At 41.7% G+C, this 123,625-nt stretch overlaps 5 protein-coding genes and 3 long non-coding RNA genes across 23 annotated transcripts; 4 read left to right on the plus strand and 4 right to left on the minus strand.

The window, feature by feature from the left end:
- Positions 1–7,261: 7,261 nt before the first annotated feature.
- LOC114452412 (uncharacterized) lies at positions 7,262–9,013 on the plus strand. Its single transcript, XR_003672259.1, has 3 exons — positions 7,262–7,526; positions 7,606–7,752; positions 8,891–9,013. It is a non-coding gene; the product is annotated as an uncharacterized LOC114452412 (long non-coding RNA).
- A 16,527-nt stretch (positions 9,014–25,540) lies between these two features.
- Positions 25,541–27,286, plus strand: LOC114452439 (uncharacterized). The gene is made up of 3 exons (XR_003672261.1): positions 25,541–25,805; positions 25,879–26,025; positions 27,164–27,286. It is a non-coding gene; the product is annotated as an uncharacterized LOC114452439 (long non-coding RNA).
- Positions 27,287–29,289: 2,003 nt separating this feature from the next.
- LOC114452316 (S-adenosylmethionine synthase-like) lies at positions 29,290–32,619 on the minus strand. Its single transcript, XM_028431569.1, has 5 exons — positions 32,560–32,619; positions 31,543–31,761; positions 31,288–31,470; positions 31,049–31,182; positions 29,290–29,392 (listed from the first exon to the last, which is right to left on the minus strand). The coding sequence occupies exons 1-5, from the start codon at positions 32,617–32,619 to the stop codon at positions 29,290–29,292; spliced, it is 699 nt and encodes a 232-aa protein (XP_028287370.1).
- Positions 32,620–45,020: 12,401 nt separating this feature from the next.
- On the plus strand, positions 45,021–46,594 carry LOC114452436 (uncharacterized). Its single transcript, XR_003672260.1, has 3 exons — positions 45,021–45,047; positions 45,127–45,273; positions 46,412–46,594. It is a non-coding gene; the product is annotated as an uncharacterized LOC114452436 (long non-coding RNA).
- Positions 46,595–48,474: 1,880 nt separating this feature from the next.
- LOC114452171 (S-adenosylmethionine synthase) lies at positions 48,475–53,072 on the minus strand. The gene is made up of 9 exons (XM_028431328.1): positions 52,982–53,072; positions 52,002–52,079; positions 50,661–50,783; positions 50,463–50,575; positions 50,238–50,381; positions 49,221–49,439; positions 48,966–49,148; positions 48,727–48,860; positions 48,475–48,645 (listed from the first exon to the last, which is right to left on the minus strand). The coding sequence occupies exons 1-9, from the start codon at positions 53,070–53,072 to the stop codon at positions 48,543–48,545; spliced, it is 1,188 nt and encodes a 395-aa protein (XP_028287129.1). The 3' UTR covers positions 48,475–48,542.
- Positions 53,073–54,256: 1,184 nt separating this feature from the next.
- ghrhr2 (growth hormone releasing hormone receptor 2) lies at positions 54,257–57,227 on the minus strand. Its single transcript, XM_028430326.1, has 13 exons — positions 57,174–57,227; positions 56,997–57,102; positions 56,794–56,901; positions 55,876–55,985; positions 55,686–55,783; positions 55,450–55,582; positions 55,220–55,373; positions 55,084–55,144; positions 54,943–55,009; positions 54,776–54,867; positions 54,564–54,693; positions 54,432–54,473; positions 54,257–54,352 (listed from the first exon to the last, which is right to left on the minus strand). The coding sequence occupies exons 1-13, from the start codon at positions 57,225–57,227 to the stop codon at positions 54,257–54,259; spliced, it is 1,251 nt and encodes a 416-aa protein (XP_028286127.1).
- Positions 57,228–59,886: 2,659 nt separating this feature from the next.
- mapta (microtubule-associated protein tau a) lies at positions 59,887–81,793 on the plus strand. 11 transcript variants are annotated; one of them, XM_028432130.1, is made up of 18 exons: positions 66,753–66,882; positions 66,975–67,113; positions 68,197–68,289; positions 68,888–68,974; positions 69,841–69,864; positions 71,514–71,542; positions 72,652–72,786; positions 73,035–73,086; positions 73,207–73,245; positions 73,457–73,710; positions 74,539–74,631; positions 75,127–75,219; positions 75,344–75,436; positions 76,662–76,754; positions 77,508–77,589; positions 77,987–78,093; positions 78,427–78,581; positions 79,117–79,283. In XM_028432130.1, exons 1-18 carry the CDS (start codon positions 66,853–66,855, stop codon positions 79,133–79,135), a joined length of 1,617 nt encoding a protein of 538 aa, XP_028287931.1. In that variant the 5' UTR covers positions 66,753–66,852; the 3' UTR covers positions 79,136–79,283. The 11 variants fall into 11 exon arrangements, with proteins under 11 accessions (XP_028287934.1, XP_028287931.1, XP_028287933.1 ...); XM_028432132.1 differs by having other exon boundaries at positions 78,427–78,577; positions 79,117–79,255; XM_028432133.1 differs by lacking the exons at positions 66,753–66,882; positions 78,427–78,581 and adding an exon at positions 59,887–60,006 and having other exon boundaries at positions 79,117–81,793.
- Positions 81,794–83,119: 1,326 nt separating this feature from the next.
- On the minus strand, positions 83,120–114,551 carry kansl1a (KAT8 regulatory NSL complex subunit 1a). 6 transcript variants are annotated; one of them, XM_028432122.1, is made up of 16 exons: positions 114,529–114,551; positions 113,798–113,880; positions 107,678–109,148; positions 100,169–100,310; positions 99,938–100,021; positions 87,301–87,410; positions 86,879–87,020; positions 86,188–86,350; positions 85,859–86,014; positions 85,391–85,636; positions 85,150–85,304; positions 84,532–84,656; positions 84,383–84,440; positions 84,000–84,112; positions 83,646–83,898; positions 83,120–83,569 (listed from the first exon to the last, which is right to left on the minus strand). In XM_028432122.1, the coding sequence occupies exons 3-16, from the start codon at positions 109,078–109,080 to the stop codon at positions 83,357–83,359; spliced, it is 3,363 nt and encodes a 1,120-aa protein (XP_028287923.1). In that variant the 5' UTR covers positions 109,081–109,148; positions 113,798–113,880; positions 114,529–114,551; the 3' UTR covers positions 83,120–83,356. The 6 variants fall into 6 exon arrangements, with proteins under 6 accessions (XP_028287923.1, XP_028287924.1, XP_028287926.1 ...); XM_028432123.1 differs by lacking the exons at positions 113,798–113,880; positions 114,529–114,551 and adding an exon at positions 112,662–112,767; XM_028432125.1 differs by lacking the exons at positions 113,798–113,880; positions 114,529–114,551 and adding an exon at positions 112,354–112,463.
- Between the last annotated feature and the right edge of the window lie 9,074 nt (positions 114,552–123,625).

Here is a 123,625-nt window from a genome sequence, read left to right on the forward strand (position 1 = left end):
CCCTGCTCTGCTTGTGTGGAAGCCAGTTTGTTTGACACATAATCAACCAGTGTCTGGCGTTCCTTCAAATAGGCTGCTTTGGCCGCGTCATTGATGTTCCTCTTGGTGTCCATGTCATAGATAATGGTCCTGGTAGAGTCTACTTTTTGGGGGACACCCTGCTCTGCTTGTGTGGAAGCCAGTTTGTTTGACACAAAATCAACCAGTGTCTGGCGTTCCTTCAAACAGGCTGCTTTGGCCGCGTCATTGATGTTCCTCTTGGTGTCCATGTCATAGATAATGGTCCTGGTAGAGTCTACTTTTTGTGGGACACCCTGCTCTGCTTGTGTGGAAGCCAGTTTGCTTGACACATAATCAACCAGTGTCTGGCGTTCCTTCAAATAGGCTGCTTTGGCCGCGTCATTGATGTTCCTCTTGGTATCCATGTCACAGATGATGGTCCTGGTAGATTTTTCCTGCTCGATGTTTCTTTTTCTTTTCAGTGCATTTGCAGTGCAGTGTGCTATGTTTTGTGTTTGGGTTTGATTTAGATACATTTTATATATATGGCACATCTGCTGTTCGAAGTGGCAGTTATAAACTTGGCTATGACATCATACACGGCATGTGATGTCATATCTGTATGATGTCATATACACATGGCTTTGATGTGTCACACACAATGATGCATATTCTACACGTACCCTCAATTGTGTTGAAAGCACTTTTCTGCCATCTATTGGTTATAGTACAGCTGGCGGCCAAAAAACGGAAGTGAATTCTCTGCCACTCGGATGCAATTTATTAAGTTGTGATAAAAATACATACCAATTGTAGCTGATGCGAGTGTTTTGTTTGTGTCTCCATGACAACGTCACACAGTGCCACAGTGTTGTTGTTTTTATGTTATATAGTTGGTTAATGGTCAGTTAACAACCAGAAACTGTGTCTGGGCCATGTGCAGGACTAGATGACGGCCCATCGTTCGAGTTTGAATGGGAGTGAAGTCTGCTAGGAAGAGATGAAGGGACAGAGTTGTGAACAGGTGAGAGCTGATGCCTCACTAGTTGTCTAGTTGATGGCCCATCGTTAAAGTTTGAGTAACATTATTATCCTCAAAGGAATGACCACTGTCTTTGAGGTGAAGGTTAAAGAAAGACAGATGCGCAAATTCCAGAGACTTAAGTCTCAGCAACTTTCTCATACAGAAACCACTAACTTGGCATGGAGAAAAGGGGATGACTTCAGCTGTGAAACTGGCTTCCAAGACAAGTGACAAACCTTTCAACAAAGAACTCACTCAGTCAGAAAAAGAGGTGCTGGCGAAAGGCCTCAGTTTTGCAGTAACACCTGAAGAGATTCCAGTGGTTGATCTCATCACTGCCACAGAGTCAGCCATCAAAAACAATAACCTGACGGGCACAGAAGCTGACCAACTAAGACTGAAAGTAACGGCAGCCCTCAACAATGCAAAACCACCCCCTTCCAAACCCACTTTTGAGCAAAAAAAATCTGTAACAAGCCTAAAAAGGGACAAAGACATTACTATCCTTCCAGCAGACAAAGGCAGATGCACAGTGGTATTAAACACAGAGGACTACTACTCCAAACTCATGGACCTCCTCAATGACACCTATGAGCCACTTAAGAGGGATCCAATTAATATAAGAAAAAACTGGTCAACTGTCTACAAACATTGGAAAAAGAAAAAGTAATTAACAGAAAGCTGTACTACCAGTTTTACCCTGGAGAATCCATTCCATGTATCTATGGACTTCCTAAGATACACAAAGATGGGGTTCCTCTTAGACCCATCGTAAGCAGCACTAATTCAGTTACATATAATGTGGCAAAACATCTAGCAGCACTCCTGTCTCCCTTGGTAGGCAACACACCACACCATGTACACAACTCCCAGGACTTTGCAGACAAAATTGAACAGATCAAAATGGACAGAGACAACACCATGGTCTCCTATGATGTAACTTCGCTTTTCACATGCATCCCCACTACAGATGCGAGGGAACCAGTGAGAGAACAGCTGGCCCAGGACAACACACTTGCAGACAGAACCCTCTTAACACCAGACCACATATGTGATCTGGGTCATTCTACAAATGGGTGCTATTTGCGTCCTCAACATTTGATGCAATGTAAAAGTTATAAAAATATATCAATCTACATGTTCTACAGTTTATATTTGTTAATTAAAGTCTTACAATATATGAATTAATGCTATTTCAAAACAATAAGATATAATTTTTAATAATTTTTTAATTTATAGTGGCATTTTTGCCATGTCCGCAATGGCCAACATAGAATTTGCATCCAACATTTCAACAAAAACAACAAAAATTTAAATCAAACATTTGTCATTTTCAGATTTAAATACATGTCCCTGATACTATAAATGATATAAATTCTTAATAAAAGCATTAGACTGCGGCTATCTTAACATCAAAAACTTTTGTGAGGCTCTCGGTCACTTTTCCCAATGCTTGCACAATGCAGGGTTCCATAGCGCTATAAGCTGCTGCAGAAACTTCGGATATAGCAGTAGCCTGTGGCCTATCTTCACTCCCTTGAGGTTCAACATTAATACCGAGCCCATCTTCACTCTTATCAGGTGCAGCATTAGCATTTAGCCACTCTTCGCTATCTTCCGGTGTAGCGTTAGCACTCAGCTCTTCTTCGCTCACGTCGTTGATCATGACCTTTCTCGACGGATTTCTTCTAGACCTAGGCATGCTCTTGATAAAATAACTATCCAGACTCATGTTAAAAGCACTTCAGCTCCCAAATGGTGTAGTTTGACCATAAGGAAAAATGATAAATGCAACTTATTTTACAAAACCTGCCAGAGCTTGCTCTGTAGCAGTGTTACCTCTAGGCACGAGCAGGCCGCCCGGCCAGGACGCACAAGGTGCAAACCACAGTGTAGCGGTCTATGTATACCATTCTGGGGTGGTCTTCACTGCTGGAGCAAGTGGATGCCGTGTTTCTCTTGGAGGTGCATGGTTCGCACTTTCTCCTTATTTTGCTGACAAGCTCTGAATCCAATTGTGAATACTTTTGACAAGTACAGTGGACACTGGAGCTCCTCAAACCTTTTATTACACACATTTTCCTGCCATCCTCTTTTAATCCTGTGGCATCAGGAAGCATGAGAGATGCAATACTCTGCAATACAGGCATGACTCTAAGGATTCAGGAAATGTGAAATTTACCCATATTATCTCATTCTGATGGGGTGATTTTCAGCCCTATATCAGGTGGACAGTTATTCTCACAAAGCAGACCAAACAGTAAGCAGACCAGATTCAGTAGGTTGTTGTATTGTTTAATCTGTATGAAGTACAGTAATTGCACTGGCAAGATTCTGGCAACACCACCTCTGCACTAAAGCAGGGTGAACTTATCCTGTTACAATAGACTCATTTACCAACTTAACAATATAAATGTTATATTTTAAGCATTTTAAATGTAGTTCAATATATGTATGTACAATATAACTGAATTCAGCCCAGGAGTAGTTTATTCTGTGCTGGGCTAGGCCAAACCTAGAAAATAAGCCCTAGCAACAAGCCAACCTCGAAAGGCAGGGGCACAAGCACAGGTTTAAATTGTGATAGTTGACAGTTGTTGATGAAGATTCTCAGTCATCCAGGTTATAATATGTAGAGAAGATTGAAGCAAGGCATCTGGACTTTTAGTTTTCTTGAAAACGTTTCGCTGCTCATCCAAGCAGCTTCATCAGTTCTGTTTGGTGGGGAAACATGGTTTATATGTGGTTGCAGACCTCAGTGGGTGGGTCTGGGTAAAACTTACAAACAATAGCACTAAATGTTTCCATACTTACCTGTGTTGGTCTGGCTGACTGTGACAGGTGTGTCTAACGACTGGCTAACGACTATGAGACTGCTGGAGGGGGAGAGGTTGACAACCCTTTGTTCTTGCTGTTAGTATGTGATTTGGAGTGAAACTTCCTGGGAATGGATGGAAGCTGCATTGCATGTGGTAGAAAGATGATGTCTGAGGCCACCATCTCTGTTAAGGGAAGGGTTTTCCAGCTTAACATAGATGGCTTCCTTGTCTCCTCTTTCAAACCACCTTTCCTCTCTGTCTAGGATGTGAACATTGTCCTCAAAGGAGTGTCCTTTCTGTTTGATGTAGGGGTGAACTTGAGCTTGAATGAAAGCCCAGTGTCCCCTTTAAAATGTACCAAACTTAATAGGAATGAATTTATTTAACGAGGGAAGGTAACTTTAACAGCTGATAACAATAATTTAGCTGTGACTTCAGAAGGGTTATCATACCAAAATGTTGACTACAGACTTGTATCTTTTCAAAAAGTACAAGCAACCTTTGCCACCTTGAGTGGTACCAAAATCTCATCTGGACTATTACTGGACTATTATTATGGACTATTACTACAACTTTTACATATCATTAAACAGATCAAATCAATTTTGTCACATACTTGTATTGAGAGAGCAGCAGCCATTCGTCCATGGAGCTACATAACTTTTTGTAAACCTTTTTTGTTTCTTATGTTTACTGTAGCTATACCTGCTAGTATTAAATTTGTCTCTAGTGTCTCTAATCATACTTGAAGTTAAAAATAAAAGAAATAAAGAATGTTTTAAATGTATATTTATTTATTTATAAATGTATTTATTTTTACTTCATCACTACTCATTCCGAGTGTTGATGGAGTCCACTTTAACCTTTTGTATACACGCGGCCCGAGGACGGGACGGTTCATGTTTTCACTGCAATATCTCCGTCTGGGCGCAGCCATTTTGTGCTCTTTGTTGACAACCTACACCTCGTTGGAAAGCCACTTCCCTACTCTATTGATTGACAGCTCGTTTGACCATACAAAAGGATCGAGGGCCTGTCCCTAGCCAAAAGAATCCAATGAGCGACTATATCGAGCGAAGCACCTCCCCCCACTCTTACGCTTGTATTTTCAGCCCATTATATTTGACGCTGAATCTGATGCAATGGACGTATAGCCAATAAGATTTCCGTCACAGGGATGTCCCACATGAAGGGGTTGTGGAAGGAGGGTGGGCTACAGGCCTAAGCGTAAACATGAACAATGGATGCCGGCTGTCCATGCGTAAATGCGTAATAGTGAGAGTGAGCGTATATCTCCATTCCAGTGGTATTTCCAGTGACCAGAGAGATGGCGAAACGCATGGAAAAGAAGAATTACACTGTTGAAGAAGTTATTGAAGAGTGTACGAGACGGGAAAGCGACTTTTCTGACGAGGATGTGTCGGATGCGCAAAGTTATGTGTCGTCTGTTGACTCGGTGGAGGAGGACATGTTCATTGAAGGAGAAGATATTGTCCATGACAAGTAAGTGTAACTTTTATACATGTTGCAGTTTTATAAATAGAATGTAGACGTTTCAAAGAATTAGTGAATACAGTGTTGTGTCCTTTGTTTTGTTTACCTGTGTGGGGGAGGTGTGCGCTTTTACTATTCCTCCAAAAGTAGTTGTGGAGGACTGATTTGTGAGGTGAACAATGAATACAGCTACAGTTGTTCTGTGAATGAATATCTGATATATACATACAACCATACATACATCTATAGTTATTTTGTTTTATATATATTTTGTGCATTTTTAGGCAAACACTGTGTTCTATTTCATTTACCTGTGTGGGTCCTTTGTTCTGTTTACCTGTGTGGGGGAGGTGTGTGCTTTTACTATTCCTCCAAAAGTAGTTGTGGAGGACTGATTTGTGAGGTGAACAATGAATACAGCTACAGTTGTTCTGTGAATGAATATCTGATATATACATACAACCATACATACATCTATAGTTATTTTGTTTTATATATATTTTTTGCATTTTAGGCAAACACTGTTCTATTTTGTTTACCTGTGTGATGTGCACTTTTACTATTGATTTGTGAGGTGAACAATGAATGCAGATACAGTTGTTCTGTGAATGAAAACCTTATTTTTTGCATTTTAGGCAAACTGATTCAGATACAGAGTGGGAGCCAAGCACCAGAGCCAGAGCAGCCACCTACTCCCAGTGTACAACATCACAAGCCAGTCTACATCTCTGGTGACAGTAAGACACCCATCAAGCTTTCTAGCTGTGCTTTGTAGCAGCCCGTGACTGTAACAGTGGCATGCTGAGAACAACATGTGGCTGTGAAACCTGTGGAATTGTAAACATGTAAACAGTTTGCTGTAAGTAGTTTGGGTATTTGTTTAGATAAAGGTGTTGTTTTTGACCATATCTCTTGTTCTGAGTCTTTTCTTTTGATGCACAATTTCAGTTTCAGTAGAATAATGAGCATTCAATGTGTTTTTGCTTCACTAACATTATTTCAATCATACTAATAGTGAATCTGAATATGGAATGAGGTTCCTCTAAGTGGCACCTTTCATTAGAGCTCTCATTGATGTCTGTATGTTGAAGCATTCCAGAGTTATGCACTTTGGTGCCAAAGTGTCCATTTGGAGACTCCAAATGGCACTTTTTGGAGAGCGCCTGGGAATACCTACAGAAAAACCTGTCCCAAATGGTCATTTCTTGTCCAATTACTATCTACTTTTAACTGGGAATAGGTAAGACTTCAGCCTGTGTCACTATATTGTCATCTAATCAACATCACCATGCTCCAGTTGTCAAGCAGCCTTTTTTTACAAAAAAAATTTAGGCGAGCTACAAAATCTTTTTATTTCTCTGTGTTTAGACTTCTCTCACTGTTAACCATTTGCAATTGCAGTAAATCACACAGCTAAAATAAAAATTTCAGAGTGTTACCTTCACAATGAGACCAAGCTTTTGCACATACTCCTAAGGGCTCACAAACAGCTTGTAGTTTAATTTGGGTATGCCTTTGACAGGCGTTTGTCAACTATTGAGGGTGGTGTAAAAGGGTTTTAATATATTGGACTAAGCTAGCTAAGTTGTCGAATTGAAGTTATTCGCCGATTTCGGATTGTAGCGCTTTTGCTACATTAGGCTTATTAGCTAATGGCTAATGTGTAATACCGTTTTTAGCTGCAATATGATCGAAATCCAGGCTGCTGTGCATATATGTCACATGTTTTGAAGTATATAAGTATATACCTGTACTTATCTTTAAATGCTTAAAGTGAGTGTAATTATCTTTATATGATTTTAAATTTGAGATTTAGCTGATTTAGTTCATTACCAATCAACACATTCCTGTTAGACACTTACGTTGTTCAGTGTTTGCCCTTTTTTGCGGTAGAAATGGATGAATCAACTTATGGAAAGCAACCAAGTGCATTTTGTACCCAGGTCCCACCAGTTGAAAGTGATGGCAGCCATTTCAGTGACAGTGATGATGGTGATGAAGATTACAAACCTACACCAGGTGATGAAACATGTCCCAAGCTGACCTACAGAAGGCAGAACAGGAAGCAGCTGACCAAGCAAGAGACATCCAGCACTGTGGATGCTCTCTGAAGCACCAGCTGACTTGATGACTACCTGACAGAGAGGAAGAGTTATGAGCAGCTGTGTTGGGATGGGTACATGAGGATGGTGAGGAAGAGGAGAACACATTTAAAAACCTTAAGACATAATCAGCATCATCTTACTCTCTGCTTTCTCTCCCCACCAGAGTCTTCACAGGCAGACCACCAGCACGAGGTATGTGGTCACTCTAGTGAGACAGGAAGATGAGTGGGACCAGCCCCATGTCGTCCTCTATTACAGCATCTTGTCAGACAAAGAGATGGAGAAGGTCGAAGAGCTGGACAAGCTCAGGGTGAGTCCCAGCATCAGCTCAGCTCATGTACTGCTGGAATAGTTATTTATCATTTTTATGAATTCATAAATATTCACTGTGAAGTGAGTCCATCAGGAGTGTTAACCTGCAAAGTAGAATAGTGACAGACGGTCACAGTAAAGTGGCTGTGTAGCAATCACAAGCAACAGGAGGTCCTACCATACTGCAACAACGCTGTCCAGGCAGCTGCTGTCAGCCCAGCAGCCACGAACAGCGTGATCCAGCACAGAGCCGGTCTGTCTGGATCAAATGGGGCAAAGCGTTGACCAGAACTGACCTTGTGTTTGCGATGCAGCAGTCTGGACATTTCTCCAGGATGGACTGGGTTTAGCTTTTGAAGGAGCTGCTGCTTCTTGAGGCCTCCATGATAATGAACAGGCCAAGTGATTGTGGCTGTGCCTGTCTTAAGTTGTCCCGAGTGTCAGGGAGGGATCTTACCCGTCATAGGGGAAGCAGTCTACCATACTCGCCTGCTGATCTAACCCAAACCTGTTGTCAGGAGATTGTGAGACGGAGGACACAAATGCAGACTAGTCGGAAGGCAAATCTCATTGTTTATTACAGGCTAGGTTCGGTACACAGAAGTTCAGTCCGCGAGGCAGAGCTATCCAAAAGGGCAAAGGCAAAAACCAGTGGTCAAAGTCCAAAGCAGTGATCGGTACACATGAGTTCAGTCCACGAGGCAGAGGTAACACAGAGGGCAAAGGCAAAAAACAGTAGTCAGATCCAAAACAGGTGATACACAGGAAAATCCAAAACTCACTGGGGAAAATCACAAGCGCGAAAAGGCTACTTGGACAGCTGTGTCGCTAGGATTACTCACAAGACGAACTGGCAACAAGGGGAAGGAAACACACAGGCTTTATACACAGGAGGGCGGGAAGACAATTGGACACAGGTGAAGCACATTAGGGTGGAGCAGGTAATCACAGGAGGGGGAAGGGAGCACACATGAGGAAGGGGAAGTAAACAGAACTGAAACACAAGGGGAAGATCAAGTTTCAAAATAAAACAGGAAGTGACTAGTAAAACTAAAACTAATACAAACAGAAAATGAACTACAAAATAAAAGGCCTGGCTGAAACCATGGCACCTGTTTCCATATTATATTTTACAGACAGCTGTGTCTCATGTTCCTGCACGTCATACAGAAACACAACAACACAGCATCACAGTGATTCATGCAGAGTTTATCCTGATGGGACTGCCATTTGTGCATCTTCACCTCGCTCAACCGACCACATTCGTATTATTACTTGATCAGAAGATGTTAATCTCATCCACTTACTTTTGTTCCCTGTCAAGTTGTCATTAAAGTAATTTCATATTTTAGTATGTTTTGTGTAAGATAATTTGTGCATCAATCTTTAACTGTGGTTCTGCAGTGCCCTTAATTCATGCATGTTTGTGCATCTCTTAGATCTAGCTTTGTGTTGTATATGTTGTCTGATTTCGCACAGACATAGCTGAAACTCAGACTGGGATTAAATATTTATTCTTATGTCAATGCTGTGGCATGGTAAAATTTGTTCAGCCACAGTGCCAGAAAAAGTCAAAAACTAAGAACAAGGTTTTACATATTACACAGATTACTGACACTATATTACAGTATATTGTATCTTTATACCGCAGTTTTATTTTATACTGTATCTTTTATTAGTTTGATCGTCGTTGCATGTCAAACATGTTTTGTTATCCTGTAATTCTAGATATAATATCCACAGAAACAAGCTTTGTGTCATATTTCCCACATAAGCTCAGTTCTGTTGCATATGTTGCTATGAAAATAACTTGTTGCAGCTTTAATGGGACCAAATTTAACAGAAGAGAATAATTCACCTGTATTTAATCCTTTACAGAACTGCTTTTCTATGAAATAAAGTCATTCAAAACAGTCATTTGTTCAGGTCGTATCTTTTCAGGGTCAAGCTTTTGGTTTGGCTGCACATGACCCCTACACCAGATCAGTGCCAAAAGTATGAATCTGAAAGAAATAGGACTGTTGCCTCACAGCAAGAAGGTTCCTGGTTCGATTCTAACTGGACTTTCTGTGTGGAGTGTGCACGTTCTCCCCAGGCCTGCATGGCTTTTCTCCGGTTGCTCCGGCTTCCAAGACGTGCTTGTGAGGTTAACTGGTCACTCTAAATTGCCTGTCAGTGTGAGTGTGAAATATTGTTGGTCTCTATTTTGCCCTGTGATGCACTGGTGACCTGTCCAGGGTGTACCCTGCCTCTCACCCATAGTTAGGTGGGATAGGCTCCAGCCCCTCCGTGACCCTGCACTGCAGGACAAAGCAGGTTCAGATAATGGATAGATGGAGCCAGCCCCTAGAGGCTGCAGGGTGAACTGCAATTTATAACACTTCCGTCTTGGAGGTGGAGACTTAAATGATGATCAATTTTGCATGTGGCTGGGATGATTATGAGGGAGAAGCAGCCTTTAAAGCTCTTTAGGCTACTCTGGTTTTACAGCATCACTCTGTGCCATGTACTTCTCCTGCTTGGTATAGCAGTAGATTGACACTGCAGGTCATGTTTACACTACACATTTAAAATGTGGCTACACTTTTGTGCCCAAACAGATTTATTTTGCCTTTGAGTCAAATTACACAATTAGTGTAATTATAACACTTTATAATGAAAGTGGCTGGAAAAAGTAAACACAAAGACATAAGAACAATGTAAATGAAAAATGCCTTTAATACCTTGACAGGCTTTAGGTTATCCAGCTAAAACCTTCAGATGGTCTGCAGCCAGCTATAAAAATGTGTAGCATAAATGATACAAAGTAACACATCAAGTTTCTTTGGGATGTTTTTTGTCTTGATTCCGCATTCAAGGAAGATCGCAGGTCTGCAGTTGCTTTTGTCTTGAACATGGACTTTGATAAAAAAAAATGGCTGATTTGATTTGAAAAAACAAAACTATAGGAAATGTAGGTTTAAAACTTAAGCTCGTTCAGCAAAATCAATCAGGATCCAAACAAATATGTAGGTTTTCATAACAAAAACTGCTTCAAGTATGAAACTTATTGCCTGCAGGTGACTGTATCTGGTAGCTCACTCATGTTTCAGGTATTTCAAACCCAAACCCGCCTTGGTCACACCCTGATCCGACTCCTCCGTCTGTGACATCCCCTTCTCACTGGCAGCTGCCTTTCTCTTACTGGATTACAGGGACATGAGGACTGCTATGTATAAACCACTCATCTCACACACACACAAATGCACATGCATACTAGAAATTGAGGTTCTTTGGGACCTCCCAGGGAAACTCCTTCCTGCCAAAGTGTCCGTAGCAGGCTGTCTTCTGGTAGATTGGTCTCTTAAGGTCTAGGTCTCTGCAGCACAATGAGGCATTGAAGTTTCAGGACAGTGTAACCTTTATATATTTAAACATTTACCCGATGGGCCCGCCGAAGGGCCGAAAACGTTCAGGCACTATTACTTCAAATTCTGATCAAATTCTGCCACGGTTGCGGCCATGTTTGTAGTCCAATGAGTCCAATGAAAGAGGACAAGCTACTGAATCGAATGGTACAAAAAAATCTAATGGACTACAATACCCAGCTGACGTAAAATCCCTGTGTAAAGACTAGACGCAACAACACTAACGCTAGCTAACTACGCGTATGTGTTTGTGGAGGTTGTAGTTGCTTTAGTGTGCTTCAGTGACTTTCGGTGAATTTCAGTGAGTTTCAGTAAGTGTCAGAGGGTTTTTTTAGGTTGTTAGCTAGCGTATCTCTTCATGATACCGTGACGAGAGGGGCATGGAGCAGAATTTCAACGGCAGGAATTTCCGGATTCGTTCGACCCCGTTGCTAGCAACGTTGAACGTTGGAAAAGATAGACCCAGTTTGAGTAAGTTTTGTACATTTATTTTGAAGTGTAAACTGTTTGTTGCTAATATCCGTGTTGATCGATAAAATGATTTATTATATATAGATATACGTGTACACAATATAGTATACAGCAGGGTGGTAATTGGGGTGAGAGAGGAGGATGCAGAGGATAGTGGTGATGATTGACTGTGGCAACCCCTAAGGGAACAGCTGAACAGAGGTGAAGAAGGATGATTCAATCCTATTCAATACTGTCTTTACATATTATTTACATAATATGTGTATTTCAATATGTATGCAATTACAGATAATAATAATTGTTATTATTTTCACAGCCAAGAGGGAAGAGAAGAGGAAAGTGAGGTTCCAGGCCCATCTGGGCTCAACACTGAGGCATCACCTCTCCTTGTTGTTATTTTTATTTTCTTTACCTAATATTTGGTTGGACTTTCATTAATGTACATTAGTTATTAGTTATTATAATAAAAACTACTCTATTTGGAGACAAAATCATACATTTTGATGTTTTTTTCTATTGATTTGACACTGTGCATAATGGTAGAAGTTGATGAAGTGCAAGGTAAATTCATACCCAAAAGCTCCAGTAGATGGCAATAGACTAGTGAAATGGATATAAATTGTATTTTCCAGCCAGTTTCCACTGGAAATGAGTAAGATAGCTATAGTAACCTATTTGGCAATGTGGTGCCAAATTGTGCCAAACTGAGTGTCCGCCTGGTGATATCCTTACTAAAACCTTTGTGAAGGCTTTGCTCTTTGTTCAAATTCTATCAAATTTGGTATATTTGTAGCCAAGGAATAGCTGAATGTGATCAATGGCATCTGTGTACATAGAATCATTGTTAGCATAATGTTTTCCTCTGTCAAATAGGAAAAAAACTCAGGCGAGGATAAAATTGTTACATTTCTCCTGTAGTTTTTTCTAATTTACTCAGGCATACTAATAGACACAATATTTTAAACACTGGAAATGCATTCTCTGAGGTCCCTAGATGTCCCTAGACACCAAGAACATGCATATGCACATTATTATTGTGGTGCATTTCCTCATTTTCTTCGGGAATGTCTTTTTAGGTGATTTTTTCTTTTAATATGGCCAGGGTTTAAAGGGTTAATAATAGTAATCCTGACCTGACAATGACTCCGGGTCTAAGATCAAAGTTTTTGTTGATGATCTGCAGCAGCTCCTTTTCAGTCAAGTGAGAGGAGCCATAAGTGAACAGAGAGATGGACAGAGGGTGGGACACTCCAATCGCGTATGCCACCTATAAAAACACACACAAGATGTTCCTAAAGACGAAGTTCAGGCTCAATTATACGTTAAAACACCAAAGAATACGTTACGAAAACAAACTAGACCGTTAGGTCACCTGCACCAGCACCCTCCTGCACAGTTTGGCCTTCACCAGAGACTTTGCCACCCAGCGGGCAGCGTAGGCAGCTGAACGGTCCACCTTGGTGTAGTCTTTTCCAGAGAAAGCTCCTCCACCGTGGGCCCCCCAGCCTCCATACGTGTCAACGATGATCTTCCTACCTGTTACTCCTGCGTCACCCTGTCAGAACATAATAAAGATCAGACAAACCATCAGATCATACACTAGCTTAGCTCAATTCTGGTCCTTTACCTGCGGTCCACCAATCACAAACCGCCCACTGGGCTGCAGGTGGTAGACGGTGTTCTCATCCAGGTACCTCGAAGGCACCACAGCCTTGATGACCTTCTCCTTAAGTATCCTTTTCTGCTCCTCCAGACTCACATACTCATCATGCTGCACAGAGATCACCACAGTGTGCACTCTCTTTGGGATCACAGCACCGTTTTCCTGGGCGTAGTGAACTGTCACCTGGATGAAAGGCAACATTTACAGTTTAAGTCACTTGTCCTGAGAGATCCTAGCTCATTCTTCTTTGGTGAAACTCTCATGCTCCTTTAAATGTGATGGTCTCCTGGCATGGACCCTGGTCTTTAGTCCATTTCACAGGTTTTCAGTCAGATTATGTCTTAAGAGCTTTGTGTCAGTCAGTAACATTTACATTTACTTTACTCTCCTAGAGGTAGTTTTTCATTCCTTTAAACAGGCTGCTTTGGCCGCGTCATTGATGTTCCTCTTGGTGTCCATGTCATAGATAATGGTCCTGGTAGAGTCTACTTTTTGGGGGACACCCTGCTCTGCTTGTGTGGAAGCCAGTTTGTTTGACACATAATCAACCAGTGTCTGGCGTTCCTTCAAACAGGCTGCTTTGGCCGCGTCATTGATGTTCCTCTTGGTGTCCATGTCATAGATAATGGTCCTGGTAGAGTCTACTTTTTGGGGGACACCCTGCTCTGCTTGTGTGGAAGCCAGTTTGTTTGACACATAATCAACCAGTGTCTGGCGTTCCTTCAAATAGGCTGCTTTGGCCGCGTCATTGATGTTTCTCTTGGTGTCCATGTCATAGATAATGGTCCTGGTAGAGTCTACTTTTTGGGGGACACCCTGCTCTGCTTGTGTGGAAGCCAGTTTGTTTGACACATAATCAACCAGTGTCTGGCGTTCCTTCAAACAGGCTGCTTTGGCGGCATCATTGATGTTCCTCTTGGTGTCCATGTCACAGATAATGGTCCTGGTAGAGTCTACTTTTTGGGGGACACCCTGCTCTGCTTGTGTGGAAGCCAGTTTGTTTGACACATAATCAACCAGTGTCTGGCGTTCCTTCAAATAGGCTGCTTTGGCTGCGTCATTGATGTTTCTCTTGGTGTCCATGTCACAGATAATGGTCCTGGTAGATTCTACCTTTTGGGGGACACCCTGCTCTGCTTGTGTGGAAGCCAGTTTGTTTGACACATAATCAACCAGTGTCTGGCGTTCCTTCAAACAGGCTGCTTTGGCCGCGTCATTGATGTTTCTCTTGGTGTCCATGTCATAGATAATGGTCCTGGTAGAGTCTACTTTTTGGGGGACACCCTGCTCTGCTTGTGTGGAAGCCAGTTTGTTTGACACATAATCAACCAGTGTCTGGCGTTCCTTCAAACAGGCTGCTTTGGCCGCGTCATTGATGTTCCTCTTGGTGTCCATGTCATAGATAATGGTCCTGGTAGAGTCTACTTTTTGTGGGACACCCTGCTCTGCTTGTGTGGAAGCCAGTTTGCTTGACACATAATCAACCAGTGTCTGGCGTTCCTTCAAATAGGCTGCTTTGGCCGCGTCATTGATGTTCCTCTTGGTATCCATGTCACAGATGATGGTCCTGGTAGATTTTTCCTGCTCGATGTTTCTTTTTCTTTTCAGTGCATTTGCAGTGCAGTGTGCTATGTTTTGTGTTTGGGTTTGATTTAGATACATTTTATATATATGGCACATCTGCTGTTCGAAGTGGCAGTTATAAACTTGGCTATGACATCATACACGGCATGTGATGTCATATCTGTATGATGTCATATACACATGGCTTTGATGTGTCACACACAATGATGCATATTCTACACGTACCCTCAATTGTGTTGAAAGCACTTTTCTGCCATCTATTGGTTATAGTACAGCTGGCGGCCAAAAAACGGAAGTGAATTCTCTGCCACTCGGATGCAATTTATTAAGTTGTGATAAAAATACATACAAATTGTAGCTGATGCGAGTGTTTTGTTTGTGTCTCCATGACAACGTCACACAGTGCCACAGTGTTGTTGTTTTTATGTTATATAGTTGGTTAATGGTCAGTTAACAACCAGAAACTGTGTCTGGGCCATGTGCAGGACTAGATGACGGCCCATCGTTCGAGTTTGAATGGGAGTGAAGTCTGCTAGGAAGAGATGAAGGGACAGAGTTGTGAACAGGTGAGAGCTGATGCCTCACTAGTTGTCTAGTTGATGGCCCATCGTTAAAGTTTGAGTAACATTATTATCCTCAAAGGAATGACCACTGTCTTTGAGGTGAAGGTTAAAGAAAGACAGATGCGCAAATTCCAGAGACTTAAGTCTCAGCAACTTTCTCATACAGAAACCACTAACTTGGCATGGAGAAAAGGGGATGACTTCAGCTGTGAAACTGGCTTCCAAGACAAGTGACAAACCTTTCAACAAAGAACTCACTCAGTCAGAAAAAGAGGTGCTGGCGAAAGGCCTCAGTTTTGCAGTAACACCTGAAGAGATTCCAGTGGTTGATCTCATCACTGCCACAGAGTCAGCCATCAAAAACAATAACCTGACGGGCACAGAAGCTGACCAACTAAGACTGAAAGTAACGGCAGCCCTCAACAATGCAAAACCACCCCCTTCCAAACCCACTTTTGAGCAAAAAAAATCTGTAACAAGCCTAAAAAGGGACAAAGACATTACTATCCTTCCAGCAGACAAAGGCAGATGCACAGTGGTATTAAACACAGAGGACTACTACTCCAAACTCATGGACCTCCTCAATGACACCTATGAGCCACTTAAGAGGGATCCAATTAATATAAGAAAAAACTGGTCAACTGTCTACAAACATTGGAAAAAGAAAAAGTAATTAACAGAAAGCTGTACTACCAGTTTTACCCTGGAGAATCCATTCCATGTATCTATGGACTTCCTAAGATACACAAAGATGGGGTTCCTCTTAGACCCATCGTAAGCAGCACTAATTCAGTTACATATAATGTGGCAAAACATCTAGCAGCACTCCTGTCTCCCTTGGTAGGCAACACACCACACCATGTACACAACTCCCAGGACTTTGCAGACAAAATTGAACAGATCAAAATGGACAGAGACAACACCATGGTCTCCTATGATGTAACTTCGCTTTTCACATGCATCCCCACTACAGATGCGAGGGAACCAGTGAGAGAACAGCTGGCCCAGGACAACACACTTGCAGACAGAACCCTCTTAACACCAGACCACATATGTGATCTGGGTCATTCTACAAATGGGTGCTATTTGCGTCCTCAACATTTGATGCAATGTAAAAGTTATAAAAATATATCAATCTACATGTTCTACAGTTTATATTTGTTAATTAAAGTCTTACAATATATGAATTAATGCTATTTCAAAACAATAAGATATAATTTTTAATAATTTTTTAATTTATAGTGGCATTTTTGCCATGTCCGCAATGGCCAACATAGAATTTGCATCCAACATTTCAACAAAAACAACAAAAATTTAAATCAAACATTTGTCATTTTCAGATTTAAATACATGTCCCTGATACTATAAATGATATAAATTCTTAATAAAAGCATTAGACTGCGGCTATCTTAACATCAAAAACTTTTGTGAGGCTCTCGGTCACTTTTCCCAATGCTTGCACAATGCAGGGTTCCATAGCGCTATAAGCTGCTGCAGAAACTTCGGATATAGCAGTAGCCTGTGGCCTATCTTCACTCCCTTGAGGTTCAACATTAATACCGAGCCCATCTTCACTCTTATCAGGTGCAGCATTAGCATTTAGCCACTCTTCGCTATCTTCCGGTGTAGCGTTAGCACTCAGCTCTTCTTCGCTCACGTCGTTGATCATGACCTTTCTCGACGGATTTCTTCTAGACCTAGGCATGCTCTTGATAAAATAACTATCCAGACTCATGTTAAAAGCACTTCAGCTCCCAAATGGTGTAGTTTGACCATAAGGAAAAATGATAAATGCAACTTATTTTACAAAACCTGCCAGAGCTTGCTCTGTAGCAGTGTTACCTCTAGGCACGAGCAGGCCGCCCGGCCAGGACGCACAAGGTGCAAACCACAGTGTAGCGGTCTATGTATACCATTCTGGGGTGGTCTTCACTGCTGGAGCAAGTGGATGCCGTGTTTCTCTTGGAGGTGCATGGTTCGCACTTTCTCCTTATTTTGCTGACAAGCTCTGAATCCAATTGTGAATACTTTTGACAAGTACAGTGGACACTGGAGGTCCTCAAACCTTTTATTACACACATTTTCCTGCCATCCTCTTTTAATCCTGTGGCATCAGGAAGCATGAGAGATGCAATACTCTGCAATACAGGCATGACTCTAAGGATTCAGGAAATGTGAAATTTACCCATATTATCTCATTCTGATGGGGTGATTTTCAGCCCTATATCAGGTGGACAGTTATTCTCACAAAGCAGACCAAACAGTAAGCAGACCAGATTCAGTAGGTTGTTGTATTGTTTAATCTGTATGAAGTACAGTAATTGCACTGGCAAGATTCTTGCAACACCACCTCTGCACTAAAGCAGGGTGAACTTATCCTGTTACAATAGACTCATTTACCAACTTAACAATATAAATGTTATATTTTAAGCATTTTAAATGTAGTTCAATATATGTATGTACAATATAACTGAATTCAGCCCAGGAGTAGTTTATTCTGTGCTGGGCTAGGCCAAACCTAGAAAATAAGCCCTAGCAACAAGCCAACCTCGAAAGGCAGGGGCACAAGCACAGGTTTAAATTGTGATAGTTGACAGTTGTTGATGAAGATTCTCAGTCATCCAGGTTATAATATGTAGAGAAGATTGAAGCAAGGCATCTGGACTTTTAGTTTTCTTGAAAACGTTTCGCTGCTCATCCAAGCAGCTTCATCAGTTCTGTTTGGTGGGGAAACATGGTTTATATGTGGTTGCAGACCTCAGTGGGTGGGTCTGGGTAAAACTTACAAACAATAGCACTAAATGTTTCCATACTTACCTGTGTTGGTCTGGCTGACTGTGACAGGTGTGTCTAACGACTGGCTAACGACTATGAGACTGCTGGAGGGGGAGAGGTTGACAACCCTTTGTTCTTGCTGTTAGTATGTGATTTGGAGTGAAACTTCCTGGGAATGGATGGAAGCTGCATTGCATGTGGTAGAAAGATGATGTCTGAGGCCACCATCTCTGTTAAGGGAAGGGTTTTCCAGCTTAACATAGATGGCTTCCTTGTCTCCTCTTTCAAACCACCTTTCCTCTCTGTCTAGGATGTGAACATTGTCCTCAAAGGAGTGTCCTTTCTGTTTGATGTAGGGGTGAACTTGAGCTTGAATGAAAGCCCAGTGTCCCCTTTAAAATGTACCAAACTTAATAGGAATGAATTTATTTAACGAGGGAAGGTAACTTTAACAGCTGATAACAATAATTTAGCTGTGACTTCAGAAGGGTTATCATACCAAAATGTTGACTACAGACTTGTATCTTTTCAAAAAGTACAAGCAACCTTTGCCACCTTGAGTGGTACCAAAATCTCATCTGGACTATTACTGGACTATTATTATGGACTATTACTACAACTTTTACATATCATTAAACAGATCAAATCAATTTTGTCACATACTTGTATTGAGAGAGCAGCAGCCATTCGTCCATGGAGCTACATAACTTTTTGTAAACCTTTTTTGTTTGTTATGTTTACTGTAGCTATACCTGCTAGTATTAAATTTGTCTCTAGTGTCTCTAATCATACTTGAAGTTAAAAATAAAAGAAATAAAGAATGTTTTAAATGTATATTTATTTATTTATAAATGTATTTATTTTTACTTCATCACTACTCATTCCGAGTGGTGATGGAGTCCACTTTAAGTAGTACTACCTGTTACACTCATTCACCACGCATTTAGAGTGGTGATGGAGTCCACCTTAAACTAGCACTACCTATTACACTCATTCACCACGCATTCAGAGTGGTGATGGAGTCCACCTTAAAGTAGCACTGCCTATTACACTCATTCACCACGCATTCAGAGTGGTGATGGAGTCCACCTTAAACCCTGTTCTGCTAGTAGGGTAGCCAGTTTGTTTGACACGTGCTCAGTAAGAGTCTGGTGTACTTGTGTACCAGCAGCTGCAGTCTCGTCAAGGATCTTACTGTTGGTGTCTATCTCAGAGACAATGGCCGAGTAAGATTCTTCCTAGTGGGAGACACCCTGCTCTGCTTGTGTGGAAGCCAGTTTGTTTGACACATAATCAATCAGTTTCTGGCGTTCCTTCAAACAGGCTGCTTTGGCTGCATCATTGATGTTCCTCTTGGTGTCCATGTCACAGATAATGGTCCTGGTAGAGTCTACTTTTTGGGGGACACCCTGCTCTGCTTGTGTGGAAGCCAGTTTGTTTGACACATAATCAATCAGTTTCTGGCGTTCCTTCAAACAGGCTGCTTTGGCTGCATCATTGATGTTCCTCTTGGTGTCCATGTCACAGATAATGGTCCTGGTAGATTCTACCTTTTGGGGGACACCCTGCTCTGCTTGTGTGGAAGCCAGTTTGTTTGACACATAATCAACCAGTGTCTGGCGTTCCTTCAAATAGGCTGCTTTGGCCGCGTCATTGATGTTCCTCTTGGTGTCCATGTCATAGATAATGGTCCTGGTAGAGTCTACTTTTTGGGGGACACCCTGCTCTGCTTGTGTGGAAGCCAGTTTGTTTGACACAAAATCAACCAGTGTCTGGCGTTCCTTCAAACAGGCTGCTTTGGCCGCGTCATTGATGTTCCTCTTGGTGTCCATGTCATAGATAATGGTCCTGGTAGAGTCTACTTTTTGTGGGACACCCTGCTCTGCTTGTGTGGAAGCCAGTTTGCTTGACACATAATCAACCAGTGTCTGGCGTTCCTTCAAATAGGCTGCTTTGGCCGCGTCATTGATGTTCCTCTTGGTATCCATGTCACAGATGATGGTCCTGGTAGATTTTTCCTGCTCGATGTTTCTTTTTCTTTTCAGTGCATTTGCAGTGCAGTGTGCTATGTTTTGTGTTTGGGTTTGATTTAGATACATTTTATATATATGGCACATCTGCTGTTCGAAGTGGCAGTTATAAACTTGGCTATGACATCATACACGGCATGTGATGTCATATCTGTATGATGTCATATACACATGGCTTTGATGTGTCACACACAATGATGCATATTCTACACGTACCCTCAATTGTGTTGAAAGCACTTTTCTGCCATCTATTGGTTATAGTACAGCTGGCGGCCAAAAAACGGAAGTGAATTCTCTGCCACTCGGATGCAATTTATTAAGTTGTGATAAAAATACATACCAATTGTAGCTGATGCGAGTGTTTTGTTTGTGTCTCCATGACAACGTCACACAGTGCCACAGTGTTGTTGTTTTTATGTTATATAGTTGGTTAATGGTCAGTTAACAACCAGAAACTGTGTCTGGGCCATGTGCAGGACTAGATGACGGCCCATCGTTCGAGTTTGAATGGGAGTGAAGTCTGCTAGGAAGAGATGAAGGGACAGAGTTGTGAACAGGTGAGAGCTGATGCCTCACTAGTTGTCTAGTTGATGGCCCATCGTTAAAGTTTGAGTAACATTATTATCCTCAAAGGAATGACCACTGTCTTTGAGGTGAAGGTTAAAGAAAGACAGATGCGCAAATTCCAGAGACTTAAGTCTCAGCAACTTTCTCATACAGAAACCACTAACTTGGCATGGAGAAAAGGGGATGACTTCAGCTGTGAAACTGGCTTCCAAGACAAGTGACAAACCTTTCAACAAAGAACTCACTCAGTCAGAAAAAGAGGTGCTGGCGAAAGGCCTCAGTTTTGCAGTAACACCTGAAGAGATTCCAGTGGTTGATCTCATCACTGCCACAGAGTCAGCCATCAAAAACAATAACCTGACGGGCACAGAAGCTGACCAACTAAGACTGAAAGTAACGGCAGCCCTCAACAATGCAAAACCACCCCCTTCCAAACCCACTTTTGAGCAAAAAAAATCTGTAACAAGCCTAAAAAGGGACAAAGACATTACTATCCTTCCAGCAGACAAAGGCAGATGCACAGTGGTATTAAACACAGAGGACTACTACTCCAAACTCATGGACCTCCTCAATGACACCTATGAGCCACTTAAGAGGGATCCAATTAATATAAGAAAAAACTGGTCAACTGTCTACAAACATTGGAAAAAGAAAAAGTAATTAACAGAAAGCTGTACTACCAGTTTTACCCTGGAGAATCCATTCCATGTATCTATGGACTTCCTAAGATACACAAAGATGGGGTTCCTCTTAGACCCATCGTAAGCAGCACTAATTCAGTTACATATAATGTGGCAAAACATCTAGCAGCACTCCTGTCTCCCTTAGTAGGCAACACACCACACCATGCACACAACTCCCAGGACTTTGCAGACAAAATTGAACAGATCAAAATGGACAGAGACAACACCATGGTCTCCTATGATGTAACTTCGCTTTTCACATGCATCCCCACTACAGATGCGAGGGAACCAGTGAGAGAACAGCTGGCCCAGGACAACACACTTGCAGACAGAACCCTCTTAACACCAGACCACATGTGATCTGGGTCATTCTACAAATGGGTGCTATTTGCGTCCTCAACATTTGATGCAATGTAAAAGTTATAAAAATATATCAATCTACATGTTCTACAGTTTATATTTGTTAATTAAAGTCTTACAATATATGAATTAATGCTATTTCAAAACAATAAGATATAATTTTTAATAATTTATTAATTTATAGTGGCATTTTTGCCATGTCCGCAATGGCCAACATAGAATTTGCATCCAACATTTCAACAAAAACAACAAAAATTGAAATCAAACATTTGTCATTTTCAGATTTAAATACATGTCCCTGATACTATAAATGATATAAATTCTTAATAAAAGCATTAATTTTATAAAAACTGTTAAGATTTTTGTGCGTCCCTCAGTTTGTCTTACCACCCTGTCACTCATTCCCTGTCTTTCTATAAAAAATGTACTGTTCCTTTAAATGACATTAAAAAAGAGGTGACATCACTTAAGCCTTTGGACCAGCGAAATTCAAAAGCAGGCAAGTTCCCATCTCATTTTTTGTTGATTATTTGTTGCTTTTGTATTTTAGACGGGGTCCGTCAAGCTTAACCTCACCACCCCGTCATGTGGAATTGATAGGGAAAACAGTATTTTATCACTTTTTTTCCAGTATTAGTGAAAAGAAGATCATATTTCAAGTTGAAAAGTATATATATGCTAAGTTAGCTAGCTGACCACATGGTGAACTGCAGCCATTTTAGGTTGAAATTTACCACCCTGTCATATACCACCCTGTCACATTTTTTACTGTGACAGGGTGGTATTACATGCAATCTAAACTGGAAAACTGGTTAATTGGAGCCCACAACATGTAGGCTAATATAGAAAAATGCCTGCCATGAATAGGAAAGATCAATGGCATATATTATTAGTATTTTTAATGTAAGATAATCACTTTTCTTAACTCTGTTTTGTTCTCTCACTCATCCATTCACTCACTAGCTTTTCACAAACTCACTCAATCAACAACACCAATTCATCAGTTCATTTTATTGTCTCACTCATTCACTCACTGAGTCTTTCACTCATACATTTAGTCAGTCAGTCACTCCCTCACCCAATACCTGAATCTCTCAATAACTCACTACAGAATAATGATAATAATAAAATATTTGCAGATAGAGATGTCTCCATCATGGCATCAAATTTTTATTCTTGCTATTTTATCAATTACCATAATTTTTTTTTATCAGAGTTTCAGACACTATTCATAAGTTTTGCAATACATTTTTCAATTTTAAATGGCCTACATTTCTCTGTTTTTAATTGTTTAATTTAATTATTAAGAAATCCACCCCGTCACATGAGTTGCCCCCCCGTTACGTGTGTTACCACTCCATCACAGTGTAATTTTCTTTAAAAAAATGTGAAAGGAGAGTGAAATGCTCTATAAATGAATTTGTCATAATGCTCTCACTTCTTGGACTGTTCAAATAAATGCAACGTTCATTTGATAATATATAGCTAAATAGTGTTTTTTGTTTAGAAACTGAAGCTCTGGTCATGTCAAAATCATATTTCAAGACTAAAACTAAAAAAATGAATAAATAATAATTAAATAACAAGACTAAACTTATTAGTATCCTAAAAAAAGGACAGTTTGCTCATAAGAAAGCATTTGATTTAAAACAACTATTTAATGTATTACAAGTCAAATTGTACACAAATTGTCTGTGACAGGGTGGTGCAAGAATGAACCCCAGGTCTGAATTAAAAGGATAATATTAATAAGGATTATATGCCTGAGGTGGGAAAACACATTTTTCTGAAGGTTTAACATGTCTTTTATAAAGAGGATTTCTAAAAAAAACTCTTAGCCTTGATGAAAATTTTACAAATTGCAAAATGGAAATGGCACCTGTTTCGTAGAATGACTCATCTACTGGACATCTGCCTAAACACCACATATTTCAAATGAAAAATTCTACAGACAAAAACATGGCTGTGCCATGGGGTCACCTGTATCCCAAATTGTGGCCAACCTTTACATGGAAGTGGTGGAGGCTAGAGCTCTAGCTTCCTTCCCAGGAACAGCTCCATCCCACTGATTCAGATTTGTGGATGACACATGGGTGAAGATCTGAACTAGTGTAGTGGAGCACTTCACCAAACACATAAATGCAGTGGACAAAAACATCCAATTCACTCGGGAGGATGTCAAATACAACAGTCTGGCATTTCTTGACTGCCTTGTTCACACTGAAGCAGACAGGGGCTGAAGCAGCATTGAGGTCTACAGGAAACCAACCCACACAGACCAATATCTAATTTTTGACTCACACCACCCACTGGAGCATAAGCTGGGGGTCATCAGGACCCTACAACACCGGGCACAAACAATACCTACAAATACAGAAGGTAGAACTAAGGAGCAAAAACAAGTAAACACAGCGCTCAGAACTTGTGGCTACCCAAACTGGGCCAGGAGAGCCACCTCCTCAGGACAAGACTCAGCAGTTCACCTTCACCTCAAAGACAGTGGTCATTTCTTTGAGGATAATGTCCAAATCCTAGACAGGGAGGACAGATGATATGAAAGAGGAGTCACATCTATGTGAAATTGGAAAAACCCTCTCTAAACAGAGGAGGAGGGCTGAGGCATCAGCTCTCACCTGTTTACAACTCTGTCCTTTCATCCCTTTCTAGCAGACTTCACTCCATCAACTAGTCCTGCACATGGCCCAGACACAAGTTTCTGGTCGTTAACTGACAATTAACCAACTATAGGGATCTTAGTCATGTGAGCTCCTGCAAGATCCACCCACAGAACACATAAAACTCAGATTCCCAACCACAATAGTAGCAGGACTGAAGAAGCCACTTGGGGGAGTGGCGAAACATCTTCAAAAAACAATCCTTGAGTCCAGTTGCCTCGATTTAAACTCTTGGAAATGTAGTTATATGTTTGCTCTTTACCTTATGAGATTGTTGGATTAAGTTTGTAAAAATGACTTGCAAATTAATAATAAGGTTAGGTTTATGTGAGCCACGTGACCCGGAAGCGGTGAGCGGAAGATGACGGGAGAGAAGAGAAGAGACGGACTACAGAGAGACGGAGGACTTTATGCTCATCAAAAGAAAACTTTATCTACCTCTGGTTATATGTGGCGCACACAGTAAAGAGAAAGTCTTTGTCCATTCTGTGTTAATGTTGATATAGTAACTGAACCGTTTTTTTTTAGTTTTCACGGTGTTCCAAATCTTCAGGGAGAAATAAACGTGATTGTGAACCAGTATGGAGCGTAGACCTTTTTGAATCCAGGGCAAATACACCAATTTATTGGTTTCTTACACTGTTAATATATTGGACTAAGCTAGCTAAGTTGTCGAATTGAAGTTATTCGCCGATTTCGGATTGTAGCGCTTTTGCTACATTAGGCTTATTAGCTAATGGCTAATGTGTAATACCGTTTTTAGCTGCAATATGATCGAAATCCAGGCTGCTGTGCATATATGTCACATGTTTTGAAGTATATAAGTATATACCTGTACTTATCTTTAAATGCTTAAAGTGAGTGTAATTATCTTTATATGATTTTAAATTTGAGATTTAGCTGATTTAGTTCATTACCAATCAACACATTCCTGTTAGACACTTACGTTGTTCAGTGTTTGCCCTTTTTTGCGGTAGAAATGGATGAATCAACTTATGGAAAGCAACCAAGTGCATTTTGTACCCAGGTCCCACCAGTTGAAAGTGATGGCAGCCATTTCAGTGACAGTGATGATGGTGATGAAGATTACAAACCTACACCAGGTGATGAAACATGTCCCAAGCTGACCTACAGAAGGCAGAACAGGAAGCAGCTGACCAAGCAAGAGACATCCAGCACTGTGGATGCTCTCTGAAGCACCAGCTGACTTGATGACTACCTGACAGAGAGGAAGAGTTATGAGCAGCTGTGTTGGGATGGGTACATGAGGATGGTGAGGAAGAGGAGAACACATTTAAAAAGACATAATCAGCATCATCTTACTCTCTGCTTTCTCTCCCCACCAGAGTCTTCACAGGCAGACCACCAGCACGAGGTATGTGGTCACTCTAGTGAGACAGGAAGATGAGTGGGACCAGCCCCATGTCGTCCTCTATTACAGCATCTTGTCAGACAAAGAGATGGAGAAGGTCGAAGAGCTGGACAAGCTCAGGGTGAGTCCCAGCATCAGCTCAGCTCATGTACTGCTGGAATAGTTATTTATCATTTTTATGAATTCATAAATATTCACTGTGAAGTGAGTCCATCAGGAGTGTTAACCTGCAAAGTAGAATAGTGACAGACGGTCACAGTAAAGTGGCTGTGTAGCAATCACAAGCAACAGGAGGTCCTACCATACTGCAACAACGCTGTCCAGGCAGCTGCTGTCAGCCCAGCAGCCACGAACAGCGTGATCCAGCACAGAGCCGGTCTGTCTGGATCAAATGGGGCAAAGCGTTGACCAGAACTGACCTTGTGTTTGCGATGCAGCAGTCTGGACATTTCTCCAGGATGGACTGGGTTTAGCTTTTGAAGGAGCTGCTGCTTCTTGAGGCCTCCATGATAATGAACAGGCCAAGTGATTGTGGCTGTGCCTGTCTTAAGTTGTCCCGAGTGTCAGGGAGGGATCTTACCCGTCATAGGGGAAGCAGTCTACCATACTCGCCTGCTGATCTAACCCAAACCTGTTGTCAGGAGATTGTGAGACGGAGGACACAAATGCAGACTAGTCGGAAGGCAAATCTCATTGTTTATTACAGGCTAGGTTCGGTACACAGAAGTTCAGTCCGCGAGGCAGAGCTATCCAAAAGGGCAAAGGCAAAAACCAGTGGTCAAAGTCCAAAGCAGTGATCGGTACACAGGAGTTCAGTCCGCGAGGCAGAGGTAACACAGAGGGCAAAGGCAAAAAACAGTAGTCAGATCCAAAACAGGTGATACACAGGAAAATCCAAAACTCACTGGGGAAAATCACAAGCGCGAAAAGGCTACTTGGACAGCTGTGTCGCTAGGATTACTCACAAGACGAACTGGCAACAAGGGGAAGGAAACACACAGGCTTTATACACAGGAGGGCGGGAAGACAATTGGACACAGGTGAAGCACATTAGGGCGGAGCAGGTAATCACAGGAGGGGGAAGGGAGCACACATGAGGAAGGGGAAGTAAACAGAACTGAAACACAAGGGGAAGATCAAGTTTCAAAATAAAACAGGAAGTGACTAGTAAAACTAAAACTAATACAAACAGAAAATGAACTACAAAATAAAAGGCCTGGCTGAAACCATGGCACCTGTTTCCATATTATATTTTACAGACAGCTGTGTCTCATGTTCCTGCACGTCATACAGAAACACAACAACACAGCATCACAGTGATTCATGCAGAGTTTATCCTGATGGGACTGCCATTTGTGCATCTTCACCTCGCTCAACCGACCACATTCGTATTATTACTTGATCAGAAGATGTTAATCTCATCCACTTACTTTTGTTCCCTGTCAAGTTGTCATTAAAGTAATTTCATATTTTAGTATGTTTTGTGTAAAAAATAAGATAATTTGTGCATCAATCTTTAACTGTGGTTCTGCAGTGCCCTTAATTCATGCATGTTTGTGCATCTCTTAGATCTAGCTTTGTGTTGTATATGTTGTCTGATTTCGCACAGACATAGCTGAAACTCAGACTGGGATTAAATATTTATTCTTATGTCAATGCTGTGGCATGGTAAAATTTGTTCAGCCACAGTGCCAGAAAAAGTCAAAAACTAAGAACAAGGTTTTACATATTACACAGATTACTGACACTATATTACAGTATATTGTATCTTTATACCGCAGTTTTATTTTATACTGTATCTTTTATTAGTTTGATTGTCGTTGCATGTCAAACATGTTTTGTTATCCTGTAATTCTAGATATAATATCCACAGAAACAAGCTTTGTGTCATATTTCCCACATAAGCTCAGTTCTGTTGCATATGTTGCTATGAAAATAACTTGTTGTAGCTTTAATGGGACCAAATTTAACAGAAGAGAATAATTCACCTGTATTTAATCCTTTACAGAACTGCTTTTCTATGAAATAAAGTCATTCAAAACAGTCATTTGTTCAGGTCGTATCTTTTCAGGGTCAAGCTTTTGGTTTGGCTGCACATGACCCCTACACCAGATCAGTGCCAAAAGTATGAATCTGAAAGAAATAGGACTGTTGCCTCACAGCAAGAAGGTTCCTGGTTCGATTCTAACTGGACTTTCTGTGTGGAGTGTGCACGTTCTCCCCAGGCCTGCATGGCTTTTCTCCGGTTGCTCCAGCTTCCGAGACGTGCTTGTGAGGTTAACTGGTCACTCTAAATTGCCTGTCAGTGTGAGTGTGAATAATTGTTGGTCTCTATTTTGCCCTGTGATGGACTGGTGACCTGTCCAGGGTGTACCCTGCCTCTCACCCATAGTTAGGTGGGATAGGCTCCAGCCCCTCCGTGACCCTGCACTGCAGGACAAAGCAGGTTCAGATAATGGATAGATGGAGCCAGCCCCTAGAGGCTGCAGGGTGAACTGCAATTTATAACACTTCCGTCTTGGAGGTGGAGACTTAAATGATGATCAATTTTGCATGTGGCTGGGATGATTATGAGGAAGAAGCAGCCTTTAAAGCTCTTTAGGCTACTCTGGTTTTACAGCATCACTCTGTGCCATGTACTTCTCCTGCTTGGTATAGCAGTAGATTGACACTGCAGGTCATGTTTACACTACACATTTAAAATGTGGCTACACTTTTGTGCCCAAACAGATTTATTTTGCCTTTGAGTCAAATTACACAATTAGTGTAATTATAACACTTTATAATGAAAGTGGCTGGAAAAAGTAAACACAAAGACATAAGAACAATGTAAATGAAAAATGCCTTTAATACCTTGACAGGCTTTAGGTTATCCAGCTAAAACCTTCAGATGGTCTGCAGCCAGCTATAAAAATGTGTAGCATAAATGATACAAAGTAACACATCAAGTTTCTTTGGGATGTTTTTTGTCTTGATTCCGCATTCAAGGAAGATCGCAGGTCTGCAGTTGCTTTTGTCTTGAACATGGACTTTGATAAAAAAAAATGGCTGATTTGATTTGAAAAAACAAAACTATAGGAAATGTAGGTTTAAAACTTAAGCTCGTTCAGCAAAATCAATCAGAATCCAAACAAATATGTAGGTTTTCATAACAAAAACTGCTTCAAGTATGAAACTTATTGCCTGCAGGTGACTGTATCTGGTAGCTCACTCATGTTTCAGGTATTTCAAACCCAAACCCGCCTTGGTCACACCCTGATCCGACTCCTCCGTCTGTGACATCCCCTTCTCACTGGCAGCTGCCTTTCTCTTACTGGATTACAGGGACATGAGGACTGCTATGTATAAACCACTCATCTCACACACACACAAATGCACATGCATACTAGAAATTGAGGTTCTTTGGGACCTCCCAGGGAAACTCCTTCCTGCCAAAGTGTCCGTAGCAGGCTGCCTTCTGGTAGATTGGTCTCTTAAGGTCTAGGTCTCTGCAGCACAATGAGGCATTGAAGTTTCAGGACAGTGTAACCTTTATATATTTAAACATTTACCCGATGGGCCCGCCGAAGGGCCGAAAACGTACAGGCACTATTACTTCAAATTCTGATCAAATTCTGCCACGGTTGCGGCCATGTTTGTAGTCCAATGAAAGAGGACAAGCTACTGAATCGAATGGTGCAAAAAAATCTAATGGACTACAATACCCAGCTGACGTAAAATCCCTGTGTAAAGACTAGACGCAACAACACTAACGCTAGCTAACTACGCGTATGTGTTTGTGGAGGTTGTAGTTGCTTTAGTGTGCTTCAGTGACTTTCGGTGAATTTCAGTGAGTTTCAGTAAGTGTCAGAGGGTTTTTTTAGGTTGTTAGCTAGCGTATCTCTTCATGATACCGTGACGAGAGGGGCATGGAGCAGAATTTCAACGGCAGGAATTTCCGGATTCGTTCGACCCCGTTGCCAGCAACGTTGAACGTTGGAAAAGATAGACCCAGTTTGAGTAAGTTGAGTAAGTTTTGTACATTTATTTTGAAGTGTAAACTGTTTGTTGCTAATATCCGTGTTGATCGATAAAATGATTTATTATATATATACGTGTACACAATATAGTAGACAGCAGGGTGGTAGTTGGGGTGAGAGAGGAGGATGCAGAGGATAGTGGTGATGATTGACTGTGGCAACCCCTAAGGGAACAGCTGAACAGAGGTGAAGAAGGATGATTCAATCCTATTCAATACTGTCTTTACATATTATTTACATAATATGTGTATTTCAATATGTATGCAATTACAGATAATAATAATTGTTATTATTTTCACAGCCAAGAGGGAAGAGAAGAGGAAAGTGAGGTTCCAGGCCCATCTGGGCTCAACACTGAGGCATCACCTCTCCTTGTTGTTATTTTTATTTTCTTTACCTAATATTTGGTTGGACTTTCATTAATGTACATTAGTTATTAGTTATTATAATAAAAACTACTCTATTTGGAGACAAAATCATACATTTTGATGTTTTTTTCTATTGATTTTACACTGTGCATAATGGTAGAAGTTGATGAAGTGCAAGGTAAATTCATACCCAAAAGCTCCAGTAGATGGCAATAGACTAGTGAAATGGATATAAATTGTATTTTCCAGCCAGTTTCCACTGGAAATGAGTAAGCTAGCTATAGCTATAGTAACCTATTTGGCAATGTGGTGCCAAATTGTGCCAAACTGAGTGTCCGCCTGGTGATATCCTTACTAAAACCTTTGTGAAGGCTTTGCTCTTTGTTCAAATTCTATCAAATTTGGTATATTTGTAGCCAAGGAATAGCTGAATGTGATCAATGGCATCTGTGTACATAGAATCATTGTTAGCATAATGTTTTCCTCTTTCAAATAGGAAAAAAACTCAGGCGAGGATAAAATTGTTACATTTCTCCTGTAGTTTTTTCTAATTTACTCAGGCAAACTAATAGACACAATATTTTAAACACTGGAAATGCATTCTCTGAGGTCCCTAGATGTCCCTAGACACCAAGAACATGCATATGCACATTATTATTGTGGTGCATTTCCTCATTTTCTTCGGGAATGTCTTTTTAGGTGATTTTTTTCTTTTAATATGGCCAGGGTTTAAAGGGTTAATAATAGTAATCCTGACCTGACAATGACTCCGGGTCTAAGATCAAAGTTTTTGTTGATGATCTGCAGCAGCTCCTTTTCAGTCAAGTGAGAGGAGCCATAAGTGAACAGAGAGATGGACAGAGGGTGGGACACTCCAATCGCGTATGCCACCTATAAAAACACACACAAGATGTTCCTAAAGACGAAGTTCAGGCTCAATTATACGTTAAAACACCAAAGAATACGTTACGAAAACAAACTAGACCGTTAGGTCACCTGCACCAGCACCCTCCTGCACAGTTTGGCCTTCACCAGAGACTTTGCCACCCAGCGGGCAGCGTAGGCAGCTGAACGGTCCACCTTGGTGTAGTCTTTTCCAGAGAAAGCTCCTCCACCGTGGGCCCCCCAGCCTCCATACGTGTCAACGATGATCTTCCTACCTGTTACTCCTGCGTCACCCTGTCAGAACAAAATAAAGATAAGACAAACCATCAGATCATACACTAGCTTAGCTCAATTCTGGTCCTTTACCTGCGGTCCACCAATCACAAACCGCCCACTGGGCTGCAGGTGGTAGACGGTGTTCTCATCCAGGTACCTCGAAGGCACCACAGCCTTGATGACCTTCTCCTTAAGTATCCTTTTCTGCTCCTCCAGACTCACATACTCATCATGCTGCACAGAGATCACCACAGTGTGCACTCTCTTTGGGATCACAGCACCGTTTTCCTGGGCGTAGTGAACTGTCACCTGGATGAAAGGCAACATTTACAGTTTAAGTCACTTGTCCTGAGAGATCCTAGCTCATTCTTCTTTGGTGAAACTTTCATGCTCCTTTAAATGTGATGGTCTCCTGGCATGGACCCTGGTCTTTAGTTCATTTCACAGGTTTTCAGTCAGATTTAAGTCTTAAGAGCTTTGTGTCAGTCAGTAACATTTACATTTACTTTACTCTCCTAGAGGTAGTTTTTCATTAGAATAGATATATTCTTGTGGTTATTGTCATGTTGGATGAGAAAATGATACAACTTGTATATCTTCTAAATTTCTTTCCCTTTTGTCATGATGCTTTCACAAGTGTTGAGACAAAGTGTTACTTGTTATACTGTATGTGTGCTGCACATACATCCTCACTTTTAAGTGCAGATCAAATGTTTACAGGGTCACTCACTGGTGTAACAGTGATTTGTAATGTGGTTAAACGGATACTCTGTGCAAATTACAGTCAGTCTTTCATAAGAAAAGTACTATAGTAAAAATGTGTCATATTTCTTTACTCTTTTAAACTAAGGAAATATTTGCAAAAGCCAAAAAAGCTATTGGTGTGTCACGTGTGCTTATAGTACCAGAACTACACAGGCTGAACATGTTACTGAAAAGGAGTCTCCCAGCTCAGATGTTGCATACCAGTGTGCTTTCCTGGTAAGCACATTCTGAAGGGGCGCTGACACGGTCTCACATACAGCTGTCTGTATACACTGTCTCACATACAGCATTCAAACACAGACAAGAAACACAGGTTTTTATATTTTCAATGTATTGACCCACCTGTGTCTTGGAGTCCGGCCGGAGCCAAGGGACAGTCCCGTTTCGTCTCAGCTCGGCCATCGTCAATCAGTAAACAATAAACATTTATATATTGTCAATAAACAGAGTTTTACTGTCCTTGAACAGGTCTTGCGTATGATTGGTGTTCAGACTAAAGTAGAGCAGGTAGGTGTCTGGTGATGTGAGGTAGCTGATATCTGTAGGGAGCAGATTGCTCTGTAAACAACAAGAGGTGTTCTCGCTTCTCACATACGATCGGCAAACTCTGCTTGAGATCGGATGCTTCTGCAATCAGCTTAAATCTGACCCGGTGACTAGCTCTCCTCCGTTCCTTGAGGAAATACCGGCCTTCCTGAGGCGCCCTCCTGTGTATCTCACCCGCAAGAAACGCCGAAGGAGACGGGGGAAACGCGGTGGCGTCCGGGTGAGGATCGAGGCTCTCCTGAGATCTGCTCGCGTGCCTTTGCTGGATGATCCTGCTCTACACTCGCTGGCGATCAGGGCCCGATTGATCCGACCGGTGTTCCCGGAGGCCAACAGCTACGATGGCGTCGGCTGTTTGGTGGACCCCGCTCAGCTGCTGCTGCCTCCTGCCAGCCGGCGGCCACGAACAGGAAGACGTGGTGTGGATCATCAGAATCTCCGCTCACTGAAGCTTGCTTCGCCCTCGACTGGCACTCTTAATTTAAATATGGCGCTGCTGAATGTGAGGACCGTTACCAACAAAACTTTTCTCCTGAACGACTTCTTTAGCTCGCGTAAACTGGATTTTATGTTCCTGACGGAAACTTGGCTACATGAAGGAGAACTGGTACCTTTCTCGGAGCTGCTCCCCACCGGATGTAATTATTTTAATTCCCCACGTACCACTGGCAAAGGAGGAGGACTGGCTTCGATATTTAAATCCTCATTCCACTGCCAACAATCTCCGGCTGTCAGCTACTCCAGCTTTGAGCTGCAACTCTTCGAGGTAAAGCTCCCCGTGACTGTTCTCTGTGCGGTGGTCTATCGCCCACCAAAAATCAACAAAGACTTTGTTCGGGACTTTGCGGACTTTGTGTCGGGTGTCACTCTTAAATATGATCACTTTCTGATCGTTGGTGATTTAATGTGCATGTCTGCTGTGAGAGCAGACCTCTGGTCAGAGACTTTCTGAGTGCCATTGACTCTTTTAATCTCATGCAGTCCGTTTTGGAGCCGACATGAGAAAGGCCACACTCTGGATCTTGTATTGTCATATGGGCTGGATGTACAGATAACTGAAATCGGACACTCTCTCTTATCTGACCATCTACCTGTGTTATTCTCCCTCTCTGTGCCTGCACCCGCCATCATGAACACCGCTCCCGTTCGCCGTCTCCGTGTTTTTAACCCCTCAACTCCCCAGTTGTTTACCGCTGCTTTTAAAAACTCCTTTTTATATTCCCTTGATCTTAGCAGCCACGGTGTGGATGATCGTGTAATGATGTTTGATTCACTTTGCTCTGAGATTTGACTCTCAAGCCTGTAAGGCCGCAGAAACAGCCCTGGCTCAACGAGTCCACTCGTGCGCTCAGACGCGCATGTAGGCAGGCAGAGAGGAGATGGAAAAAGGACAAACTTAAAATTTCGTGGGAACTTCTGTGAACACATACTGCGCATCCCTGTGATTAGGAGGCGTGGCTTCAGGGTGGGCTCAGAGAGAAGGAGCCGAGCAGCCTCCATGACATGACATTTGTCTACGAAGTTATGGAACTTTATGATGAGAGCTCTTGGACGTTGATTGAGATCTGGTCCTGGCGCTAGTGCTTGGTGCGCCCTGTCAAGCTTTAAGCGGCCGACCATGGTCTCCATCTGCAGGTGTTCGGGGATCCATCTTTCGAAGAATTTCACCGGATCCCTCAGTGCCCTCTGGAACAAAACAAAAAATTCCCTCTGGAATGCCAATAATACACACATTGTACCTATGGCTCCGGTTGTCCAAGTCATTGATGCGCTCTTGCATACGCTTTATGTGCGTCTCCATGTTGCCAATCTTTGTCTCAGAATTAGTGGCAACAGCCTCAATGTCAGCAATCCATTTTTCCACTTCTTCAAGTCTAGCCTCCACAGCTATCATGTTAGCCATTTGTTGATTGATAGCCTCGAGGACTGCGGCTATCTTAACATCAAAAACTTTTGTGAGGCTCTCGGTCACTTTTCCCAATGCTTGCACAATGCAGGGTTCCATAGCGCTATAAGCTGCTGCAGAAACTTCGGATATAGCAGTAGCCTGTGGCCTATCTTCACTCCCTTGAGGTTCAACATTAATACCGAGCCCATCTTCACTCTTATCAGGTGCAGCATTAGCATTTAGCCACTCTTCGCTATCTTCCGGTGTAGCGTTAGCACTCAGCTCTTCTTCGCTCACGTCGTTGATCATGACCTTTCTCGACGGATTTCTTCTAGACCTAGGCATGCTCTTGATAAAATAACTATCCAGACTCATGTTAAAAGCACTTCAGCTCCCAAATGGTGTAGTTTGACCATAAGGAAAAATGATAAATGCAACTTATTTTACAAAACCTGCCAGAGCTTGCTCTGTAGCAGTGTTACCTCTAGGCACGAGCAGGCCGCCCGGCCACACTGTAGCGGTCTATGTATACCATTCTGGGGTGGTCTTCACTGCTGGAGCAAGTGGATGCCGTGTTTCTCTTGGAGGTGCATGGTTCGCACTTTCTCCTTATTTTGCTGACAAGCTCTGAATCCAATTGTGAATACTTTTGACAAGTACAGTGGACACTGGAGCTCCTCAAACCTTTTATTACACACATTTTCCTGCCATCCTCTTTTAATCCTGTGGCATCAGGAAGCATGAGAGATGCAATACTCTGCAATACAGGCATGACTCTAAGGATTCAGGAAATGTGAAATTTACCCATATTATCTCATTCTGATGGGGTGATTTTCAGCCCTATATCAGGTGGACAGTTATTCTCACAAAGCAGACCAAACAGTAAGCAGACCAGATTCAGTAGGTTGTTGTATTGTTTAATCTGTATGAAGTACAGTAATTGCACTGGCAAGATTCTTGCAACACCACCTCTGCACTAAAGCAGGGTGAACTTATCCTGTTACAATAGACTCATTTACCAACTTAACAATATAAATGTTATATTTTAAGCATTTTAAATGTAGTTCAATATATGTATGTACAATATAACTGAATTCAGCCCAGGAGTAGTTTATTCTGTGCTGGGCTAGGCCAAACCTAGAAAATAAGCCCTAGCAACAAGCCAACCTCGAAAGGCAGGGGCACAAGCACAGGTTTAAATTGTGATAGTTGACAGTTGTTGATGAAGATTCTCAGTCATCCAGGTTATAATATGTAGAGAAGATTGAAGCAAGGCATCTGGACTTTTAGTTTTCTTGAAAACGTTTCGCTGCTCATCCAAGCAGCTTCATCAGTTCTGTTTGGTGGGGAAACATGGTTTATATGTGGTTGCAGACCTCAGTGGGTGGGTCTGGGTAAAACTTACAAACAATAGCACTAAATGTTTCCATACTTACCTGTGTTGGTCTGGCTGACTGTGACAGGTGTGTCTAACGACTGGCTAACGACTATGAGACTGCTGGAGGGGGAGAGGTTGACAACCCTTTGTTCTTGCTGTTAGTATGTGATTTGGAGTGAAACTTCCTGGGAATGGATGGAAGCTGCATTGCATGTGGTAGAAAGATGATGTCTGAGGCCACCACCTCTGTTAAGGGAAGGGTTTTCCAGCTTAACATAGATGGCTTCCTTGTCTCCTCTTTCAAACCACCTTTCCTCTCTGTCTAGGATGTGAACATTGTCCTCAAAGGAGTGTCCTTTCTGTTTGATGTAGGGGTGAACTTGAGCTTGAATGAAAGCCCAGTGTCCCCTTTAAAATGTACCAAACTTAATAGGAATGAATTTATTTAACGAGGGAAGGTAACTTTAACAGCTGATAACAATAATTTAGCTGTGACTTCAGAAGGGTTATCATACCAAAATGTTGACTACAGACTTGTATCTTTTCAAAAAGTACAAGCAACCTTTGCCACCTTGAGTGGTACCAAAATCTCATCTGGACTATTACTGGACTATTATTATGGACTATTACTACAACTTTTACATATCATTAAACAGATCAAATCAATTTTGTCACATACTTGTGTTGAGAGAGCAGCAGCCATTCGTCCATGGAGCTACATAACTTTTTGTAAACCTTTTTTGTTTGTTATGTTTACTGTAGCTATACCTGCTAGTATTAAATTTGTCTCTAGTGTCTCTAATCATACTTGAAGTTAAAAATAAAAGAAATAAAGAATGTTTTAAATGTATATTTATTTATTTATAAATGTATTTTTACTTTTTTTTACTTCATCACTACTCATTCCGAGTGGTGATGGAGTCCACTTTAAGTAGTACTACCTGTTACACTCATTCACCACGCATTCAGAGTGGTGATTGAGTCCACCTTAAACTAGCACTACCTATTACACTCATTCACCACGCATTTAGAGTGGTGATGGAGTCCACCTTAAACTAGCACTGCCTATTACACTCATTCACCACGCATTCAGAGTGGAGTCCACCTTAAACCCTGTTCTGCTAGTAGGGTAGCCAGTTTGTTTGACACATGCTCATTAAGAGTCTGGTGTGGTTGTGTACCAGCAGCTGCAGTCTCGTCAAGGATCTTACTGTTGGTGTCTATCTCAGAGACAATGGCCGAGTAAGATTCTTCCTAGTGGGAGACACCCTGCTCTGCTTGTGTGGAAGCCAGTTTGTTTGACACATAATCAATCAGTTTCTGGCGTTCCTTCAAACAGGCTGCTTTGGCTGCATCATTGATGTTCCTCTTGGTGTCCATGTCACAGATAATGGTCCTGGTAGAGTCTACTTTTTGTGGGACACCCTGCTCTGCTTGTGTGGAAGCCAGTTTGTTTGACACATAATCAATCAGTTTCTGGCGTTCCTTCAAACAGGCTGCTTTGGCTGCATCATTGATGTTCCTCTTGGTGTCCATGTCACAGATAATGGTCCTGGTAGATTCTACCTTTTGTGGGACACCCTGCTTTGCTTGTGTGGAAGCCAGTTTGTTTGACACATAATCAACCAGTGTCTGGCGTTCCTTCAAATAGGCTGCTTTGGCCGCGTCATTGATGTTTCTCTTGGTGTCCATGTCATAGATAATGGTCCTGGTAGAGTCTACTTTTTGGGGGACACCCTGCTCTGCTTGTGTGGAAGCCAGTTTGCTTGACACATAATCAATCAGTTTCTGGCGTTCCTTCAAACAGGCTGCTTTGGCTGCATCATTGATGTTCCTCTTGGTGTCCATGTCACAGATAATGGTCCTGGTAGAGTCTACTTTTTGGGGGACACCCTGCTTTGCTTGTGTGGAAGCCAGTTTGTTTGACACATAATCAATCAGTTTCTGGCGTTCCTTCAAACAGGCTGCTTTGGCCGCGTCATTGATGTTCCTCTTGGTGTCCATGTCATAGATAATGGTCCTGGTAGAGTCTACTTTTTGGGGGACACCCTGCTCTGCTTGTGTGGAAGCCAGTTTGTTTGACACATAATCAACCAGTGTCTGGCGTTCCTTCAAATAGGCTGCTTTGGCCGCGTCATTGATGTTCCTCTTGGTGTCCATGTCATAGATAATGGTCCTGGTAGAGTCTACTTTTTGTGGGACACCCTGCTCTGCTTGTGTGGAAGCCAGTTTGCTTGACACATAATCAACCAGTGTCTGGCGTTCCTTCAAATAGGCTGCTTTGGCCGCGTCATTGATGTTCCTCTTGGTATCCATGTCACAGATGATGGTCCTGGTAGATTTTTCCTGCTCGATGTTTCTTTTTCTTTTCAGTGCATTTGCAGTGCAGTGTGCTATGTTTTGTGTTTGGGTTTGATTTAGATACATTTTATATATATGGCACATCTGCTGTTCGAAGTGGCAGTTATAAACTTGGTTATGACATCATACACGGCATGTGATGTCATATCTGTATGATGTCATATACACATGGCTTTGATGTGTCACACACAATGATGCATATTCTACACGTACCCTCAATTGTGTTGAAAGCACTTTTCTGCCATCTATTGGTTATAGTACAGCTGGCGGCCAAAAAACGGAAGTGAATTCTCTGCCACTCGGATGCAATTTATTAAGTTGTGATAAAAATACATACCAATTGTAGCTGATGCGAGTGTTTTGTTTGTGTCTCCATGACAACGTCACACAGTGCCACAGTGTTGTTGTTTTTATGTTATATAGTTGGTTAATGGTCAGTTAACAACCAGAAACTGTGTCTGGGCCATGTGCAGGACTAGATGACGGCCCATCGTTCGAGTTTGAATGGGAGTGAAGTCTGCTAGGAAGAGATGAAGGGACAGAGTTGTGAACAGGTGAGAGCTGATGCCTCACTAGTTGTCTAGTTGATGGCCCATCGTTAAAGTTTGAGTAACATTATTATCCTCAAAGGAATGACCACTGTCTTTGAGGTGAAGGTTAAAGAAAGACAGATGCGCAAATTCCAGAGACTTAAGTCTCAGCAACTTTCTCATACAGAAACCACTAACTTGGCATGGAGAAAAGGGGATGACTTCAGCTGTGAAACTGGCTTCCAAGACAAGTGACAAACCTTTCAACAAAGAACTCAGTCAGAAAAAGAGGTGCTGGCGAAAGGCCTCAGTTTTGCAGTAACACCTGAAGAGATTCCAGTGGTTGATCTCATCACTGCCACAGAGTCAGCCATCAAAAACAATAACCTGACGGGCACAGAAGCTGACCAACTAAGACTGAAAGTAACGGCAGCCCTCAACAATGCAAAACCACCCCCTTCCAAACCCACTTTTGAGCAAAAAAAATCTGTAACAAGCCTAAAAAGGGACAAAGACATTACTATCCTTCCAGCAGACAAAGGCAGATGCACAGTGGTATTAAACACAGAGGACTACTACTCCAAACTCATGGACCTCCTCAATGACACCTATGAGCCACTTAAGAGGGATCCAATTAATATAAGAAAAAACTGGTCAACTGTCTACAAACATTGGAAAAAGAAAAAGTAATTAACAGAAAGCTGTACTACCAGTTTTACCCTGGAGAATCCATTCCATGTATCTATGGACTTCCTAAGATACACAAAGATGGGGTTCCTCTTAGACCCATCGTAAGCAGCACTAATTCAGTTACATATAATGTGGCAAAACATCTAGCAGCACTCCTGTCTCCCTTGGTAGGCAACACACCACACCATGCACACAACTCCCAGGACTTTGCAGACAAAATTGAACAGATCAAAATGGACAGAGACAACACCATGGTCTCCTATGATGTAACTTCGCTTTTCACATGCATCCCCACTACAGATGCGAGGGAACCAGTGAGAGAACAGCTGGCCCAGGACAACACACTTGCAGACAGAACCCTCTTAACACCAGACCACATGTGATCTGGGTCATTCTACAAATGGGTGCTATTTGCGTCCTCAACATTTGATGCAATGTAAAAGTTATAAAAATATATCAATCTACATGTTCTACAGTTTATATTTGTTAATTAAAGTCTTACAATATATGAATTAATGCTATTTCAAAACAATAAGATATAATTTTTAACAATTTTTTAATTTATAGTGGCATTTTTGCCATGTCCGCAATGGCCAACATAGAATTTGCATCCAACATTTCAACAAAAACAACAAAAATTGAAATCAAACATTTGTCATTTTCAGATTTAAATACATGTCCCTGATACTATAAATGATATAAATTCTTAATAAAAGCATTAATTTTATAAAAACTGTTAAGATTTTTGTGCGTCCCTCAGTTTGTCTTACCACCCTGTCACTCATTCCCTGTCTTTCTATAAAAAATGTACTGTTCCTTTAAATGACATTAAAAAAGAGGTGACATCACTTAAGCCTTTGGACCAGCGAAATTCAAAAGCAGGCAAGTTCCCATCTCATTTTTTGTTGATTATTTGTTGCTTTTGTATTTTAGACGGGGTCCGTCAAGCTTAACCTCACCACCCCGTCATGTGGAATTGATAGGGAAAACAGTATTTTATCACTTTTTTTTCCAGTATTAGTGAAAAGAAGATCATATTTCAAGTTGAAAAGTATATATATGCTAAGTTAGCTAGCTGACCACATGGTGAACTGCAGCCATTTTAGGTTGAAATTTACCACCCTGTCATATACCACCCTGTCACATTTTTTACTGTGACAGGGTGGTATTACATGCAATCTAAACTGGAAAACTGGTTAATTGGAGCCCACAACATGTAGGCTAATATAGAAAAATGCCTGCCATGAATAGGCCTCCGCAGGGTGCTGGAGGGTTCATGGGAGTTCGCCCAACCAGTCCACATGTGTTTTGTGGACTTGGAGAAGGCGTTCGACCGTGTCCCTCGCGGCATCTTGTGGGAGGTGCTCTGGGAGTATGGGGTCCGTGGCCCTCTGTTGAGGGCCGTTAGGTCCCTGTATGGCCGGAGCAGGAGTTTGGTTCGTATTGCCGGCAGTAAGTCAGACCTGTTCCCAGTGCATGTTGGACTCCGGCAGGGCTGCCCTTTGTCACCGGTTCTGTTCATAATTTTTATGGACAGAATTTCTAGGCGCAGCGAGGGACCGGAGGGGATCTGGTTCGGGAACCATAGGATTTCATCTCTGCTTTTTGCAGATGATGTTGTCCTGTTGGCTTCATCGAGCCGGGACCTCCAGTGTGCACTGGGACGGTTTGCAGCTGAGTGTGAAGCGGCTGGGATGAGAATCAGCACCTCCAAGTCTGAGGCCATGGTTCTCGACCGGAAAAAGGTAGTCTGTCCTCTCTGGGTCGGAGGAGAGCTCCTGCCCCAAGTGGAGGAGTTTGTGTATCTCGGGGTCTCGTTCACGAGTGAGGGGAAAATGGAGCGGGAGATTGACAGACGGATCGGTGCAGCTTCCGCAGTAATGCGGTCGCTGTACCGGTCTGTTGTGGTGAAGAAGGAGCTGAGCCGGAAGGCGAGGCTCTCGATTTACCGGTCAATCTACGTTCCTACCCTCACCTATGGTCATGAGCTTTGGGTAGTGACCGAAAGAATGAGATCGCGAATACAGGCGGCCGAAATGAGTTTCCTTCGAAGGGTGGCTGGGCGCTCCCTTAGAGATAGGGTGAGAAGCTCAGTCACCCGAGAGGAGCTCGGAGTAGAGCCGCTGCTCCTCCACATCGAGAGGAGCCAGCTGAGGTGGCTCGGGCATCTGGTTCGGATGCCTCCTGGACGCCTCCCTGGGGAGGTGTTCCGGGCATGTCCCACTGGGAGGAGGCCCCGGGGAAGACCCAGGACGCGGTGGAGAGACTATGTCTCTCGGCTGGCCTGGGAACGCCTCGGGATTCCCCCAGAGGAGCTGGAGGAAGTGTCTGGTGAGAGGGAAGTTTGGGTGTCCCTGCTTAGACTGCTGCCCCCGCGACCCGGCCCCGGATAAGCGGTAGAAGATGGATGGATGGAATGGCATATATTATTAGTATTTTTAATGTAAGATAATCACTTTTCTTAACTCTGTTTTGTTCTCTCACTCATCCATTCACTCACTAGCTTTTCACAAACTCACTCAATCAACAACACCAATTCATCAGTTCATTTTATTGTCTCACTCATTCACTCACTGAGTCTTTCACTCATACATTTAGTCAGTCAGTCTCTCAATAACTCACTACAGAATAATGATAATAATAAAATATTTGCAGATAGAGATGTCTCCATCATGGCATCAAATTTTTATTCTTGCTATTTTATCAATTACCATATTTTTTTTTTATCAGAGTTTCAGACACTATTCATAAGTTTTGCAATACATTTTTCAATTTTAAATGGCCTACATTTCTCTGTTTTTAATTGTTTAATTTAATTATTAAGAAATCCACCCCGTCACATGAGTTGCCCCCCCGTTACGTGTGTTACCACTCCATCACAGTGTAATTTTCTTTAAAAAAATGTGAAAGGAGAGTGAAATGCTCTATAAATGAATGTGTCATAATGCTCTCACTTCTTGGACTGTTCAAATAAATGCAACGTTCATTTGATAATATATAGCTAAATAGTGTTTTTTGTTTAGAAACTGAAGCTCTGGTCATGTCAAAATCATATTTCAAGACTAAAACTAAAATAATGAATAAATAATAATTAAATAACAAGACTAAACTTATTAGTATCCTAAAAAAAGGACAGTTTACTCATAAGAAAGCATTTGATTTAAAACAACTATTTAATGTATTACAAGTCAAATTGTACACAAATTGTCTGTGACAGGGTGGTGCAAGAATGAACCCCAGGTCTGAATTAAAAGGATAATATTAATAGGGATTACATGCCTGAGGTGGGAAAACACATTTTTCTGAAGGTTTAACATGTCTTTTAAAAAGAGGATTTCTAAAAAAAACTCTTAGCCTTGATGAAAATTTTACAAATTGCAAAATGGAAATGGCACCTGTTTCGTAGAATGACTCATCTACTGGACATCTGCCTAAACACCACATATTTCAAATGAAAAATTCTACAGACAAAAACATGGCTGTGCCATGGGGTCACCTGTATCCCAAATTGAGGCCAACCTTTACATGGAAGTGGTGGAGGCTAGAGCTCTAGCTTCCTTCCCAGGAACAGCTCCATCCCACTGATTCAGATTTGTGGATGACACATGGGTGAAGATCTGAACTAGTGTAGTGGAGCACTTCACCAAACACATAAATGCAGTGGACAAAAACATCCAATTCACTCGGGAGGATGTCAAATACAACAGTCTGGCATTTCTTGACTGCCTTGTTCACACTGAAGCAGACAGGGGCTGAAGCAGCATTGAGGTCTACAGGAAACCAACCCACACAGACATATCTACTTTTTGACTCACACCACCCACTGGAGCACAACACCGGGCACAAACAATACTTACAAATACAGAAGGTAGAACTAAGGAGCAAAAACAAGTAAACACAGCGCTCAGAACTTGTGGCTACCCAAACTGGGCCAGGAGAGCCACCTCCTCAGGACAAGACTCAGCAGTTCACCTTCACCTCAAAGACAGTGGTCATTTCTTTGAGGATAATGTCCAAATCCTAGACAGGGAGGACAGATGATATGAAAGAGGAGTCACATCTATGTGAAATTGGAAAAACCCTCTCTAAACAGAGGAGGAGGGCTGAGGCATCAGCTCTCACCTGTTTACAACTCTGTCCTTTCATCCCTTTCTAGCAGACTTCACTCCATCAACTAGTCCTGCACATGGCCCAGACACAAGTTTCTGGTCGTTAACTGACAATTAACCAAATATAGGGATCTTAGTCATGTGAGCTCCTGCAAGATCCACCCACAGAACACATAAAACTCAGATTCCCAACCACAATAGTAGCAGGACTGAAGAAGCCACTTGGGGGAGTGGCGAAACATCTTCAAAAAACAATCCTTGAGTCCAGTTGCCTCGATTTAAACTCTTGGAAATGTAGTTATATGTTTGCTCCTTACCTTATGAGATTGTTGGATTAAGTTTGTAAAAATGATTTGCAAATTAATAATAAGGTTAGGTTTATGTGAGCCACGTGACCCGGAAGCGGTGAGCGGAAGATGACGGGAGAGAAGAGAAGAGACGGACTACAGAGAGACGGAGGACTTTATGCTCATCAAAAGAAAACTTTATCTACCTCTGGTTATATGTGGCGCACACAGTAAAGAGAAAGTCTTTGTCCATTCTGTGTAAATGTTGATATAGTAACTGAACCGTTTTTTTTTAGTTTTCACGGTGTTCCAAATCTTCAGGGAGAAATAAACGTGATTGTGAACCAGTATGGAGCGTAGACCTTTTTGAATCCAGGGCAAATACACCAATTTATTGGTTTCTTACACTGTTAATATATTGGACTAAGCTAGCTAAGTTGTCGAATTGAAGTTATTCGCCGATTTCGGATTGTAGCGCTTTTGCTACATTAGGCTTATTAGCTAATGGCTAATGTGTAATACCGTTTTTAGCTGCAATATGATCGAAATCCAGGCTGCTGTGCATATATGTCACATGTTTTGAAGTATATAAGTATATACCTGTACTTATCTTTAAATGCTTAAAGTGAGTGTAATTATCTTTATATGATTTTAAATTTGAGATTTAGCTGATTTAGTTCATTACCAATCAACACATTCCTGTTAGACACTTACGTTGTTCAGTGTTTGCCCTTTTTTGCGGTAGAAATGGATGAATCAACTTATGGAAAGCAACCAAGTGCATTTTGTACCCAGGTCCCACCAGTTGAAAGTGATGGCAGCCATTTCAGTGACAGTGATGATGGTGATGAAGATTACAAACCTACACCAGGTGATGAAACATGTCCCAAGCTGACCTACAGAAGGCAGAACAGGAAGCAGCTGACCAAGCAAGAGACATCCAGCACTGTGGATGCTCTCTGAAGCACCAGCTGACTTGATGACTACCTGACAGAGAGGAAGAGTTTTGGGCAGCTGTGTTGGGATGGGTACATGAGGATGGTGAGGAAGAGGAGAACACATTTAAAAACCTTAAGACATAATCAGCATCATCTTACTCTCTGCTTTCTCTCCCCACCAGAGTCTTCACAGGCAGACCACCAGCACGAGGTATGTGGTCACTCTAGTGAGACAGGAAGATGAGTGGGACCAGCCCCATGTCGTCCTCTATTACAGCATCTTGTCAGACAAAGAGATGGAGAAGGTCGAAGAGCTGGACAAGCTCAGGGTGAGTCCCAGCATCAGCTCAGCTCATGTACTGCTGGAATAGTTATTTATCATTTTTATGAATTCATAAATATTCACTGTGAAGTGAGTCCATCAGGAGTGTTAACCTGCAAAGTAGAATAGTGACAGACGGTCACAGTAAAGTGGCTGTGTAGCAATCACAAGCAACAGGAGGTCCTACCATACTGCAACAACGCTGTCCAGGCAGCTGCTGTCAGCCCAGCAGCCACGAACAGCGTGATCCAGCACAGAGCCGGTCTGTCTGGATCAAATGGGGCAAAGCGTTGACCAGAACTGACCTTGTGTTTGCGATGCAGCAGTCTGGACATTTCTCCAGGATGGACTGGGTTTAGCTTTTGAAGGAGCTGCTGCTTCTTGAGGCCTCCATGATAATGAACAGGCCAAGTGATTGTGGCTGTGCCTGTCTTAAGTTGTCCCGAGTGTCAGGGAGGGATCTTACCCGTCATAGGGGAAGCAGTCTACCATACTCGCCTGCTGATCTAACCCAAACCTGTTGTCAGGAGATTGTGAGACGGAGGACACAAATGCAGACTAGTCGGAAGGCAAATCTCATTGTTTATTACAGGCTAGGTTCGGTACACAGAAGTTCAGTCCGCGAGGCAGAGCTATCCAAAAGGGCAAAGGCAAAAACCAGTGGTCAAAGTCCAAAGCAGTGATCGGTACACAGGAGTTCAGTCCGCAAGGCAGAGGTAACACAGAGGGCAAAGGCAAAAAACAGTAGTCAGATCCAAAACAGGTGATACACAGGAAAATCCAAAACTCACTGGGGAAAATCACAAGCGCGAAAAGGCTACTTGGACAGCTGTGTCGCTAGGATTACTCACAAGACGAACTGGCAACAAGGGGAAGGAAACACACAGGCTTTATACACAGGAGGGCGGGAAGACAATTGGACACAGGTGAAGCACATTAGGGCGGAGCAGGTAATCACAGGAGGGGGAAGGGAGCACACATGAGGAAGGGGAAGTAAACAGAACTGAAACACAAGGGGAAGATCAAGTTTCAAAATAAAACAGGAAGTGACTAGTAAAACTAAAACTAATACAAACAGAAAATGAACTACAAAATAAAAGGCCTGGCTGAAACCATGGCACCTGTTTCCATATTATATTTTACAGACAGCTGTGTCTCATGTTCCTGCACGTCATACAGAAACACAACAACACAGCATCACAGTGATTCATGCAGAGTTTATCCTGATGGGACTGCCATTTGTGCATCTTCACTCTCAACCGACCACATTCGTATTATTACTTGATCAGAAGATGTTAATCTCATCCACTTACTTTTGTTCCCTGTCAAGTTGTCATTAAAGTAATTTCATATTTTAGTATGTTTTGTGTAAAAAATAAGATAATTTGTGCATCAATCTTTAACTGTGGTTCTGCAGTGCCCTTAATTCATGCATGTTTGTGCATCTCTTAGATCTAGCTTTGTGTTGTATATGTTGTCTGATTTCGCACAGACATAGCTGAAACTCAGACTGGGATTAAATATTTATTCTTATGTCAATGCTGTGGCATGGTAAAATTTGTTCAGCCACAGTGCCAGAAAAAGTCAAAAACTAAGAACAAGGTTTTACATATTACACAGATTACTGACACTATATTACAGTATATTGTATCTTTATACCGCAGTTTTATTTTATACTGTATCTTTTATTAGTTTGATTGTCGTTGCATGTCAAACATGTTTTGTTATCCTGTAATTCTAGATATAATATCCACAGAAACAAGCTTTGTGTCATATTTCCCACATAAGCTCAGTTCTGTTGCATATGTTGCTATGAAAATAACTTGTTGCAGCTTTAATGGGACCAAATTTAACAGAAGAGAATAATTCACCTGTATTTAATCCTTTACAGAACTGCTTTTCTATGAAATAAAGTCATTCAAAACAGTCATTTGTTCAGGTCGTATCTTTTCAGGGTCAAGCTTTTGGTTTGGCTGCACATGACCCCTACACCAGATCAGTGCCAAAAGTATGAATCTGAAAGAAATAGGACTGTTGCCTCACAGCAAGAAGGTTCCTGGTTCGATTCTAACTGGACTTTCTGTGTGGAGTGTGCACGTTCTCCCCAGGCCTGCATGGCTTTTCTCCGGTTGCTCCGGCTTCCGAGACGTGCTTGTTAGGTTAACTGGTCACTCTAAATTGCCTGTCAGTGTGAGTGTGAATAATTGTTGGTCTCTATTTTGCCCTGTGATGGACTGGTGACCTGTCCAGGGTGTACCCTGCCTCTCACCCATAGTTAGGTGGGATAGGCTCCAGCCCCTCCGTGACCCTGCACTGCAGGACAAAGCAGGTTCAGATAATGGATAGATGGAGCCAGCCCCTAGAGGCTGCAGGGTGAACTGCAATTTATAACACTTCCGTCTTGGAGGTGGAGACTTAAATGATGATCAATTTTGCATGTGGCTGGGATGATTATGAGGAAGAAGCAGCCTTTAAAGCTCTTTAGGCTACTCTGGTTTTACAGCATCACTCTGTGCCATGTACTTCTCCTGCTTGGTATAGCAGTAGATTGACACTGCAGGTCATGTTTACACTACACATTTAAAATGTGGCTACACTTTTGTGCCCAAACAGATTTATTTTGCCTTTGAGTCAAATTACACAATTAGTGTAATTATAACACTTTATAATGAAAGTGGCTGGAAAAAGTAAACACAAAGACATAAGAACAATGTAAATGAAAAATGCCTTTAATACCTTGACAGGCTTTAGGTTATCCAGCTAAAACCTTCAGATGGTCTGCAGCCAGCTATAAAAATGTGTAGCATAAATGATACAAAGTAACACATCAAGTTTCTTTGGGATGTTTTTTGTCTTGATTCCGCATTCAAGGAAGATCGCAGGTCTGCAGTTGCTTTTGTCTTGAACATGGACTTTGATAAAAAAAAATGGCTGATTTTTAAAAAACAAAACTATAGGAAATGTAGGTTTAAAACTTAAGCTCGTTCAGCAAAATCAATCAGAATCCGAACAAATATGTAGGTTTTCATAACAAAAACTGCTTCAAGTATGAAACTTATTGCCTGCAGGTGACTGTATCTGGTAGCTCACTCATGTTTCAGGTATTTCAAACCCAAACCCGCCTTGGTCACACCCTGATCCGACTCCTCCGTCTGTGACATCCCCTTCTCACTGGCAGCTGCCTTTCTCTTACTGGATTACAGGGACATGAGGACTGCTATGTATAAACCACTCATCTCACACACACACGCACACACACACAAATGCACATGCATACTAGAAATTGAGGTTCTTTGGGACCTCCCAGGGAAACTCCTTCCTGCCAAAGTGTCCGTAGCAGGCTGTCTTCTGGTAGATTGGTCTCTTAAGGTCTAGGTCTCTGCAGCACAATGAGGCATTGAAGTTTCAGGACAGTGTAACCTTTATACATTTAAACATTTTTAATAATAGTAATCCTGACCTGACAATGACTCCGGGTCTAAGATCAAAGTTTTTGTTGATGATCTGCAGCAGCTCCTTTTCAGTCAAGTGAGAGGAGCCATAAGTGAACAGAGAGATGGACAGAGGGTGGGACACTCCAATCGCGTATGCCACCTATAAAAACACACACAAGATGTTCCTAAAGACGAAGTTCAGGCTCAATTATACGTTAAAACACCAAAGAATACGTTACGAAAACAAACTAGACCGTTAGGTCACCTGCACCAGCACCCTCCTGCACAGTTTGGCCTTCACCAGAGACTTTGCCACCCAGCGGGCAGCGTAGGCAGCTGAACGGTCCACCTTGGTGTAGTCTTTTCCAGAGAAAGCTCCTCCACCGTGGGCCCCCCAGCCTCCATACGTGTCAACGATGATCTTCCTACCTGTTACTCCTGCGTCACCCTGTCAGAACATAATAAAGATCAGACAAACCATCAGATCATACACTAGCTTAGCTCAATTCTGGTCCTTTACCTGCGGTCCACCAATCACAAACCGCCCACTGGGCTGCAGGTGGTAGACGGTGTTCTCATCCAGGTACCTCGAAGGCACCACAGCCTTGATGACCTTCTCCTTAAGTATCCTTTTCTGCTCCTCCAGACTCACATACTCATCATGCTGCACAGAGATCACCACAGTGTGCACTCTCTTTGGGATCACAGCACCGTTTTCCTGGGCGTAGTGAACTGTCACCTGGATGAAAGGCAACATTTACAGTTTAAGTCACTTGTCCTGAGAGATCCTAGCTCATTCTTCTTTGGTGAAACTCTCATGCTCCTTTAAATGTGATGGTCTCCTGGCATGGACCCTGGTCTTTAGTCCATTTCACAGGTTTTCAGTCAGATTTAAGTCTTAAGAGCTTTGTGTCAGTCAGTAACATTTACATTTACTTTACTCTCCTAGAGGTAGTTTTTCATTAGAATAGATATATTCTTGTGGTTATTGTCATGTTGGATGAGAAAATGATACAACTTGTATATCTTCTAAATTTCTTTCCCTTTTGTCATGATGCTTTCACAAGTGTTGAGACAAAGTGTTACTTGTTATACTGTATGTGTGCTGCACATACATCCTCACTTTTAAGTGCAGATTAAATGTTTACAGGGTCACTCACTGGTGTAACAGTGATTTGTAATGTGGTTAAACGGTTACTCTGTGCAAATTACAGTCAGTCTTTCATAAGAAAAGTACTATAGTAAAAATGTGTCATATTTCTTTACTCTTTTAAACTAAGGAAATATTTGCAAAAGCCAAAAAAGCTATTGGTGTGTCACGTGTGCTTATAGTACCAGAACTACACAGGCTGAACATGTTACTGAAAAGGAGTCTCCCAGCTCAGATGTTGCATACCAGTGTGCTTTCCTGGTAAGCACATTCTGAAGGGGCGCTGACACGGTCTCACATACAGCTGTCTGTATACACTGTCTCACATACAGCATTCAAACACAGACAAGAAACACTGGTTTTTATATTTTCAATGTATTGACCCACCTGTGTCTTGGAGTCCGGCCGGAGCCAAGGGACAGTCCCGTTTCGTCTCAGCTCGGCCATCTTTGCATTGAGTTTGTGGGCAAGGACTATGGTGAGGGGCATGCACTCTTCAGTCTCATCTGTAGCGTATCCAAACATCAGGCCCTGGCCACACAACAGGAGGACAATTACAATTTACTTTCTTTGGATAAAAAAATGTGATAACAATCCAAGTTCTCAGACAACCTGATCTCCAGCTCCGATGTCATTCTCAGGACGATCTACGTGAACTCCCTGTGCGATGTCAGGGGACTGCTGCTCCAGGGCTACCAGCACATTACAGGTCTTAAAGTCAAAACCTGGTCACACAGAAAAAAAGGAGGACACAATAGGTTCAAAGTGTTGCCCGTCATTCCATCTTTAAGAAGGAGAGTTTTCTCTCACCTTTATCTGAGTCGTCATATCCTATATGTTGGATGACTTCTCTCACCACCTGCTGGTAGTCCACGTTTGCACGAGATGTGATCTCCCCACAAAGCAGCACCATGCCCGTCTTACAAACCGTCTCTGTGTTAAACCACGGACAATAATGAAGTCTGCATAAGGCTGATTGAAGAGTTGGATTACACTTGTTTGGGGGTGGGGGGGACTATGTTGGAAAAAAAACATCTTTATAGAATAAAATATTACTGTGCAATTACCTTTTTAAGCCAAAAAATTAAGCCAAAAAGAAAAAAACATGTGGACATCACTTATTACCCCCATCATAATTGGATCCATCTTCTATCTTTAGCAGTAATAACTTGCAGAAATGGTTTCCTGTATGACTCCTGTGTGACTTTATCAGTCTCTCTGATAAGTTGGACATTCTCTTATGCACAGACTTCTTAAGGTCCCACCACAGCATTACAATCAGGTTGAGGTCTGGACTTTGACTAGTCCATTCCAAAACCTTGATTCTTTGATTTTCAGTCATTCTGACGTAGATTAACTGCTGTGTTTTGGATCATTGTTCTGTTGTATGACCCAATTTCCACCAAGCTTTAACTGTCAGACAGATTGACTCACATTTGTCTCTAGAACACTCTGGTATACAGAGGACTTCATAATCCACTCAATGACTGCAAGGTGTCCAGGTCCTGTGGCTGTAAAACAAGTCCAAACCATCAGTCTTCCACCACCGTGCTTGACAGTGTGTATGAGGTGTTTCTGCTGAAATGCTGTGTTTGGTTTTCAGCAGACATGGTGGTGAGCATTAAGACCAAACAACTCCACTTTCTGGGACGTCCTCTCCTGTGAAGATTGACAGCTGTCTTGAATGTTTCCACTTGTGAATAATCTTTCTCACTGTATAACGTTGAACTCCAAATAGTTTGAAATGGTTTTATAAGTCTTTCAGATTTATGCAGCAACAGTTGCTTCTCTAACACCATTGTTTATGTCTTTCTCTCTTGTCACTGTGCTAACACACACCTGAATGTTTCAGAGCAGCAAACTGTCAAAACGTCTGTTTTTATAGGGGTCTGTACACCTGCTGATGATCAAGTCACTGATCATCAGCAGCACCTGCTGCAGCTCACACAATTAAATCCTAAAGCATAGGATTGGGGGCTATGTAGTTAACACACATTTTTTTTCTTTTTGGCTTCATTTTTAAAATAAATCGTGAAAAGGTTATTTTTCAGTACTGATGCTAAAAATTATTTTTATTATGTTTTTACACACACACACAAAATACTCATTTCTTATGTGTGTTGCTTCCCTTTGCTGGAAAAAAAAACTCACCACAGGCCACTTTAGCATCAGGGTCCTGCCTCAGGTGAGCATCAAGCACAGCATCGCTGATCTGGTCACACATTTTATCTGGAATGAGGAAAGCAGGGTTTGTATTGCGTGGATCTCTGCACGTTTGCCAGTCTGTTTCCTCGTGTGACCTCCTCCTACTGCACATGCCAGATTCCTGATCTGGGCAGAGCTCAAAGATATCACATTTCACTGCTCCATCAGCGAGCTACACATCTTTAACACTATGAATAGCCTCGGAGTGGTGAATGAGTGACACCCTGTAACTCCATCAGGTCATCAAAGCAACACCTATGTCTACTTTATGACTTTATGAAAAGAGTACTTTACTTTTTACTCCACTGCATTATAATCATGCTTTCATTGTGAGTACAAGTAAAGTAAAGTAAATCTGATTTTAAGGGCAAATAAACTACTTTATTTCTTTAGGTTGATCAGTATGTTTTTTTCTCACAAGATTAAAGATCTTATTTGCGCAGAAAAGTCTATATTAAACTATATTAAATAAACCTTTTTGTAAAAGCTGGCCTTCCACGGGTAGTGACAGAGGCACTTGAATCACCTATCAAAGAAGCTTCTCTGTTGCATATTCAGAGATGTAAACAGAGGTTGTTTTATGATCATGCGCAATAATCTTATTCAAACTTGGACTTAATAATATTAATCATATCCTTGACTTAGAATCCTACATCTATGTCTAACATATTTTCTCATATTTGCAGCTCAAGCTTAGTTAAAGTTATTATCAGCTTAACTTTTTTAGCACTAAAACATGCTAGAAAAAGGATCTTATGTCCTGGATCTGTTTAATTATACAAGAAATCTAGCTCCATGTGCTTCATAGTGCAGCGCCTCTGTTTTCCCACTGCTTTGGATTATGCACATTCCTCAAAGTCATCAATGATCAGTGAAACATAAAAGTGTTTAATGAAACGCTGCACACAGAGGAGTGCTCCACTCACCGGGATGTCCCTCTCCCACAGACTCAGAGGTAAACATGAAGGAGCCATCCTGAGTAGAGTGGTCGTAGTTCCCATCCATCATACCGTTCATTTTTGTGGAGCAGGGAGAAGAAGTCTAATCTATGAAATGTCTTGATCTCACAGTGCACGGAGCAGCCAGGCTAGTCTGCATTATATAAGGCAAAGACAACACACACATGGGAGGGAGGGAGCCATGTGAATCAGTGGGTCAGACCATTCAGAGGCCAAGAAGGGGAGAGGGCGGGAGTGTTTTTTTTCCCCTCGGATGCATTTTTTTTTTTAACTCCTCTCATGCTGAATGTTCCCAGTTTGGACTCGTCAAACTCAGACCGGTCTAATAATTCAGACAGCAGAGCATTCATTCACTTCATCAAAGCTCCTGCACAGATTCATTCAGTCTTTGTGTCTTTGTACCTTGGGGGGGCCCCTAAAGGTCTCTGCCTGTGCACACATGGAGCCAGTTTTCACTTAACAAGTCAGAGTGCAAAAACACAGAGAGAGGAGAGATTATGATGGAATAACATAAATTATTGTAGGCCCTTTGTTCCAGACTGAAAGAAGATCCCCCCCCCCCAGCACACATGTAGCTAAGGGTTTTGTCTCTTTGCACAATTCTTTTTGTAATTGTTATCCATTTTAATTAGTTCATGTTACACCCTTTTCTTTCTGTCTTTTTGTGGTTCTTTTACATCTTGTAATGGTAATTTTCCGTTAACTTGCACGATTTTTGTGTTTTTTCAACATCTTTTGTTTTGTGTCATTTGTGCTTCTTTTCTTAAAAATCAATTTTGGAATGATATTTAATAAAATCAACCAAACCTGAATTAAATGATATGATGTAAGCTTGATTACAGCAACACCAGTTTACCAAATAACAGTGCACTGTAACACCACTAAGTGGCAGCCACATGAAGATACTGAGGCTGCCTAAAAGTTAGTGTACATTAGTCTCTATACAATAAATAAATTACAGTTTTTTATATTTTAATTTGAAATTTAAACAAGACACATTGACACTAAGGCCTTCAAACATCTACTCTATATTCATTTAGTGATAGAGCTTACATACACAGTCATGTTTAAAAGTTAGTCCACCCTCTTTTAATCCTTAATACAACCTCAGACAAACAACATATAATCTTTTTCATCTGTGCCATTATTTATTTAGCCAATATACTAATATATACAATATACTAAGAACCACACTACACCTTACACTTCTTGTAAAAGAAAAAATCATTGAGTCTTCAGGGTTTAGGGGACGTCCTCCAGGGTTGGCATATTGATTGGTTGATTGGTTTTTGTCTCAGACCTGAATCTTCTCATTGCCCTCTGCATTTCTGTTTGAACCTGAAGACATGTAAACATGTTTTTTTTTAATTTATGCTTATCCTGACAAATAGAAAATAGAATAGAAAATGGAGCCTACCTCTTCGTTCAGGAAGCAGTACAAGACTGCAACAATAAAACCCTGTAAGAACACAATTAAGTCAAAACAAGACACCAGAAGAGTTTTAGTTTATAACAAACTTTTCCATTTGTCTAAATTGTATGAATTCACCTGGAAAGATCCCAACACTAACTCAAGGTAGAGTCGAGGCCCAACACCAACATGCTCTGGGATCAGTGCAAACACTGCATAGTGGATGCCGAAGAGAGGAGTGAGGAGAAGAGTGGAGCGAATGAGTCTCCTGCAAGGAGAGGTCAGTCAGTGGACAGCAGTAGAGATGCTTGGACACCGCAAGCAGGTGTGTGTCTTTAGGCATGTCTCACCTGTACACTTGTGTCTCACTTTGGTTCAGATGTGTTGCCTTTGACTTCTGAACAATGATCCTGCTGATGTTCAGGAAGATCGCAACATTTATCTGTTGAGCATAAACATGCAGTAACTTGCAGTGGGAATTAAAAAAAAAATTTAATAAGGGATGCATTGTCCTTACAAATATGGAGAGCAGAACAGGACACTTGATTATCCACCACAAGCGGCTCTCCAAGTTGTCCCAACAGCTGCACACACAGAATCACATTATCAGTTAGAGAAAAATATGGAACATAAAAAATACAATACGCACATTTCTTACCCTTCATCATCCAGCTGTGCTTTCAGTAGGGCCCACACCACAATGGTCACAGACGGAAGACCTGCATGAACAAAGTCTTGATCAGACAAGGAGAATAGCAAACATTGTTACAAGCAGATCACAACACACAAAGTACCCCAGCCGATGAAGGCGTAGATCCACAACAGCTTCCTGGTCCGAGTAAAGGTGAAGAGCAACAGAGTCTGTAGATACAGACCCTCCACCAGAAGCCAGGAGAAGTTAGACAGAACACAGAAATGAAAAAAGGTCACTGCTGCTTTGCATCGAAGCTGTGAGGAAACAAAAGATAGTCTTTACACTGCAGAAAAAGAACTAGTAGGACTGAAGCAGTGTTTCTGTTCTTACTGTGGACACTGTGCAGTGGTTCATGCTTTCGTCTGCAAACAACACTGCATCTTTGATGAACACAGCAAGACTTCTGAGCATGAAGCTCACAAAGAGGTTGAGGTGAATGTAGTTGCGTGTGCAGAGCAGCCTCCTGAAAGAAAGAAAGAAAGAAAGAAAGAAAGAAAGAAAGAGCAATATGATTGTTAACAAACGTCCCACTTGTTTTTTTTTTCTTGCTTCATTTGTTTACCAACCTAAAGCAGCAGAACACCAGAGCAGCGAGGAGGAGAGCAGCCAGAGATGCTCCGTATCCAACACTGTACATCAGCCTCAGAGTGTCAAAGTAATTTTTCTGGAGCAAAACATAAAATATTCACAAGAAACCTACACTTTAAAGAAATGGGACCAACAGCAGTAAGACTGCATGCATACTGGACTCAGTACCTCTTTCCCCATGTCTTCATCCTGCTCATAGTGAACTTCAGAGTAACATGCTGTGTAATATGGTACGCTTGGTTTGCTCCATCCTTGGGCTGTACAGTTTCTGGTGATTACTGCTGTGAACGAAAAGACAAGCCTATATAAATACAATGTATAATATTAATAATAATAATACATTTTATTAGCCAATTTAAAGAACTGAATAATATAACATAATTAAACATTAACGGCTTCCATTATAACATTATTTCAGACTAAAATCTAAAGAAAGAGGAAAAAGAAGAAAGAAAAAGAAAAAAAAACCAAACACCTGATGTGATTTGAACAATCCACTGCCTATGTTGAACTTTTGACGTCTTAATCCGTTCCTGTTAGCTAGAACGAAACTCTTTGCTAACTTAGCTTTAGCAGAGTTTGTAAATGTAAACAATTTGTCACTTCAGTATGCTACTTTTGCAAAAATACCCCTCACGAATACTTGTCGACACTTTTTAACGGTTAGTTCATATTTTTAAAACAGTTTTTCTATGTTGCCTATTTTTTAAATTTGATGTATGTTGAGACAGAAACAAATTCGGACTCCTTCGTTAGCTTGATGCTAATATATATCGCTTCAGGTTTATGGAACGGAATACTGTTGAGTGGAGGTGTTGGTAAGTGCGTTGCTTGCTATTTAGATGTCCTGTCTGTTTGTGAACATGTGTACGAAGGTGTGTTTTCTTTGGACAAAAAAGATACCTGTGGAGTTAGCACCGTTTATATTACACACCCATCCATTAAATCATAGCTGCTTAAGTATCGCTGTCAAATTCGGGGTTTGTTCCCCATTGTGGCATTTTCAGTCAGTACAGTTTTTCAGAAATGAAAACAAATCCTGCCTCCACAAATGTTAAATCCACTGATAATATTAAAAATGTTCACCTGAAGGAGTTTCAGGCTTCAGCACTGGCAGGGGACAGGGGACAGAGATGACCTGTCCTTCAGAGGCAGACGGCCAACAACTGACTCCATCCCACTCCATCACACAACCTTACACACAAAGGAATGTCAGCGCATGATGTTGAGATGATACACAGATTATTCTGTATTGAAAAGTTAATGGATACCTGCAGTTTTATTTCCACTTGAATGAACTGATGCTGCAGCAGCTGTTTTAATTTTGAGTTTACACTCATTTTCTTTCTGTAGTAGATGCAAAACAAAGGTGCACTCCGGATGAGTTGAGCCAACCTGATATGAGAAATACAACATCAATGCCACAGCTAAATTTAATCGGAGAAAAAAAGAGCAACTTGACTTACCATGTGTCCAGTGATAATTAGGATGTAAACGACAGCTGGCAGATCAAGGTCCATGGTTTTACTCCTAAAAAAGTAGTAACCTGTTAACTGTCACTTTGTGTTCTATAATTTTTGTGTTCGGTAATTTTCTATAATTTTGTGTTGGCAAAATTAGAAAATCAGTAAATTGAGCAATTGAAAATATATAATAAAAATATTGAAAATATTTCTTCTTGTTCGCTGCCTTCGTGCAGCTCAACTGATGTGAAGCACTTTAAGGTCAGTTTGCAGCAGAAGAAGCATGACATCACCTGAGCTTTCAGGAGGATGACATGCAGAAAACAAGGTACTACAAGTCGCTGCATAATTCATGCTGTACATTGTTGACGTGATATTGACATCAGACCAAAATACCATTGTTATCATAATATAGTATTACTCTTATTATTATTATATTATTTATTATTTTATTAAAGTTGACATTATTCTGTTTGCACTAATGATAATCCCAGCAACACGCCAAGGTTTGAGACTGATATGTATGAGGTAAAACTCTTCCCATGAAAGCAGTTTTCATGCAATATTCAACTAAAAAACACAACACATGCTGTGAGATTCAGACGAAGACACGGGATGCAACGCTGACTCTGTCTTCATGAGATCTTCAGTCTGTTTTACAACTCGTACTGACCAGAAGTTAGTCAGAGTCAAATGGGGGGTCAAGATTTATATTTCTAAACTAATCCTAATCTGATCACCCAATCCCTAAAAATGATCTTAATATCACTTACCTCTTTGCTATTTACTTTGATATCCACATTTTTTCTGTGCACATATTAACAGGCAAATATTTTAACCCCATCTGGTGATCATTTAAAACACTTTACTTGCTTTTGTTTTGTCTGATGTCCAGGTACTTTGCTGGATATTATTGTATAGTTCTTAATTTGTATTATTACTTAAGTAGCACAGAGCGAAAGAGATGATGTCATGCACTAGCAGTGAAGCTGTGGGTGCTGCAATAGCTCCCTCTAGAGTTGGATTTCATATTTGCTTCTTAAGCATCAGTTTAGTATATATATATATATATATATATATATATATATATATGTAAAATATATATATATATATATATATGTAAAAAAAATCCCTCCATGATTCAGTAGCTTGTAGATCCACCTTTAGCAAGCAATAACTTGAAGTAATGGTTTCCTGTATGACTTTATCAGTCTTTCAAATGGTTGTAAAATAAATTTTGGTCCATTCTTCTTCACAAAATTGATTCAGTTAATTGAGATTTTTTGGACAGTTGGGTTGAGGTCTGGACTTTGACAAGGCCTTTCCAAAACCTTGATTCTTTCAAGAATTTCTTGAATTCATAATGTGAATTATTTGACAGTAATCCACAAGGCATATTATGAACAAATGCATGAATAAAAGCAACATTTTTGTGATGGGGGGGGGGGGGGGGGGGGGGGGGGCAGATGGGAAGTTTGTCTTTATGTATTTAAGAATTTGCTAGAGAGGCCTGAAGTCATCCTGACGACTCATAACTGAGATGTGAAGCTCTTTGCACAGTCACCACTGATCTGCATCCACTGTCACAGTCCCAAATACTTCACCCATGCAGGGACTGCTCGGCCACAGTCAAGTCGGCCTCTGTTAGTGTCAAACACCGCTGTCATCTGTGAGGGTGTAATTATACATCTGCAGAAAATGTTTGCAGCATTGTTTAACTGCAGAATGCTAAACAAAACTTAGAGGCAGAAAAAATAAATCATTCAGTCCAAAGAAATCCATCTGTGTTCACTTTTTGAGACAATAGTGCATTTTCTGAGAGCTCTGTTTTTGATTTAGATTTTCTTATGGAGGGCATACGGCTGTTAAAATGACAGATACAACAAAACTATTTAAGAAAAGACTCTCGCCTTATTTGACTCGCATCCTTTGAAATCTGCACAGAAAATCTGAAATATCCCGCTGCCTGTGAAGTGGCTCCTTCGGCCCCTGCTGACTACATAAGAATTTAAAAGGGCGGGCAGGGATCCCGTGACAGCACCTGGCCCACTGTGAACTCCCACCACAGGATGAACCAAATCATCTTCAACCACACAGCTAGTGGCAGCTGTTGGATCGGGCATGTTTCCAAAAAAACCCAAGACAGAGAGAGAAGAAAGAAAGGGGCTCATCTTGCCAACATGTCGAGGGTTCCCAAGGGCGTTCTGACCGTCAATAATTCCACTGCTGTGTTCCAGAGCTGAATGGTTTCTCGACTTAGTGTAAAAGTTGGCGCCCAGTGTGTGATAGTGAGAGGCCACAGGCAGGCCAGTGAAAGAGGAGTGACACAAGGGTGCACTGTCCCGCAGGCCTCCACTGTTTTATGTGCCAAGACGTGACCTTTGTGTGCTGTTACTGTAGCTTCTGTTCAGGCTGGTGTCCCTCCCTCATACAGAACCATTGCATGTGTGAGACAAAATGCAGCCTTGATTTTGTCTTTGCAGGATTTTACCTTTATTTAAAACTTGATCAGTTGGTTTTTATATTAAGTATTTAGTTTTTTAAAATGGTTAATTTTGCCACATCTCTGTATACAACATTTTGAAAATGTGTTTTATTCTATTGCAGTTAAAATGTAAGAAGAGAAGCTGCATTATATATATGTGATGTCTTTTGTTTACTCTGTGTGGAACCAGATGGACTGGAGGCTGTTTTGAGCAGACAGGTTGCATTTCAGGACAGACAGCCGCCGCTCCGCAGCGCCATCCACCGGTCGGCTGCTGCACTGCGAGTGAGAAGCCGTGTGCGCCCGGTGAGCGACTGCCACTGAAGAGACAACACCGCTGTCTTCACTCAGGTAAGAAAAAAGCCGACATATTACTGTTGTTTACCCGATCCGAACCTCCGTGCAATGACAGCGAAGGAGCACAAACCGGCGACAGGGGAGCTAATCGATGCGTCGTAATTCTCCATCGGCATTCGTCTTGTCACTGAACATTTTTTTTGCATGAGGTGGGAGAGGTTTGGGCCTCTGTGCGCTTTCACGTATAGAAATATCATGCACCCAAACGAAGAACGTTCTTTTCTAGCACAGATCTCCCTGCTGCACGTTTTCTCTGTTAAAATCTTTCGTTTCCAGTTTTCCTGCATTGTGCTGGAGAGAAACGTGTTTTTGTTGCAGCCATTATCGCTCCAACCCCGGAGGAGCTACTCAGATACAAGGAATAATATCACGTTTTCTACAACATTTCCAGCAGAGTATAAATATGTCTCCATCGTTCTTAGGAGCAGGTCCTGCGTTCGTTTCAACCGCTCCGATCTTGTCCTTGCGCGCAGACTAATCCGACAGAATATTTATAATCTCATTATTAAAGGATCCCCAAAGGACAACAATGTTATTTATCCTATATTTAGGAGCGGCGAACACGTGTTTTCTTTGTGCGGTGTGATTTGACTATAATTCAGTATGAATTTATGGCTGTGAGAATCTAGTCTGCTTTCCCGTTATTCTGGATCTTTCGCTTCTGTAGCGCAACTAAGGGCCTGCACGGTTTCTAACAGCGCTATTTGTGCGTCCTTTATTCCATGATACGATATCCTGCAATTGATTGCAATGTAATGCAAAAAAGGGACCCAGCCCCTGGTGTAATGCGTTGATTTACGTGCGTCTCTGCTTTATGTTCATATTCTTCCATTATTCAGAGAGCACATTCTGTGGAGAATCAGGGTGATGCGGCGCCTGTGCGCAAATGCCAAGCCCATTTTTCATTTGATCAACAGTGGAGAATGCCGCTGTCACATAGCCCGCGCACTGAAGCAGGCTGCTTATCTGACACATATGGGCTCTTCAGTAATCCTCCCGGGGTCAGCGGACACGATCTGATCCACAGTAGGTGCATGCAAGCCCTTTGCACAAACCACATGAAAACAAAAGGATGTTTTCCATGTGCTTGATGATGATATTTGTGGTTCATTTTGGAACGAACACGTTTATTAGAATGAGGATATGTTGTGCATTTGCTCGGACACACCTCTTTCCCATCCTCATCGGGTTGTACTGGTTACATTGATTTCTGCTACAGTCATGGATAGGGGAAGCGGGCATGTTGTAGTCTGTAACCACAGCTGGGAGCCATTCCAAGCAGCCAGATGATCTGCTGAAAGGAATGAGAGACATCTCGTCTTCTTAATGTTCTGATAGACACACTGCTGCAAGTTTCTGCAGATTTGACATGAGCTGTTAGTGGAGGAACACACAGGTATGCACACAGAGAGGTCTGATGGGTCTGACTCCTCCCTTGTAAATACAGCTGCTGGGAGTGTTCACATGAGGTCAGGTCCACCATGAATGCATCTCATGGATGGATAATATAGCACAAAATCAGATACTGTACTCCACCTGAACTAGCAGTCTAGCTGCTTGTAAAGATGGCAGAAAGAAACTGGCATTTGAGGTCCTCATTTAAATTAAACATTTACTGGTTTAAAACATGCATCACAAAAGAACTTCAAGCAGTTTTTTCTTTCTTCCAATTCACAGTAGAAAACAAAACAAATAACAAAAACAAGTGAATAGCTACATTTACCAGAAAAAATAACGTTTTTTTTATTTTCTGTGTGTCAAGGGAAATAATAGTACTGTCATGTACATGCAATCAGGAGCTAATGTTGCACCAGAGCCCCCAGGAGTTTAGTTGGGTTATGGTAATCATTATGTATTTGGTAGAGTTTACTACATTATTATTTGCAGACATCATCTGCAAACAATGACAAGAAACAGATCACCTAGACATTAGCTTTAGCTAGGGGTAGCTGTGACTCAGGTTTAACTTACTGGGTGACAGATTGACACGTGCTTAGTTACAAATACAGACATGAGTGCAGCTTTATTCTACTTTCTTTTGTCATAAATCATGTCTCAGTTTTGCCTTGCAAATGTTGTGCAGGGATTCAATTCCTAGATTGGAAACAGCTGCACTGACTACAGGTTCCAGGCTATCTGCGGTTTTGCAGGCCTTCAAATGAAACAATCACTTTCTTTAATTTAGCTACTGGGTCATCAGCTTCAATAGCAGGGCCTTGAGTGTCAGGCGTTATGAAATGCATCCACACCGAAGTGCTCCATTTAGCAAAGACTGATGGGCTATTGCCTCATGTCGGCTCCAATCCAAAACTGACCACATCCATCCAGCCAGGCTGATTTCGGATGGACCTGCAAGCAGAGCTTAGGCTGGCAAACAGCAGCACTGAAATTACTGTTTTATAGTGGAGCTTTTGTATAAGTATCTTAGATACTTATACAAAATATTAATATAATAATAATATAATAATATAGATTTACTGTATCTGATTGTAGAGCTAAAATGGTTATTGATCATTTTATAGATATTTTTTACTATCAAGATACAAAATATTCCCTGGTTTCAGCGAATAGTGTTGTGTGCAAGTGTTGAATTGAATTCAAAATTGATTCTTTGATTTATCCTCATGCAAAACACACATTGTTTTCTATGTGTATTTTATTAATTCAGACCTGACAGTGTGCTGTGATGGATGTCAGTAGCTCCTCTTTTTCTTAATGTAGTAACAGCACAGCAGGTTTTAAACTGCATTCCTGTACACAGTTAATTGGCACCATGCTGATGGAGGACTTTGGCTCATTGCACCAGTAGACCTCTGTGTGTGTGCCTCTCTTGTGTACACTGTAATCATGCAGCAGCTGATTGCTTAACTTTGTGCATCATGAAAACACAAGAAGGTTTAATGTTTTAAAATCCATATTGTGTAGTCTTAAAAATGCTGTGGTTCGTCTTGCTTACTGTTCTGTTGAACTGGAACTGAAAGTGTTGTGTTAAGTAGTGTAGCAGTTATTTTGTTTTTAGAGAGGGCTGTGGCTGAAATATGTTTTTAAAGGTAGCTGGGTGTGGCTTTACATCTTGGAGGTAAAATAATTCCATGATCTTGAACATTTGTTTGTAGACGCCGAGCAGGAGGCCGGCCCAGCAAGATTTTTTTCCCTCCAGCACTTAGATGCAGGGCAAACTGGAACCAGGCTCCACCTTTAGCTCCTCCGCTGCAGGGCTGGGCCCACATTAGAAAGGTAGAGTCAGTGTATGTGTGTGTGTGAGAGGCTGAGGGAAAGAACACAGAGAGCGAACGATGAGGAAAGTAGGTCAGAGATACAGAAGCAATCAAGCATGAGGGCAGCATCCTCATCTCTCAGATGAGCTACAAGCAGTGCTGGTGAGCCGGCAGGCCCATACACGGCTTCACCCCTTTGCTTTTAGATTTGAGCCATTTTAGCTCAGAAACAATTATGTCAAGACTCAAATGACATTAAATGAATCATCAGTAGTGAGTTATTTATAAAGAAAACATGCTAAATATACTGTCGTTCCAGTGTCTGAGATGTGAATATTGAATGCCTGTTTTATACCAGTCTATATGGAATGGATCTTTGCCCTCTCAAAAAATAGGCATATAGTAGATGTAAGCCTGGCTATTGTACATGTACAGTGGTGTGTTTCTTATTTTTTTGTACGTTTGTTATACTATGTTTCAGATCATCAAACAACACAAGTAAACACGAAATGCACAAAGTTTATTATTAAAACATAAATGAACATAAATGGTGTGTCACATCTCTGGAGAGCTGACTTCTCTAGCCACACCTGGGCCTAAATGCTGTCACACCTGTTCTCAATCAAGGAAACACTTAAATAGGACGTGCCTGACAAAGTGGAGTAGACTCGCTCATGTTCTCATTAACTGCTGTGCCTATCATACAGAAAGAAAGTTACTGAAAAAAATGGCCTGCATGACAGACTTGCAAGATGAAAACCACTGCTGAGCAGAAGGAACATAAAGGCTTGTCTCAGTTTTGCCAGAAAATATCTTGATGATCCCCAAGACTTCTGGGAAAATACTCTGTGGACTGATGAGAGACAGTGTATTTGTGGCAAATAAACAAGAAGACAGACTTGTCTACTGGAAAGGAAGAAGTCTAACACTCTCCTTTTCCTACTTGGAAAAACGGCAGTTCCACCACTGGCCACTTGATGGTAGAAAGGAAGTTAGTCCCTGTAGAACCTTAACTACTGAACACAATACTATTTGCACTGCTTAGCAATACACCTTGTTTTTGACAATACAGGAAAATCCTGCTGATTAAATTCAGAAGGATAGCCCAGATGACAAAAAAGTCAGATAAAACAACAATTAGCAGAAATCAAGGTTTCCCTTTTTATTTTTGTGATTTATTTCACTGGTGCATCCCACATTGGATATGAGCACACACACACACACACATACTTTGTGACTCTGTGTGTTAGGAGCTCCTGAAGTTGTGTCAACATCGTTGTTGACCGTGCTCCTTGTAGAGCAGAGTCTGTGCCAAGATTACATTTTCACACGCCCCTGAGAGGAACAAGCTGCATCAGCAGACCTCTGAGCCTTTTCCTCTTCATGGAGCTGCGACAAAGACCACTGTCATGCTCCCATTCTGCGGCAGGTGAAATGTGTTTCTGTTTTGCCACAATTCAGATCATCAATTGGGGGTGTCAGCAAAACTCAATGAGTGAAGGACTGGTGGTTCTCTAAAGACAGATTATAAATAGATGTTGTGTTTCTTTTTCTCTTGCATGTTTTTTTTCAGAAATATAAGCCTTAATAGGGTTTGAACTTTATTCCCATACTAATATACATTCCTTGTGTACATACAGTGTGTTTACTAGCCGAAGGATCCAGTCTCTTAGCAGTCTTGAGCTTGTTTGCTCTCAAACGATCTATGCTCCCGGATGTGGAGTGAACAGCCTCTCAGAAGGATTCTCGTTGTTGGCAAGGGTGCAGCTTTCTTCTTGTTTGGATTCTGTCATGTGTAAAGCTACAATGGGAGTTTTGTCCCAGAGCTGTGTGTGAGGACCAAGAGTACACTATTCATTAGAATTTCTATAGGACAAACACACTTGCATTTATAATTTAGTGATTTAGCCTCCTCTTCTAATGAGGATTTTAGAAAAAAAATGTACTGCTGTTATTTGTTTGTATTTTTTTACTGTCAACAACTAGCAATAAGTAGCAATAAATATTTCAGGTACAGATAAATGCGACAAGTCCAAAGTCACTGCACTTCTTTTGTCTAACATTAACATAGCTAAAAGGAAGGGTTGGTGAATTTATTACAAGTATACTCAAACCTTGAGTAAATTGGCTTACTCACTGCCCAAAACAAACAATCAGTCTACACCTGCTTCCTAACCCTGTCTGTGACTCTTAAATCCATCTAACAGAGCCAATCAAGCAGGATTAAGCAAAGGAAAAGTCATGTCCCTGTGTCATGGCTCAAAGGAAAGGAAATAATGAACCTGTTGTGGTTTATGTTCAGAGTTTTGGGCCTCTGTTGAAAGCAGGAAGAAGATCCATAAGGATTTCATGCTTAGACAGTAGTGCTTCATATATTGTATTGTATTTGACCTTTTTCATGGCCATATATCTCTCCACTGCTTTTAGAAAGTGACCCTCACTGTGATCAGTAGTCCTGATGCGGTTGCCACCACTTTCCCAGTTCCTGCCATTTGTGTTGAAAAGTGGAATGCTGTATAAACATCCAAGGTCAGGAGATATGAAGGCACACTGAGGGAAGGTCACATAGCTGAGCCAAGTGCACCATTTGGAGTGGGTTTTATAGGGTGGAGTAACCACGGAAACAGTTTAGGCATTGCAGCTCATAAAGAGACAATTGCATCAAGTGCTGTCATGGCATGGTGTTAAAAAAAAAGCCTCCAGGGGGACAGATGCACTTCAGGCATTTACTTAAATGAAGACAGAAATATTTCAAGTTTAAGGCAGTAATTGTAGCCCATTACAGACAGAGATTGTGCTAAAGTTCCACTATTTCTTTGAACATACTCTTTGAAAAAAGTTATCATCTTCTAAATACAAGTGATTGTCAAGCACATAAAGCATAACATGGATATTCTACTGTACTTTTGTTTTTGTTGCCTTCCACCGAAGAAAATTTCTTCTGCTGCTTAGTTTCCATTTCTTAAGACAATTTTATGTCCTGCTGTTATACTCTGTCTTTTGATCACTACAGGCTTGAAGCTAAACTGTACCTTAGAGATTAAACTGTCATGCCTGTGTGCCAAAGTGGGCATGAGGGTGAACTGAAAAGCCAGAAGCTGCCAAATCTGCGTCGCCAAACAAACACGAATCAAGCAGTTTAGATGCCCAGACTGATTACGCCATAAGCTCTCCACTCTGGCTTTGTGCGTGTGTGTGTGAGAGAGGGCGGCAAAAAATATGATTCAAACTGAACAGTGCTGATGTAACCGGAGGCTTGGGTTTAATCTGATATGTAATCCTCTTTTTTTGAGATTTAACTCAATTCTCAAAAAACTCAATTCACAGGGCTGGTTGTCCTGTGGTACAGTACAGTCTGCATCTTCATCCTAAAGAGTTGAAATGTAGCTCTACATGAAGCACAGACTTTACTCCTGTCAAGTCACAGACTCAGAGTTAGTCAGAGGTTGTTTAGGAAGTGCAGCCTGTCACAGCGAGGACAGTGTGCACATGGGCAGCAGGCACTATTTTGGTCTGTGAGGCTGTAACATGAAGCCTCGACCCCACGTCAGGATGTATAAATAACTGGGTTTTCACAGACACAGTGTCTGTTTACATTTTGTGGTGATGGACTGGGTTCTACATGCCGGATGACAAAGTGCTTTTCCTCCTAGTAAGCTCCTTTGCATGGGAAATTTGTAACCTAATATAATGTATGTAGCTTGACACATTAGGACTTACACTAGTGAATTTGCTCTCTCACAGCCTGACCTGCGACTGGCAATGGACTACATGAACAACGCCTCAAACAGCTACAGTTCTGGTGACACCATGAACACCTCCTTAGCCAACATGACCATCAATGACCAGCACCACCAGGAGAATGGAGTCGCTAAAATGAAAGGTCAGAGAAGTACAGAAACAGTTTGCATCCACGATAATGAACATAAAACAGGAAGCATAGGCCATCTAGTTTGTAACACAGAAATCCATCTACATTCATGATGTTGACCTCTGTAGATATTTATACATATCAACATATTTAAATATATAATATAAATATATAAAGTAATTATATGTGTGTTTGTGGTTTCTTTTGGCATCTTTTGGGCCAACAGGGTTAAAGTTTAACATGGCCGTTATTATGTCAGACAGGACTTTTTCCTGAAAGTCACTGTAGACTGCATAGAGTTGGAACAGAGGCCGAGCTTCAGAGTTCTAACTGTGTTTTGTTTTAATCTCTCTTTACATAATGGATACAAAACATGCTTGACTGGCCCTGCATGAGTGCCCAACTGCAGCTGCACTGTAATCCAGGCATCTGGGTCAGACCTCTGAGAATGAGTCCTGTCTCCATCCTGTGCCACTGTTTGTGGCTGATTCAGTCCATGAACAATCAAGCCTTTAATGCTGTAAAAACAGCGGATATCTAACAAGATGGATTGATCAGTGAAAAACAACAAATAAAGGGCTTAAAGATGTACTTAAAGTCATTCTAGTCTTGGCAGATTGTTTAGCGAATTGCTAATAATCTGTTTGTCAGCAATGTGTTTTCTCCCTTCTTATCCCAATATACCATATGGCCAATTAGTACGTAGCCTAGCGTTCCCTAGTTTACAGCCTTCGCTAGTGCAGTCGTTCTCCCCGTTTCCACTGCCCATCATGTCATGTACTAACAGGAAGCAGCACACAGAGTCAGGTCCATCTGCAGAGCAAAATGACACATTAATCAGCAGTGAAACACAAAGTAAGTATTTAACTGACTTCTTTAAGTAGGAGATGTAACGTGTGGAAAGATTAGAGGTTTAACAGTGTGGTTGTGGTAATTTTAAAGGATATGTAGTGCTGTAAATGTGTGATTAATTCAGAAACTATTACTAAAACGATCCATCATTTGATATTGGTGATTAAAGAAAGCTCTTGTATTTTTCCAAGTGCTTCTGTCACAGTTTTCCAGCCTGACCTCCAGTTTACCTTTAATTCACAGAGAATGAAGCAGTGCTGACTGAAAATGGGCTGAAATCTGTGTCTGAGCTCTCTCAGCAAGAGAGCAGCCACTGTGATGACGAGGTGCAGCCTGGTACGACTGCCTGCACTCCTCATGTCATGCAGCTTGAAATGCAGCTTAACCCTAATTTAGCATGCTTTTGTTTTCAAATTTCTTCCTTTTTTAATAAATGTCATTGCTTTGTTTTAGAGATGTAATCTGGGAGATGCTTCTCTTAATGTGCTGATTTTCCTCTGTTTTCTGGTGTATATGGTGCCTTTTGATTTATGTGTATTCCTGCTTTTGCCCTGCTTACTGGCCTGATATTTGACAAGCAGCTGGTGGTAATGATAGCTGTGTTGTTACATAAACAAAATGTAAAAGGAGCCTATTACTCAGTGACATGTAGAATTGTACGAGCAACAAATCAGTGGCTAACAGAAAAAAATGAGTCTGTGTCTCTGAATTAGCCACCGTAGCTCTACTGTAGCCTCTGTTAAGCTTGCTTTGATCATGAATACTGAAAACGACATCTTTCCAAATGCAAAACGGGAGGACAGGTCATCGAGTTGAGCTGTTAAACAGCTCCTGAGTGGACAAACTCAGCAGACTGAGCTGTGTAAACTTGAAGAGATTAAGGTCCAACAGCTTCTTTTTAATGACTGACTGACATCCATTTATCCTACCGCAGAGGCTTCTGCAAACAAAGAAGGTGCTGAACCTGTGTCCGAGCTCTCAGAATTTGAGAGCAGCTCTTGTGAAGATGAGGGGCGACTTGGTATGCCTCCAGTCTCTGAGATCCCGTCTCTTTTTAGCTGCTTGTGTGACAGGTTTCTTTTCTGGGTGTTGCTAAAGAAAAGGTTTTTGCAGAGACTTAGACAAAACCACTCTCAGATCTACTCATTAAATATGAAGTCACAGCCCGATTATCTTATCATAAAGCTAATTTGTCAGTCGGTTCCAAAAACATAATAAAATAAAATAATTTGCTGTTAAATAATTGGTACAGTAAGACTTTATGAAGTATTGTAGCTCAATATTTAATGTCCAGATATGAGAGTGATATTGATTTTCTCAGATTGGGTAAGCTTACAAGCTAATTTTAACATTGTGAATGAAGCTGACCACCTTTTTCTTTCAGCATCGTGATTGGACAGGAGTGTGTGTTGTGTGGCTTTGCTCTTTTTTTGTCAATGCTGATATTTTCTTACAGAACTACAACATGATCAGAAATAGACTCGAGAGGCAAATGTGCTTGTTTTAAGCATAAAGATGGTTACTTTCTGGCCAAACCGCAAGCAGATTTAAATCTCTTGTTACAGAGACTCACAACTCCCAGACATGGGGAACATCAGGATAATGGGAAAAACAGCTGCGGTGCCACAGAGCGCACCAGCTCATATGTGGTACAGCTGCACGAGGCTAAAACAAATACCATGCAGCATATCCATCCTTGTGCTTTTGAATGATATATTAAACTGACTGCTGGTTGCTGTGGGCTTTCTGCATTAACTAGAGACATGCTGTATGCAGGCTTTCATTGATTTCTTTGCAGTGAGTGAGTGCATTAATCAGTCGTGAATGACAGAAACTCATTAATGACTGAGATCTCATGTCCTTTTTTGTCTCATCATGTTCACTCAGCAGCAGGAGGAGCAGCTTCAACAGGTAGGCTGTTTTATTGATTGAGCTCAGGCTGAATTTATTTACTGCAGATGATGGATATGAAAACATTTAGGATTCCAGCAGGAGCCATTCTCTGTAATCTGTTTTTAATAGTACATTTCCTGCATATTTGTTTGAATAATTTAAATATGTTTTGCATTAAATCTAAGTTGTGTAGTTCAATTCTGACTAAAAAGTGTAAATTCAGTGGTCATTATCTTCACTGGAATGCATCAGATCTTGTCTGCCACCCCACTGCGATGCATTACTCTCCATTTCCATGTCATTTTGTTTTGATGTGAAAATGAAATCACCTCACAGTTCATGCATCATCACCATTTGTAGCTCTCTGAGTTTTTTATTGTTTTTAATCAAATACAAGTGTCTTTAATTTTCCCTCATGGTCGTCACTTTATTTTTCGTTTAAATGGGGAGATGGAAAACGAGTGCTGTGAATGTCATCATTAATCTGCTTTCCAAACAAATTAGTGAGGCCTGATACTGGAGTCTGCAGTGAGTTTGAAAAGCCTGGAGTTGATGAAAAGGGCGTTGACTTCATGGGAGCTTCCTGCTCTGTGGACCAAGGAAACAAGGCAGTGGGAGAGTGTGGGAAAAAGCTAAGTGACTCTTTATGGGCCTCTGAGGATCTCGGCGGCTGGTCAGAGATGAGCCGGGACACGCAGGCCAGCAGGGGAAGCCCTGAGTGGATCGGAGCTGCGGATTCTCACAGGGCAATCAGCCTTGATGCGTCTGAGTGTCTGATTGAAACAAGCACTCTAGCTGGGACGGCTTTAGTCCGCAGCACAGCTTTGGAGGACCTGACGTCCATTGGAGATAGAAGCTTGTGGGATATTCAGGGAAAGGAGCTTGTTTCAGAACCAGGACTGACTGCTGATGGAGCAGATTTAAGGTCCTGCAGTGACAAAAATATAATGTCAGAAACTCAGCAGTCTCCTGACACACAGTGCAGCTTTGATTGCCATTTAGAAGACCTTCATCCAGCACAGAGCAGTATGAACGTTTCAGAGGAGCGCCTTTTTACCAAGTTGCCATCTGACATGGCAGCTGAAAGCAACAGTGACTCATTGGTGCATAGGGCCAGCCATTCAGAGTCTGGTATTTCTAATGACTCAGAGATGAGGAGCAGTGTGGCTCAGACCACCGGCACTGCTGAGCTCCAGAAAACATCCCCCCAAAGCACTCCAGCCAGAAAGTCTTTGGTTCCGGTCGCTATTTTCAAAGGTCTGTTTGTTGTCATATTCACCAGTTCAGAACCAGTCCTCCTTAGTTAACTCCTTCCACTTCTTTGATTTACAATGCAGCTTCTGCTCTGTGTTATGCAGCACTCTCCCTTCGAATTGTGTCTATGGACTCCGACCTGAGGAGAAGCTTGTTGTCCTTCCTCCCCACGTTAGCTTTTTGTTTTATCTCTCCATCTCTGCTCACTCTGCTGGTTATGCAGCCCAAGGCCACATTTAGTTTATACATGCACTTTGTGTTTGTGGTGTGTCACATTGCATGCTGCACAGTGAACATAAATAATTTCACGTTTTTTGCCCTGAGAATGTGTTTATGCCCACTTGAAGGCAAATATGTGCATTTAGAGTTGATGTATCAAAATCTTAACGGCAGCTCCTCTTTTCTTCCTGTAGGTCAAGCAAAGATGGATAATGGAGACAAGGTATGTGACCGTAGTGTCTTTCAATAATACTATTTTGATAAAGGAAACTTTTGGTTTACCTAATCTCACATAGTGCTGCATGAAAGTTTGTGAACCCCTTTTCTATTATTGTTATATATCTGCTATTATTTCTACTTTAATATGACCCAACACATTAGCCAATTTTCACACAAGACCTGACAGTGGAAAAAGAGAACCCAATCAAACTAATAAAGTGGAAATATTTCACTATATCATTCATGAATTCAAGAAAATGCTCCAATATTACATATATGTGAGTGACAAAAGACTGTGAACCTCAAGGATTAACAGTTTATTTCAAGGATAAATTGGAATCCATCTGTTCAGAGGTGTTTTCAATCAACGGAAGAAGTCAGCAAGTGTCCTGTTTTACTGAAACAACAGTGATCTATCACAGTCTGATCTTCACAACATGTGTTTGTAGAAGTGTATAATGACATAATCAAAGGACATTTGTGAGGACGTCATAAAAACAGTTGTTGCTGCTCATCAGGCTTTAAAAGGTTACACAAGCATTTCTAAAGAGTTTGGACTCCACAAATCCACAGACAGACAGATGGAGGGAATTCAAGTTCACTGTTACCTCCACAGGAGCAACCAAGGAACAACCATGGTGTGCATGTCAGAGCAGCAAAGTGCAGCAAGACAACAACAAACACACAAGTCCTTTTACAGAAGAATGTTTAAAGAAGAACAAAGTTCATGTTCTGAAAGTTCTGACTTTATTCCAACTTAAATGTTGTTAAGCCTCCTGAAACAAACAGTTCATGTGAAGAAACCACCAACATGGCAGACTGCCGTTCTCTGAAAGTAAAGGTTCACATACTTTTGCCACTCGCATGCATGTAATATTGAATTATTTTCTTCAATAAATATACGACAAAGTGAAATATTTTTGTTTCATTTGCTGCTTGGATTCTTTCTTTTTAGTTTTTGTTTTGGGTCATTACCATAAACCATAATGATTCTTAAACTAAACCATACCGTCTTTTCTTCCCATCATCTTTGTTAAATATTTTTTCTGTTTTATGTTCACTGTCATTAATTTTTTTTGTTTATCATTCATTTTTTTCCTCTTCATTAAAAAGACTCAAACTGCCACCACACCAACCTCTTCCCTTAAAAGACCATCCATAGTCACCAAGGGCAACAAAACATCCTCCCGAAATGGCCACAGCTCCATACCCATTAAAACCAGCAGCACAGGGCTAAAGCAGCCAGGAGTAAGTACTGCAGCTTAGTGTGTAGAACCGAGGACGGAGTGACGGGTCAAAAGAAAAAAATAATAGATGAAAGGGCTGTTTGAATGCACCCAAACTTGATTTCACTAACCAATGTTTCATCCATCCATCCCCTTTATAGATTGATTCTCATTTGTGCATGATTAGTGCTACCTGTTCTGTACAATAAAATCACTCCAGCTCTCTAAACATCTCTGCTACAAGTAAACAAAGCTTTTGTTGATTTTCAGACTGGTGCAAAGCAAACCCCAGGAGCCAAAACGTCTGCCAGAACTCAACCAGGTACGACTGAACACTTTACCGTTGCTGTGTTTTAATTTAGATTTTCTTGGATTTACTTCAAAAGTGAGATTTTTGAAAGGTTGTTTATGATCTGATATATTTGATCTTGATTTGATACAGCTAGTGCCAAGAAACCCCTCACCCAAAAAAACGAAAAAGGTAAAAAATAATCATAAAAAAAAAGAAAATAGCCAAAAACAAGTCACTAGAGATCCATCTGTGCGTAGCCACAATGCCATAGTCTGATCCTGTTTTGGATCAAACTTGGTCTGCTTTTAGCCATCAGTGCTTCTGTTATTTATAGCTTTTTTTCCCTCAGCTCTACACATTTAAAACCTTCTGACCTCTTTAACTTCTCTGATTGTTTAAGATGCCAAGAGTGGACAGAGCAGCCCTGGCACTCCTAAATCCCCCTCTAGCCAAGCACTTTCGGCAAAGGCTGCAGCTGAGGCAAACAAAGTGAAGAAGATTGCGGTGGTGCGTTCTACACCTAAATCCCCGGGCTCCCTGAAGAGCCGTCCACCAGCTCCTTTAGCCGCTGCTGCGCCGCTGCCAGACCTGAAGAACGTCAGGTCCAAGATCGGCTCCACAGACAACATCAAACATCAGCCTGGAGGTGGAAAGGTAACTTAACTGTGACTCCAGCTACTACATCACACTGTCCACACTGCAGATGTTCGCAGAGTTATTAAGGCATATTTGAGAAAGAGCAACTCTGGAAGCAGGACAGATTGATTGGCAGGGTTGAGCCTCCAGGCATAGACATAGTATCATGTAAGAAGGTAGGTTAGAATTGTGTGTAGCCATAAAGGTCTTAGGCCTGTTCAGCAAATTTCTTTTCCATAAAGAAGCTAATTTCTAACATATTTTACCAGGGAGAGTTAGCTGCTTTTCTCAAGTTGTGCCGTGTAGCTGTTTGTGGTACTTTTTTTATGACAAAAGGGAGTAAGTCCTCATAGATGTCCACATTAAAATGTCCACCTGCAGCAGCATGTTTACATTCTGGTACACACTTCTTGACTCTCACTACTTAGATATGGAGTGGCCATTTAGAATATTGCCACATTTAGTGCCACAAAAATGTTTGTGATGTTCCCTTCTAATCTGCAGTACAATATGTGTGTGTGTGTGTGTGTGTGTGTGGAGTTCTATTTTAACATTAAAGACACACAAGTCTTTGGTCTAATTTTATTCTGGTTGCAGTCACGTGTCAGATATTTCACAGAGGATCATGTGTTATATGTGATATTTATGGACCACTTAATTTTACTGTTTAAAGCTAAAAACAGCTTTTCAGCAGCTTTTTTCATTTCCTGTTAGACTAGTAAAGGAAAATGAGATCTCTCTGCATGCGGATACACAAAACGCACATATTTTTCAGGCTTCACAGCTCATGTGTCAACCCATCGTTTACGCTCTCAATCTAAAAGCTTCACATTTTCATTTTTCCAGGTTAAAATCCTTGATCAGAAGCTGGAGTATAGTAATGTCCAGTCTAAGTGTGGCTCCAAAGACAATGTGAAACATGTACCCGGTGGCGGCAATGTGAGTAACTGAGGGAGGAAGTCAACACCAGACTCTTGAGTATCTCTGCAGTTATGACCATCAAAAACCAAATCAAATCAAATAACGTGCTCTATGTTGAAGATGGATTTACAGTTACAGTCAATAATAATGCCTTAAAAGTGCCAAAAAACTCTGCTTTATTGTGTTAAAGCTGGTATCTGTAACTTTTCTGTTGTTCCTACATGAAACTGCACTCCGTAAGGGCATGTGTGTTTATTGAATAACCACGTTATGATTGATTGAAAGAGTGATTTATTGAAAGCATCCAAGTCCCACAGCTCACCACCAAAAACCAGATGAAGAAAAATCACCCCAGCCCACAAAAAAAAACAGCAATATTAGTTTCTGCTGCCAGCTTTAACACTCAGTCCAAACATGTGTAGTCCTGATCCCCCTTTAACACCTTTCTTCCTCCATTTTTGGCTTTTTTACTCCTGCAACTACTAAAGAGCATTGTTCTTCTCCACCTTTTAGGTCCAAATCCTCGATAAGAAGCTGGACTTGACTAACGTTCAAGCCCGCTGTGGCTCTAAAGACAACTTAAAGCACACACCTGGAGGAGGAAAGGTGAAAGATCTGCTTGTTTTTTTCACATTCACACATGTCACTGTGCAACAAATGAAGGAGCACATGTATATCAAGCTACTGTACTTTATTTCTAGTCTGAACATCTCCTGATGCACTTTTCCAGGTTAAAATACTTGATCAGAAGGTGGACTATAGTAGTGTCCAGTCTAAGTGTGGCTCCAAAGACAATATCAAACATGTACCCAGTGGCGGCAATGTGAGTAACTTAATGGAGGAACTTATCTCTGAAGTTATTATCATGAGAACTATCTGGTAAAAATGGAGTTTTTTAGCTTAAACAGGTCCAAATACTTCAGAGGTTTTCAAAGTATCCATGCTCAATTATCTATGAGGAGTTCCTGTTTACTTTCAACTGCAGTCTTGTTCAAACGTTAGTGCCTCTTTTTTGTGCAAACACATGATACAAAATCATAGAATTAACTATTAAAGTCTTAGTATTAAACAAATACAACCTCAGTTGAACAACAACATAACCTTTTTTTATTTATTTAGTAATTTTTACTAAATAAATAAAAAAGGTTATGTAAAAATTACACACACCTGATTGCTCCAGAGCAGCAAACTGCCAAAACGTCTGTTTTTATACTGTACACCTGCTGATGATCAGTTCATCAAGGACTGATCATCAGCAGCACCTGCTGCAGCTCACACAATTAGATCCTATGGAAGCAGTAAGAGGGGACGCAGCATTAAACACATGATTTCTTTCTTTTTAGCTTTATGTTTGATAGATAAATAATGGCACAATGAAAATATGTTTTTGTTCATCTGAGTTTGTATTTGTCTAATGCTAACACGTACTACAATCTCATGATATTTATTGTTTTTTCAGAGAAAAACTGAAATAAAAGAGGGTACTAACTTTTAAACATAACTATCGTTATCACAGCAGTGAAGAAAACACTTTCTTTTTTTTGGTTTCTAGGCTAAATTATTCATAAATGACACGTGCATTGATTGCCTCATAAAGTAGGTGTCTCACAGAATGTTAATGTGCTTCATAATCACCAGATGGTATGACAAAAACGGATAAACTTTATTAACAATTGTCTATAAAACACTGGTAATGACCAAATTCATGACACCCTTGTTGCACTGGAAGTGAACATATCATCCTAGGTTGACCTGATGATTGATTTCAGGGCCTCAGTTTGAAAACCTCTGAAATAGGGTACTTGGCCTGATGTTTAACAAACCTGCACCAGTGAGTGTGTCTCTTCACCATGAGAGTATCTTTGCAGTCACAATGTCAACACAGGTACACAAAAACCTCTCCCCACCCTCCTTGTTCAGCCGCGTCAGGTCTCACACCCCTCCTACAACCCTCCCCTAGCCCCCCCATCCACTTCAGCTATGGTCCTCATTCTACTGGTGCTTTCCTCCAGGATAACACCCCCCCCCCCAACATATCAACTTTCCAGGTACAAATTCTCGATAAGAAGTTGGACTTAAGCAGTGTGCAGTCCCGGTGCGGCTCCAGAGATAATATAAAACATGTACCCGGTGGTGGCAATGTGAGTAGATAAGGGAGTGGCCCGTGGCAAGCTGCAGGCATGCAGCTGCTGCCAAAAACCTTCTTCTTCTTCTCCTAATGAATGCATCTTCACAAGGAGCAGGAGTGCACGAAAACCTCCCGCCCATGACCCCTCGTTACTCCCGACACTCGGACCTGATAACACCCCCGATTAACAGTTTGATCCTTGAACAGTCATGAGCATTTCATACTGACCACTAGAACAGCACTAAACCTCAGTGCTTCCTCTTAGTGTGACTTTGTCTCTGAGTGCTGTGTAATGCTCATGGTCAGTCAGACTGTGATCAAAGGAACAGCCTGCATGAATCCTGTGTGAATCCTTCAAACCTTTTAAATGATCCCGATTCCCGATAGAAGAAGTGTGTGCGCACTAACAAAGAGCGTCTGTCCGTGACCCTCCCCTCACTGAGCCCCGTTGTCATCGACGCTGAGGTGACCTCAGCTGAGAGACTGACGCTTTGTGTTTCCGTGACATGAGCTCACCGGTCCTTTCAGAGTGGAGAAAAATGGCTTTTATCTACAGACAAGATGAGCAGGGCATGTTGAAGATGCAGAAGATGACTGATTTTTCTGCATGTTTTAAGGATTTCAGTGCTCACAAAATTAGTAATTTAGTCTAAAATGTAGTGTGAACACTAACAGCCCACTGACCTGAGCACACTCTCCGTGGCTGCATGCACAGTGACCGGCTTCGTGGCTCTAAATTCAAACTGTCCTCCTGCTCTGTTCACAGATTCAGATTGTGCACAAAAAGATCGACCTGAGCAACGTCACATCTAAATGTGGGTCAAAAGACAACATTCGTCACAAGCCAGGTAAAAAATGTTTGTTATTAAAAATGTAATTTCCAAAAAGGGGGGCATGGCGGTGCGGTGGTTAGCGCTGCTGCCTCATTGGCTCTTGATTTGAATCTTTCTGTCCCTGGGTTTCCATGGGGTTTCTCCTACATACTAAAGACGTGCATGTTAGGTTAATTGAGGACTCTAAATTGGCCGTATGTGTAAGTGTGAGTGGTTGTCTGTCTCTTTGTGTTTTCCTGCGATTAATTGGGGACACTGGACCGTGGGCTCTGCCTGGGACAGGCAGTTGGGATAAGCTCCAGCCCCTCTGTGGCCCTGTGGCTGGCTGGATGTATGGATTGATTACCAAAACGACAAAAGTGTCTGATGTGATGCATGGATGTGTGATGTGTGGATATTGGTCCTGTTCCAGGTGGTGGGAATATTGAGATCAAAAACGAGAAACTGGAGTTCAAAGTTCAGTCCAAAATTGGCTCTCTGGACAACATTGGACATGTTCCTGGAGGTGGACAGAGAAAGGTAAAAAAAAACACACGCTGCTTGCCTTGAACCTGTTTCCTAGCTCTTCTTCTCCTTCTTCTCTGAATCAAACTGCACCCTCTCTTCAGTGGCTAAAGCAGCTGTCGCTTACATAAACAGCTCATAGATGTCCACTGTTAAGCTTCATTTGTCATTACCACTCCTTCCTCTTTAGTTGCCTCCATCCTGCTCATCCCTGCTTCATATTTTCTGTTGTTTGCAGATTGTTTTCCACATGTTTGCGTTCCATTTGATTTTTGTTGAAACCATCACGTGTATTTTTCGTTGCACGCCTCTTTTTCTGTCATTTTCTTTGCCGGGGCTCCTCTGAAGAGGGAGAAGGGGAAGGAAACCGAAGGGAGCACCTCAGAGAGCCCTTCCCTCCCCTCCCCCGCTGTCACCCCCCCTCTGTCACCTCAGACTGTCCCTTCAGCACCCATCACACCCATCCTGACGAACCCCCTCATAAAGATTGAGGACTCCTGTAAGTACGTAATAATTTCTCTCAGGGGTACATAGTAAATTACACATTTTAAGGTGGAATATGTAGTCAAAAGTATCACATCACAAAAGGATCATAAAAGAAGAAATAGAACCTCCATGTACCACATACTGACCCAGGTGCATATTCACAGCTCATCTATTTTGAATGAGACACGTAGCAGAAAGAAGTTTTAATGTAACATCACCATATCACAAGTCATGTGGTCATATTTTAAGGACCATCAGAAAGTTCTGTTTTTACAGGTTGTGGCTGTGATGTTGATGAATGATGTCATTAAGTGACACAAAGTGAACTTTATGTTATTGTTATTTCTTAGTTTGTAGTCAGTTTTCTGTATGTGCACGTTGCTGGCCAGCAGAGGGAGCTCTCCTGTATCAAAAGAGTTTCAGAGACTTAGAAATTATTCAATTAAATAAAGTGAGAGTTTTATCTTTTATTCTTTCCAGCAGTGGATAACTAAAATGGCTATAACTGGTCATAACTTCTGTTTATAACTTTCACCTCTGATCTGACCGCAGATTGAGAGCCACAAACTGAACTTCCGCGAGACAGCCAGGGCCCGCACCGACCACGGCGCCGAGATCGTCTCTTTGGAAGAATCCCCCCAGCAGCTCAGCACCGTGTCCTCCTCCGGGAGCATCAACATGGCCGACTCTCCGCAGCTGTCCACGCTGGCTGACCAGGTGTCCGCCTCTCTGGCCAAGCAAGGCTTGTGAACGCACCCATGCTCCACTCTCCACCCTGACCACACGACCACGTAGAGGAGTTGTGATGCCTTCCTCCATTTTCACAGGACTTTTTTAGCTACCCATCACTGTTTATCCTCCACTAACTTTGAAACTGTTCTTCAGGCGTTACTATTAGGGAAAAAAAACATGAATAACAAGTAGGCCAAAATGGTTTGAATTTCTCTGTGGTCTTTCTCAACCTTTTGTAAGTGTCCCTTTAAAAGTTAAAGAACCCAGCAGAGCAAAATTCTCCTTGTGAAGCTAAGGAATTATTGTATCTTCACATGTCCTGATAAATCTGACGTCATTAAGGCTCCCTGCCATATTGACTTTAAACTTTTAGAAATGTAACTTGTCCCCTTTTTTGATTACAGACTGGTTAAAATGAGGGATTTCAGGCCGTTTAGGTCCAGTTTTTGCTAAAGCAGTAGGAACAGTTTAAAGGGTCTGTTGAGGGGTGCAGAAGGAAAACTGTTTAAAGTAGCAAGAAAAAAATGCTTTCAGACCTCACTGCTGTCTTTGCTTTGTTTAGTCCCGATGTGTGCTGCGCCCCGAGCTACTGTAGGTGACCGTGGATGGAGGTGTTCCAGAAGGAAGTCTTCTGAGGGCCCAGAGGAGTCTGTGTTTGTGTCAGCGCCTGTGAATGATCAGTGAAGGATCCCTTCCTCAGCACTGTGAGCTCAGTGACATGTAATTCACAGGCCTACCTCAGTAACCAGCTGATTTCACTAACACACTACATATTTAGGTTGGACATAAGCATTAGCCCTAACTAGCCACTGAATTACTAGTGTCTGCCTAGAATACCTAGAAACACTAGTGACTGTGGACAAATGATGTAAGGACTAGTTAAAGGATGAGAGTGATTAGCTTAGGATGTTTGGAGAGTAGTTTAGAGATGCTAGAAACTAAGGATGCTACCCAAGGAATGTATGAGTATTTCTAGGCTAGTTACTAGCATCCCTGCCTTAGGACACTAGTTATTTAATGTACAGAGCTAGCCTCTTGGCTACAGTGAACATTGCTGGGCTTATCGAGCCTAGTTCTGTAATGCTAGTTTCTAGCCTTAGGAGGTTAGTGACTAGATTTGAAATGGTCATAATGAGTTGCCACAGAGATGCTAAAAACTAGCAGGAATGCCAGTGATCAGTGTAGGGATGAGCTTAAGTCAGTTAAATATCCCATGTGTTTCTGAGTAAGTGATCAAAAGTGATGAGGAATAGATCCAGTTAAGGCAGCTTTCCAATGTCCATACTGTTACTGTTAGTATACCAGAAATAGAATTGGTATTTTAGATACAGTACCAGCTGTCATTTCTCTCATTCTTCTGTATCTCAGATAAAAATTAATGTAGCATCAATCATTCTATAGGTCAAAGTTCAAGCCACTATAGTGTAAGTCACCGTCTATCTATCCCAATTATATGCAAACTGTATTCTCATCTATGTACTATGTAAGGGCCAGCTAAAATATGCACATCATGTTAGAAGTAAACACTGGAAGGCAGTCTTATTCATTCACAGACTTTAACATGGACTCCTCTGTGCTGTTATTTCTGACACACCTTCTCCACCATAATGGGAGTGGGAGGGAGAGAGGGAGGGGGAGGGAGGTGTAGCCTGGGTTTAAAACAGAGAAAAGCTAGAGTAGAACCGTTGGTTTGTGTTGGGCACAGTTTTTCTAATCGTAATCTGTGGATATATGACATATGTATTTGATATGAAGAAACATTTGTATTGTGCCTGCTACTGTCAGTGTTCTTTTTTTTACTGCTCTGTTGTAAATGCGCTACAGCTTGAGGAGGAAAATTAAATTATGAGGAGTTTGGCTTGTCACTGGTTCCAGTATTTGAACTGCTTTGTACACTTATAGGTAGAATCATCATTAAAAAAGGAGCAAAAAGTATTTACCCCATAAGGATGTTTTACTGCTTATGAATCTGACTAAACTGTAAAAGACTAATGTATTCCAAGTGTACCCATGCAGAATGAATATGTTGTGTTGCAGATGGATGATGACGGTTGAGAGGATCTGGAGCACATGGCTAAAGTTGGCAACACATTATACAGCAGTGAGTTTATGTGTACGGAGCAACACCTGAACAGTCCACTTCCAGTTATCGTGACAGCACCTGAGTTTTTTGTAGTCAGCAAGAGATAAAACGGCTCTTTCCCTTAAAACATACTTAAAGAGGTCCTAATGTTGGTCAGTTTTCCTGTGACTCTTTACTCGGATTAATACGAGTGAAACAGCTTTTTGCATGCACCTCATGTAAGAGACAACCCTTCACAAAGTGGTCTCCGTGTATATCCCGTTTATATACATGTATATGCTTTGGATTTGGAAGGATATACTAATCAAACTGAGCAGACACCGTTTGGTTGCATGCTAAATTCTTTTTGTTCCAGTCAACCACGTTTGTCTCGGTGTGTGTGGGGGCAGGCGGAGCGCTGAGTGAGTTTCTGCAGTAACAAAAAAAAAAAGAAAAAAAAAAGGCCACCTTGTTTCTTTTTACTTCTGACGCTGTACAGTTGTGGAAATGTGATTGTTCTCGTTATTGTGCATTTTATCAATAACTGGTTTATGATGATTCTTGTTGCTGTATATGTGTATTTGAAAATAAATGCTATGAAGTCACAGTCATGATGAAGCCGTGAATGCAAGAATAAACGGAGGCCACAACAGCTGCATCAAGTTAAACATAAATGTTTAATGGTACTATTTACAAAAAAGAAGGAAAACAAAAACGACTGATTAGGTTAACTGCTGCAACAATCGAACAGGTACATTGACATCTTGCCTTAACTACAAAAGAAAAAAATAACAGTGACTGAATGGTTGTGGCGTAAAAAGAGGCGTAAAATGAAAACAACCATAGACTTTTTTTTTTTTTTGCATAGCAATTAGTTACTGAGGGTGGAGTGAAGAGTGAGAAAGGGGGGTTATATGGGTGGAAACAAAATCCAGCCTGTCAGATTGACGGGAAGAAAACTATTGAACAGCAGAACGTATTCCCCTTGAAGAACCTGAGCTCAGGGCGGCTTCTAGCTGAGAGCTGCTACATTTGAAATGAATAGGAGAAGTGGGTCTGGTTGTTTCTTGATGCCACATTTTAATACAGCCGTGACTGTAGACAGGAGAGGAGCTGCAAATTTTTTTTATTAAGTGGAAATCTTACTGTGTGCCGTCTTGATAACATTAGCATGTTGTTTTTTAGCATGCGGCAGCGCTTTCTGTCGGGCAAGTGCTAACGAAAATAAACCTCTGCTAGATCTTCTGAAACACAACCAGGAGGAGGCGGCAGAGACTGTAAAGGAATGATTTACTATTTAAAACAAACAAAAAAAACAAATAAAAAACACAAAGAATGTGTTATGCTGGAACAGACATGAACAAACAAAAACATGTCAGGAATGAAAAAAAACAAAGTAAGCAAACCAACAAAACTGGACTTGGCAGTTTGAGAAGTGCTCTGGTGATTTCAGGCGACCTCTACAGGGAGGAGGGGGTAACCACATCTCAAATGTACCTGTTTATGTGGATGAGGACGAAGGAGGAGGTGAAGGGGATGGGGGCATTTTTTTTTCTTGTTTTGTTATTTGTCACTCCACTAAAAATGTACATGGGAATTACAAGCAAACTAGTCAATAGAAAACACCCTTTGGCCATATTTTGAGGAGTCCGCTACATAGTGCGCTACGAGTGTACACGCGACATATGAAACACCACTAAGCCCCCATGTACATTGTTTAGCCTACTACAGAAACCATTTTTCTAATGTGTTGTTTTATACTTTTTTTTTTTTTTTTTTTTTTTTTTTTACATTTATTGTTTTTTTCCTGTGACAAAAACAAGTGTAGGGAAAGGCTTCTATCTCCATAATGTTCACTAAAAACTGTGAAAGTATTAGACTGATGTTTGAATATCAAACAACAGGAACCCATTTAATATTTTATTCTGCTTTAGAGGTTCTGCTTGTTAATGCCAGGAGCTGTGTTGTAGGTGAGAGCCGGCCGACCTAAACCTCCATTCATCGGTGGGTGGGGGCCTTGTTTTTGGGGCCACTGCTGTCGTCATCGCATGGAAGCTCTGCGTCGTCTGAATCTAGACGTCCGTAGACCGTCGCTCGGCAACCTGAGATGCTGCGCATTCTGGGCCGGACGAGGTGGTCTGTCTCTGCCTCGGGCTCCGGGGCCGGGTCTTCTGGCAGAGGGAAGCCGCGACGCTCCCATGGTGCTACCGTCTGGAAACACCACACACTGAATGTCAGGCACAAAAGCCAGAAGTCTAGAGGTAATCTCTCTGATTCCTCTACGTACCCGCTCTTCAAAGGTGAAGTCCGGAGTCGAGCACCGTGTGTCCTCGCTGGACAGCAGTCGGTGGGAGTCCCTGGAGCAGGGCGTGTGGGGATTGGACGTGGTGTCTGGGCTGGCCGGGCTCATGGGTGACGGTACGTGGCTGTAGTCGTGGAGCATGGGGCAGTGGCCCGGGTCTGGAGATGCAGGCTGAGGGGTTGGAGGGTTAGTCCCGCAAAGCAGCGGTGTGGTTCGCCCATCCACGGATTTGTACGACCTGAGAGATGTGGGACACAAGTGTGCGAGTCAGCTCTGCGGTCTAAAAACTCAAACAGATAATAGTGGGTGAAGTGGCTGTGGAGTGGGTGTGGGAGTCACCTGCTGCCCCTCCTCTTAGCAGGAGCCAGAGCCATCCAAGTCCAGCGGGTCCGCTCCTGGTCCTCGTAGGGCTGATGGAGCTGGATGAAGGCTGCATCTGTCAGATCCTCCACCTGCAGGGACAAAAGAATGCCATCAGGATCCCCAGACAGTTCATATTAAAAGAAAAACATAAAATAAAATCAAAACATTTAAACATTGAACAAACATTTGATTCACTCTAATAAACTGGTTTAGAAGGAACTTCTGCACTAAAACTAAGAGCTCATGTTGCATGATAAATGTAACCACTAGATGTCACCATATACTCACTGCCATTTATCTGCATTACAATTTAAACAGTAAATCAAATCTGTACAATTTATTATATTGTGTGCACTCACCTCCCGCTCATCCTCCTCTTCAGTTATTGGCTGTGAGAAAATGTCCACAGATCGCCAACTGCACAACAAAGGAAGAAAGCAGCAGTTATACCAGTGTCATAATAATGATGATGAACACACACAGACTGAGCGGGCACTGTTTTTATTACCTGGGTGTGAGAATCTCTTTGTACTGCAGCTTCTCCACTCTGGTAGTGGCAGCCACAGACATGGGGATTACTATGTTGTTGATGTCAAAGGAGCTTTCACCTCGCCGCCTTTTGATTGGCTGCTGCTGGAGGACAAAGGAATGCATGAACAAACATGACTGCACAGTCAATGGTGACGAATACAAAAACAAAACAAAAACAGGATTCATTACTATACTTTGTTTATCTGGTCATGTCACAGTTTAAATATCAACGTGTGTTTGCTGGTGATTACACAGGTTAAGGTTGAGTTAAAGTTTCCACATCGGTGTCAAAAATGTTTCCTGTTTGTTAATGAGTGACTGTTCAAAGTGATAAAACCCTGCGACAAGACAGCAGCTGGTCTGATGTTTACTTAGTGTTTCTTGAGACTTTTTCTGCTCCAGTAACCACAAACATGAAACAAGTACAAACCACCAAGTTTCAGTTTGAGTTTACTTTCAGATTCGAACAGCTCCACTTTCATCACAATCTGGCTTCTTTTTACAACCATTCATTTCATATCTACTGGCTCAAATTAAAATAATCAATGCAGAGTGTATAGCAGGGGACAGAAATGCAGTATGTGTGTATCCTTACAGGTGTACTGGGGATGCCCTGGTTGCTGGGGCCAAGCGGTGTGGAGTTCTCTGAAGATGTGGACAGCTGGCGCGTCAGGGGGCTATGGAGGGAAGAGTGCATGTTGGCCATGGTTGGACACGGGCTGCTCGAGTCCAGGAAGAGTTTCGGGGACACTGCAGGGATGGCAGACAGGTGGATTTAGATGAATCTTCAGAATGAAAATGATGCAAACATTTTACTTTCATCTTTTAAGACTCACAGTCAGCCCGGTCCAGAGAGTGCTCTCTTAATCTCTTGCGGCTGTAGTTCTTGTCGTAGGGCCCCAGCGGGATGGAGTGGCCCGGCAGCCGCTCCGTCTTGCACACGGCCTGACCTTCGAGCCTTGCTGCGTTCAGCATGGTGGGAGTGCTGCTGGTGCTGCTGCCGCCGGCACCTCCGCCCACACCGCTGTCCACCGTCCTCAGCTTCTCAGTACGGTTCTTATAGTGGCCCAGTCCTGCAACACCAGGAGCCAGTCACATACAATTAATACAGATTATTAAGCACATGTATGGATTTTTTGTGTTAATATCACATTTAATCAGGTGCAAATTTTGCTTCTAGGACACCGTTTCATTTTATTTGACAAGATGACAAGAGTATTACCATGTCACTGCAATGAGCTCAATGATTTCTACATTGCAGCCAGTTCAAATATCTGACTGTAGAGACAAAAAGCTGTACTCACTGACTGCCATAAGCGAGTTGGTGAACTTGTGCTTCTCTTTGGACGAGGAAAGCTTGTGTTTGAGGGAAAGCTTCTTCAGAGGTTTGCTCCTCTCCAGTGACTTGCTCTGCCACTGGCTCTTCATCACCTGCTGCAGACGTAGACTGATACAGACATCTGTGGAAGGGTCCATAAAGAAGGAGTCTTAAACACTGACAGCAGGGTTGAGTTTATAATAATGCAATGTTTCAAATCTGTGCTGATAATGATGTTGTCTAAGCATCTTCTGTTGAGCTGTCTCCCTGCAGCCACTCCTTGTTTAACATGTAGGATATGGCTGTAAAACTGACCGTCAGGGAAAGAGAGGATGGGGTGGACGCCAAGATCCAGTCTTGACAGGCGCTCCAGGGTGGGCTGCTCCAGAGGGTCCTCTCTGGGGGTGGGCCAGCCACCGCACATCACACAGCTGAGGTTGACACGGCAGTTACATTGAATCCAACTGGTTCTCTGAGCCTGCACGGAGACAAGCTGATAAGTCAGCAAATACATCAGAAGGCTCCACAAGAGTTAAAGAGTTAACAGTAGAAAAAGATTTTTTTTTATATCTGTGAAGCCACTGGCATCATTGTGTACCTGTGTGAAACTCTAATATTACTACAGTCTGATATATAAGAAACCTTTTTAACCTTGATGCACAATGCATAATTTCCCTAAAAGGATTATACCATGAACAGTTTATCAACATCTGATTCGCTAAAAACAATTCTATCTTCTATCCGATCTTGCAAAAAAATAAAAACAATCTGCTCTCCTCCCCTGGAACGAGTGACTTGTGACCAGCAGTCACATGAAAAACTCTTTAAAAATTCAGTGACCATTTAGCTGACAGAGAAAATAATAATAATAGATCACTAAAATGTGCTGAAAAATAGTCAATGGTGTCCCCTTGATTCAGACAGGAACTATGCACCTCTGTGTGGTAAAATATCTGCTGCATCTTGGCAGCACAGAAGTCTGAGATGGGCAGGCAACAAAACTCACCTTGCCGTTAAGGTTGGGAACAGTGTTGGGCTGAATGAGCCGCCGCCGTCGGCAGCTTACCAGTGGTCGTGTTCGTGCAGCGACACAAGTGCTGTCATAGGTCATCGGCTGCTGGTGCTTGGTGTCTGCACTCTCTGTCATTCTGTCGCAACAGAAAGAGGTTACAGATCAGAAATGCTCACTCAAGTAGTGTGTTGATGTTTTGATACTGAAGGGTCAAGCTGGTTTGAGGATTAATTTCATTCTCTTCTTTTGAAGTCAGAAAATTGTGAAATATTCCAGTTACTGTTTCTTGAAAATGTTAATTAGTTTAATTCTCAGCACATTCGTAAAACTAGAACTAGATCAGAACAATTTTCACAGCAGTGTTTCACAGAAAGCGGGCTGCCCTCCTGGGAGCTTGTAATCATTATCATTCGTACCTGCTGAGGACACCGTTTACTGGCTGCCCATTCTGACCTTTCCAAGGGCCCGGCTCTGTGTTGGTGACTTGGGCAGTGCCTGTGTGCTCCAGCCGTTCTGTACCAACATCCTGCATCAATAGATAAGACAAAACCAGTGAGGCTACACCTCATATTAACCAGCAAAGGAGTGCATGCTGACCAACAGCTCTCAGCCAACCAAGGATATATAAGGAAACTACATAACAGACAAACTGAATCATCTCACTCCTGCAGCCTTGAATTATTCAGTCTGGATTTGTGAAAAAGACTGGGCTCTTCCAAAGCTTAAAACCCAGCTCTGCACTGTCCATCGGGATGCAAAGCTTGGAGCTCCTGCTTCACAAGATTTTACACAGTTTTTTTTATTGATGATTATTAAAGATGATTGACATTTTTCTGGTTTGCTTCTGGATGCAAAACCGGATAAATTGTGAACCTAATTCGACCTTTATTTTACCAGAAAATGTCATTTTACAAGACAAGAACAGATTGACATATGGGCTGAGACCAGTCTTGAGTTCATATTGTGAAATAAAAACCGTCAGCCATTTTTGTAATCCATTCCTTGAATGACACAGAATCTAAAGACTGGAACTAAAATAAGCACAAATTCAAGTAAAAACTTGCTTTAATTTCAATTTGGTGAGTAATTCCCGAAACAATCTTCCAATATATACCATATACCAGGTATTTATATGAGCAAACTAATTCTACTGGCCTGTGATGCATGGAGTTTAAAGAGGGGGTCCAGGCAGGGTTCTAGTAAACATGTATTTATTTGACTTATCAGTCAGAACTAATCAGGGCTCTAGAGACCCATGCGACCTAATTTCTCAATGGTGCAACCAAAAAATAACTGAGGTTGCGACCAGCTGTTAGAGGGAGATACATTCTCCGCGACTCTTAAAAGTCTCCCCGTGGTCTAACAACAGACACATATCAGGCCCATATCGTGGTCTAAGCCAATCAGAGACAGGTTAGGGGGGGGAACCCGCGTGTGTATATATACATTTGCAGTCAGACCGAGACCGTCTGCCGAAAATTCAGAAAAAGAACACGGACATATGCGCAGAACTGATGTTGTGCGATAAAGCTTGTTCCATACTCCACGACGGACGATAACGAGGAGGGGGCATGATGTGCTCTTAGCATTATAACAGACTGAACAACAGGTCTGATGGACAGTATTATCTGACCTGCGTGGTTCCATTGATGAAAGCTAATTCACTCTGACTGACAGCAGTCAGCTAGTTTTAATAAGTTATAGATATGCATATACATATACATGGTTACATGACGAACGCCCATTTAAAAAGTATTACTATTATCCTGCTATAGCGGAGCATTGCCTGCCAGTATGATATCTGCATACAGCTACTGTACTGTGACAGAGAATGAAAAGTCTGTCAGCTGGATCTCAGCTTTAGAAAGAGAGGAGACACAGAGGCAGAGAGGTGAGGAAGATGAGAGAAGAGATACTGTAGCTACATTTGAAACATGTTGAAGAAAACAAAATATATATCTCAATCACAGCTATTAGATAAATAAGGTGTATATGATTTTAACATTTTTTAAATTCACGAACAAACTGCGGTGTTAAGTGTGATGCGGTAACCTAACTTTTGTGCCGGTGCACCTAAGAAAAAAAGTTCGGCGCACCAGTGCAAAAAGTCTAGAGCCCTGCTAATGGAGAGAATTAAGATCGAACTGAATAAATTCACAATGCTTCTTGTAGATTTAAAATCGTCATTAGATAAGCATATAGGTGTATATTTAATCTGTATAAACCCTGATGACCAACTCCAACTAATGTGACACTGGCGCCAAGATGCGGGGTTGCTCACTGGTCTGTGGGAAACCCTGAAATGCATTTCAAAAGATACTGTATTTATGCGACCATACGGCGCACCGCATTATAAGACGCAGTCTCACATACAGGGTCTATTTCTGTATTTGACACATATACAAGCCGCACTGTATTATAAGGCGCATGTTACGCTAAAACATACCAGTACATAAATAAAAAGGTAATGGGAGCAAAACAGTGAGTCGAACTTTGTTATGAAGGAACGACTTTGTATAGTTTGATTACTCGCGGCATATAGCGCTGTAGCTCGCAAATAATTACATAATACAGATGCAGCTGAGTTATTTGTGTAACAATTTGAAATGTGTATGTACAATTTTCTGTTTTGCTGCCGTGATGTGTGGTGTTTTTCTTGTTGTGCTCCGAGCTGCAGTGATGTGTGATCGGATCCTCGCGTCTGAGCTTCAAGACAGAAAGTTATGTTGCGCTGCAGAAGTGAAAACCCAGGAAACCGCTCCGCATCCTCCGCAAGCCGCTCACCTCTGTTAGCAGCGATTCAGTAAAAACTGGCAGCGACAGAGAAACGCGTGTGTTTCTATGGGCAGAACAGTGGCTGCTGCTGAATGCCTGTTGTGATTCGAACTTTATGTTTACACTTTATTAATAAATAAAGACCATCTTCGGATATACGTTGTCCCGCATTTTAATCAGATGCACCACAGTGATTCCTAATTCATCCTTACCAGTGGCTGACTGTACAGAACATTTATTACAACAATGTACAATAAACAGGAAACAACTGCGCGAGTTCAAAACTGCCAGCTTCCCTCTCATCGCTGTCAGAGTCACAGTCAAACATGTTGCCGGCTGGATGTTTGGAAATTATTATTATTATTGTTAAGAAATTATGCCGGCTTTCACAAAAGCTCGGGCAACAGTCACTGCAGAAACATGAGTCCACGCATCCACAATGCATTCACAGGGCTCTAGACTGACTTTTTGCACTGGTTGCACTGGTGCGCCTAACATATTTTCTTGGGTGCACTGGCACAAAAGTTAGGTGCACCGCATCACACAGCAGTTTGTTTTTCGAATCGCTGTATATTTTATGGATCGGGCCTTAACTTGACACTTATCTTAACGCAGAAGTTCTTTTCACCTTCTCTTATCTGCAGCTACATCTACCATTTACCTGACGGGCCTTGCAGGGCTGTAGCCAAAGTTTTAGAAATACTGAGGTCCAAAAATTGATCTCCAGGTTTAATAATCACATATCATCCTAAACTGACTTTGGACCTTGTTTAATGAACACAGGTAAAAAAATAAATAAATGTACTCATTGTAACTGTCACATAAATAGGTTTAGTGAAAGATTTTTAAGTTGATGTTAAATGTGTTAAAACATAAGAAGAAGAAATAATAATTTAGTTAAAATGAACTATTGTTTAATTTTCTTCTTTATTTGAATGTTTATTTACAAAGCAAAGAGCAGAGGTCACATGGCCGGAAGTTAATTTACACCAAGGTATTATGGGTACGCTAGCATGAATGCAATGTGATGCACGTTCTGAGAGAAAGCGTATTACTCTACATGTGGTTCGACAGGCGCACACGGTAAATGTTTATTTTATTTGTTGTGCACGTTATTTTCTGTCAGTACCTTTGTGTTACATGATTATGACAAATTCATTGTGTAGCTATTTGTTAGATGCCAACGAGCTTTGGACTTCTATGGACATTTTCTTTTGGAATTTACATGAACTGCAGAGCAGTTTGTTTATTGTTTGTATTTATTTATTTTATAGTTTTCACGGTGTCACAGACGGTGTCTGGTGTTTGGTTTTGAGGAGAGAATAAAACCCCTAAAAAGACATCTGTACGATGCGTGGCCAATATTTATTCGGACCAGTGTAGCTACAGTGAAAACGTGACGCCAAGATGGCCGAGAGTTCAGAGTGACGACCACCGCGGGCGCGAGGAGAAGAGAGGAGACCACGCCGTCGCAGAGGAAGCGTGTGGCCAGACGATCGCCAGTGAAGGCGCTGGAACGGTGACTCGCTGGTTTACGGGAGAAGACGGACGAGTCTGCTCCGAATCACGGCATGCAAATAACCAGAGACAGAGAGAGAGAGTGTATCGCCGTTTCGCCAGCAGAGGGAGCTACTGACCAGCCTATGCCACAGCTTCACAAACATCCTCTCTACAAGCTCCAAGAGGTGCTAGCTTCACTCCACTGCGGTTCATCAGAGTGAATCAACAGAGTCATCAGGTTTGACTGTATCACCCCACAAGTGATGGACAACAAAATAACAAGATATCCTTTGGAAATTGTGGTTTAAGTGAGACATAGTCCTGATTTTACATTATTATAGCCACTAAGTTCCTTTCTTCACTCTACAATCATTGTGTTAGTGATAAATGTCCATTTAACAATGCAAATGCATAAGCATAGAGTGTAATAGGATTTTTGAAAAGGTGAAAATAACAGGTGTTATTCTAGAGATTTACATGTTCATATTGTGTTGACCAGATAGAATGCATTATGTCAGTTCATGATGATCAGTCACAAATTGGTGAATATGATGAACCAATTGAACATATGCAAGCTGAATTAGTAAGACTAAGAGTACAATTAAAAATTCAGACTGATGAAGCTGAAAGGGACAGACTAGAGTCATGCATAGGTGATATCCATGCAAAAATGAAAATGCACCGATCAACAGAGCACAGTACAAGTGCAGCAGAGAAGGTAGAACCCAGGAAGTCTTCACGGGAGAGAAAGATAACACTCAAGATGCAAGAATTCAAGCAACAAGAGGCTTCTCAAAAAGAAAGCAAATTCTTCAAGGTGTATGAAAGTTGGAAAGAACATGTTAGAGCTGCACGCACCAAACTTAAAGAAGAATGTTCAGACCAAGACTTGGCTGACCTAATGGACAATGTTGAGGGTATGGAGGCACAAGTGAGAGATGTGTATGAAAGTATACGGTCTCAGTCAACACCCTCTACAGATGTCAGAAGAAAGGTGGACTCCTGCACAGCAGTAACGAATGATATAATGGGACTAATGAAGGTACGCATGAGTGAGGTGGGCATGGAGGAGTTTGATGCTGAAGCAGAAAATTCCAGACTGTGTGTAGTACTAGACAAAGAGCATGCTCAATCAGTGTTTGACCTTAAAAGCTCCAAATTCACTGCTTCTAGCCACCACTCCAGCTATGTGTTAGAGCAGCAGATCATTGCAGCAAAAAGAGCAGAATGTGCTGCAGAATTGGCAGCTAAACAGGCAGAGGTGAAAATGGAGGAAGCTATTGCTGCCCAAAAGCAAGAACTTAAGAGACTGGAAAATCAGAGAGATCTTCAAGTTATTGCAGCAAAGCTTAAGGTGTACTCTGAAGCTGATTCAAGTGAGGCTAGCAGTGGAAGCAAAACAGAGCACAGGAAAATGGCAAGTTGTTCTCCAGTACCTGCTAAGGAAGTGAAAAAAGAGCAAGCATGTGAGGGCAATGATAAAGAGCAGACCAATCATACTAACCATGAAGCAGCTTTAATACAAGCATTGCATGACACAATGTCCCTTACCAGACTCCCTGCACCAGAGCCCTCAGTCTTTACAGGAGACCCGCTAAAGTTTCTGGAGTGGAGTACAAAATTCAAAGCCTTAATTGAAAGAAGATGCACAAACCCAGCTGACAGGCTATTCTATCTCCAGAAGTACATCAGTGGTGAAGCACAATCTGTTTTGGAAGGAAGCTTCTACAGGAAAGATGATGAGGCTTATCAGCAGGCATGGGAGGTACTGAATGCACGATATGGTCATCCCTTTGTAATCCAGAGAGCATTTAGAGATAAACTGAGCAGCTGGCCAAAGATAGGTTCAAGAGAGTCCTTTAAGCTCAGACAATTCAGTGACTTCCTGACTGCCTGTAGTAATGCCTTACCACATGTCAAAGGTCTCCAAGTGTTAAACGATTGCGAAGAAAATCAAAAGATGCTACAGAAACTTCCTGACTGGGTGACCTCCCGCTGGAATCGGCATGTCACAAAGCAACTGAGAAAGAGTGAGGAGTACCCCAGTTTCAAAGAGTTTGCAGAGTTCGTGTCACAAGAGGCAGAAATTGCATGTAATCCTGTAACATCATTCCAAGCAATAAAGCACACTGAAGAAAAGCCATCTAGAGATGTAAGGCGTCCAAAAGCTAATGCGTTTGTTACAAATGCAACAGTGTCAGAGAAATCACATCCTGTGACAAAAACAAACAGTGTGGCTAATAACAGGCCCAAAGATGCAAATACATCCTGGAAAGTGAACAGTCCATTGTCTGACCAAATCACATGCATGTATTGTGGAGCAAATCACTCAATCTACAAATGTCAGGAATTCTCCAACAAGTCTAAAGAGGAAAAAAGGAAGTTCATATTGGATAACAACCTGTGCTTTGGGTGTCTTAGGAGAGGACATAATTCGAAGGACTGCAAAAGTAAAGCCACATGTGGGATATGTAAAAAACATCATCCCACACCACTTCATGAAGACCGTCCCTCTGTAGCAGACTCATCTGCTAATGCTACGCAGGTGGATGAGAACACATCTTCTCTCTCTTGTAGTGTAGAAAAAAGCGATGGTGGGAGTACGTCCATGATAGTGCCTGTATGGATTTCTTCAAGCACTAACCCTGTGGCAGAGAGCTTAGTGTACGCCCTCCTGGACACACAGAGTACCAACACCTTTGTAGATAAGGAGGTATGTGGAGAAGTGGGTGCGGGGTCAGAGCCAATCAAGTTGAAGCTTACTACTATGATGGGAAAAGATTCCATCGTTCAGAGTGAGAGAGTTAGTGGCCTTAGAGTTAGAGGTTTCCATTCTCAAAGCTTTATCAACTTGCCACCTGCTTATACCAGAGACTTTATCCCACTGGAGCGTTCACACATTCCCACACCTGATACTGCCAAAAGATGGAACCATTTAAACAGTATAGTGAAGGAAATACCAGAGAGGATGGATTGCAAGGTTGGCCTCCTAATTGGTTATGATTGTCCAAGAGCACTGACACCACGTCAAGTCATTACAGGGGGTGATGAGGATCCATATGGCATCAAAACTGACTTAGGCTGGAGTATTGTTGGAAGATCACCACAAGTTGCAAAGTCTAAAGAAGTGACAGGTCTGTGTCATCGTGTGTCTGTTAAAGAGCTGCCTTCATTGACACCACTGAATGTCATCAGAGCCCTTGAATCAGATTTCAGAGACACTAATACTGGTGAAAGGAGCATTTCACAGGATGACATACTGTTCACGCAGCTGTTAAATCAGCAAATACACCAGAATGCAGATGGGCACCTGGAAATGCCACTGCCCTTTAAGACACGCCCACATCTGCCAGAAAACAAGAAGCTAGCAATGGTCAGGTTGACACATTTAAAAAGAAAATTGGAGAAAAACGCAAAATTCAAAGATGACTACACCAAATTCATGGAAGGTGTTTTTAAAGATGGTGATGCAGAAAAGGCTGAAAACCAACCAAATAAAGGAAATGTGTGGTATATCCCCCACCAAGGTGTTTATCACCCAAGAAAACCGGGAAAAATAAGGGTTGTATTTGACTGTTCTGCCAAGTATGAAGGCATAGCTCTGAATGATCACTTATTAACGGGACCAGACCTCACAAATGGGCTCACTGGTGTGCTCTGCAGGTTCAGAAAACACCCAATCGCTGTAATCTGTGATGTCGAGAAAATGTTCCACAGGTTTCATGTGAGTCCAGAGGACCGGGATTACTTAAGGTTTCTTTGGTGGGAGGACGGCGACACAAGCTCTGAACCAAAAGATTATCGCATGAGAGTCCATCTCTTTGGAGCAGCATCGTCTCCTGGATGTGCGAATTATGGAATGAAATATTTGGCATGTCAAAATGAAAATGAGTTTCCTGTTGCTGCCGACTTTATCAAGAAGAACTTCTACGTGGATGATGGTCTCATCAGTGTGGAGACAGTGGATGCTGCCATCAAACTTGTCCGAGAAGCACAAGAAGTATGTGCAAAGGGAAGATTGCATCTTCACAAGTTTATCTCCAACAATAGGGAAGTTTTGGAGTCAATCCCTGACAGTGAACGAGCCAGCGGAGTTCATGATGTTGATCTCACTCATCCTGACCTACCACTACAGAGTGTGCTAGGAGTAAAGTGGTGTGTGAACAGTGACACCTTTTCCTTCAAAGTCACTATGGAAGAGAAGCCAGCAACAAGGCGAGGGATACTCTCAGTTATAGCCTCTGTATTTGATCCCTTAGGCTTCCTAGCTCCCTTTCTTCTATTGGGCAAGAAAATACTACAGGAGATGTGCCGAAAGGGCATTGCATGGGACGAACCACTGCCTGGAGATTTAAAACCACAATGGGAAGGTTGGCTGTATGATCTGAGGAACCTGCAGCAGGTCCAGATCCCAAGATGTCTCATTCCAACAGAGCTAGGGAAAGTCCAGAGAATAGAACTTCATCATTTCTCAGATGCAAGTAGCCAGGGATATGGACAATGCTCATATATCCGAGTGTTAAGTAAAGACAGAGTGCATTGCTCATTAATCATAGGAAAAGCTAGGGTTGCACCCACAACAGTTGTAACCATCCCTAGGCTTGAGTTGACAGCTGCAGTGGTCTCATCTGCAGTTAGCAGCATGCTAAAAGAGGAGCTTGAGCTCAAGATTGATCAAGAGTACTTTTGGACTGATTCCCAGGTAGTTTTAGGCTACATTAACAATGAGGCCAGAAGATTCCATGTTTTCGTGGCAAATCGAGTCCAAAGAATACGACAAGCAACTGACCCAGGACAGTGGTACTATGTTGAGTCTGACCAAAATCCTGCTGACCATGCGTCTAGGGGTCTCCGTATAGCAGAGCTGATTAGTTCTTGTTGGCTCACTGGTCCCAGATTTTTGTGGGAAAGAGAGATTGAACCTGCTAAGCTATCACCAGAGCTCTTGGTGGGAGATCCTGAAGTCAGAACAACACAAGTACTGCAAACAAATGTCATAGAAGACAACTTTTTAGAAAGATTCAGTCGATTCTCAAAATGGCACACATTACTCAATGTAGTTGCACGAATCCAGCGATTAGCACACAGAGACAAACTGCCCAGATTCATAAGTGTTGAAGACAGACGTCAGGCAAGTGTTGTGCTGGTAAAATTGGCACAAAGGGAAGCCTTCAAAGAAGAAATGAGGCTGTTGAATGACAACAAACTACCACACCATCACCCGCTGTCTCAACTTGATCCAGTCTTGTTGGACGGTGTTCTCAGGGTAGGCGGGCGATTGAAGCAGTCTTCCTTGCCACTTAACCTGAAACATCCAGTAATACTACCTAAAGAGGGCGTGATCACGCATCTGATCTTAGACTACTGTCATGAGAAGACTCAGCACCAGGGTAGAAGTCAGACTCTCAATGAGCTAAGAGCTAATGGATACTGGATTGTCAGTGGCAGCAAAGTGGTGGCTTATCACATCAGGCAATGTGTTACATGTCGGAGAGCTCGTAGGCCTACTGAAACACAAAGAATGGCAGATTTACCGGTTGACCGTGTGGATCCTTCCCCTCCTTTCTCATATGTTGGAATGGATTGTTTTGGGCCATTCTACACAAAACAAGGCCGAAAAGAGTGTAAGAGATATGGTCTCATATTGACTTGTTTATCCTCAAGGGCAGTTCACATTGAAGTTCTTGAAGATCTAACAACTGATGCCTTCATAAATGCATTGAGATGTTTTATAGCCATCCGTGGAGCTGTGAGACAAATAAGGTCTGACCAAGGCACAAATTTTGTTGGAGCGAAGAATGAGCTAACAAAGACACTAGGAGAAGTGGACAGAGACAGATTGACTACCTTTCTGAGTGATAAGCAGTGTGATTTCATTATGAATGTGCCAGATGCAAGTCACATGGGAGGTGTCTGGGAACGGCAAATAAGGACAGTTAGGAGTGTTTTGAGTTGGGTCTTTGCGAAAAGTGCTGGCAGGTTAGATGACGCCTCTTTGAGAACATTCTTCTACGAAGCAATGTCGATTGTAAACAGCCGCCCACTCACCACTGACAGCCTAAACGATCCGAAAAGCCTAGAGCCACTCACCCCTAACCACCTGCTCACAATGAAAACCTCCGTCCCACTGCCTCCACCAGGAAAATTTGTGGCAGAGGATCTATATGCCAAAAAACGTTGGCGCAGAGTTCAGTATTTAACTGAGCAGTTTTGGAGTAGATGGAGGAAGGAATATCTGGCAGCCATCTCCCTCAGACAATGCTGGCATGCTTCAAGGAGAAATGTAAAGATAGGAGATGTTGTCATTGTGAAAGAAGAAGGTCTTTCCCGCAATGAATGGAAATTAGGAAGAGTGCAGGATGTTTGTGAAGATGAAGATGGTCTTGTGAGAAAGGTCACCATACAACTGGGAAATAAGAAGTTAGGGAAAGATGGTCATCAACTTTCTACTCCTTCTATTGTAGAGCGTCCCATTCACAAGTTGGTTGTGCTTGTAGAAAGTAACTAAAGTCTGTTAAGTTTGGTATACACACCATTGATAAGTTCAGGAAATTACTAGATTTATTCATGCAAGGTTTTCATAAATCTTAGTAATTTGGTGGGAGTGTAACTGTCACATAAATAGGTTTAGTGAAAGATTTTTAAGTTGATGTTAAATGTGTTAAAACATAAGAAGAAGAAATAATAATTTAGTTAAAATGAACTATTGTTTAATTTTCTTCTTTATTTGAATGTTTATTTACAAAGCAAAGAGCAGAGGTCACATGGCCGGAAGTTAATTTACACCAAGGTATTATGGGTACGCTAGCATGAATGCAATGTGATGCACGTTCTGAGAGAAAGCGTATTACTCTACATGTGGTTCGACAGGCGCACACGGTAAATGTTTATTTTATTTGTTGTGCACGTTATTTTCTGTCAGTACCTTTGTGTTACATGATTATGACAAATTCATTGTGTAGCTATTTGTTAGATGCCAACGAGCTTTGGACTTCTATGGACATTTTCTTTTGGAATTTACATGAACTGCAGAGCAGTTTGTTTATTGTTTGTATTTATTTATTTTATAGTTTTCACGGTGTCACAGACGGTGTCTGGTGTTTGGTTTTGAGGAGAGAATAAAACCCCTAAAAAGACATCTGTACGATGCGTGGCCAATATTTATTCGAACCAGTGTAGCTACACTCATAGTACTCATTCAAATTATGGACAAACTAGCCAACAAGTCTGCATTTCAGAACTCCATAATGATGATTCAAACTTAGTACAGCATTCATTTCCCTGTTTGCTTTCTCTCTGTATTTTCAGGCTGTCCTCCTCACTTATCTATCTGCAAAGGTCAATTAAAAATTATTTAAATTATATACTTTATTTATTTAATGGTTTATTTCATTTATTTAGTAGTTGTGATTGAGATATATATTTGTTTTCTTCAACACGTTTCTAATGTAGCTACAGTATTCTCTTTTCTCATCTTCCTCAAGCTGAGCTCCAGCTGACAGACTTTTCATTCTGTCTGTTACAGTTTTAGCTGTATGCAGACATCATACTGGCAGACAACGCTCCGCTATCTAGCAGGATAATAACAATATGTTTAAATGGGCGTACATCATGTACTATTACTCCTTAAAACTAGCTGACTGCTGTCAGTCAGAGTGACTCAGCCTTCATGGATGGAACCACACAGGTCAGATAACTGAACTGTTGTTCAGTCTGTTAAAATGCTACGAGCACGTCACGCCCCCTCCCTGAACATGACCGGCTCGTTATCATCACTCATTCAGGTCAACAGCAAATTAGCAAAACCTGCCTAGTAGAAACAAATCCTGCTCCTCTGCTACATGTTCACCTAAACGGCGGTTTCTGCTGTTCAGCAGTGAAATGCCTTTAAACCCTGTCTGTCTGTCTGTTCGCGTGCTGTGCGCTTCAGTGAGAGGCCCGTATGAGGAGTTCTAATTAAGTATGAAAAGTCCGGGCCGAAACGAACTCTTTGTTCGTGTTCTCGTCACCTCAGGAGCATATGTCCGTGTTCTTCTTCTTCTGGATTTCCTGCGGTCTCGGTCTGACCGCAGCAGACACATTTTCAAAGATACACACACGGGGGTTCCGCCCTTCACTGTCTCTGATTGGTTCAGACCACGATATGAGCCTGATGTATGTCTGTTGTTAAGACCACAGGGAGACTTTTGAGAGTTTTGAGAATGTATCTCCCTCTAACAGCTGGTTGCACCGGTGCGACCTCAGATATTTTTTGGTTGCACCATTGAGAAATTAGGTCGCACTCTAGAGCCCTGATTCACATATGCTGGTCCCCGTTCTCTCCACAGTTTGTTTCACCGGGATGTCGAAAGTGAGGGGGACTTCATCCATGTTGCTGATGTGGCTGGGCTGGATGTTTTTGCTGGCAATCTTGTCACTGCAGTAGGTGCGGAAGCTGGCCAGCTTTTCTTTGTAATCCGCTGGAAGTTGCTGCGCCTGTACCGTAGTGTTCAGCTGAGGTGAATTGCTGCCAGCGTACGTAGAGTACGTATTACTTAGTATCCATCTGATTGGTTCATCGCTGCTAGTGTACGTGGTGTACATATGATGTAGTGTTTAGCTGATTGGTGAATTGCTGCCAGCATACGTAGTTTACGTATCACGTCCCTGTGTCTGGTACTCAACCCATACACAAGTCGCACCAAATTACTAGGCGCACGGCCGACTTGAGAACATTTTAGACTTTTAGGTGCGCCTTATGGTCGCGAAAATACGGTAATATTTGTAGTTTTTGCTTACCTGAGAATTTAGAAGGTCTGATTTTCCCTCTGTCCCACCTGCAAGCACAGTACTGGGGGAGACACCTCCCAGCTCTACTGAGCCCTAAAGAATGCAGACATAAATGTTAAACTTCAATTGCAGAGATAAATAAGAAGACAGTGTCAGTTACTTAATCATTGAGAGGGACATCATCACAGAAGCAGCTTTTCCTCCTGATAATAAACAACAGCAGCGCTGCAAGCTACTCACCTTGCTGGCACGGATCTGTCTGTAGATGTCGGTCTGCTGTCGAATGCGGTATTCCAAATCTGAGATATGGGCCTGGAGCCAGTTCCAGTGGCTGATGATGGCAGCTCTCTCCACAGTGTAGCGGCTCTCTGCCCGCTTCCATCTGTAAGTAAAAGAGAACATGAGTAAACGATGTGAATTTGTACAACCAAAAACAAAAATCCTCACCACAGTAAAAAGCAAAACCCTTGAACCTTTTGCGGTCCACTGGGCAGTGCTGTCAGATCCTCTCCTAACCTCATCTTGTGAAATTCCAGTAAATTAAGACTGCACTGTGACACATATAGATGCTTTATATTTGGGGAAGACTCGCTGATTAATATCCAGAATTTACAACAATTTGTTTACTTGTGACACAGCATCAAACTCCTTAAATCTTCTGACAAAAGAAACAGATGGTACTCAATACAGCTAGAAAAAGAAGAACACCAAAATATAAAAACAGCATTTCCTGTCACCAGTAGGTGGCGCTATGGCTATTAAGAATATAGGTATGTCAGTTTAGGGTTGAATAATAATTACTGCAAGGTCTAGGCCAGCCTGGAAGTGGAAGATGTGAGAAATAGAACAACTTCCTTTTTTATGGAACAGGGTCAACTTTGCAGCATAGCCACTGAAGCTTTTGACAACTTTTGCTCATGAATTTTTTTTTTTTATTTTTTTTTTTAAATTGCAGACCCTTCCGTTGGTATTAGAGGATACCTCCAAATGACTTTTTTAGTCTTGATGGGATACACATGTGCACCTAATTTCATACATGTTGGTTAAACAATAACACAGATCTCATTCTAGGAGTCGATGCTAACATGCACAGCAATGCCCATTCAGTGTGACACTGAAACACAAACATTTGTGGGGGGCTAAACTTTGAAAAAACTTTGTAAGTTTTGTTTAGGCCTTTAAACTAGCAGTTTTTTTTTCAGCAGACGTAGAATAAAAAAATCATTGCGTTTGGTTCACAGACCCTAATAATTGATTTAACTGAACAAGGATATTTGATGAACATCTTGTGTTTGATCCAATAACAAAAAGTAGCTGACAGGTGATCATACAAAACACTTCCCCCATCTAGACTGCAGAGGTCAGTGAATGAGCGTTGTACAAAGATCCCAGCAGTGGCAGCTGCAGGCAGCCAGGAAAAGCATTATAGTGAAAAATACAATATGATTAGGCATGCCTTATAAATGTAAAAGGAAGGAAAAAAAGGGGGCATTTTCATTAAACCAGTATATTCTGTGGCAAAGAATGAGTACCAGCTGAAAGCAGGGTACTCCATTTTACCAGTATGACACACAGAATGGGCATTTCAAAGGCAGACATGAGAGGAAAATGTCTGCTCTTGCATTATACAGCAGCAGCCACAGAGGGCGCTGTTTCACCAAAATACAGGCCGCAGCAGCTGAACAATGAAAATAATGACTCAGATGGCAGACAAAGATAGACCTTGCACTCCTCTTTGCTTTCTTCTCCCCACACCCCATCTCTGTTTTCAATTTGCTAAGGTCTATCAGGATGGAGGAAGTCGACAGAGGCTACTGCTGAGAGAGAAGAGACGGGAAGCCAGGGAAAAGGGGAGTAAAATGGGGACATCAAGGGCTGGGAAGCTCTGGCAGTCTGGAGAGGAACAGACGGGCTTTAAAAGCATTCGACAGGCCACAGGGTGCTGGAGGGGGTGGGGCTGGGTCAAGGAGTAGTGCAGCAGACACAAGGATACCAATAAGCCAACCAGGAATCTTGTCTTATTGTGGGGCTGAGTGGAAGGAGAATTCTTGTGGCTTTAACACAGACATCACCCACCCATCAGTGAAATCAACAACGTCCTCATTAAGTCTACTACTGCTGTTTACTGCAATAGAGAATCAAGGACACTGCTGCACATACAGCTGCAGTGTTTCCTGCTTGTAGCGTTTCCTCTTCGACAGACTCAATCCTGCTCTGCACTGATAAACAAACATGTTCTCTTCCTACACACTAGTGGTTAATGTTCACAAGCACTGCAATGCTCCTGAACACACCCATGTGTGTTGGTGCATCAGATCAATGCACTGGCAATTTATTTGCATCCATGTACTCCGGTGGAGGCTCAAATTCACACTGGTGGCACAAAGTGCACTAAACACATTAACAAAATGTACAGCATCTCTGTGCCATGATTACCAGAAGGTGAGTGGACTACCAAGAGCAGGATAGGCCAAGTATAATGTCACTGGGGGTGAAGTGGAAAATGATCTCAAGGAGCATCATTCCTTCAATGACAAAGATGATCAGGTAACTAATACAGTTACACCACTTGCACTAAAGCAGCCAAGCAGTCACAGAAAAATCAACACAGACATGACTTGTAAGGGCTCAAGAAAACTTTAGGAAGACTAAGATATGATATGCCAATAAAAGTGAAACAAGAAACTGCATTTCAGTTCAAAACAAAACAGGCTATTACAAGTCAATGACCTCAATCATCAGTGACAGAGGATGAGGGGGAGGAGGGGTCTGTTAGTAGCATTGAGAAAACTCCACCACCACCCCCCCCTTCCTAACCAGGACATATTTTCCTCCCCCCACACACAAAGCACCAGTGGCAATCACTACAGCCGCCGTTTTCTGGCAGTCAGCAAATTCTCCATTGTGGAGCTTCTCTGGATGCAGCACATATGTTGTATGGTGCTGGGCAATCCTATACCATACTGACCCTTGCAAAACCAACACGACGGCTCAGGAACACGGCCCAGCAGAGTTTAGATACCTCCTGACATTCACTGTTCACCGACAAACGTGTGACACTCTTACTTACTCTTACATCCCAGACGACATCACCACCACTGGGTAAATCTGCACAGGTTTCATCATCTTTCTCCCTCCTCTACTCCATGCAGTGTGCTTGTTAATCCTGCAGTAGGATGTACTTCCATTCCATATGGAGAATTTGCTGGTGGATAAACTTTCTGTTTGTGATTACAATGCATTCAAAACAACAAAACTAATCCCTCTGCCATTTCATTACAGAAACACTATGAGCACATTGATTACATTACATTGAGTAATCTGATTTACTAAAACAGTCTTCATTGACAAGAAATACACAACACATGCTAAATTAAAATACCTTTAAATAGTGCAAAATCTGCAGCCATTAATTTGCTTTCTTTAACCATTTCATGCATTTCACAGCCTGCATCTTTACTTTCAAGCTGGATTTATAGCATGAGATGACCAGAAAGCATCAAACAGAGGCTATCTACCATTATCTGTAACTTTCCGTAACCAAACTGTCAACATCTGCACCCACTTTGGCCAGCTATGTGGATGTGAGGTAAGAGAGAAATGGCCAACTGTATGCCTGTATTCAAACAATACTCTAGCTCCCTACTCTCAGTTATAGTTTACTTCACCTTCCTGTGTGACCATTTTTCACAGCACTTTGCTTTTAACACTTCTAATTTCCAACATGGTTGAACAACAACTTCCTTGAACGGTTTTAAGATGGGCCACAACTCTAATTGCTACTGCTTGACTTGTCCATATGTTGAACTAGAAACAAATGGAGAGGATCAGGACTCCAAAACCAGGGGGTGGGCTAGCATTCCAAAAACAACCACAACAGATCAAGGTTGCAGCTTTCAAAATGTCTCTGCAGACAATACAGAATTATACAAGGTAGTAAAATGCAAAGTAGGCATGGCTTTATTTACATCTAAATGTGGCACATTTTTTTTAACTAGACTGGCACAGATAATGAGAGTAAAACCAAATCAGTGTATTGAGACAAATAGATGCTTAACTCAAAAAACCTATAAGCTAAGAATTCCAGTCTTCCAGAGAATCGTATATTAAAATCTCTGAAAAAATAGCCTCTATCTTTAAAAATCCAGACATACATGAAGAGAGGTAAAGCAAAAGACAAAGCCATGCAGCCAGTCTGCTTTTCCATAAGAAATGAAATAAAACTGCTTTTCTATTGCACTTCACAGCAGAGTCGGTCATCATTCATGCTCTGTAACAAGAACAAGGGAAATCAAAGCGGCAGCTGATTCCTAATTTTATTGTTCAAGGATTTTCAAATGCATTAAAAGAGCTAAAACATTGTTCCAACACTGAAAAATTTAGGGACTGAAAATAATCCTTTTTTACTGTAATTGTGATGTGTCAGAAAAGCCAGCTGGAGCTTCACAGAACAGCTGGTTAAACTCATCTTAAACAGGAAGAGACTGCTTGGAAATAGAGATTGTGAACAAGGCAGACCGACAGGACAGGGTGTGGGGCAGGAAAACTAGAGAGGGCAAATAGAGCCAGAGAGCTGCAGCAGTCATTACATAAAAGAGGGGGGTTATGTAACGCCTGTGGGTTCATGTTGAGGAACTTGGGTTGAGCTAAACACATCCAGATGTGTCAAGTGGGACAGAAACCTATACAGGCACTTGCATACGTACATAAATACATGTGCACGGAGCAGTGAGAAGAAAGAAAAACACAGCTAAACAGTCAGACTGCAAAGTAATGCTGAGCTATAAGCATGAAAGGCATGCTGTAGTCTCCGCCAACCTAGTTACCCTAATTCACAAGCAGCAAGCAGACAGGCATTTTAACTGTCCCATTGCATAAAGATCATATGAGCAACATGTACTCTGGATTTCTAGCTATCTGACAGCTAAAAGACAGAAGACCTGGGTGCACTTTGAAGCTGTTCACATTATGAAATTTCAGACATTTTCATTGTCATTCTGTCTATGAGCCATTATGTAAGATCTGAGATTTCCTGATGAGCATTATTGTTGCCTCAGAAACAAGAAACAGTGCCCACTCGTTTCTTAACACGTAACAACCAGTGCTCCATACAACATGCCTAATCTAATGTATCCAAGTCATTTTGTAGCTAGTATATAAAAGACTGGCATTGAGATTCGTTTCTGAAGCTAGCAGCACCCACATCCTGGTAGAGATCATTACGGACTTCACATTCAGACACACACACGCACAGGCTCGAGCAGAAAGGCCCTTCAGCATAAGCACAGCAACAGATGTTGGCTGGACCCCAATCCTCTAAGATACGGGAAACCACGTCTACAGACGTATAGACAAGGATGAAAGGATTAGATGTAAGCAATGCATTCAAACAACCAGAGCAGAAAGGTTATTTTCCACACTGTTGTCGACTTGGCTGACGTTGAATAATTGAGGTGCTGCTGCCTGTATTGCATTGTCTGTGCTGTTGACTGTTATATTGCTGTAAGCCAGTAATTTATAACTCAGACAAAGTGTCAGCTGTGAAAATGTGGCATTATGATTATATACACCACAGACACACACCTTGCTTCCTGGAAGACTAACCTGTCCACAATGAGCTTTTACTCACTGTGCAAAGAACTCTTACATGTGCTAACATTAGGCAAAGATTTGCAAACCAGTAAACTCTGCTAGCTTATCTAAGAAGATGTCAGAACACTGTGGTGCCCAAACTAAATCATTTTGCAACTAATAAACTGTTTGCCCCCACAAAAATGGCTTAGCGAACTAGCCTGTATTTACAGAAATCTATTTAACCCACTAAAGGGTTTGCACTTGCTAACAGTGTAAAAGTTTGCTAAAAGCTGTTGCTGCTTCAAAATAAAACCCTTATAATGGCAGGCTGCTGGAAAGTATTCATGCAAGACGTGTCATGTTTTTTTTATACCAGAAGACTGGTGCAGAACACAATGAAACAGATGACAAAAAGATGAGCTACTAGGAATGATACCTGGCTGTTTGAGAATATTAAAGGTGGACTGGTCACATTCATGTAGCTGCTCATGCCCCAATAGTAATGACATGACAATTCAGTTTAACATCTTTCAAGTAAAGCACTTGAAAGATGTTAAACTGAATTGTTATGTCATGTGAAGGGTGGGTGAGAGGCCACCTTTTTGTGTGAATAAATAAGAATGGAAATTCCTAATATAAATACATAAAAATAAAAAAATAGTAATGCAAGAAACTGTAAATCAATCCAAGGATTAAATGCATCTAAAAATATTGCCACCTCCCATTGCTATGACTCTTATGCAGGGTGCAGCCTTCTGACGTGCTCTCTTCCTCAATTGCAAATAAATAGTAACTTTCATTTAATAACCTGCAAGTATGCATCTTTCAATTTTACTTTCATTACATAAAAAGAAAACCATGCAGGTAGTTTATTATATAAAATCATTACTCTTTCAATAACATTATTAATCAACTTTTTCTGGAACATAATTAATATACTGAGCAGAGCAGCTTAATGATAACAGACTTGAACCAGCATAAGAGACAGATAAATACATTACACACCCAAAAATATACTAAACTGTATTGATCTCTACTGTAATTGTAGATGTTAGTAATGAATCTCAGATTAATTTGGTCCACCCTAAATGCATAAAACGTAACGTATTTAAATATTCGTGGTAGCCGTTTACCTGCAGGATTTCGATTTCCTTATAAGGAACTTATCCCATAAATGTTGTGTCCAATAATCTTAGAAATGTCTACAATAAAGTCCATTTCAGTACTAATTCAACTGACAAATATTAAAACATCCTATGTTTAGTACTTTTTTTTCCCCAAACAATTTAAAAACCAGCCATGAATGCAACACATACACATACATTTCCTGTTAGGTTATGACGATATTTAGGTCAAAGGTCTAAAGTCAGCACAGGGAAGGATAATAAAAATCAGTGTTCTTAGGAACTTTGTTAATAATCTACCCAATCCTGAACAGGTCAGTAAGTCCATTAACGCTGCTGCACCACCTGCCGTACCCCCACCCCTTCCTGACACTAATGACACAGAAACGTGTACTCTGATGTGAACTTCCCTTGGAATACATTTGCAAGCCCCTGAAAAGAAAAGCCTGACATCACAACAGGCAGAACGTAAAAGCATAAAACCCACACCTTTTACAAAACCACCACCAACCCCTAACTCTATATTGCTTCTTGGTTTCATTTTAATGAAAACAGCGTCTGACACTGTGGGCGCTCACTTATTTGGTCTGCAGATAAACAGAACGTTCAGTTTCAGCCTTAGCCCTCTCAGGAGAAAGCACTGTATGATGGGAGAGCTTTTTACTTTTCAGTTTATTCGAGCCTGTATGTTCTCCACAGGGTACCACCCACACAACTACACATGCTCTCTGGGCAAATTGTATCTCTACCCTTGGAGTCTTACCCAAACGCTACTGAAGCAGACCAGGCAGTTATAATTGTCATTAACACCTGCCATGCCTAAGTGGAATATTGCAGGGCATCACAAGGAGGTTAAACAGCTCCATGCAATAGGAAATATAAGAGCAATGAGCATAACTTGAGGATGGGGCAGATTTAAATAATAAAGAATTTTAAGAAATATTCTCATAAATGCCACATTGAACAAGATAATAATAATAATGTATTTTTCAGTACACTCCAGACAGCCCTGAAAAAGCTTGTGTCAGTGAATGAGGATATTTTTACTTACATTTTGACATGTCTCTGCTCAATGTCCACTCTGGACAGCTCCTCCTCCTCCAGGTCAGAGTCCCCTCCAGAGCTACTTTCAGTTACATCTGAGTCAAATGCTTTTTCTGCTGAATGAAGGTTGGCTGATCCACTCAAATACAGCCTCTCAAGTTCCAAGGGTATGGAGCCACTTTTCAGGAAGCGACTTAAGCTGTCTCTGTTGTTGGAGGAAGTGTGACGCCCAGTCCTCCATGTTGCTGTAGGGGTTGCCACCTCAGATTTGCGGTTTCCAGCATGTAGCCGGCTGAGAGTCGAGTCCAAGAACCCACCCAGCTGCTGCTGAATATGCCTCTCCACCTGTTTAGCCTGTACCACCTGAAGACGTTTGCGCAGACGCCTGAGTCGGCTTTCAATCTCAGCTTGGCGGCTGCTGTTGAGAAGGGTGCGCTCTCTAACATGAGCGTCAAGGCTGTCCGAAGAAGAACTGCAGGGTAGAGGGGGCTGTGTTGCAGGTGTGCAAGACAGGGAGCCCTGCTGGCTGCTGCCGGGTCTCTCCCTGTCAGAGCCATGCGGCTGGCTACTAAGCGTGTGTGAATCAGCTTCCTCCAAATTTACTTGTTCAGTTGGGTTAGGGTTGTCCTGGGTAAAGGGGGAAAGTGCAGCAGATTGAAGTAGCGGTGGTTCAAGGTTTTTTCCATCTGTATTTTGAGAAACCACAGAGGAATGCTTCTGTTTAAGGGTTCCTTTTACCGGGATATGACCTGATAAGGTAGCCGTCAAGGTCTCAGAGTCCAAGGGCAGGTTCTGGGACTGAGAGTTTGTGGTGGTAGGAGGCTTGTCCCCATTCACTGCAACCACACATCCAGAGCCAGACATAGTGGCCAGCTTCTTGGCCAGGCCGTTGACAGGTGCCATGGGCTGGCCACTTCCGTTGGTGCTGCCACTCATGAGGCCTTTTAGCTGGCCACCAGAGAGTTCTATTGCCTGCCTTTTCCTCAAGAGGAAATCTCCTCCACCGTTGAGCAGGGAGCTGGGCAGTATTCTGTGACTTTTCAACACAGACTGTTTGATTAGGACTCCTTGCAGCTTGATTGACTCCTTAGTTGAAGGGACAGGTGTCACATCAGAGCACAGATAGGAAGCCACCAGTGGCTGGAGTTTACCCAGGGCAGAGGCCTGGGACACAGAGTCGTCTTGGGGCTGCTGCTGCTGCTCCTGGTCGCTGCCACAAAAGTCAAGAGGGCACTCTTCAGACGTGGCCTTGCACTTAGTAGGGCCACTGCTGTGGATGAGGATGTTGCTGGCGTTACCGTTGTTCTCTGCACTGGCCGGTGAGAGACTTGAGGATGGGGCAGCCAGTTTGAAGCGGATGTGGTGAGCTTCGGCTGGGGCGTCGGTGAGAGCGGGCGCCATCGCAGCCATGCAGTGCAGAGGGACGGGCACCGCGGCCTGCTCCACACCACCCGCTTACTGCCCCACCTGAGGACAGCCTGAAGAGGGCATAGGGAAACACAGACAGGGGAAAATGAGTTTACGTCCAACAAATACAAACGAACATTAAAAAACCTTAGAACATCATTGTCTGATCTTGACTAGTGTGAGAGGATGTCTGGCAGGAAAATGTTACCATCATCACTTCACCAGTAACATTCACCAACTTGCACAAGAATGAATGTCATCACATAATGTAAACAAAGACATACAGACTGCACAGAAGATACCTTGAAATATTGATGTAATACTGAAACCAGCACATTTTCATGTGTTTAATTTGTATTTGTGCAATCACAACTCAGAAGTTTTTTTAACAAAAACTGCACACAATACAGAATTAATTATCAAAAGAACTTATGATTATATTTTATTTAAAAACATTTCTTTGCAGTAGTACAATAACATAACGTCAGACACTAACTAAACCTAAAAATGAAATACTTGTATTACAGGTTCTGTAATGCTTACAGTGAGTGGAAAATTACCAAACACCACCCAAAATAAACTAATATATACTTACATATCTAGTAATTTGCTGTTCAATATTTTAAAACAATCTGTTTTAGATGGAAAAGCTAAAGCACAGGCCTATGACTAATCTTACTAATGGACTAATCAAATGAACTAGGGACTCACTGACATTTTGTTGACCTTGTGGTACTAAGTGTTTCTAAAAATGACACTGCCAAAGAATTCAGAAAAGTGAACACAAACAAGACGCATCTATAAGATGACCAAATGTAGTCTTGATCCTTTCAGCATTCATGCTGCTCACACAAAATATTATTTGATTCCACTGTTGTTGCCAATAATGTGTCTACAGAGGAACACCTAATAAACACAATTAATTTAAAGAGATGCATCATGAACAACACAGATGGAGGAGCAGACATCTAAGCTAAATACCAGGGCAATAAATAATTCCCTCTACATCCATGCCTCTGGGTGAGTGAGCCTCTATTGTAGTTTACTTACAAGGCCCCTTTTTAAAGAATAAGCTTTGGTGCTCTGTTCTGATGAGAAAGAAACAGGAAAGGCCAATGCAAATTGCCCAAACCCCCACTGCCCTACATGTGCCCTGATAAGTCAGTATGCAGCAGGGTTCCCTCACAGGCACAGGCAGTGTAAGTAGGTGGATTTAGGCCCAGCATTAGCCCAAAGCACATGATGTCATCCTGACTAGGTTCCTGTGTCAATTTCAGCTGAACATAAAAAAAACATCAGCTTTACAAATATAGCAGATTGAAATTATTCTCCAATTCAACATGCAAATAGAATGTCAATAGCGTTATTAAGGCTGCGCAAAGCTCTGTGGGTAACATGTATTTAATGCGAAATAACAGGCTGCCCCTATAAAACTTTGAAAAAGCCTGCCTTCAAATAATGTAAGCGATAAGGGCGAGCTGCATCTCCGCGTATCGTCTGCAGGGTCAGATGAATGGGGGCTCAGTATTTCACCGCAGTTTCTAGTCAGCGCGCACTACGCCATGTTGGTATTTCCGAAGCAGATTATGCAATGCAATTCATCTAACTAAAACCGCCCATCCAGCTTCAAACACACCGAACGAGTGCATGCTACACGGGGTATATTCAATAACCCCCGTCAGTAATGCAAACTATAATCCACATGCACTAGAACAGCAGAATCTCTACAAACTGTCTGGCTGGAGATGCGACAAAAATGTCCACATCCAACGTTAGCCAACCATAACGTAATCACCAAAATGTCTTCCTGTTGTTTACAAAAGCATTTGTACATGTAAAAGGCAGTCTTTCGCCTCAGTTCTGAGTGCACGTAAGTGCAATGTCATTTGAAAATCTTGAATTCTGGACATCACCAGCAGACAACCACACAAGATCCGTGAGTTTGTATCACTGATAGGTGCCAGTAAAAAATAATCAGCAACTAATCGTCGCACCAAGCAAAGTGTTGGTAACCGAAAGATAAATGTCTCGTAAAACCCTGTCACTCTATACACTGCGTGCAAATTAATGCGCTTCTCTTCTGGCTAACGTTAGCTCCAGAAAGCTGCTGATGCAAGAAACACAACCTGCTCGACAGCTAGCGTGCGGATCTTATAAGCCAGCTGCAACGAGACGCTACCTGCATTCACCACGTTCTGTAATATTATTATGTAGCTTTCTATTCAGTACTTTGGCCATATCCGTTTTATTAATGGTCGACTTTGCGCTTTACGCAAACCTCGTTACACATGCCAACATTCTGTGACTACGTAACCTGCGCGCAACCCAGTGATACTTTAGAGTCAATAACGCCCAAAGTATTATGTATTACAGGATTTAAAAGCCGTGGTAGCACATGCATTAACATCAGAGTAAACACGGGTTATGTTACATCAAATGTATTAGCATCTGTACAAGATAGCGAGACACATTCGCTCGTTATGGGTCACAACTTATTTTAAACAACGCAAAAATTGTGGAGTGAAGACACAGTGTGCATTGTAATTAGACTAAGGAAATAAACACAGGGAGTCCGTTTTATCACGGCACTCATTTGCCATACTAGAAACCAGAAGCCGGTTGGTCATTAAACAGCACGTAACGTTAATGCAGATATGTCAAAAGCTGAGAAGTTGGGAGTAGACCCTGCCAGTCCTGCTAGCTCGCTAACAAAGAAAAAGGAGGAACCTACCACGTGACGAGGTTGCACTATCCGAGGGAATTTCGGCAACAATCCCCTGCAGTTTTAGTGGAAAAAAACAAGGGTGCTAACACAAAAACGAGCCTCGACTCGATCACTCTGCCATTAATTAATCCAAAAATACAGCCAGAATACGGAAAGGCCCCGATTCCCAGAGCCACTCGGTTTCGTTCCGGATTCAGCAATGGGCGAATCAACGATCTACACCTTGCTCGGCAGCTAGCTCGCCTCGCCGCTACAGCGAATATAAGACAAGGCCGTAAAACGGTCCTTTCTACTCCGAATTACTTCAGATGTAGGCGGTTTCACGACAACCCGCCAACAAAAATGCCGATTCCCAGTAAGCGAAAGCTAATCCAGATGGTAGTTTGTCGCGAGCCTTTTTCTCTCGTTTTAGGGAGAGACGCTTAGAAAATGGCGGCTAGCTCCTCTCCCTCGGATTTGAGTCTGACAAACATAGAAGTGCTGTGTGTGTGCGCGCGCGAGTGCGTGTGTGTGTTGCTTGCTGGTAGGCGGGAGACATTTCTCATACTCACCACTAGAGTAAAGGGCAGATAAGAAACGACATAAAAGCTCAAAAGAAGATACCACAGGAGGGCATTGTCTTCCACAAGATAGCGCAATGTCACTTTCTGCACTTGTTATTCTAGAAAATGGTGCTGTTGCTGGTGGTTGAACCGGAAATACTGCTACAGCCTCTCCTCAACCAGAAAACATCCCCTTATGCTTTAAAGCCACCTGTTTTTATCTACACATAACACGATCTCTACCGTAGTAACAATATGCCCTAAATCTAATAAATGTGTCCAATGTTCCTATTAGAGTACACATAACATGGAATTACCCGTCTGAGAAAACTGTCCAGTCCAGACTGCCTGTCTCTCGTGTCACTTTTAACAGGGACTGGATCGCCCACACCACCACAGCAGACACTATGTAATTGCAACCTGTGTCCACATAAAGGCGCTCTTCTCAACAGGGTTGTTTAAAAACAACCATAGCACCAAATGTCAAAAACAACAGGATGTACAGGAACACAGCAGCTGCAACAATTAACACAAATCAACAGTGTTATCTAAAATATTTAGCCTTTAGTCCGTTTCAGGGGTTTAAAATATAAAGCTGTATTTAGTTGTTGCATACTTTAATATATCTACATATATGTGTAAACAAAAACTAAAGCCAGTCTCTGGTTTTGTTATCACTATTTTTGAAATAGTGTCAAAAAAGGACAATGTTTATAATGAAGTACAATACCACTTCAAGCAGCAGTCTGTGAATTCATGTCTAAAAGTAGAAAATGCATTTGTCCGTGTTTGTCCTGTATACTGTCTAAACAAACATTTTGCACTGCTTATTTCCAACAGGCCCCACTGTGCATTATCATACTACCAGCAAAGACTTGCATTATAAATAAGTCATTACCAATGTGTGTGCATGTGTGTGTCAGAGAGAGGGGGAGCTACTGTCTATCCATTTGTTCTAAAAGTTTATCTAGATAAAAATACTGGGAGAAAAATAAGGACCAAAATAGCTGATGGTATCCAGTGAGCTGCAATTATCCACAACTGTTGTAACTGGGGAAAAAAATCCATCTGTGTATCCTCTTTTCATGCTCCAGGTAAAAATAGCAACAGCCTATACAAAGATGCCAAAACTCCCAGCGTCCAAGACACAAATCAGCTCCTGATCTGCAGAGAGCTCCAAGGTGTTACTTCCTGAGATATGTTATCCACCATCTCAGATGTTTTGAAATGCCTCCAGAAGAAGGTGTCCAAAGAGGCTCCTAATGAGATGCATTTTTTGGGCAAAGCATGAGTCCTGTCACCCAAAATAGCAACTCATATAGGCCACTTCAAGCCATGTTATTGTCTGCTACTTAGAGCCAGATAATACCTGCCTGAGAGCATTGCCCTTCAATGGGAAACACACTGCAATAAAAATAAAAACTAAATAATTATACTCTTTGTTCTGGAATACCTTTAACTCCATTGTTGATATACTCCATTCAAAAATCCAAGGGGGCATAATTTCAGCTGCCACTGGCGGATAGGACATGATGCCTAAAAAAGAAAATAAACAGATGCACGTTAGTGTCATTGTATCTAAAAAAACTCAACGTCGTATCTTAAGCCTGAATTTAAAGTTGTTCACTGTCCTGGTAGTGGTGTGCGTCTTGAGGGTTTTTTTTTACGTCCAGCTGGCAAGCTAACGCTAGCTGTGCTAACGTTACCTACACTAACGTTATCATTGCAAATTTATCATGAAAAAGTTTTACATGTTGAATAATGTCAACACTGAGTATATAAAATCGGAAGCAAATTATAAAAGCGCCTCCTTTTTTAGATATCATGTGAAAGAATGCGTCACCCGTGATTACTGGGGCACAAATATCAGTAGTTTCTCTAGTTGAGAAGCTAATGTTAGCCAGGTTTGAGACGGTGGCACGTCGGGAGCTAACGCTGAGAGGCTGACCAATAACAGCCAACTTAGCTAGCTGGCTAAGCTAATGCTCGCTAGCTTGTTTGCTTTCCGATCCCACACTGACTTTTCAATGACTGCTGTTTTTGCACGTTTGGCAGAAAAGTGAACTTAAAAAAATCCAACCTGCTCAAATCAAACAGTTAGAGGTTTAAACAAATGAGTGTTTTTTCCTGACTGGCGTGGCAATCGTTAATTTAAAGAAAATAACAAGACAAAATCTTACTTACCTGCTTGTCCTGTTACTAACCGTTTACGACTTGATAACATCCTTCCCCCGCGCTGTTATTGGTCGAGATTTCGATTTGAGGCTTTCTATTGGCTCTCGGAGCTGTCAATCTTTAGCAAATGCCCGTACAGCGGAAATGTGGACGAAAGTTCATAGCACGAAACTTCATTATCTAAAAATATTGTATTCATTTGTAAATGTTTTCTTTAATCACATAAATGCACCCTTATTTATAAATGGTTGCTTTCACTGCGCCATGATAACAGTGTTGCTCACACCGCAGGCATGCTAGCTGCTCCCATACAAGCCTGGTGTGTTTTGAAACTAACTACACTATCTAATCATTTTAACGCTTGTTTTGTGGCCTTTACTGAAAAATGACTCCGATTTCTAGAGCTCAGTATAAACCACACTCAGGCAGTACTCCAGGCTGCACAGGAGCTAGTTTAATATTTCAATTTGGTCTTATTTCACGCATGTAATGCTAAACACACATTGTCCTGATGGAGTGACATTAGATTAGACACCGTGTGTACCATAAAAAGCAACACGACAGCGGGGCGATGCTTTATAAGAGTGGAGTTTAGGCTGGAGCTGGTGATGCAGATGTGCAAGTGAACCACAGAGGATTGAGGGAAATATAAATTAGTGAGGCACTGCTGTGACAGTGCTGTGACAGTCCAGGATTTAGCTTTGCAGCACTGAGGAAACACTTGTGAAATAAATCAACATTTTCCTTTACAGACTACTTGAGACTGACTTTCGGGTCACATTCACGTTGAATGAAACTTACTTGCAAAGGCCTGACTTATTGGGACACCTATAGAGGAACAGGATCAACCAACATTTAGTGAAAATGTGGCAGTATAAGCTCATTTAAACAATATTTGCTCGCTTTTAGCTCTGTGCATAGTAAGGCTACATGCACACGGAGGCCAAAGGCGTTTTTATTTGAAAAACGTTTTCGTAGATTCTTTTAATAAATGTATGTGTCCACACGTATCCACACAAAACAACTAAAAAACGCTGTAGTTCAAATGCCAGGCCTGTCAGTGGCGCTGTAACACTGCCACAGAATCACGACAAAACAGAAAAGAATGCACTGAGCATGCCGTGCTATATAGCATAAGGACATGGCGGTGAATATGAATGTGCGAGCGACCGGACCGACGATGAATCGATTATGATTCACACTGATGCTTAGAGGCACGCTTTACGACTTTACGTGTTGCTTTTTAACTACAAAATCCTCAAGATATCTTTAATTCTAGCTTGTTTATTCTTGTAAAAACCTTTCTCTTGATTTATTACTAATGCAAATGTAATTTTTTACAATATGCACATCAGACAGAGAAGAGACGGAGAGAGAGAGAGAGAGAGAGAGAGAGAAGTTTGTATTGTATTTAGTTTGATTGCCATGGCAATCAAACTCTTGTTCTTCTACGTCTTTATTATTATTATTATTCTTCCGTACGTTTTTTGGCTCAGCATATCTTCAGAATGCATGGGCCGATTCAAACCATTCAAACATCAAAAGATTCAGCTCATTAAGGACATTCCCGGAAACCTTCAATAATAATTACAAATATTATAATATTAAAAATATTTAACATTTTCCACCCTCAAATTAACATTGGAGTCAATGGGAGAGCCCTTCAAACCATGCATTTTGCAAAATGCTACTGCTCCTACAAATATTAAGTTAGAGAAACCATTCGAGGCTTAAAATACTTCCAACGTCTTGGTCTTCAAAAGTTGTATTCAGAATTTGGAAGTTCAGCTCCGTCTTCAAATGATAGGGGATTAAAGATGAAGTGGTTTTTGAGGTCTCTTCTGAGTTTAACATTAGTGTGTATTGCGTGGAATGTTGGGAGCTAGAGTGGGTGAGTCATCGCTCAGAGTGCGGGAGGGAAAAAAATTAAACCAGTTTCTGCGTTTCTATCCTGCTGTCACGTCTGCACCTTTTATCTGACAGGGATAATTTGGCCACCAGTTCGAAGGAAAAATGGTCTGGGTTCTGTTGGTGTCGGTCTTAAAACTCAACACCAAACCATTTTGCCCTGAAGGCCAGCTGTTCGGGGAGAGTGCCGGTCATTCCTCCATTAAGACATAATGTAAAACCAAAAACAGAGAAGCAGAGCTGCCATATTTTCTAACTCGCCGCCATCTCCACATCTTCGACATCCCAGACATAAAAATCGTACCAGTTGTAGAGCAACTTCTTGGGATTCTGACGGTGTTCTTATTTTTCGTCTAAAGTCTTCGGTTTGGAGAATATGAGACGTTGTTCGGAGGGTGGTTTTACATAGGAAATGCATTAGGAGGGGGAAAGAGAGCTGCAGTTAGGGGCAGCTCATAAACATTCCGGTTGCCATGGATGCAGGCAGGCAGGCAGGCAGGCAGGGCTGTTACCATGGTGACATGCTGACACACTAGAAGCATACAAAGCGGCCATATTTGTAGTCTTTATCAGACTTTAAGCATTATATCTGTCATATTGATCATCCTTCAGCTGTATACTACTTTTCCACATTCAAATCACACAGCCTGAGCTTCTTATAGTCTTATGGTATTATTCCACCCTCAGACCTTTCATATGGTATATTCACAGGCTATTCTTTAAGGTCGTGACTTCATACTGTTCTTGTCTTCAGCTGTTTCTCTTTCATATCTTCATAATATTAAAACATTTTCTACTTTTCCAGATAAGAGCTTCATCTTTCTAAATTCTTAACTGTGTTTCAGCAAATTAAGTTCAGATTGCAGATTCTCCAGCAATTCAGAGCAATCGTTCACATCAGCATTCAAAGCAATGCTTCAGCTGCGGCAATCAAACTTGCATTTTCTTCAGGAAATGCTTTTCTAGTTGTATTTGCATTCCATATCTTTACATTTTCATGATTTTTGCATTTGAGTTGATGTAGCCTGCAAACAGAAACCTGAATATTTCTGCCATAAAAGCTCTTATTTACTAAGATATTCATATTTTAATGCTTATTTCATTCTCCACACAGAGCTGGCTGAGCTCTTAAACAACACTTAAATCAACACAATGTAACTCCAAGTCAATCACACTTCTGTGAAATCAGCCTGTCCAGTTAGGAAGCAACACTGATTGTGAATCAATTTCAGCTGCTGTTGTGCAAATGGAACAGACAACAGGTGGAAATGAGAGGCAGTTATCAAGACAGCCCTATAAAGGAGAGGTTCTGCAGGTGCGGACCACAGACCATTTCTCTGCTCTCATCCTTTCTGCCTGATGTTTGATCACTTTTGCATTTTGTCAGTGCCCTCACCCCTAGAGGTAGCATGAGGCGGTGTCTACAGCCACACAAGTTGCTCAGGTAGTGCAGCTCATCCAGGATGGCACATCAATGAGAGCTGTGGCAAAAAGGTTTGCTGTGTCTGTCAGCACAGTGTCCAGAGGACAGTGTCTCCAGGAGACATGCCAGTACACCAGGAGACGTGGAGGGGCCTTATAGGAGGGCAACAACCCAGCCATTGGCGCCCTGTGCTCTTCACGGATGAGAGCAGGTTCACACTGATCACATGTGACAGATGTGACATAGGTTTGGCGGTGGGTCAGTGATGGTGTGGGGAGGCATTTCTTTAGAGGGCTGCACAGCCCTCCATGTGCTAGCCAGAGGTACCCTTAGGTACCAGGATGAGATCCTCAGACACATTGTGAGGCCATATGCTGGTGCAGTGGGCCCTGGGTTCCTTCTGATGCATGACAATGCTAGGCCTCATGTGGCTGAAGTGTGTGAGCAGTTCCTGCATGATGAAGGCATTGATGCTATGGACTGGCCTGCCCATTCCCCAGACCTAAATCCAATGGAGGATCATGTCTCACTCCATCCACCAATGCCACATTGCACCACAGACTGTCCAGGAGTTGACTGATGCTTTAATGCAGGTCTGGGAGGAGATCCCTCAGGACAACATCCACTGCCTCATCAGGAACATGTCCAGAAGTTGTAGGGAGGTCATACAGGCACGTGGAGGCCACAGGCACGTGGAGGCCACACACACTGGGCCTCATTTTGACTTGTCTTAAGGAACTTCCACTCAAGTTGGATCAGCCTGTAATGTGATTTTACACTTTTATTTTGAGTATGGTTCCAAATCCAGACCTCCATGGGTTAATAATTAAGATTTAAATGGATGATTTATAACTTTATTTTGTTCTCAATGTATTCCACTATGTAATGAATGAAGATTTTCAACTGGAATATTTCATTCATTGAGATCTAGGAGGTGTTAGTGTATAGAATGGTATGATATTTCCTTTTATTTGGTTGTAGTTGCAGTAAAAGAGCAATAGATGGTGCTAAGACATAAAACATCATCTGCTGTAGCTGAGCCTGAAGGGCATTAAAGTCATTGATTTGCAACAAACCACATTCAAATAATGAGATTAAGGCTAGATACACAAACAGATAAGTTTAATAAACATTAAAAGGTAATTTTCTGAGAAATCATTTATTTAAAAAAGGACTTGCAGAAAATAATCAGGCCCGTCTGGCATGAGGTGGCAAAATAAGGGCACCTTTATCAAGTCTTCATTAAATTGCCTGTTTTCATTCTCAACATTTGTATACTTGCTGTAATCTATCATCTTTATAAGGTGATAAAACCCGCACAAGTGTGAGTTAACATTGTTTTTGCACATCATTGAACAATTGGGGGAAAAAACATATGCAAGTGTTGAGATGTTTACATGCAGCAGTGAGCTGTTTTATTTTGGTCTAAGTGGACTCATTCACTGTAATATGAGCCTAACTCAGTTATATTGTTTCCATGTGCACTGGTTCCTTTAGTTATGAGTTGACCTCCTCTTGTGCATATAAATTAGATCCAGTTGTCGTGACAGCTGTCTCGAAGCACCAGCCTCTGTAACATACACTTTTGTTCTCCCCAGAGATTCAGGATTATTAACTCATCTCGTTCCTTGCAGCCCGACGGTGTCTGACCTCACTCGTATCGTCCTTTTCCAGCGTTTCAGTGGGTCCATATGATGTGATTTCACACACATTTTCCACAAGATTCTGCTTTATGTTTTGAAATTAGACACTTTGGAGACATGATAATAAAGTTGTGTGAATGCCTGAATGGCATTGGGCAGTATGTAATGAATTTGTATCGACTGACCCACCATCAGGTCAGAGGTTTTAGAAAAAGAAAATGAAAATGTATTGATTCTTCTCACACCCTTTGGTTACATTTTTGTGGACAGTCGTGGTTCAAGATAAAATGGACAAACATGAGAGTGAAACAGATGTTTAAACCACCAGTCGTTGTGTATTTAGCATGCATAATAAATGTGAGACAATTCCTGACCTCAGACATTTTGTCTAAATGTTAAAATATTAGCTTTTAATGCAGAAGAACAAACATGTTTCATTCTGATATATAAACACATCAGCTCATTTTTTTACAAACAGGGACTGCTGCAGCGAGGACTGTTTTTATTCACCATCATCTAGAAATCCCCCCCACCAACCCACCTGTGTGACGCTCAGCTGGATAAGCCTGCTCCTGCTAAACTGTATGTGTATATTTTAATAAAATGGAAGTGATGTTGATTATTATGATCCTAGTTAGTAATGTCCTGTGAGGAACGTGCTGACCTTTCTTAGAGAGGAGAGAGAGGAGAACAGAGCTGCTACACTGGGATCAAGGTCATGAAATAAAGTAAAGTTGTTTTTTCTGTGTGTGTGTTTTTAAAGCTCTTTCCACAGACTTTGTAGTTGCAGGAGTCGTTTGTTTTGAAAAACATTTAACTCAAATGAAAGATATCACAGCTATGATGTCATGTCACAACATTTGTTGCAGAGATACAGTATATATTATATATTAGCATGCTAACCTGGTTAGAATGTAATACCAACTCATTCCTATAGCTGTGTCGGGTTGTTGAACTTCAGTGTTGCTTGAATGATGATGATCAAATGATGAATGATGAAATTATCCAATATTACATATATGTGAGTGGTAAAAGTATGTGAACCTGAAGGATTATCAGTTTAATTAAAGGCAAAATTAGAATCCATCTGTTCAGAGGTGTTTTCAATCAATGGAAGAAGTCAGTAAGTGTCCTGTTTCATTGAAATTGGACATTTCTGAGGACCTCATACAAACAGTTCAATCAGGAGAGACTCAGGTGACTGAATGAGAGAAGGAGCAGGAGCAGAGGCGGCTAGAACCTTGTGGTGGAGGAGAAGGCTGGAGAGTGGGAGAGAGGAGGCCTTGAACTGTTGTGAATCTGGCGGTGCCTGGGGTGGAAGAGGGTTGCCAGAGTCGATCTGAAAGGGAGCTGGAGGGTAGACGAAAGACTGTTAAATTTTCTGTTAAGCCGTGATTGGGTAGGTGAGTGACAGACTTTTAGCTGATCGGTGAGGGGGGTGCTCTCTATTAATCACCTGGCCATAGTCGGAGATTAAAGTGAGGGAGAGCAAGGGAGCGAGAGAGAGCGAGAGAGAGAAAAGGGTAAAGAGGGAGCGATCAGGGAGGCAAATAGAAAGATAATTGGTGAATGACGTGATTCAAACAATGATGAAGAGCAAAGTCTTCCTGATTAAACTTGCGCTAAGAGCTTCATTTGTTGCTGCTCATCAGGCTGGAAAAGGTTACACAAGCATCTCTAAAGAGTTTGGACACCACAAATCCACAGACAGACAGACAGACTGTGTCTGTCAAGTCCACTGTTACCTCCACAGGAGTGATCTATCAACAAAGATCACTCCAAAAACCAGTCATGTAACAGGCTGCAAGGTTACAAAGGAACACAGGGTAACCTGTAAGCAGCTAAAGTCCTCTCTCTTATTGGCTGATGTTCATGTTGATGAATCCACCATCAGGAGAACACTGAACAACCATGGTGTCCATGTTATACCTGTTGTTTAGTTGTTGTTATTGCTGCACAAAGTAAAGATGCACATACTTATGCTACTCACATATATGTAATATTGGATCATTTTCATTAATAAATAAAAGTCAAACATTTCTATTTCATTTGTTTGATTGGACTTTAGTTAGTTTACTGGACTTGTGTGAAATATGATTAATGTGTTGGGTCATATTTATGCAGAAATATAGAAAACTTTCAAGCGTCACCATAACCATCTCGTCGTAACAAGGGAGAAAATAGTTTGGGAATCACCACTGTTTATGTATCCATGTATCCAACATCATTGCTTCTAACACGATAACAAGTCAAACTCCAGAAGGGATGCAGCCTCTTTAGCAATACACAATAGTAACACTTGTGGGACTCCACACACACACACACACACACACACAAACCTTAATCATTAGAGCAGCTGATGAGAATCATACAAAGTGTAATCAATAGCTGTGAAGATGAGTTGACAAACCCTGATTGTAAGAATTAATATTGTTTACCTGATGATTTTGTTCACACAAAAGTTCGCTTCCAATTAAGCATGTGCAGAGAGCTGTAAATCATAACGCGCACTGTTTTTTCAATTCTGGCACAGTCAACGTATTTTTTTCCTTCTGTTCTGCCTGCCTACTGAAAGTTCCTTGTCATGGGAGAAAATGTTCAGTTGGGCAGAAAGATCTTATTTAAAAGCTGATGTTCAACTGTGCTGTCCTCCGAGACGCACACACACACCCACACACACACACAGAGCTTAAGAGGATCACACGATGCTGAAAATGTATTTCTTGTTTGCTTTTGTCTCGGGGGGACCGTTGAGACAAATGGTTGTGTGATCCTGAATGCAGCCTCTGCAGCGGAGCGCCATGATGGAAACTCTTTGTTTTTAAAAATGATTATTGTATAAATAATCATCCACAGCCTTTTGTTAAATATTTCATTCAGTCAAATGCAACACACAGTTTATTATCTTTTAACATTTTTTTCAAGTATGAAAATAACAACAAAGAAAATAAATAACAATAAATAATATAGTGTGAATTACATTGTGATTTTTTAATAACCACATGTACCACAACAACAACAACAACAACAACAAAAAAACAACAACAATGGAGAATTCAACAACTGCTTGACTAAATGCTTTGCACAAACTACCTGCTGATATTGTGTCCTTCTTTTACAAAAAGTGCTCAATAACAACAATTTTCTTTTATCTAATTTGAATTTTTAAGATCCAATCAGACGACATTAGAATCACACACACATCGTTGTGGCATGTCAAAATTTAGAGTTCGTTGAAAAAAAAAAGATCACAACCAGAGCACACACATCACTGGCAAGGGATAAAAAAAAAATTAATAATAATAACTTTAGGGTGATAAAAAGAAGATGCTCATTATGTACAGTAGTGCTGATAAGTTTACATACCCTGGCAGAATTTATGATTTCCTGGCCATGATTTTTCAGACAAACACAAAAGCTTTTCTTTCCTCATGGTTAGTGTTTGGCGGAAGCCATTTATGATCAAACTACTGTATTTACTCTGTTTAATTCTTACTCTTTTGATCAAAAGTTTACATACCACAGTTCTTAATACCCATTGTATTGCTATCTTTACCATTGACAATGGCAGCTTGAAGTCTTTTGTGGTAGTTGTGGATGAGGTTCTTTATCTCCTCAGATGGAAAATCTGTGCATTCTTCTTAAGAAAAAAAGCCTCCAGTTCCTGTAAATTCTTGGGCTGTCTTGCATGAACTGCACGTTTGACATCTCCCCAGAGTGGCTCAATAATATTGAGGTCAGGAGAGACTGAGATGGCCTTTCCAGAACCTTGACTTTATTCTGCTGTAGCCAACGACAGGACGACTTGGCCTTGTGTTTTGGATCATTGTCGTCTTGGAACGTCCAAGTATGACTCATCTGGGCTTATGAGTGCAAATTTTGGATATCTTTTTATAGTTCGACTACCTTTTTTCCCGCAGATCGAAATTCTTTTGCTTTCCCGATGACTCAGAATCCAGAAACATAAGTGCAGCACTGGATGAAAGATGCAAGGATGCAAGGGGTCTGTCAGGAGTCCAGAAATTCACTGATCTTTTATAATAATAAAAATAATAATGCATTGGTCTTATATAGTGCTTTCCTGCTGGGCACTCAAAGCACTTTACATTGAGATGCATTATTCATTCACACC

Source organism: Parambassis ranga, chromosome 19, assembly GCF_900634625.1.
Source record: "Parambassis ranga chromosome 19, fParRan2.1, whole genome shotgun sequence".
NCBI lineage: Eukaryota > Metazoa > Chordata > Actinopteri > Ambassidae > Parambassis > Parambassis ranga.

Bases quoted from the DNA above. Each gene is read 5' to 3' on its own strand.
- ghrhr2 (XM_028430326.1), bottom strand. From the start codon at position 57,227: ATGGACCTTGATCTGCCAGCTGTCGTTTACATCCTAATTATCACTGGA. The intron at 55,986-56,793 runs GTGAACATTTTT...CGTTCACAGCAG, and splicing joins GAAGCCTGAAACTCCTTCAG to TAATCACCAGAAACTGTACA. The intron at 55,010-55,083 runs GTAAGAAATGTG...CTGTGTGTGCAG, and splicing joins GCACAGCTGGATGATGAAGG to CTGTTGGGACAACTTGGAGA.
- kansl1a (XM_028432122.1), bottom strand. From the start codon at position 109,080: ATGGCTGCGATGGCGCCCGCTCTCACCGACGCCCCAGCCGAAGCTCAC. The intron at 84,113-84,382 runs GTGAGTGCACAC...TTGTCCCTGCAG, and splicing joins AAGAGGAGGATGAGCGGGAG to GTGGAGGATCTGACAGATGC. The intron at 83,899-83,999 runs GTGACTCCCACA...CACATCTCTCAG, and splicing joins GCTAAGAGGAGGGGCAGCAG to GTCGTACAAATCCGTGGATG.
- mapta (XM_028432128.1), top strand. From the start codon at position 66,853: ATGCCGGATGACAAAGTGCTTTTCCTCCTA. The intron at 73,087-73,206 runs GTACGACTGAAC...GATTTGATACAG, and splicing joins GTCTGCCAGAACTCAACCAG to CTAGTGCCAAGAAACCCCTC. The intron at 73,246-73,456 runs GTAAAAAATAAT...TGATTGTTTAAG, and splicing joins CACCCAAAAAAACGAAAAAG to ATGCCAAGAGTGGACAGAGC.
- LOC114452316 (XM_028431569.1), bottom strand. From the start codon at position 32,619: ATGGCCGAGCTGAGACGAAACGGGACTGTCCCTTGGCTCCGGCCGGAC. The intron at 31,183-31,287 runs GTGACCTAACGG...GTGTTTTTATAG, and splicing joins GCAGGAGGGTGCTGGTGCAG to GTGGCATACGCGATTGGAGT. The intron at 29,393-31,048 runs GTCAGGATTACT...ATTGTGCTGCAG, and splicing joins AGACCCGGAGTCATTGTCAG to AGACCTAGACCTTAAGAGAC.
- LOC114452171 (XM_028431328.1), bottom strand. From the start codon at position 53,072: ATGAACGGTATGATGGATGGGAACTACGACCACTCTACTCAGGATGGC. The intron at 50,784-52,001 runs GTGAGTTTTTTT...GGTTTAACACAG, and splicing joins TGATGCTAAAGTGGCCTGTG to AGACGGTTTGTAAGACGGGC. The intron at 50,382-50,462 runs GTTGTCTGAGAA...TTGTGTGGCCAG, and splicing joins ACATCGGAGCTGGAGATCAG to GGCCTGATGTTTGGATACGC.